Source organism: Pagrus major, chromosome 8 (genome assembly GCF_040436345.1).
Source record: "Pagrus major chromosome 8, Pma_NU_1.0".
In the NCBI taxonomy this organism is placed as follows: domain Eukaryota; kingdom Metazoa; phylum Chordata; class Actinopteri; order Spariformes; family Sparidae; genus Pagrus; species Pagrus major.
Window position 1 is genome coordinate 18,956,082 of NC_133222.1, and position 117,809 is coordinate 19,073,890.

Below are 117,809 nucleotides of genomic sequence, written 5' to 3' on the forward strand. Positions count from 1 at the left end.
AATGACGATTACATAAGGAGCTGAAACTTTTAAAAACTTCTTACAGTTATAGTCCATGTTCATGTCAAGCTGTGCTTAAATGTCAGAGGTACTTCTATAGATCTAAAAAATACTGGAAATATGAAACATCTCCAAAAGTTAGTATGTGAAGGCAAAAACTGCTGTCTATGAGGATAAATCCATCCGAGCTTGCTCTTTGTTTGTAATCAAAACAAGCATTAAACATTTTTTTGTCCTCTTGAAGCAAAAATATAAACGTGTTGTTCTGCTCTCGAAGCTTCATTTTGTCATATCAAAGATAATGACAACAGCGGTCCTGCTCTGCTTTCAGCATCCTGCAGCAGATGCCATTACATTAGCTTCATTACCCACCATTAATAATGCCCTGAAAATACAAATGAATCACTCGGCTGAAAATAGCAGCGCTATGATCGTTTCTGCCTGCAGGATAAACAAAAAGAGAAAATATACAAAATGCCGGGAGAAGAAATTAATTCCTGAGGCTGGAAGAACAGATGCATATTTCAGACATGACACTTTCTGCGCTTTTGGATTTTTTTTCCCTCGATAATATGTACTAGAAAGTACAATAATGTTGACTGAAAATGTTGATATGACCATCTTTGGAACAGTTGTTTAGAAACTGAGAGATACATCAGCCAAATGAAGGTTTTCATGCATGTCTGCAGCTCCACAGGTGGTTCATGTGTTCACAAATCAAAAGAAGCAGCTCAGAGTTTCATCATGGCAGTAAACAGAAATAGAAAGAGGAACAGTTGGTTTATATTTAAGTCCCCCATTTAGCATTTATAAGCAGTCTACAAACATTTAATAAAGGGTGTTTATTAATGCACAGTATTTGTCAGATGTTATAACTTCTCACACATGGACACAAGCAACGAATGTGCAATATATATATCAGGCTGAGGTTAAATATGAAGGTTCCTCAAACCACAACAGCTACTTAAAGGGTAACTGCACCAATTTTACACATTAAAGTGTGTTTACAGGTCTGAGGGAGTACTACAACATATGGGGAAAATAGTGTAAAGCCTTTTGTCTAGCTGCATGTAATTTGATAAATTCCCTCCAGTGATGTCACTCAGTGGCTAAATTGTGCTGTGGGTAATGTAGGCACCAGGTCTTAAAAAGCAGTCCACTAGCATTGCAATCCTATAACACTGTTGGGAGTCATTGGGGATAGTTTAGAAACAGCTGATCAAAAAATCAATACAGCAGAACCAGAAATATCACCGATTACATTCCAAACATTCTACTTCCTTTTCCAAACATGGTGCCTACATTACCCACAATGCAACTTAGCCACTGAGTGAAATCATTGGAGGCAATTTATTAGATTACATGCAGCTTCCTCTGGAGCCACAACAGGTATTGAAAAATTCAGCATGCCCAGTCAATAACTGTGAGTACACCAGTTACAGATGCTTCAGGAGAATTGTTAGTAATGTTAGTAATAAACTCATGTAAACATCTGCATCATTGCATCTTTATTAAACTGGAAGGCAACATTTTCATAATCGTCAGAGACTTCCCAACAACACAAAAGAGATTTATTGATTTCTTCATTCATCTATTGCAACAAGTTTGTTCAAGAAAAATATTTCCATTGAATTCAGATTGTGTTGGCTGTATGCAAGACCTGACTGAAGTGATGCGCTCTTTCTCAAAGATCAGCCAACGCTAAATATAGTCAATTCCCTTTTTTGTAGGGTTTAAGGGGAGCTTTAGCATCTTTGATGGTTTCACTGCTACTTTACAGACTTTTACACACCAACAAATCTTTGGGTGACATGTTGAATTTTTGGAATTATATTATGCAAAGAGTAACTGTGGCTAATATCAGAATCATTTTATGGCTTTTTAAAAAAATCCCACCAGTCTCTCTCTCTCTCTCTCTCTCTCTCTCTCTCTCTCTCTCTCTCTCACACACACACACATACACACACACACACACACACACACACACACACACTGCTGTAAATAGGACACCTCTCATCTTCTTCACTCAGGCTGTCAGGAGGTTCACACTCATTTAATTTCTCTATAACTCAGCTGCCCATCTCCAGGAGTTATTTAAAACACTCCGGCTGTATTTGCTTCCTTCCACTTGGAAATATTCTCTTGAAACTCTATCTTGACAGCCGTCCTCTGAGTGTGTGGAGCTCAGACTGCTGCTGCAGCAACTGTCAAAAAGTGAGAATGTTTTTCTGCTTACACTTTAGGCTCAAGTTTGCTTGCCTTTTTCTCTTCAGCATAGAGGATTTACTTTACTGTAAGCCATCATTATTTCAGTCTAGACAGGCAGGGAGCTGCTGAACATTCTTGAAGTCTCACTTAAAGTGAAATATTGATCTAGTTTTGGCCGTCTGGGCACCACAGACGTGGCACAGCCTAAATAAGAGTCTCTAGGATCAGCGGTAGCCTAAAAATTCCAGTTATTTGTCTTACTGTACACATTTTTTAATATTGATTTTCGTTATTCGTTATTCAAATATATGATTCTCATATTTCTTGTTCTAGTATCTCTACTTTTTGACTGGATGTTTCCCTGTCATTAAGTTTTCTCATCTTGCCCCCTCACAACCATATTACTGACTAATTCTACATATTAACTTTATTAATTATTAACAGTTTTATCAATTCGAACGTGTATTTAATTATTTCGTTTGTGTTTAATTTGATATTATGTTTATTAGATTAATTATTTCAAACGTCTTTTTCAACTTCAGTCATAGCTGTAGAAACGCTTTTCCGCCGCTGCACCGCTGGTGGCGCTAGTGCGCTTCACCAGCCTTTGTTTAACAAACGAAGAAGACGGAAACCGGAACTTACGACAAATGTTGTCATGGCGTCTCACATGTAAATGAACGAGCTTCAGAAATTGAATAAAACATCTTAATAGGAGATTTGAAGGTACGTTGGCGCAGATTAAATCATATGATATGTGTCTTTTTACTGTAGTTAGTCCGGTAAACTGAGCGACCACCTGATAATCTTGTAACCGTTAAAACCGCACACTGCACTTTGTTGCCAACTGGATGCAGCGCTAACCTGCTGTGGTAGCCGCTGCTAATCAGAGCTAGCTCCCGTTAGCCAGAGTATTTTAGCAGGTTTTTAATCTGTTTAGCTGCATGAATGTGTTAGTTTCATCAGTTATTCATTCGTCTTTTCTCCCTTTAACTGCAGCAGGTCTACAAATGTAATATCTTGTCTATAAAGTGTTTGTTTCCTGGCAGCCAAACTAACAGTGGTGGAGCAACATTTGAGATCCTGTACTGAAGTAATAAAGTAATAATTAGTAATACCAAACCTTAGAAATACTGCAAGTTAACGTGTAGTCATGGAAATGTACTCAAAGTCATGTAAAAGTACTCGATGCAAGTAAATGCCCCCGCTGACTGTTATGCTGTTATTATATCATTAGATTATTATTGCTCAGACATTCATGTAAAAGCATCTATTTTTAACTACGTTGTATTGCAACTAATGATTATTTTCATAATGGATCAATCTGCTGAATATTTTCTTCATTAATCGATTGATTATTTGGTTTGTAGAAACTTGGAAATAAGTGATAGTTGTCATCACAAATACCCAGAGCTGAAAGTGAAACCTTCTTTTCTCCAACAACAACAGTCCAAACTTCAGCATTATTATAACAAGAAATGGCAATTATTAAATGAAAAGCAGAAGCGATGATCAGAATAGTTGCCAGTGAATTTTCTGTCAATCGACTAATTGATTAATCAACTAAATGTTTCAGATGTCTTTTTCACATTTGTACTTAACACGCAGCACTTGAGTAAATGTACTTGGTTCCATTTCACAACTGCAAACTAGTTTGATTTTTAAAAATAAAGATTCTCTGCTTTGTCAACACTAACACACTTTAATGTTGTTTCAGGTAAAAGTAATCTAACTGGCTGTCCAACTCCCAGGACCAAAACATGAGCACTCAAGTAAGCAACAAATTCAAAAAGCTTTATATTTATCCTCAGCATTTCCTTACTTTGTTAGTTTTCTGGATGAAAGACTAACTGTGAGTTTGTGCTCTGATTTCAGTACAGCATTCTTTTCAAGCAAGAACACGGTGAGTAACACAGAAGAAAAACAGTTCTCTGAACTAATTTTCCTCTTTTTATGAAATTGAAATGTAATTGAATGTACACAGTTTTTTGGTCTGCAATCACTAATAGAGACAATAAGGCAAGACACTAAATGAAAAATAAAGGCAATTACTTAACAATACATAAGGATTTCTAGAGTCTACAACAGGTGTCGTCTGAAGCTAAAGCTTGTTATGCCGAAGCTTTTTACAATACACATCCTATTTGACTAAAGACAGAACTTTAAAGCATTCTGTAATAATATCATAATAATGACAATTTGGCTTTCTGATCATGGCTTTATATATATTGGTTAATTACATATTTTTTAATGGTCTTTTTCAAACTTACTAAATGTGCCACATGTTTTTAATTCCTCACTACAGCTGATCCATAAACTATAAATCTATAACTGAAATACACTGAGTTTTTACTTTGGTACTCAGAACTTGAACATCCAAATTCCTCTCAAATCATACTTAATTTCACTCATTTTAAACAGCTTTTTTGATACTTTCAGGTCATAAATGATTTTTAACTTCATACATGATTCGAGCGGATTTAAAGTCGAACAAATCTGTAAATAGTTTTCTAACTTAATAAGCTACTTTCAGCTGAAAAATCCTGTTATTCAGAACCACAGACAGTGGATGGAGGTCAGAAAGTATTCAGAGTCGTACTACCTGATTGTGTTTTCAGGCATTTATTGACAATTACAATAAAATAATAAAACATCACACTTATCTTTTAAATGCCTTTCCCATCAGCTCCAGTAGAAACACTGCTTGTACTCCCTATCACTATCAACTTGTGTTTGTTTCCTCTCAGCACACGATGATGCTATCTGGACAGCAGCGTGGGGTAAAAGTGAGGCGGATGGGACAGAAACGATTGTCACTGGTTCACTAGATGATATGGTAAAAGTATGGAAATGGTGAGTGTTTTTAACACTACTCCTCGTGACAATACCACTTAAAACATAGCTTTTACGGCCATTAGCCGGCTGTAAAGTTGCTTTCTTCATAAATATTATATTTGTGTTCTTTTTTGTTTTCTTAATATTTGCCTCATTTTATTTATTGTCTTTGTATTGTCTTTTATTTCAAAATGTTAACAAATAATAAAAATGATCGGTATGAGTGACAAATCAAAAAACAAGAGACAAATATAGAAAAAACATTTTTAAAGCAGAAAAAAGGCAGATATGATATCTACATTTTCAAAGGCTATATAAACAATAAATAAAGACAATGTCATTAATCGCACTCATTATCAAGGACATCAAAGATTTATCGTGTAGTTTGAGGTCCGATACAAACTAAATTCAGCCCACAGAGCAGAACCACATTTATTTTACTGTCTGTTAGAATTCAAGTCTCTCTTCTGACAAGATGTGACATGTCTGTGTTCATTCCACATCAGCAGTCCTGGTTAACTGAGCCTGACTGTTTTTATTCAACTGTAGGGGCAGTGAGGGGATTGGTTGAGACCACAGATGGAGACTTTAAGAGCACACTTGTTTATTTCATTTTTAGCACATATATGGCTCTTGAGTAGAGGGGGTTTCTGTTCAGATTGGCATCCTAAATATGGCAATGTGTATTTAGACATTTATCTTTGAGAAGATCTTTATCAAAGGAAAGACACATACAGTATATATACCCATTTTGGTACTAATAAGTTACTAGTTAATGGTTAATATATGTACATTATATTAACCATTAACTAGTAACTTATTAGAATGCATATTAGTATCATATTGGCTGTTTATGAGTCATTATGAAGCACTAATGAATGCCTTATTCTGCATGACCATATTCTACAACTACTAGGCCATTAACTATTGATAGTAAGTGGGGGAGTTGTTGTACATGAATTTTGATCTTAATATGCTGACAAATAAAGTCCATTCTTATGTAACAAAGCTAAAATCTCTTTGTTCTGAGCACTTTACAAACTTCTCGTCGGTGTTGGCTTATCCGTCGAGTTTATTTGACCTGACGTGACAGAATAATCTCCGTGTCGCACTGTTCCTGCAGGTCAGACGAGAAGCTGGAGCTGCAGTGGACTCTGGAGGGCCACCAGCTGGGTGTGGTGTCAGTGGACATCAGTCACAACGGAGCCATCGCTGCCTCCAGCTCCCTCGACGCTCACATCCGTCTCTGGGACCTGGAGTCAGGAAAACAGATCAAGTCCATGGACGCAGGGCCAGGTAAGACCGGGCCTCAAAAGATCACTGACATTTTCTTTATTGATTAGTTTGGATGGCGATGTCGTGGTGAGTAGAGACATCACGGTTCCCTTTGTACTTTAACTTGCTTACGTTAACTTTTTCAAATGAGTTATTGATTCAACAAAGTGATCACTGACCTGCATCTACCTATATCCTTTTCCATTTGATTTTCAGTTCTTTTCATATATGAATTAAATAAATTAATATTCATTTTTAATGTTATTTTTGGTGTATTTAATAACATATTAATTGATTGATTTCTTTATTTTAAATTTTGGTAGTTTCAGTTCTCGAAAGCTCTTTGTCTTATGTGATAGTAAACTGAATAACTTTAGACATCTTTTAGGAAGTTGTGTCATTTGTCACTATTTTCGGACATTTATGGAAACATTTGTTTTGACTGATCAATTGAGAAAATAATCATCGTGATAACTGATTTTGACAATTTGAGCTTTGATTTTGAGCTACTTTTTTACAGCCACAATGCCTGTCTGATAAAAATATAGCTGACCTAACCTTGTTACTGTGGTCTTCCTGTGTTGAGTGTTCAATCACTGCTTTTTACTGTCTAACACTGGAATAAGGTCGCTGTAAAGGAAATCGTCACCAGGTTTCGTATTAAAACGAACCTGCAGGGGCTGACAGCTTGTCTGTTCTGCTGTGTAGCACAGCATTACACAGTATTTTTTTCACTCTCACCTTTCAGAAACCCCACACCCAGAAATGTGTGTTGAATCAGGCTGTACTTCATCTAAATGCCATGTCACCTTCCATTAGTGACACCCTGTTTCACTCAGTGGTTGGTCTGGGTCAGTGGATTTAAGACCCTTTTTCTCTCTCTCTGTGGACGTACTGTATTTTGGTATATTTGGATTCTTCAGAAGTCAGTCCTCTTTATGTAAAACCTGTATTCTTTCTGTAGACGTACATTATAATGCATTATTTACATTATATATGCTTATAATTTGGTGTTTTGTTTAGGGGCAGTTAGATGAGACACATTGACAATTAGAAAATAGAGCATAAAAAAGACACTTTAACAAGGTGGCACATTGCATTAATTTGCTGTAGACATTGTTAAAATAGTATGATGTGTTTAACGTTCCCTCTGTCTGTCTGTCTGCTCTCCACTCCAGTCGATGCGTGGTCGGTCGCCTTCTCCCCAGACTCTAAGTACATTGCCACAGGAAGCCATCTTGGCAAGGTCAACATCTTCGGTGTGGAAAGCGGCAAGAAGGAATATTCTCTGGACACCCGAGGAAAATTCATCCTGAGTATAGCTTACGTAAGGAGCCATAAATCACCCTCTGGTCAGCTGGATGGTGACGTCTCTGAAGGCTGAGACCTCACTGTCATACAATAACTCATCTTGATCAATGTTTCCCTTTATTTTAACGCTGAACCTTTCCTCTTTGGGTCCAACGGTTGTTTTTAAAGGCTTTTAGAACTATCTATAGCTCATCCAGTTTCATGTCTCCACATTTTTTTACATTTCTGTTTTTGTTTTTGCGCCCTCAGAGCCCTGATGGAAAATATTTGGCCAGTGGAGCTATCGATGGAATCATCAATATCTTTGACATCGCCACTGGAAAGCTGCTCCATACACTGGAAGGTGGGTTCACATATGAAAGCAACATCATGTAGCTTTTTTACCTTAAAGTAACGGCTTAAAAAATATTTTGTTGGTACAGTGTCTTGTAATAGAATGAATAGTGTCTCTGTCTTAACCATATTTATTACCAGTTATTCTTTAAATGGTCTTTTAAATTAACAGATTAAGCAATTTGATTATTACATGTGAGAATATAATCAAAAATACTCACAACACTTTCTTAAAGGTCAAAATAACATCTTCCCATTGCTTGTTTTGTTTGACCAATGTGAGTAAAGTTACAGATATGAGGCCTAAAAAAAACAAACAAAAATCCTTCGATTCAGGATCCAGTCAGCCATATTAAACATTTCTAAAACAGAAGAGAGGCAGCAATCACCAGGACTCAGTGAGGAAGCTAACTGACTTGTTTCCTCTCCCCTCAGGTCACGCCATGCCCATCAGATCCCTCACTTTCTCTCCCGACTCCCAGCTCCTGGTCACAGCATCCGACGACGGCTACATCAAAATATATGACGTGTGAGTTCAGCTGGCAGCTTGCGGTGGACACTCTCACCAGACATTTTTTTTTTTAGCTCTTTTGAGAACTGAATTCATACCGAAGGAAATTTCAGTACCAAAATGAAATAGAACAGATATACACAATGAAATAGAATATATACACAGAGAACATGGGAGGGAAAGGTTGTTAATGATGTTACAAAACACAGATATTGAAGGAAAAAAGAAAGAAGCTTTTGTTTGCTCTAATAATGTGTGTTTTACAGGCAACATGCCAACCTGGCTGGCACACTGAGTGGACATGGATCCTGGGTCCTTAACGTCGCCTTCTCCCCAGATGACACCCACTTTGTCTCGAGGTAAAACTTCAAAAACAGCTTCAGGTCGCCACAAATCAGAGGTTAAGTTTTAAGACCTGAAGCTGAAGACATTATTAACACTTAAAGCAGCTGAGGCTGTTTTTACAGACCAATATTAACTGAGCAAGTCAGCCAGACAACACAAAGCTTGTTTCTAAGATGGGATGTAAAACATTCTCAAACGTCCTCTCTCTTCTGTCGCTCTCAGCTCGTCCGACAAGAGTGTGAAGGTTTGGGACGCCAGCTCCAGAGCGTGCATCAACACTTTCTTCGACCATCAAGACCAGGTGACACAGATAACCCTCAATCTCTGCACTGAGTGTGTCATAATCAAATTCAAAGTGAGAAAATAGGTGCTAATGTGTTGGGGGGGAATCAATACAGCCAATGTCACCGACTGGCCTCTCACATGACCCTCCTCTGACGCTTCAGCTCGGGTAAAACCAATAATCTCAGCTGTCATTAGATCGCTGGTTGCAGACGCCTGTGGGGAGGATGATCTGTTCTCTGTTATAGAAGCACGGCTCCACAGAGAGATCAGAGGAGGTTGACTCTGCCATCTTTGTTTTGTTTGTTTCATCGTGAAAATGGCAGCAAAACTGCAGGGACAGTTTGCTTGCCGCCGGGGAGCTCGGCTTTGCTTTGTTCTTCTATTTAGAGCGTTTGTCGGGCCTCATCTGTTTAGCTCTGCTCTGCTCTGTTTCTCTATTCAAAAGCGTTTTGTTGCATGTCTCCTTCCAGTTAAAAAAATGTTTTTCTGCTTGTTGCTACAGTTGAATGTTTGAGCTTCACTGTGTAGGAAGATGTATGTGCAGAGTTTGACACTAGAAGGCTGTTTTCACACTCAATGAAACAATGATTTTAACATCACAAATAGTTTGGAAGCAAATCCTGGTCCAATATCCAGCAAACACAAGTGTGATGTGTAAACTTTAAGCCTCCAGTGCACAAACACTGAGAATGGACTTTACAGTGAAGTCAGAGACATCTTGTGTCCAGAGGTTAAACTTGTGAAATGAAAAATGTTTGAGTATTCATATATTTTGGGATTTTTAATGAGGGAGAAGGAGTAGGAGCCATTTTAAGGATTTTAATGTGGTAATTATATTTTTTTCAGAAAAAACCATGTCAAACACATTATTTTAGTATTTTGTATGCTTTAATACATGTGTGGATACTGGTTTTTCACGTGTAACTCAGATCCTTTTGCCATCCGTTCTGTCCCTGTTATCTTCAGGTGTGGAGTGTGAAGTACAACAGCACCGGCTCAAAGATCATCTCGGCTGGAGACGATCGCGCCATCCACATCTACGACTGCCCCCAGTAAAGGCTACAAGAGGAGAGAGTCTTCAGAGCTGTTTACTCAAACCATGCAGTTGAAGTTGTTAACTGGGGGAGGAAGGGAGATAAGCTGTAAATGTAATGGATTTTTTTTGCACTGGCCCACCACGGTCAAATAAAGGGGTTGCTTTTTTACTTTGGTTTGAGTTAAATTTTTTTTTTAATTAGTTATCATTTTCATGTCAGTGGTATAATTTGGTTACAGAACCAGAATGTCTTTGGGTTTCAGATGAAATAAGCTCTCCGGTCTGGAGCCCCGAAACAGACAAGAGTAAAAAATGTGACAAAGATAATGTTACTTATTAAATAATGAAAAGTGAGTGTAAAAAACATATGAATTTTTTAGGTATATGTAAATTTAAATTAATTCAAATAGTAGTAATCAGATGAGTCAGAAATATAACTAAATAGATTTATAACAGAAAAGTAACAGATGTAATTTGTCAGACCTAACCTAATGTTTGATGTTATTCCAGTTTACATCCATTCCTAACTCTCCAAATACAACTGTAGAGGGATGTTGTTTCAGCATCTGTGTGCAGGTGATGACGTATGATCGAGTGCTCCCCCCAGTGGTCCAGCAGCTGTACTGCAGCCCCATAATCGTAAAAGTGTTTAAGACTCAGACACTTTATTGATCCCTGAGGGGAGAAATTGGGCTATGTGTCGACTATATATACTGTAGATAACATTGACGTGTAATTGACAATAATTGCTAAAACAGAATTAAAAGACTCTTAAATGTACAGACCATAAAGACGGTTACTAACCACTGCAGTGATTCTGAAGTCTTTATTACTTTTCAGTTCAAAAACTATAAACACACAGCAGGTAACATAGGTGGTAAATATATGTAGGTGTAGCACTTCCTCCATACAGGCAAAGGTCCATTATTTTTCAGAAATTAATCACCAGTTCAGAAACTGGAGGAAATTCATCACTTATTCTCTTGAACATTGTATTGTACAAATAAAAAGTGCTGTTTGCAAAAACAGACAGATTATAAAAGACAGAAACCTCAATGGGATGTTTTCTGGCAGTAATTGTCGTTTCCAAACAACTTGTTGATGTACCTCAAATGTATTAAGTGACTGGTGAAATCTGAAGGCAACTTCGGAGTTTAGTCTGCTGGTGCTGCTGCTACCTTTACCCTCCCTCTGTGTGCTCACTTCAGCCAAACAGCAGAATCTCCCAGTGGTTTAACTTTCTGCCCTGTGACCAAATAGTTGCAGATTTGATCCTCAGTCATCCCAAACAGTATATAAAGCACAACAGATTTATTAACAGTAGTAGTGGCCTATGAGGAAAGCCCTGGATTCCCACCTCTCTGATGTGGTCTAAGGCCTGTAACACAACGTTTACACTTTTTCTGCTGCATCTGCCATTTTCCGTCAAACTCCACTTTGTTTTTCTTTTTTTACAATCAACTTTCTCTGACAGGGACAAAAAGAAGAAGAAACACCTGCCTGATTGGCCCGTTCAACTTATCTTTACGTAGAATTCATTATTATACCTGCACAACCGACTTTACAGACTGCTGGAAAATTAATCACTTGACACAGCTACATATTACAGAAAGGCTTTCGGTCTAACTACACATACTTGGGCCAGGTTTCACAAAAACCTCGAGAAATTTCTCTCGTCCGGTAAGTGAACAGGACATCAAACTTGTTTTAAATACACTTTTGGAAGTCTGGCTTAATTATCACAGACGGACGATTTACTCATCACTGCTGTATAATTTAACAATATAGTGTAACTTATAATCAAAGCTAATCTCTTCATTTTACACCTGCACAAAAGTTTCTTTTCTCTGGAATGCACACAGATATCAAGCTTTTCTACTCTTGGCATGCTCAACAGAACAAAAAGGGCATTTTTGTTTTCATTACACTGGCCTGGTCAAATATTCTCTTAAAATACATACTGTAATTTACCGTGGAATACCTTCATTTTAAAAAAACTGGATCTAGCCAAACCGAACTCACAGGTGTATCAAGTGTTGACATGAGCTGCAATATGTAAGAATTGGCCACCCGTTGAAGGTCACTCCAAACAAATAAAGGGGCACCGATCAGCAGATGATTACTGCTAACTGTAGCTGCCGTATGCTAGGTAGCTCTGTTAGCCGTGCAATTAGTGGGAGCTCGGAGTGGTATTCGGGACAGGCCAGGCCGGGGTTAGATAGTTGATATCTCCACAACACAGTACATATAGATATTTTCGTTAATTTTTGAATGTTTTAAACCAAAATTCTTACATATTGCATCTTTAAAAATATGGCACGGTAAATAAACAAAGAACATACAAACACCAAGCTGTTACATATGCAGGCATAAAAAATACACTGGTTCAGTCGAGTCCATATTGTTAAAATATACAGTAGAGGAGACTATCTGACATCCGTCCTCAGTCATCTGTCAAACTTTAAAGAAATCATCTTTTTTTTTTTTAAATTGGGACATTCAGTTTTGGCAAAAATACAGAACATTTTCACTGATAACTTTGGATTTCACAGTAACAGTAAAGAAAAGACACAAAAGAAAAGAAAATCAGCAAGGTAACAATAACACCAAGTGTACCCGAAGATAAACATCACCATTTGCACTCTGCTGCATTGTACCTGCATTTAAAACAACACAGACCTAAGAGGCATGTGGAGGCAGCTACACAGCTGAGCGGTTACCACAGAGTCTGGACACAGATGTGGGCAATTCTCTCCTTTTTTGTCTGAAAGGTTCCTGCCCGTCTTTGTTGAGGTGAAGTGTGGTTCCCTCTGACCTTTCACCAGTGTCTCGTCTCTATTAAATCAGCCCGCAGGCTCAGTCTCTTCAGAGTCTCATATCCTACCACAATGAGCACCGACGTGGGCAGCGAGGAAATGATGCGGGCCGACAGCCCCTTGGTCATCCCCCAGAGGCCCTCCTCTGCCAGCAGCTGCTTGAACGTCTCGATGACGGATGATCGTCCCTCCACCTTCAACAGACAGGGGAGTGTTAGACCATCTCTGGTATTTGCAAACAAGGGAGATCATTACTAAAGCTACTAAACTATTTGATAGGTATGATTGATATGATCAAAAGCTCCATGATAGCAGCTAAATGAACGTTGACGTAGGGATGCAACAATTTTTAGATTTTGATGGTGTAATTATTGTCTGAGGAGAAGTCCCGGTTTTGTGGTTTCACATTTTTAATCCATTCATTTATTTCACAACACTAAGGACATATAAATTAGTGTTTTTATTTAGAGGTTTACTGTATTTTGTCCCCACAGCATGTCTTTGTTGGCTTGCTTTTTTAAACAGCTGGTGCCTTTCTAAACTATTCATATAAAAAATAATAAATTAAAATTGAGTAGTTTTGATAAAAATGACAGGAGGAAACTGAGGGCATCTCTCATGAAGCTGTTCCACCCTTGAGGGAATAACATGCTGTTTTGGTAAGTGTTCATTTATAAACGGTGCAATGCTCCTTTTCCTTCTTTGTTGGTTTACATTAGCCTGAAAGTCTTTTAATTATGTCCCTTTTATAGGAGTGAGAAAAGAAACGCTCTGTGAAGCTGAACCTTTTCGGTTACAAAACAGTGACAGTTAAACTGTGGTTAATAGTGAAATCGGTTAACGCTGCACCCCTACACCTTGAGGTAAAATTGTTTTGTCAACTACTGCTTCCAAAGATTAAGAATAAACTTCCAATTTCTACTCTTAAGGCAACAGGGATGAAACGTCTTTCCAGTGGTAAACAAACTAAAAATGTCAACATCAACAATTCCTTTACCAAAGGAGAACTCATCTACTGAGGAAGAGTGGACCAAGCTGTAAAATTGTTGTTCAGGGAATCAGGGAAGACTTGCAGCAAAGGGCCACCAGTTGGAATCAAACTCAGGCTGCTGCGGCGAGGACACAGCCTCCGTACATGGGAAGCACTCTACCAACTGAGCTACTGGGCTGCACGCAATGAAATCGTATGTCAGCTAATTTTATGTTGTATAGTTTGTCTTCCTGGCTTAGAGATCTAATTTAAGTCAAGCAAAGTTCTGCTAACAGTCTTTGTTCTGAATGTTTAAGCACCAAATGTAATGAAATGACGTGTAAAGAAAAGGAAACTAATAAAAGAAGTGGGATGTACAAAAACATCAGCTACACACAAAGTTCTACTTCCATGTGCTGTCAAAACAGTTTGTTGTTCAATTGCAACAAAGAGCAAGTTGAGAAACTGTTGCGTAATGTTCAGAAAGAGGAAGTGTATCTGCAGAGAGAAGCAGCTGACTCCAGCTGTATTTAGTGCTGAAATATCACTGCAATGAGGGCCAGACTCAGTTATTAGTTCTGCAGATTTATGAACAAATAGACTCATGTTCTCTACACCACACATCTGTTGCCTTGTACATATGACTCTTCACCCTGGATTAAGACAAATTTGTGTTGGTTAATTCTTGCTCCTCGTATCAAAGTCTAACATTGTCTTTAGTTCACCTAAAAGTCAAAGTTTTTTCTGTCCTTCCAAGAACAAAATCTTCCTGGCAAATATAATTTAATTTACGGGTTACTTTTTAAAATATAAACCCTTGTCACTTTCTCAAATATATATATTCATTTGGTGCACAATGGTGGCTTCAGTGTTTACCTGTACTCTTGCTCGGACAACATCCATCGGGTTGGTGATGGTGGAGGCGGTTGCTGCTGCCATTGGTCCTGCCAAAGCCTGCAGAATCAGATGAGGGCACTCAGTTGGTGCCATCAACGACAGCTGCTCTGTGAACACAAAGGATATAAAAACATTGTACGGTCAATATATTTAAAGATCACTACAGATTTGTTTAAGTAAAGCTATAACTTGCCTGAACTGTTACAGAAAAACACACTCTCACAGGCATCTGATTCACTTCTCTTTTCACCACCTTTTTTAATTGGTACTGTATTAGTTTTGTACATTTTTAATATGTTGACTATGACTGTGGATCATTTTACAAGAGGGGGAGTTTTCTGAGAACAGCTACTATAAACAACAACTAACTGGGTGTTGACTTACCTGCATAAAAATGATAAAAAGGCCACCAGAGTGCACTGTTAGGGATGTACGTGAGTAGTGATGCCACGTAACCCCTGTAAAATCCCCTGAAGCCATCGGCTGCAAATATCTGCACCGTAATGTCCCGAGTTTGCCCGAAAGTCAGTCTGCGTTTGGAAGTTGCGAGCATCATTTTGGGTTTGGCCTTGAAGCGAGTCAGGTGTTCGCCCTGTCCCTGCATCATCAGTTGCTGAGACACAATGTCGATGGGCACAGTGATGGTCTGAGCCACCAGGGATGCTGCCCCTCCTGCCACCACCGACTTCACCGTGTTACTTGGAGAGTACTGGGACACATACTTGCGCACCAGCTCGTAGGTGGTGATGTAAGCCTGTCCTGAGACCAGGGTGAACGTATTGACCATAAAGCCACGGTAGAGGCCTTGCACGCCCTCAGCTCGCAGGATCTTGCAGAAAGCATCCAAGGTGCCGGAGTAGAGGGCCTTCCCCTTCTGCACCTGGAGCCGAGTGCGGATGAGGCTGGCTGGGTAGACGGTGGCCCTGGTGGTCAAGGTCATGAACACGCCCAGGGAGTAGAACTTCCTCTTGTCCAGGTCCTCCCATTCGATAATTTGGATCGCACCTTTCTGCTGCATGGTGCCGGCTAAGGCAGCGCTGTACCCCTAAAGCCACATATCTGCAGTCGTCAGCCCTCCGACTGCATTCACACCTGCAAACAAGAACATTCAGCGTCAGTAAATCTCTGATCAAATGTAGAAACATTGCTGGATCCAGTTAAACACCACAAGTGTTTTTTGTGTAATCCAGCTGACACACAAATCAACCAACCAACAAATGGACACATAGAGTGTCTCAGTATTTTATCCTTGGTAGTGATTTGTTGAGTTTAATTATTGACTTGTTTAGCATATTTAGTTTTGCCTAGCTAGTACTTTGTTTTGTTTTTGTTCAGAAAACACTGTGGGCACCTTCTGTTACATAGGTAGAAGGGCAGGTAAAGTACCATGATGCACCTGGGGGTTGGCCTATGGTTTTTTTGTTTTTTAAACAGAGTAGGAGAGGCATACAGGAACTGATTTCTTTGGTGTTGATGGTTTCGTTTCCAAAAAAGAGCAAGCAAGCAAACGAAGAACAAAGAGACTTTGACTGGACAATGCACTACTTTTGCTTGTGTGCATTACAAGCCTGTGGTGCAGCAGTGGATTTAGATTCTGAAGTTGGATTAAAGCTGCACTATGTAGCTTTGGGGAAGAAATGTTACTCAGAAGACAAAGATCTTCATTGGCTTAAACAAATTCTTTGTTTTCATGACTGAATAAACTGAATAAACAAATTGACCTTAAAGGACAACACAATTTCATACTGTTTTACTACATATTGCTTTACTTTTACTTAAAACCATACTGTTGTGGCAGACCCTGCCACGTTTCTGTTCTGGGGACCTTATTTTCCTCTGAGAACAGCTTGTGGAAAAAATAAATGTTGCTGATTTTATATGATGACCTTACGTTGGGCCCCAGTGCATCAGGTGACAGATGCAATTACATGGTTTGGCCACTAAGTTGGCTTCAGAGCCTGGTGCACTTCCTGGGGGCTTGCATAGTGCCCCTTTAAAGTTTGATTTTTTGACAAATGGCAGCTGCATCCTTCATGCGATTGCGACTGCACGAGAGAGAGTATTTTAAATCAGGAACTCGTCAATACCTGAGCAAACCAAAGAGGGAGGCTCTGTCTGAATTTTCAGTTCAGTGAAGCATTCATTAAATCTCTGCAGAAATGATCCAATGGCCCGCTGCTTCATTGGGATTGAGGAATAATTAGTATGTTACATTAATTTTCAAGCACAGCTGTTCTAACAACACAAGGGACCAGTCACAACCTGATAAACTCTCTGTGTATCAGTACATCTGTCTTCCGCAGAGGACGATGCAGAGGCTTGAAGTAGCATGCTACACTCCAGTACACAACACGCTGGTACTATCTAACGTTTCCTTATGCAGCAGGAAAACAAAGGACAAAGCGGACAGGTTTGACTGCGTGTTGCAGGGCAGGGCAGGACGGCCGCTGCACAGCTGCTGTTCAAAGCAGTGAAGGCCACTCTGACTGACAGCTACACAAACATCTGATTTGTTCTCATCTGCATCTTTAATTACACACTAACAACCGGGCACAGTTTCCTAACACCGCCACATGAGCGTCTGATCGGTTAATCGACCCGTTTTTATTGACGTCTCGCAGCGGTTGAGGAAGCACGTGCAATGTCACAGCGTGTACTCGCGCTGTGTGTTGGCTAGCTAGCAACATGGTGACACACGTTAGCTGTGTTAGGAAGATTTAACGCGACCACACCGATTAAACTCACCTGTGAGGGGCTCATGTGGTTCACCTCCCACCTCCGCGGTCACTGTTACAACGCTGAGCTGCTCGGTTGAACTCAGACGGCCTGCTCTGCCACAAGGTGGGTCATGTCTCCCGTCCATTACTGCTGCGAGCAAACATTGTCGAGAGGTGAAAGGTCATGAGCTGCGAGCCACTGCAGCGTGTTCTTCGTGTCAGACAAACTTTTCCTGGATAAATAACGTGCTCTGAAGACAGTTTTCTCCTCCAGGTGACCGCCGGGACGGTTATGTTTACTTAACTAGCGGTTTGATTAACTAACCTAAATGTGACGATGGCGGTGCATTCAGGGCCCGATGCAAACGTAGAAGTACCAATTAGCTGTGAAACCAAAGCGTCAAATTAGGCAACTTTTGATATTGATGATCAGATTTTATGTGCTCATTTTATGAAAATTCATATTGAAACTGTAAATAAGAAATTTAAGATGAATGTTGACATAAATGTGTTTGATGTAATGTTGCATTTGAATTCTATTTGTTATTTGGGGGAAAAATCCACATTCATTAGAAAAAAATGACAGAATCCAACTCCCCTGCACTTTATTAATGATCTTAACAGAATAGCACCTCCATATCTGATGTTAAGAAAACTAGATATTTTATCAAATTAATATAATATGCTTGTAACATGAAAATATTAACTCTGGCATTGTGAATGTAAATATAATTTTGTTTGTTTTTATGTTGTTGGACTATTTTGTTTTGTATTGTCTGAATGTTTTTATGTAATTTAACTTGTGTACAATAAGGTCTTGGGAAAGAAAAGATATTGAAATGACAGACCATGTGTTTTTTTCATGTTGGGTAATTCATACGTTTTGGCTTGATATTCACACAAAAAAATCATTTCCCACCTTATATGAAAACTGGTATACCAATTAAGTCTAAGTGATTGATTGACTGATTAAGTGATTGATACTTTTTTGAACATTGCACAGCTAAATGTACACCCATCCATCTAGTGTATATAGCATTTCTATTCTAATATACTTTATATTTTTATTTGAGTATATTTTATTTTATTTTATTTTATTTTACTCTTAGTCAATTCCCACCTCACGCTGCTACTTTGTGTATTGTTCGAACACTGATTGTTTCCCTTTGCTGCTATGCCACACTGAATATCTCCTACGGGGGATCAAAAAAGGTACATCTTATCTTATCTTATATTATTTTATATTATGTAGTGTTAAATCGTTACATTTGTAAGTAACAGTAAAACAGCCAGCACCAGCATCTGAATACCAAACAATAATGTAATGAATATTTCACATGATGCATAGAGTGTGCTGCAGATTGTAAGTCTTGCTCTATAAGCTACAAGAACTACATTTTTTTCATAGGGCACAATAAGGTTTTTATCTCTGACCAAGGGCACTTGAATGCGACAGAGATCACTGCAACGACTTTCAGCGTTGGTTCATGGTTGGCTGGAAGTCGGTCAAAGCGCTTGGAAGTCGGAGGTTCCATGAATGCAACATGAGTACATCGTCACATCTGTGCTGTGACGTGGACGTTTTAAAGTCACAGTAGACATGTAGGGTCATGTTCACTGACTCCATGTTCCTGTGTTTACAAACTATGGCAGATGTTTAAAAGAATGACCAGAACAAGTTATTTGCAGTATGACCTTGTAGAGGTTTTTTTTATGTTTGATGTCACATGTCAAATACACAATTTATTTGTACAATTTAATTGTGTACTTTCATTATATACTTTTTGGGTGACATAAATCCAAATGTCTCTTCATGTCTTTGTAGAACCAACATAAAGGATTCTTTCAATCTAAACAATTAACAAATCATGATTAGTTGTATATGAGCATGTGGTGTTTTGTTAAACTTCAACTATCAACAGAATGTGAATTATGATGTATTGCGTTGCAGAGATATCTACTGAAATAAGCATGCTAACCAGCTGGCCATGGCTCATCTGGTCTAGAGTACGAATTTGTCAGTTGGCTAATTCTTACATATTGTACCTTTAACGTAGTGAGTAAAAAGTTTGATATTTGCCTCCAGAATGTACTGGAGTGGAAGTATAAAGTAGCAGAAAATGAAAATACTCATGTAAAGTACAAATACCTCAAAAATCAGTTAATATTAGTTTCACTCCAGCACTGATTATGACCAAAAAAGACAAAATAACCTAAGGTCCCCTCAGGTCACCTGATAGTAACATGACAACATTTATGACAAGTGAGGGAGCCATCTCATGTCACCTCCTTCAGATCTCCAGTTACTGTCAGGAGTCTTTGTTGTATTAGTAGGTAGCGGCATGAATTAAGCAATGCATGGTCTTCCTATAGGATGCAACGTGTTGTAAACGTGCTGGTTCGTGCCTTTAAAAGGACTTCAGCCTGATGTTTTGCTGTTTTAAAGTGTTTTTATTATTATTTTGTCAGTGACTGGTGAGTGGGCGTGGCCGTACAGCTCTGCGCTCTGATTGGTCGGCTCGGTGTTGCCAGTGCAGTGCCGTGAGAACGGGTCGTGTTGATTTCAGAAGTCATCATGGCGCTCACTTCCCCAGTCAAAGGTAAAGAGATGTCTTCTGCTAACCTTACCTAGCAAGCCGACGTCCGCTCAGTTGTTTACCTTTAATGACAGGAATCGATTAAGAAAGACATCCTTCCCCTGAAAATGGCTGTCGGTAGCTTTTAGTCAACATTACATAAAGTGTACCGGCGTCAAACTGCTGTGAGACATGAAAGCTAACAGTAGCTAGCTTGGCACTCTTTGCTGTACAACTAAAGCAAGAGCTGTTAAATAAGCTAACACCGCAAGCTAAATGTGTCTTCGCTTTGCTGAAAATGTCAAACCCTTCGCTGTAGTTGAGCTTAAAATGTCTTCAAATTGCTTTTCTTATCTCCTCAAGACGTTCAGCAGTAGCACGATAAGTACTTAGCGAGTGTGCTTCACGATAAGGACCAGTGTTAGCAACTTGAACCTTAGCTAGCTTTGTAGCTGTCTTCATAGCCTGTCGTGAGGACACATACAGAGATGATTTAATGCATGAGGATGTCCACAGACAGCACTGTTATCACCACTTAACACATACACCATTCGCGTGTAAGATTGTTATAACAGTGTGTGATTTTACAGTCATATTAATCTTAGGGAGGATTGCCTTTTCTTTAAACACCTAACGGATCCGAAAGTGGGATTAAAAGCCAAAGCAGACACACAAAGCTGTGTAATGTTTTAGTTCAGCTGCTAATTTCCGCAATCCTGCCATAACAGCAAAAACACGTTCTCATAAGGATTTATCTCCAAAGGATCTCACTAGCGATGATCAGTATCTTTGTTGTGTTTCTAGTAGTATGACATTACTATTTGTTTTCCATTTTGCCTGCTTTGCATCAGGTTGTGGCTTTTAGTATTTGCATCAAGTTAATTAAAAAAGATGAGCAGCACACTGGCTGACAAAATCATCTCAGTGACTGTGAGGCAGGACAATTTGAGCTAAGGTTGTTTTCATGTAAAAAGCAGTAAAACATGGGAGTGATCAGCAAGCTGCTTGTGAATAATCTGACAAAAAGACCAAATCCCTCATGTAAATGTGATGTTTTGTGATGTTCTTGTACCTGTGTAATTTAAACTAATCTAGATTTAGATATGAATGTATGTTAGAACGAATATTTGGACAAAATGTTATGATCATTTCTTGATTAACACAGTTGGTGGTTAACCCAGTGCATTGTAAATACGATGCACTGGATTTTGGACCCCAGGAAGTCTAGCTGGTGCCAAGTGCATGCAGCTGATCTGAATCCTTTTAAATATATAGATGTTAAATGTATCTGTTGACAAAGTTAAATGCACAAGTGACAGTTTAAAATATTCTGCTGCATGTTTTGCTGTGGAGTCAAGTACACAAACACTGTTCTCATGTCAGTGTTTGATTAAAGCTTTGTTTCAAAACTAGTTTGTGTTGCTTAGGTAAATGAGAGCTAAATTACAGCGTTGTGTTTATTTGTCGTCTTCTTCAGCAGCAGTGATAATGCTCCTGCTGCAGTGCCCCACCACTAGTGAAATACTCAGGAAATGCTGCAGATAAAGAAGATATGAAACCACCAGTGTGTCATTCACGTTGGCTTACTGTCAGATTGTAGGAATCCGACTAAACCAGTTGTGTTGTGTGAACTTTCATCATGCATATTCATTTGTGTCTCATCATTGAAGACATTTTTACTTTTGTATTTATTCATTAAATACATATTTAAGATATGGGAAATCTTGGAAACGTGCAGTTTCAGGTTCATAATGATCAGAAAAAGTGTTGCTTTCCAAGCCAATAGTAACCTGAGAGCCAGTCTTACAGCATGATGTCCTGTTTTGAGACCAGTGTGTAGTGCTGTGCCAAGACTCAAAAGATTATTTTGTCCATAGGGGCTCAGCACTTGCTTAGCTTCATTTTTTCTCAAGATCTTAAAGGAGAATTTCATCAATCTTAAACAGCTACAACATGACTTGACCAACATTCGTCTTTTGGCCCAAACTAATCACTTTTTGAGTCTGCACCATTATTGAGTACAAATCTGATACAGACATTTATTATTCTGAGAACCAGAGACAGGACAATTATACAGTCAAAAACCTTTTGGAGGGCTAAAGACATCTCTGTTTTCTTGTCTTTTTGGTTCAGGTAGCCACATCCTGTATTAGCTAACATAACTGTACTTAAAGACCTGAAAGAAATCAATAAAACCAGAAAGATAACTTTCACTTCTTTTTCCTGTGTAATTCAAAATTGGAATATTCTTGATAGTTTAGACCAAATGCTCAGCTACTAATAACCACTATAATCCAGCATAATATGTGATAAGACAATTGTATAGAAGCACTATGTGCACAGGAAAAGGAGGCGTACTACCAGTTTCTTAGAGTTGTGCCTTGTTTTAAGGCTAGGCAGGTAAAGTAAGGACTACTTGGCTTAATTTCATGGAGTGAACCTGGCTTACCTGCAAGCAGACATGCTGAGACCAAAAACAACAAAACAAAGAAGGAGATTTGAGGTGATCACAACTGGAAATTTCCTGTACTTGTTTTGAATTGTAGTTGCTAGGCATGAGACGATATGAAAATTTAATGTCTTGTAATGGGGATTCACAACTTTGTCCAAATAATTATCAAAATATTCTTAAAACTTAAATAAAAAACAAAGTGCCCTCAAACATACTGGAATCACTTCAGCATTACACTTTGTTAGAAAAAAAAGTCTCTCTTGTTTTTGTGAAAAACGATCAAAGAATCTTAAGTAAGAAGTCATCATAAAGTCTTCCGGCACAAATATAAGACTATTAAATGGTGGTAAACTTGTCTCCCTGTCGTCTTTTAGTCTGGTATCCATAGTATTTACACACATCTGATTTAACATGTTTTTGTGAGGGATACAATGTGCAAGCCGAGCCTTCAGTCATGGTGACAGGCTTAGGTAATTCAGAATAAATCAGGAAATATAAGATATCAATATACGACAGTACATCAGCGGGCTAGACAGCTTTTTCAAATCATCCATGTGAGGATATTCAACATTATCACGGTAGTGAAAATTCACCACAATCAACTTATTGTCTGCGATAAAATATTTTATTGTCCCATCCCTTACCTTGATAAATGTTTGTTTTCTCTCTGCAGAGCACTCATATAGCCATCTAATCGACACACTAGAAGATGGCAGGTTCAAGTTCTTCAATCCACAGAAATTAAACGATCCAAGATATGGTGAGTTCAGGCCCTTTTAAATGCACATGTGGATATCTATCAGCATATTGTGCTATACAGGCTACAAATAAGGTGGTGTTTTCCAGCATATCAGTGTGAACATGTTTGCATGTGAAAGGTCTCAGAGTACATTTGTAAATACACCTGTAGATGAAGGTAATTCTTGACTTAACCTTTAAGAGCCTGAATTGCTGTTGTCAGTGCACACCCACTTCACAATTACATTTAATCGCACATTGTTTACTGTGGGAAATTAACCCACCTTTTTCTGTTTGCTCTGTGTAGACCAGCTGCCTCTGTCCATCCGTGTCTTACTCGAAGCAGCGATACGTAACTGTGATGGCTTCTACACAAAAGAGGAGGACATCCAGAACATCCTGGACTGGCAGCAGCAGCAGAATAAAGCCGAGGTGCCGTTCTCTCCAGCGCGAGTCCTTCTCCAGGACTTTACGTGAGTTTCGCATAGAAGACAGCTGATCCACCACGAGTTTGCATAGAAGATTTTTAGGGAAGGAAGGAAGGTTATCATTTCTTAGTTTCCTTCTCCTGTTTCCTTTGACAGTGGTATTCCTGCCATGGTGGACCTGGCAGCCATGAGGGATGCTGTGGCCAAACATGGCATGGACCCCGGCCTGGTCAACCCTAAATGCCCAACTGACCTCATCGTAGATCACTCATTACAGATTGATTATAGCAAATGGTGTGTTTGCTTTTATATTTTCCATTTTTATATTGACAATAAGCTAAAGTAAGTAAAAACTGACACATACTTGACTTCTGATCATTGGATATTTTTGTGCTTTCATAAAAAATGCAATCAGTAGAAGTAACTTATTTTTTTATGGCTTGTATTTACGTAAACAACACGGTTATTCTTATATATATTATATTTTGTAATACAACATTTATTTTTGTCTCCATAGTGCCATACAGAATGCTCCAAACCCAGGTGGAGGTGACGGCCCAAACCAGAGCCAGGGTCCATCCCGATCCACACCCTCCAGGCCGGTGTCCAGAGGAGGCTCACATTGTGGAGGCCAGCGGGGCTCCTGTAGTAAAGTCGCCTGTAGTGACCCTCCAGCCTCCCCCGCTCAACCAGCGTCTGTCCAGCAGATCGAGAATACACCTCTCCTCTGCCCTTTCCACCTGAAGCCTGTGTCTGAGTGAGTTTGATACGTGGCTGTTCATCTACAACTCTCCAGCTGTTTGTAACATACGACATTGCTGATATCATAAGATTCTGATAAAATAATTCAGTTATGAGATGAAATGATAAAAATTACACTTATGTTTGTCCAAGTGTTACATTTTATATTGAAAATTCTGATTGGAATTTGACTCACATGGAAATCAAGTGCACATGTCACTTCTTTTGTTTCAGCACTTGTTTCAGTGAGTTGACATATTCTCACTGATTTAGTTCCCGTTTAGCATGTTTACCGTTAATTTGCTCTTTTTTTCCACAGACCCGAAACAGCTTTGAAGAATCAGGAAATGGAACTTATCAGAAACAAAGAGAGGCTTCAGTTCTTTAAGGTACTGCAAAGAGAAAATCTGTTTTTATTATGTCAAAACAGGCAATCAGAGGGGGAGAAATGTCTTAAAGGAAAAAGTTGACATTTTGGAAAATATTGTTGTGAGTTAGATGAAAAGAAGACAACTATATTTCAGTTTTTGATAACTTTTACTGAGGAGCAATAGAAAGCAACCTGACTGGAAACATCACAACTATCATGGTTTGTGCACAGCTCAGAACAGGAAGGCTCTACAGTGGGTGATTAAAACCACCAAGAACAACATCGGTAGCTATCTACTGAGCATCAGTGATTTCAGTGAGGTCAGAGCCCAACCCTAGCCATAGTCTGTTCACCCTGCTGCGAAAGATACAGAGGTATCTGCTGCCGTACCACCAGACTACAGAGCAGCTTCTTTCCTCAGGCTAAGAGACTCCTCAGTTCATCCTCCACACTCCCCCAAAATAATAGTTTAGTTTTTTGACTTATTAGTTATTAAGTTAATTATATAACTTTGTTTTGTGTCTAGCATAAAGGGACTACAACCAGCATTTCAATATACAATCCTATGTTGTAGAATGATAAATAAATGAACTTCTGCATTTTGGCTGATGAGAATAATATGTAGAGGACAGAACAAAACAGAGTTTGTACCTTGAGTGAGACACATAGTTTATTGATTTGCTAACCATCACTCTTTTCCTATACTTTGACCAAACAGTGGTGTTCGAAAGCATTTAAGAATGTGAACGTGGTTCCTCCGGACGTCGGTGCGGTCCACCAGGTGAATCTGGAGTATCTGTCCAGAGTGATCCAGGTCAGCGACGGCTACATCTACCCTGACAGTGTGGTGGGAACCGATTCACACACCACCATGATCAATGGCCTGGGCATCCTGGGCTGGGGTAAACCATTTTTAAACTTTTCTTAACACTTGTTGACATATTGGTCAAGTTGCACATGAACTGTAATTTACAACCATGTTTTTCTCTCCAGAGGGGTTAGGAAATAAAATAAATAAATAAATAAAATCTCTTTCTCTGTTCTAACCCTAACCCTTTTTTTTTTCTTTCCCTGTGGTGCTTTTCCAGGAGTTGGAGGAATCGAGTCAGAAGCCGTGATGCTGGGCCAGCCAGTGTCTCTGACCCTTCCTCAGGTGGTGGGTTGTAAACTGGTGGGCTCCATCAATCCCCTGACCACCTCCATAGACGTTGTCCTCGGCATCACAAAGGTACCACTGCTCTGCTGTGCTTCATGTCTCATTAGGACTATATTTCTTCACACATGTTCCAGTGAGACACACTAGTGAAGGACAGAAGAATATAAAAACACTCAAAATACACTCAAGAATAATTTCACAGGTGTGAACTATTGAATCATAAAAATAGAAACTTGACAAGGACGAACTTATCAAAAATAAAAACTGATACAGTATCATCCATCATGTGGTACAAAAAGTGACATTTCCCATTTGCTGTACTATCTGTGCTAACGTATTATGTGTGTGGATTTTCCAGCACTTAAGGCAAGCTGGGATTGCTGGGAAGTTTGTGGAGTTCTTTGGACCCGGTGTATCCCAGCTGTCAGCTCCTGACCGAACCACCATCGCCAACATGTGCCCCGAGTACAACGCCACCGTCAGCTTCTTCCCCGTCGACCAAGTCACACTCAAGCACTTTAAAAAGACAAGTGAGTCAGCCGAGAGCGTAACTGTTTATTGAGCATTTTTGCCTTACAGCTGCAAACTGGAACAGTGGTTTATCCAGTTCATTAAGTTATTCTTGGATTTATTCTATATTTAGTCTGAATTTACAGAGTAATTACTGTTGTTTTTTCAAATGCTTTATTGAACAATAGAATTATAAACATCAAGGCAAGTCGACCACGGTATTAAAAACCTGGGCATGTGTCTGAGTAAGAGAGAACGCAGGCAAACATAAAAGAAAATAAAACCGTCAAATCAAACTATTAAAAGTCATTAAATACAATAAATTCTGCTTCATGTATATAATATTATGCCATTAAGAAAATTGTTTTTTATCAACAAATTGTATCATTTCCCTGTCATAACTGTAATTCCTAATATGCCCGTGTTCAGAAGTAGTAGTTATGATTGCAACAGTTAAATCTGTAAGACGACACCATCATTTTGGCTGACGTGTCATATTTTACCTTCCAGATTTTACCCAGGAAAAACTTGAATTGCTGGAGTCTTACATGAAGGCTGTAAAACTTTTCAGAAGCTATGAAGACCCCTCAGAGGACCCCCAGTATTCTGAGGTAATGTGTCTGTTGCTGTAAATCCTCAGAGCACTTAAGGCTCATTTATGCTCCATTTATATATGAAAATAGATTCAACCGTTTTAAACGATATAACCGTCACTGTCCACAAACTTTCATGCGCCCTTCGCATTGGTATGGATGTTAAGCCGTACAACCACGAGAGGGCACCACTCAGAGTCAGTGGTTCTCACACGAACCTCCACTTTTCCTTCGCCATCGTCCAATACAGATACTGAAATACAGATGAAATGAACCCAGAATACGAACAAAAGTATCTTCTTCTTCTCGTCCTTACTCTTCTCCCGAGTAACAGAACAAATGGTGGATAAAGTCTCATTTTTTGTGTAATATTGGTTCTAAGACCCTCATGATAGCTATATTCTGGGTGCAGCAGTAATGGCACAGTTTTTTATAGTAAAGTGAAATTAAACCTGTTCTATAATCGGCAGGTGATTGAGATCAACCTGAGTTCCATGGTGCCCTATGTGAGCGGACCGAAGAGGCCTCAGGACAGAGTGGCAGTCAGCAGCATGAAAGAAGACTTCCAGAGTTGTCTCGATGAGAAGGTAACATACAATAAATACTCTGTTAGTCCCTAGACTAACAAGTATGACTCAATCAGATATTTGGACTCAGGCTCAAGGTTATGCTGGTGACACATTGTTGACATGTTTTTGAGTGTTATCTAACATTTCTTTCATTGTCCTTGGTTTCCCTGCAGGTTGGATTCAAAGGCTTCCACATCTCTAAGGCGAAGCAGGACATCCGGATTCCTTTCCTGCACGGTGGTCAGGAGTATCAGCTGGTCCACGGCTCGGTGGTCATCGCAGCCGTCATCAGCTGCACCAACAACTGCAACCCGTCTGTCATGCTGACTGCAGGTAGGGCACTGAGTCAACAGATGGAGCTGTGATCAGATTTCCTCTGAAAATAATCCCAAATGTCATCTGTGAATGACTCAGTTGATGTGAAGTGTTTCCATCAAGCATGAATCTATTTCTAGCTGCACTCTCACGTCTTTACTGTTACTTACAATAACAATACTCTGCTTTGTGACACTTCTCTTTGTGGTTACTCAACATAGGCACATTTGCGTAATGCAGCTGTTTTTTGTGATTGACAGGTCTACTGGCCAGGAAGGCTGTGGAGGCGGGGCTTGTTGTCAAACCTTATATTCGGACCAGCCTGGCTCCTGGAAGTGGCATGGTCACTCACTACCTCAATACCAGTGGAGTCCTGCCTTACTTTAGCCAGCTGGGGTAAGCATGTGTACGCAGTGACAACACACACACACAAATACCCCTTCAACTCCAAGGCAATGACCCAGAATAAACCCACCTCCCCTTGACTGAAGTTAACCGCAGCTCTGACATAACTCAGGTTTGGTTTTAAAAGAGTAACTGGTTCTTTTGGAGGTTGTAGTTCATGGTGCTGCTGAATTGTTCTGCGTTACACTGACAGGTGTTAATGTTTTATTTAGTCCACCCCCTTTATATCAACTAGGGCAGGCTAAATAACAGAAACCTCTATTAATGCAGGACTGTTGTTTATCAGACTGCATTAGTTTTAGCTAGATTTATAAACTGACAATTGAATATATGTTTATATAAACTGTCAAAAATATAAAATCCAACAACAAGGGTCAACCATGTGTTATGAACTTGACAAACAAGATTTAAAAAGGCTTGTCTCCTGGCAATGTTTAAAAAAAAGTAAAACGGCTATTTTTAGCATTTAAAAAACCTGCATATACACGCTAATGTTGGTGTTAAAGTGGTATTCCTTCACATCACAGGTTTGAGGTGATTGGTTATGGCTGTGCCACCTGCGTGGGGAACACGGCTCCGTTACCAGAAGCTGTTGTGGATGCAATCAAACAGGTAAGAGCTCCATAAAGATACATCAAGCTGTTTTTGTAGATCATTATTAAAAGTGCATCTCGCAACAATCAAATCCGGATCATCTTCTGTGTTTTAGGGGGATCTGGTGGCCTGCGGTGTTTTATCTGGCAACAGGCACTTTGAAGGCCGCCTGTGTGACTGCGTGCGAGCCAACTACCTTGCCTCCCCTCCCCTGGTGGTGGCTTATGCTCTCGCGGGCACTGTGGGAATCGACTTTGAGAAAGAGCCTCTGGGTAAGGAAGGCACACATCGGGAAGCTGCTCCTCTAAAACCTGACGCTCATTAGCGGATTTGGCTGATGACATTGAAGAATTAGTGGTTTGGTGTCTTGTGCAGACTTGTATCAGCCATGGAACAGGTGACAAAGGAGCAGTGTGAGCAGTTTCAGAACAGTGTGTTGTCTGGTAGTGACAAGTGATAAGTCAAACAAAAAAAGAACATTTATTTTACATAAATTGAGTTTTATTTGACTCTTTTTATGTTGCCGGTGCAGGTGTGACCTCAGAGGGGAAGGAGGTGTATCTCTGTGACATCTGGCCGTCCAGGGAGGAGGTCCAACAGACTGAGGAGGACACAGTCATCTCCTCCATTTTTAAGGATCTCAGGGGAAGGATGGAGGTGAGGATATGATCTTTCTTTCATTCCTTCCTTCCTTTATTTATGTCTAATGTGTGTTTCATTTAACTCGAGTGAAGTACTGATGATATGAATGTTTTTCGTTCCCTCTGTGCTCTTTCTCCAGAAAGGGAACACATTTTGGAAAAACGTTGACTGTCCAGATTCTGTGGTCTTCCCCTGGGATCACAAGTCCACTTATATCCGTTCGCCGTCTTTCTTCAGCAAGTTGGTAAGTCTTCCAACCGTCGTGGTAATTATTGTTTTGCTCGTGTCGCCTGATTTCACATAATGAAGTAAGCACAGCAGCAGATTAGACAATAATGGCCTCCTCTGTCTCTACTTGTCTTTCATCTCAGAGTAAAGAGGTCACAGCTCCTCAGTCGATAGAGAACGCTCACGTCTTACTGTTCCTTGGAGACAAAGTGACCACGGACCACATCTCACCAGCAGGCAGCATTGCGAGGGTCAGCGCCGCTGCCAAGTACCTGCAGAGCAAACGGTCAGTTTCTCATCAGACACCGTGGAGACCAGAAATATTAATTCAATGGTACTGATGGAACAATCTCACCACAAGGTCCATCTGTTAGCTGTTCTGAAAAGTGTTATTTCACTAAAGGAGCCAATCTCAGCACATTTTCATAATATATATAAATAATATGGCGGTGAGAGTCATGATGGACTACGAGAAGTCCAGACTAGAGAATTAGAGACGACAACTGATAAGATTTTGTTGATATCATTGCGATTATTGATCCTGCATATTTGTCCAGTTCATCAATCAATAAGTCAGTCTCACTGATTCTTGATGATACCTGTAGCAGTCTGTTGTGTGATTGTCCTGGCATTCCTGGAATTTAAGCCCATGAAATGGTTCTTTACGGTTCTGGTTTCCCATCCTTGTGGTGAATAAGAGATTCTGATTGAGCAGAAGATGAACATTATTTTCAATATTTTCAGATAACGACAGATATACAGTATGTACAGTCTGTGATCTGAATAGGTCAACAAAGGATGCAAGTGTTGTCCCTGAACAAAGTCACGGTTTGTTTAACTGTAGTTAATTTGGTTAAGTCAAATTCATTTACCTCTCATTTTGAATGTCTTTTCCTCAGCCTGACACCACGGGAGTTTAACTCGTATGGCGCTCGCAGAGGGAACGATGCAGTGATGACCAGAGGCACGTTCGCCAGCATCAAGCTCCAAAACCGATTCATCGGCAAACCAGGCCCTAAGACTTTGCACATTCCTTCAGGCCAGACGGTGAGTGGAAGTTGAAAGTGTTACTTTTGAGCTGAAGCATGTGTGTGTAATAACACTTCCTTATATGTCCTCCTCTCGTTCGTCTGATCAGCTGGATGTCTTCGAGGCAGCTGAACGCTATCAGAGAGACGGCATTCCCCTCATCATCCTGGCAGGGAAAGACTACGGCTCGGGGAACTCCAGGGACTGGGTCGCTAAAGGACCATACCTGCTGGTAAATTTCACTACCCACACACAACAGTTTCCACTGACCGATACGGAAGGAAATAAGTTCCACAAAAAGTTTCCACAATTATTTTACCCTGCCTCGCTTTTTTAACCGTCCTCCTGCTTCTCTACAGGGGGTACGTGCAGTCATAGCCGAGAGCTTTGAGAAGCTGCACAAGAACCAGCTGGTGGGGATGGGTATAATGCCGCTCCAGTTCCTGCCCGACCAGAACGCAGACTCACTGGAGCTCAGCGGGAAGGAGAGGTTCACCATCACGCTGCCCGACAGCCTGAGTCCGAGGCAGCAGCTAGCTGTCAAGGTAGGAAACAGGCAGTCGACCCTCAGCTGTGATAACAGTCAGAATTCAGTCAGAAGGTTTGGTTTCTAGTTTTATTAATTGTTTTGTACCCAGGAATCTGTACAAAACCACAATCCTTTATTAAAAAGAGGCAGAATAAACACAGCCTTTACATATTATTGACATTGTGAAGCTGTACAGAGGAACATTTAATAAAATTAATTAAAAAAAACATTTTGCATCATCCTCATCAGATGATCCTCTGAGGGATTATCTGATGATGAGGTCTGTAAAATATCTTAAATCCAAAAGCACTTTGATAACCAGTTCAGTGAAAGTTGTTTCTGTCTTTTCTTGCAGACCAACCAAGGAAAGTCCTTCTTCGTCACCGCAATGTTCGACAACGACATGGACATAATCTTTTTCCGACACGGAGGCCATCTCAGATATGTTGCTCGGACTTTTCTCTGAAACAACCTGCACCCTGAACACAAGCCTACTGAATGTGCCCGAGGTTCATGAACAGCAGCCTTCATCATTTCACCAGTTTGTCCTCAGCACAGATGGAAAAAAAACAGCTCATCAGAGCAGCATAATGGCTGATGATTTGTCTGGTTGAGTCGGATAAACGTCTCCAGACTTTTGGGAGTTATGAGACGCCTGAACTGCTTCTCCATCACTACACATGGCTGGTTCTGCATTTGCATCGGCAGCGTTTCACCTCACAAGACAGGCAAAATAGGGGCGGGAAGAAGTGGAGATTGTAACCTAGGCAACGAACTTTGAACATCTTCTTGTGATTTATTGTCAGAGACTGAATCTGCAGAATACTGAGGGGACATTTCTTTCATCAAGGACTCAGCCGAGAAGAAATGAATCCAGTTTGCTTTTGTTGTTGTTGTTTAACTGACAAAAACAAAACAATCCTGCCTAGTAAGGCTAATATGGTGCTAGGTACTACAGCATGAATACATTGTTTTTTCCACCACAACCAAGTTAATTGTCTAATTTTGTGAATTGCAAAAATTTGCAGAATTGATGTCAGTTCCCTACAGTTCTTATTGCGGCCAAACAATCTCATGTAAACTAAAGTTCTGTTCATATTTCTTTCATCAGATTGCCTTTTGCCAAACGTGCAATTGCCTCCTAATACAGTCGACTTTTATTGTGTGGAAAAAGTGAAATCCCTCTTTTTGCTGTTGCTTGTATCACAAAGCTCCCAACGTAAAGATGTCTCCTACTACAACTGATAGTCTTCTGCATCACATTAAAGGTAAATTGTAAAAGTTTTTCAGCCTAAAGAATCCGTTAATGTCACTCCAGAAAACAGCAGATGCTTCTGAAAGAGTTTGATGAGTTCTGAGCAAAAAGGGTAATTATTTGAAATACATTTGGTGTTTGTACACAGAGTATTTACTAAGTATTATCAAAGTGCAACATTATAAGTTTAAAATTTTAGTCAACTTAAAGCTGGCTTTGGTAAGATTGAAGAAGAACTTTATTAAGGTGCCTAAAATGTAAAAGACCAACAGAAAACTAGTAAATTGCTCCATATAGCTTGTCTGGTGTTTCCCAAATTGATTTTAAAAGATGTTATTATGACCCTTTAAGCCAAAATCTTCACTGTAGCTGCTAAGCTAAAAGCATTAGCTTTATATTTTTCCCGCCATCCTGCCTTATGTGGGTGAATGAGCTAAAACTCATGTAGAGGGTGAAAATTATGTCTTTTCAAACCAATTTGGGATTTCTGGGCTTCCTGAGACCTGGATAATGCTGGACAAGATGTATGGAGCCATTTTCATTTTGTTCCTGGTTGTTTTTTGTTTTTTTTACATTTAAATACAAATCCCCATCAACTTTACCTGACTTTCCATATGCATGTGTGGTGAGTAGATAATGACTGAATTTAAATTTTTTGGTCAACTTCTCGAAGTTAAAAAATAACATTGACAATGCCCTCTGGTGGACAATCTTTGTATTGAAAACACTTTATAAATAACCTTAAGTTTATCTTTGGCATTTTTGGACTTACATTTCTTACCAGTATACATGTTAATGAGGAGCTTCAGTTAAGTCTTTACATTGTTTATCTAAAAACTTAAAGACCAGTTGAAGTTGCGAAAACTGAAACAGCAGTGTAGTCCTATGAAAGATACACTAAGTTTCAAAAACAGATCAGTAAGTATTACATTTTTAAATCTGATACTAATAATAACTGCCATTATTTAGAGTAGCCCGGTATGAAAATGCATTTTTTCTTGGATAAAAAGGATCCAAAAGAACGGACTCACTCATTCAAGCTTCATCAGGCTGCATCATATGTGGAAAATAGAAGTAACAGCAGCAGATTTTGCATTTGCTTCTGAGAAACACAAGAAAATGTACATCTAGTAAATGTTCTTACTTATTACTGGAGTTATACAACACTGTCTTAAACAGACGGTGTTATTATAAAACCTAAGGTGAGGCTCAGAAAACAATCCGAGTGGAGAAAGAAGACACTGAAATCTGTTGTTTTTAATGAAATCTCAGAGTGTAAACAGTGCAACTTTTATTGATTTTTTTTTAAAAGAAATTTCTATGACACAGTGCACGTTGCTGACATTGCTCTGCACATTGACAAGTGATGACACACAGTATGAGGCGGCACTAATGACCTGTGCCGTCTTGAAAACAAGCATGCATCTAATTGTCAAAAAAAAAAAGAGTTAAAAAAACAAACGGTGCAAAGAAATGTCTGCAGGTTCAGTGATGACAACAAATGAAACATGAACATCACTTTGTGTGTGCAATCGTGAAATTAAAGCTGTAATCAAAAGATGGCAGCCCGGCCACATAAAGCTGTGACGCCGGTGTGTTACTGTGTTAACTTGTCAGACTGCAGACTGAGGCTTCAGGGGAGCACGAGGTTCACTTTGACATCAGTAAGTTTAGGATTCAACATTAATCTCACGTGTATGACTCAGCATCGACAGCCTTGTCCCAGTGCTGTTTTAAAGGATCACTCTGGTGTTTTTTTTGCATGTTGTCGCCCATTTACAAGAAATTACACACTGTTGTTTAGTGCCGACATGATTAGACAATCAGCAGACAGTTCTTGCCAACAATCAATTATAATGCAACATTAGCTGCTCATTTATATTTAGTAAATTAAAGGTATCCTGTGGATTTTTTTGTAAACAAAGTTATGTTGACATTCACCATTTCTCACCAAAGTGCATCATCTATCTTATAGGTCTAACAACTGAGTTAAATGCATGTAGGTCAAACATTTTCAGAGCCATTCGTTTTGGAAGAATCCAAATTAGACCTGGTTTCTTTGATTCCAGCTTCTTTAATGTGATATTTTCTGTTTTCTTTCCTCCTCGGAATATCTTTGGGTTGGTGACGAAACAAGACATTTGAGGTCATCTACGATTCTACCATGTTCTGACATTTTAAAGACCAAACAACTGATCGCTTAAATTAAGAAAATACATGACAGATTAATCGACAATGAAAATAATTGTTAGTTGCAGTCCTAACGAAATCTGCGTCGTTTGAGTCCCCTTAGCGGGCAGTTTTCTTCTTCCTTGCTTTAGTTGGCACATTGCAGTATGAGATACTGACAAAAACTGGACCCAAACTTTAAAACGTTGATCCACAATGCTATAATTGAAACTCCACAGGGTACCTTTACTAATTAGACTGTTTGTCAGATAAAACTATTTCAAGACATCCCCTTCACCTGTCAGAATAACGGAATTACTGTTAGTTGCAGCCCTAATGTTACTGCCAACCATATCACAAAGCAGGACTTGAGAATCATTACATGCAGGCAGCATTTGGTTTTATTGAGCCCTTTTCACACAGGAATAGTATGACCTGGGACCTCTAGTAATTTGTAATAATTGCTGAGGATGTCTGTCCTTACATTAATAATGTGGCTGCTGAAGAACAGACGCTGGGAGTCGATGTTACATGGAGCCATGGCATTATATCCAGGAGATGATGTCAGTAAATAGAAGTGAAATACAGACTTTGCATATCCCGTGTGAATGGGCAACACGAAACACAAACATACTAGTCCTGTCTGAAGAGGGCTCAGGTTTTACATTAACGCACTAAAATAGCATGAAAATCTACTTGCAAAGACATGATAACTTGCTTGAGAAGGCAAATTCATACAGCGGACATGTCAGCATTTTTCTCAAAGTTGGTCACTGTTGCTTTGTAGCAGCTTGGAAAAGTGTCAAATGACACAACTTTGACTGTTTTAAGACTCTGCAGGTTGATTTTCACACAATAAATCCAAAGACTGAAACTAGAACTGCAGTTATCAGCAAGAACGTAGAGGAAAAAACACTTCATTTGTAGTAAATGAGCCTCAACGTGATACCACCACCAATGATGCTCTTTAACCTCAGCTTTGACACTCATTATATCATTATGGCTGTTGTTGAAGTAACTGTTAACAAGCCTCTGCACTGTGTTCAACTTTCCCCCAAACTGGCTTCAAAAAGGCACAGACATGTGTAGTTATAATAGTAAAGTTTGCACTATGATTGAAATCTAAGACATTAAACTCACAAGCTTGACCTACAATGCAACCCTTGACCACAGCTGTAGAAATCTAATGCCTCTCAACACCCTGCGCCCCTCCCCTCAGCATCGATAGTATTTCAAATCTGAAAGACAAAAACAAAAAAAAACAAAAAAACATGGCTGGTACTTAAGTATTTTATCCACCTGGTGGAAGTGCTCATAAATCATATTCATCTAAATGTTATTTTTATCCCTTTGAGTCATTAAAAAGAAGCAACAGAGTGAGACTTTTGGCCACTTTCTTCATCTGGGTCCCCAGAAGTATCTGATGAGAGAGCAGCCGCGCTGTAAACAATTAACCACTGCTGATGTGAAGGAGCTCCTGATCACACGAGGGAGAAAATCCTGAGAACGACGGACTCAATTCCCTTCTCTTGTGGAAATTAATGGAATCATTCATCTACACTTTTCTCTTGTCGTGTGTCCATATCTTTGTATATGCAAACTCTTTTCATCTAATAAGAAAATATTTGTGGAAGGTTAAATGAAAATATACAATTATTAATACAATAGAATACAGAGCTATATGTTAAAGGTGATTAAAAAAACAGGTTGATTGTATCTCCCTTTACAATGCACACATTTTTCCTTGGTTTAAAGGCAAGAGGTAAAGTGTATAAGAAGAAGGCAGCCTGTCTGTTCTGTTCTGTCGTCCAAAAGGCTGGTGCTCGAGGATTAGGCGATTGCTTTTGCTTCTGGTAAGAAAGCCTCCCAGTATTTTATCAGCTGGGGAGAAAAAAAAAGACAACAGAGTCAATTCATTTATAGCTGCTAGATGAGAGGTGGTTAATAATTAGGATTTACAACAGATGTCATGGCATTTTTCTACTCATGGATCCGATAAAGCAAAAATATTAACATCTGTGAGATCCACTGACTCAAACATCTCTGAAAAATTTGTTTTTATGGGTTTGAGACTTCTTGTTGGAGGAAACAAGTCATTTGAATACATTACTTAGGCCTCTTGAAACTTAGCAACTTTTTCAGTATTTTTTAAATGTAATACTTCATTGTGATGGGCCACAGAAATGTCCTCAAATTATTTGTCCAAAAAAATTGCAGTTCCACCTTAGCTATATAGTTACACCTGGGCCTAAAGGGCCCTTTGCCTTTCGTTATAAAACAGCAGTCAGTCAGTGGGTCAGTAAGTGTGCTAACGGTTGTCCCTTTCAGATGTCAATAATTAAATTCATGACAACTTTAGCATACAACCTCATACATACAGAGAAAAGAAAAAAAAAGCTACAAGATGTAATACCTTGGGAAATGTGTTTAGAACTATATACTTTTAGAGGGCCTTAATTGTCACTAAATTAATTTATCAACTTTAACTTTTTTTAAAGACCCCCAGACACCCTGCCAGAGAGACACTCACCTGCTGCTGAGACTGAAGCAGAGACTCCAAGTACTTAATTATCTGTTTTTTGAAATTCTTGGCTTTGTCTTTCTGTAAGATTAAATAAAACATTTCATCAGTCAGCAGTAACAAACTTTTTCAGCTGTCCAGTAACTGACATGAAAGCAACAGGGATCAATATCAGTACCTCAAAGCGGACGACTTCCTTGCGCACAGTAGCAGAAACTCTTTCAAAGTCTCTCTCGAACTGTGTCACCTTGGCCTCCCACTGTTAACAAGAAAAGAAGAAGAGTTTAAAGTCCTGCAGTGAAGAAGCCCAATCATATCATGGCAAGGTACATTTGAATTTCTAAGGCAGAAATACAAAAAATAAAAAGTTGGGTGGGAGGAAGGATTTTATTTTTTCTTCTTTCTGTTACTGTGAGGTTTTGTGTTTGGCTAAATAAATAAATAAAAAGGGAAAAAATGTTATCTTAAAAAATTCTGAGATACTAAGTCAGACTTTGAGTGTATAAAATTATTATAAAATTCTGAAAACATTCAGAATTTTTAGGTTACTTTTTATCACTTTTCAACTTTTTATGTTATTGTCTTGGCACAATTGAGCCTCTATACAAAAACAAAACATTAGATATAGACAGAAGACAAGCAATTATTGTTTGTCGTATTAGACAGATAAGATAATTTTTCATTTGGAGGAAAAACCTAAAGATTTAATATTCAAGCACCTTCCTACCAGGATAAAGTAAATGAGCATATGTTGCTCGCGAGTTTGCAGTGATTGTTTTCATTACAAGTGACCAAGACAATAAAATTTCAACTCTAATATATTTGGAAGTTTGAAGTCATTGTCCAAGTCCATTGTCCCAGTCCAAGTCATTGAAAAAAACCAACAAAAAAAACCATCTTCAAACTGCAGTATTCTCGTTATTTTCTCTGTGTTGATTTTGGCTGCCGTTGTACCTCAGCGATCTCCTCTTTGGCCAGCTGCAGTTTGTCTGGCTTGTTGGCCCACAGCAGTTTGGCCTCAGTCTCCCTCTTCTTCTGCAGCACGGTCTGAGCATCCTGCCAACGCTGCCACGCCTTCATCCGGTGATCAAACGACCCCTGCAGCCCACGAACACACACAGGATCATTTCATGTTTATATTTAGCTATTTACTTTAGCCACGTAGCCGGTAGCTGAGGCTCTTATTCAGAACAACTGTCAACTCTTTAGTCAGTTTTCATGGAAATTTTGCTTGTTGTTATTTCTTTCTATTAAACCACCATTAGAATAAACACAGATTCTGAAATCAACCTTTAGGCTTTGGAATTAAATATATTATAATTTTTATGGCCTTTTTTGTCTGGCAAACACTTTCCTTACAAGGATTCAACACAACTTCTTGGACTACACTGAAATGGCAGACTTGACCTCACAGCTTAAGATGATCAGCCACAATGACTGATGGCAGGGCTGCAGGTTTTTTGGACTTGCAATGAAATTAAACTACTTAAAAACTAGTCTGGTGTTTACATTTCACTTACATGTAGCTAGTCAAATTGCCTCCTTAACTTTAATAAGTAAAATCACTTACTAATTAAATTATCTGAGAAATTAATGCTACGCTATGCAGACTTAGCCTTGACATCCAGAAATGAAATGTTCTCATTACCCTCACGGCTCCAAGCAGGCGGATGTAATCTGCGATGACTTCGGCGAAGCTGAAGGTGTCGTTTGCAGCCTGGTCCTGGTGCAGCTGCTCCATCTTGTCCTCCACCTCTGCCAGCTGAGAGAGAGCTCGGGACAGAGCCGTGTTGTCCTCCGCGCTGCCCAGCATGGCCGTGCTCTTGGCGAAGCTGGCAGTATTTAAAGACAGCTCTGGAGGCGAAGGGCGAGACGAACGTGGCATTTTTACCAAAACACCGAAAAACATATGAATTATCTTTTTCAAACTACTTTCTGGGCAAAGCTCTGTGTAAAAATAACACCTACTATGGAGAACACTGGTAAAGAGTTATCTTCAAAATGTTGTCTCTATTTAGGCCTTAGTAACAGTTGGTTTTTAAGGAAGAAAATTATCAAACTGCACTTGGTTTCGTCTCCCATAAAAATGCATTTAATCATCCTCAACCCTTTCTCAAAATCTGACTAATAAATAATCAGCACAGGACTCTAATTGAAACCATAAGCCTTTCGTGGTTGTATGGGAGATAACTGACCTTTCCTGTGGACCACCAGAGATTCAACCAGTGCGTGGAGCTTCCTGAAGTGCTGGTCTGCGGACTCCACCTCCTGCAGCTTCTCCTCAAACCACTGCAGCAAAACACACAGTTAGTGCAACTCCTGTTTGTTCTATAACTGAGTTTATTAGTCAATTAGTCAATCAAAAGGAAATGAACTATACTTTTTTTATCATTTTTGAAGAAAAACATGAATCATTTTCTGGTTCTAGCTTCTTAAATGTGAGGATGGGCTGCTTTTCTTTGTTATTTGTGATAGTAAATAAAGAATCTTTGGTTTTTTAAATGTTGATTGGACAAAAGAAGCAATTTGAAGATGTCACTTTGGGCTCTGGTAAGCAGAACGGTCTGGTAGGTTTAGAAAACCTTTAAAACCAGGAAAAAACAACGATATATATCATATATATTTCCCAGCCCTAAACTATAGCAAACAAAAAAAGCACTGGACACAAAAACATTAAATTAATACCAACAGATCAGCTGATAATTCAGTGTCTGTAAGTCTGTGCATTCATTTAGGTCACAATAAACACCATCATTTACACTCAAGAATGTTTTTTCCTCAGTGCAAATTCTCCAAAGCACAGATTCTGATTAATTATGAAAAACAAAGGAGTTGACAGACCAAATTTTCTGACTAATGTGAAGCCGTCATCAGCCTTTCACGGAGAGTTTGTTACTGGAAAAGGCAGATTTCCTCATTACAAGAAATGATCTGCTACATCAGAGCTTCTTGGGAATGAAAACCGTTGTGAACAGCAGGAGTGTCTGTTTACAGCTTGACTCACCACGTCTGACTCGTTCATCTTGATGGTCATTTTACTGACAGCATCTGTTGCTTTGTTGATCATTTTCAGAAAGCCGGCGCCGCTCAGAGCCTGGGTGCTCACTGCTCTGGGCAACTGAAGACACACACACACACACAATACAGCTATCAACAGCCTGCATTTAAAAAATGTAGTAAAAATTCAGAGAAAAAATAGTAAATGGCAGAGGAATAATACATCCTGTGTTCCATCAATTTTAACTGATTTCTAGATGTGATAAAGATTAATTTATTAGCAAATTATTATTAATACTTAAGTTGTGTGTGAGATATGTTGATGGTCTTAAAGAGTTCAGTATATCACAATGGTTCAAGTACAAAAATAAATAATTGTTTGTGTGATAGAAAGGCACTTTTATAAGGTTTCAGCTTACTTCTTCTCTCTCCAGGAATTCTCTGACGTCGGGATCTTGGAGAAGTGATGGGTGATTTACCACTCGCTGAAGATACCTGTCAAATGAGAAAAAAAGCCTCACTTTCTTGCAGGGAAACATTAAAAAAAGGACAAGATTAGTTTTCTCTTTGTGTAACTGAATGGTCAAAATTTAATTTTAAAACATACTTTGACTCCTTCTCTCTTACCTCTCCAACGCGCCTCTTCTTCTCTCAACAAAGTCTGCAGATGAGGAATCTTCCTTTCCCACCTTCACCTTTGTCATACCTGTGCAACACAACATCCCTTCTTAGAGCTGATGGAGATTAGGTTTATAGTTTACCAGAGGAAAACCGGTCAGCCTACCCAGGATGCTCTTCTCCGGTGGCGGAGGCACAATAAATCCATTTGGTCCATGTTTCTCAGAAAGCTTCTCATAGAGGCCGAGGAAGTCGCTGAAGCGTCGTCTCACTGTGAATGTCTTGTTGCGGAACATGGGCAGTGTGGTCTGAAAGAGAGTTTATACAGTTATCTTCACTTGTTTAGAAGGCTTAAAGGCTAGATTGTTTTGGTGCGAGTTGCTGAGTTTTGGAGATATTGGCTGCAGAGATGCTAGCTCACCTAGCACCACTAAGCTAGCTAATGTTACAGCCAAGCATCAACCTCCAGCTCTTAGAATTGAGGCCTATGCTGAAGTATCAAAAACTGCAGTTCCTCAAATGTCCACTTGAGGCTGGCTGCAAAAGTCAATTGTCATAAGAAGCCATGTTAAAATGCCCAACTTCACAGCAGAAATAAACATGTTTAACAGTTTTTGTCTCTGTACCCTTCATGACAATTGTATGGGGGATGAATTTTTACATAATTCAATCGTTTAACTTATATTAAGGCTTTAAGTTAAGCATAATTGCTAATTGCTCTCTTCTGTGGATTATCTCGAGTAACCTGGTCATGATTTATGGAAAGAGATGTTGCTGATGAGTTTTTCAAATGTATTTATTTTTGGTGCTTTAAGCATCACAAGCCGAGTGCCACTAGTTCCTTTGTATTGATGAGAAGGCAGACATCTTTATGGCTGATATCTCCAAAACTCGGCAACTCACGTGTCGGTGAAGAAAACTGTACTTTTGATTTTGGGGTGAAGTGGCCCTTTGACTTTGGTGAATTACTACTATTAAGAGTTTCAAGAGTAACAACAATTAGCTTCTGCTGCATCAAACATGAACAACTTCAGATCAAGTCAAACCCTGTATGTCGACAAGTTTTTACCTGTGTAGATACTTTGTAGGCCATGTAGGCGTTCATCCCGTCCCCTGAAAAAAAATAAAAGAAAGATGAAGAAAGATTTGGATTTTTTGGTGGGTTTTTTTGAGCCAATGCCAAAAAAAAAAGACACGCATTGCTAGAAATACTTTATTTTATCTCACTGTTATTGAGTTTCCTTTAAGGCGGTTTCTCACTAATCTCCCTTCTGTCTTTTTCAAAGGTTATAAAATATTAAATCAAGGACTGAAGCTCTTCAAAATAACCTTTACTCGCTTGATGTTTACAGTACACACACCAATTAGCAATCTTATTGCAATGAACAAAATAAACCCAGGTACATTATTTATAGAAAACAGAATAAAAAGACTCACCTATTTTTTCAGGGTCTTTGACAGAGACAAAGATCTCAAATTTGTCTTCCAGCTCTTCTTCCTCTTCTTCTTCCAACTGAAACAAATATTGAACAGAAAGGGGAAACATCAGAATTAGGATCTTTTGGGAGGAAATTTGAACAGTTTAATTTCTTTTTAAATGTTTGTTCAGGTAAGATGTAATTAAACGAGAAATTGTGATGTTGATGTTGCAGTATCATTGAGATTTCACTCAGGATTAGATATGTGCGTACCTCCTCCAGGGCAGCAGGCTGTGGCTTGGTCAGACTGGCAGCTCCTGACGAAGAGGGGGCGGATGCAGACGGTTTGGCTGTAGCCTCCTTCTTTCTCTGGTCCTGCGGACTGTCAAGAGAGAGCTCCACAGTGGCTTCTGTTCAAGAGGAAAAAACAGATTGATGTCATTACATGCTGAATGAAAGAGCGACGTCATTATTTACTTTATATCCTGGACTGTCCTGGCCCTGTTATAAGTCTGTGTAAGTTTAATATATTTTTATTAGCTGTCAATGCGGCAGAAAAGGTCTTATACATAATATAATTAGAGCTGCAATGATTAATCGATTAGTTGTCAATGACTGAATAATCAACAATTTTGATGATCAATTAATCGGTTCTAGTAATTTTTTTACGAAGAAAATAATTCCCTGATACCAGCCTTAAATGTGAAAACCAGGGCTAAAAACACTAGAGAGTACTGGACAAAACCAGGGCTAATTTTGGATTTAGTGTCTTGTTCAAGGACATTGCCATGTGACAGAAGACTACTCTGATTAATGGCCAACCTGTTGAGTTGCAGTCTTTTCTGTCCACAAGCGCTGGACTACTGCACACTAGCAACCTAAGGATTTCATTGAATCGGGCAACTTGTTTCTATAGATCCGACCTCGATCAGACAAATATAAACAATAAGTTCATGCACAGACATTCACGCTGAATAACTACAGTCTGTCTTTTTTTCATAAAACAGCTCAACTACATGAGGACCAGTGCTCGTAAACTGAAGTCACAAGTGCCTCATTTACTGGAGAGAGTTTGAGTGACCCGTCTTCTGGGAATATTGACAAATTCTTGCTGAAAGGGGAAGTAGAAACAAATTCAATTCCAGTCCAGTAAAGTGACCCTTGTTTTTTGTATTAATTCATCCTCTCTGTTGTTTCAGTTAAAAGGGGAACTCCCGTGTTTGTACACATCAAAGTCTGCTGACAGGTGCGGAGCACTTCTGCATATTTATAAAGCTTTAAGTGGCTCCAGAGGGAGCTGTGTGAAAGTGAAAGCTGGGGTCATTTGGGACTACACGATTGAAGATGAAAAAAAAAAAAGAAAATCTGGTGGAGTTAGAAAGAAATGAGCTTACCAACCCTTTGAGGCTCGCTTCTCATCTCAGACTGAAGTAAGCTTGAGGCTACATTAGCTTTGGAGTGGATGTGTCGACTAAAAAACATGATATTCCTGGTTCCGCTGCATACATTTGGATCCTTTATTTAAACTGCAATGTTGTAGAACGGCAACGCTAAAATCAGTGGAGTATTTTTTTAAGAACAGAAATGGGGCATCGTTGGTTTCAGACATTGACCATGAAATGCATCCGTAGCTCGAGTCTGGCCGTTAACCTTTGTTATCTTCAGTCTGTCTCCTCTCATTTCCTGGCAACCATCTAACATCCACTTTTTAATAACTGCAAACATACCTCAAAAGAATAAACACTGGGAATAAAGAACACATTGTAATGCCCTGATATGACCATCTGGTCTTTTTAAAATTGTAGTTGGTTCAAGTTATGTTTGTACTTTCAATAAATGTCTTATTGAAACTACACTGAAACCAACATTTTAATCCCAAAATGTTATGAGTGCAGTTATTGGAGGCACACTTTGTCTTTAAATGTACGGCAATGATCCCTTTCAAAACCCAAATCCTAAAATCCTGATTGTTAGAAAAACAGTGGACCTACCAGCAAATATATCTGTCTCTTCTTCAGAGTGGACTCCATTAGTCTTGGAGTTGACAGTGCTGGTGCTTTTGACGCTGGGCACTGTGGTGAGGGCTTCTTCAGTAAAGATATCAGCAGGTTCTGCAGGAGTATTGTCTTGCAGGGGTCCACCTATGTTGCTACTAACCCCAGCAGCTTTGGTCATGACAGATTTGTCCTTCTGCTCCATGCTGATGGTTTTCTTTGAAGTGGCACCCAGTGGCTCACCGAACAGATCCTCATCGGGCTCACCGAAGAGGCTTTTCTGTGGCTGCTTGGTAGATTTAGTCTGGCGTGGTTCTGTGAACAAGTCACTTCCCTCATCTTCGAACAGATCAACTGTTGCCTGGCTGGGTTTTTTGGCATCAGCAGCGGGTGGAGCATCACTGAGGAAGTCAACCAAAGGGTTGACAATTATGTCAGTGACAGGCGGCTTTTGTGTGTTACTGGCTGGCATATCAGCAAAGAGGTCGTTAACTGGAGCAGTGGAAGTTTCTTTTGCTGCCTGTTCAGCACTTCCTCCTGTTTCCCCATCACCAGGTGAATCTGTTGCCCCACTGGTCACTTCACTTTTATCTGTTGGTGCTTCGACAGTAACATCTGCAATTACAACTTCCTCTTCTAGTGCTTGAGTTTCACTTCTGATTATGTCAACAAAATCATCTGTGGGTTCATCTAAAGGGATTTCTGTTGGTTCATCGAGAAGGATTTCAGTTGAGTCTTTTGCTGCGTCTGCAACGGCAATTTCAGCTGCGACTGAGTCATCTGGAGAGTCGGTTATGTTGTTTGTTAGATCGACAAAATCATCAGAGGGTTCACTGACAACTTCGCTCTCTGGTTTGCTTTCTGTTGGGCTGCTGACAGGCTCAATTAAGGGAGCATCCATGATGTCAACGAGAGGATTCATTAAAACATCACTGGGTTCATTGGCAGGTGGCAGTGTGGGATCCATTTCAGTCAGTGGAGGGTCGCTCTGTAGATGAGGGGGGAAAGGGAAAAAAGAGTTAATGTTTTAGAGTATTTGAATATCACTGTAACTAACAATTACCTATCAGTTTCTTTTTGGATTAATCATCAGGACAATAAAATTTCTAAAATAGCTAAAAAAAGCCCATCCCAATTTCCTTGAGCTCAAAATGATGTCTCCGAGTTATTTGTTGTGTCTCACAGCCATGAGATCCCAAACTGATTTGAAACATTATTACATCATTTTTAAAGCTGAAATCTTCACTGTATCTGGGACGCACACCGTGTAAACTGGAGGCATGAGTTTGACTGTGTGTCAAGGGACTAAATCTGGGATTTTCCCAGTCTGAAAAACGTTTTTTGTAATTATTCCGACCCCACATGAATGCACTATTATACAACCAAAAAGGGCTTAGCTAAAAGCTTTAAGCTCCAGAAATGTTTTGTGGACTATGAAACTACACCTGACTTTCAAATCGACAAGAAGACGGGTAGATAATAAGTTCATTTTCATTTTTGGGTGAACTTATCCTTTAATAATTATAAATTATCCCAAGCATCTTTTTCTGCATCATAAAAAAGCATCATATTGGTGCATATTAGGGATAGACCGATAATCGATCTGGCCGATTATCTAGGCCAATATTCAGCCTTTTTCCGATTATCGGTATCCGTGTTTTTTGTGGCCGATCGCCGATTAGTAAATACATTGAAAAATGCACTACTTTGGCTCTGATGCAACATCATTTCTCTGTTTGTGGTCACCACTCTTTGTCCACAATACTATCTGATGTCACGAGTAACAGCCAATCTACACTGAATAATCTGAATTTGCAAAGTAAATAGTAGCTAAATTTATCAAATACATGAAGTGGAGTGACAGTTTTAAGTAGCAGAGAATTGAAAATGTAAAGTACTTGAGTAAATTGTAGTAGGTTTACATTCCATCAATGGCTATTCTCAACTTTGGGAATAAGATTTTTATTTTTCCTGTAAATGTTATTGGTCTCCTGGATTACTAATAATCGGTATCAGCCCTGAAAAAAACATATTGGTCGACCCCTAGTACATATCAAACAACAAGTTAATGGATACTGACATATATCAGTCGGACTCTAATTATACTAAGAGGTGTAATATTTACTCCACCCTCGCTTAAGAAAACATTAGAAACACCTCTCAGCTAAGTGCACCTAATAAACTGGCAGCTGAGTGTGTATATTGTGTGTACTGGCTAATTATCATGTTGAGTAATACTGAGTAAACAGTTTTTGAAACTTCTTTTACTGCATGAGGTAACTCTGAATCCACAAGTGACCACTTCCTGGTCCATCTCCAAGCATTACTTCAGCTACAGTCAGGCTCTGTTAAACGTAACATCCACACTGCTGAGTAAGGTTTTCCATGCAGCAGAGAGGGCAGCGCTCAAAAATCAAAGACAGCAACTTTCCAATCTCTCCTCTGAACTTTGACTGGGGGGAAAACATCCGGGTTCTGCCCATGTGACCACAGCTCACTCACATGACAGGAGGCTGTTGGTGCCAGCTTTTTAACCCTCATTAAGTAAAGATTGTGGATTTTGAAACACTGCTTTAAAAGGAATAACAGATCTAAGATAGATGTCCACTTCCACAGTCAACCTCACTCTCTGCAGATTAGACTTGCTTTACCTGTGCATGGCCTAAAAAGTCTGCACACCCAAACTGCTGGAGATTCCTCCAGATTAGTGCAAGTTAACCAGGAAGAGTTTAAGAAAACATCAACATTTCATTAACCACGTAGGAAGTATATCAGATGCATTGTGTGTTGATTGAATTCCTGATCAAATCACAGCTAGACAGCCCTCCCTGTTGCAACTTTTCCGGAAGAAATCAATAGCATCATGGATATCTGCAACAGTGTCCACACAAGCTATTTAAGGCCAACAGCGGTGATAGGTGGGTAACGTCAGGACAGATTTTCTCCATCTAAACGCTCGTAATGCTTTGATAATTCAAGTTACGATAAATGCTCCAAGTCTGACATTATCTGACATGACAGTTGCTTGGTCCGACAGTATTTTCCTCCACGCTAAAAGAAGCTAAATGTTGCTCAACACCTTTGCAAAACTTTTGCTAAATTAGCTTTCCTCGCTGATGTTAGCTAACTCGTCCCTTCTTTGACAGCTCGTGTCATTTAGCCACCACAGAGGCGGCTAAGCTCGCCTGAGATCAACGTAAACCTCGTTCAGACATACTGCGCTCATGAAGAGGTCCTCCCCGTCGTCTTCATCACTGTCTCGGCCTCCGACGTCTTCGGAGTCCAGCACATCTTGGTCCTCGGAGTCGGGGAACGGAGGAGGACTGCGCTCCGAGCTGGTCGCCATCTTCAATCTTTTTTAAAACACAAGGGGAGGCAACGTCAACTGCTCCCCGCCGCTCGCACCGCACAGACGGACCAGACGTGTCTCCTTTAGCCGCTGCTAACGTTACCTCCGCGGCGCATGTAAGGCTTAAAGCTCGGCTACACACTGTGGTAGTAGTTCGCACGACCAGAGCCGACAGACTGAGTGACTGGCTGCAGGAGACGGTGAGGACGTACGAGCCGCCGCTGTCTTTTTACTTCCTGGTCCTCCTTCTTGTCAGGTTAGCTTCAGTGTTAGCTAGCCAGCGGGCTCTGCAGTCATGAGACAGATGCAGCGGCGGAGGCAGTGATATGGACCTGGAGCGGGCTGCAGCCGAGTAGTTAGCGTTGCTCTGTGACTCTGTAGCTCTGTGTCCATATTAGAGACGTCCGACTGTGGGGATGTCTCGTCACGTGCATACCGGAGACACGGAGGCGCGAGAGCCGCTTCTCACCGGCGACTACCTGGAGCAGCACGAGCCGGACTCAGATGAAGGTAGGAGCCGTGCACCTCGGACACCCTCAGACACCTGTACTTTACTCGAGTATTTCCATTTTTTTGGGCTACTTTTTTACTAAACAGACACAGTGAGCTAAAGAATACACTTCAGTAGTAATCACGTTGTTTGGATGCAGTGATGGGACGTGATTTACTTTCAGGTACTTCTACTTTATTTGAGTATTTCCAAGTTACGTTGCATCACTGTGGGTAAACAAGGTGAGGACGACTGGATGGTATCCTGTAGACTGCCATATGTCTGTTCTCGTAAACAAAAGTAACATAAAATGGAAATACTCAAGCAAAGTAGAAGTACCTCAAAATTGTATTCAAGTATAGTGCCTGAGTAAATGTACTTTGTTACTTTTCATCACTGTAGCTAAATAAGGTGAGGGTGACTGGAGTGTATTCTGTTTGTCTGTTTAGTAAACTACAAAGAAGGATAACATGGAAGTACTCAAGTAAAGTCCAAGTACCTTCAGATTGTACTACAGTACAGTAGTTGAGGAAATGCACTTACATGCCATCACTATAGCTAAATAAGGTGAGGACAACTGACGTGTGCGCTGTAGCTCGTTGTGTCTGTATAGTAAACTAAAAAGGAGCAAAAAAAGAAGGAAAGTAAAGTACAAGCCCCGCAAACCTGTACTTAAGTAAATGTAATTAGTTAAATGTAATCCCTGTAGCTAAATAAGGTGAGGACGACCAAAGGCTACTCTGCAGCTCGCTATGTGTCTGTTTATTTACCTGAAAAGTAGCCAAAAAATGGAAATACTCGAGTAATGTACAAGTACCTCAAAATTTTGCTTATGTATAGTACTTGAGTAAATGTACTTAGTTGCTAAATAAGGTGAGGAGTACTGAAGGGTATTCTTTAGCTCGTTGTTTGTTTAGTAAACTAGAAAGTAGCCAAGAACTGGAAATACTCAAGTAAAGTATATATTCATTTAGTATTTATTTAGCTAGAGTGATGGAATGTAACTAAGTACATTTACTCAAGTATCATACTTAAGTACAGTTTTAAGGTACTCATGCTTTACTTGAGTATGATCATTTTCTGCTTCTTTTTAGTTTTCTAAACAGACACAAGCCGAAGGAAAACCCTTCAGTCCTCCTCACCTTATTTAGCTACAGTGATAGGATGTAACTGGGATACATTTACTCAAATATTGTACTTAAGTATAATTTTGAGGTATGTGAACTTGAGTACTTCAATTTCCAGCTACTTTATACTTCCACTCCCCTACATTTTGGATGCAAATATTGTACTTTTTACTCAACTAAATTGATTTTTAAAATTGTGATGGTATCACTCACTGTTTTCTAAAGTTTTACAGACCAAACAATTAATCAGTCGTTGAGAAAATAAGCAGCAGATTAATTGATTAACAATTAGAGTTGCAGACCTAGACTTAATCTAGTGGTTTTCCCAGTTAATTGCGTATTTTTTGCTGCTTTTAAGGTGAAATCATTTTCGAGAGGAGGGCCTCAAACATCACACGTGATGCTGGCGTGGGTGCACAGAGAAGACTAACTTATGAGGAGGCAGTGGAGGAAGCAGGTAAGTTTTTGTTGTTGTTACTGTTGCTGTAATTTTGTTACAGTTTGGAGGATTCAGATGTGTCGCTTTAAGATGCTTGTACACAGATCATTCAACCTGTTGGCTAATAAAACTCAAAGTGGTTGCTTCAGCTAAATAATGCATCATCTGCACGCTACAAAAATAATGTTTTTTTCATATTCTATTAAAATTAAGCTTTATAGAAACATAGTGTTATAAAATAGGTGACACAATAACAGAAAAAATAGAACTTCATTATTGTGAAAGAATTCAGCCACATTCATTGTCTAAAATAGGTCAACAAAGACACACCAGGTGATTCTTGCACAGATAACGCCTCTCCCCTAACCCTTTGTCTGTTCACTGTTTGTTCTGCCTTTGCTCTCAGGGTTTGGTTTGTTCCACTGGCTGCTGTTGGTGGTGTGTGGTTGGGCCAATGCCAGCGATGCTGTCGAGATCCTGTGTGTGTCTTTTCTCCTGCCAACAGCGCGCTGCGATCTATCGTTGAGCTCCTCAGACATGGGCCTCCTGACTGCCAGTATTTTCCTCGGTGAATCACAATCATTAAAAAAAAAAATCAGCTTTTGACATTTCAGAGAAGAAGCTCAGCGAGAAACGACTGAACTTATTGTAGAAACAAACGGGTATAGTATCGTCTTGTTACAGTCATTTGCTGTTTTCTAGGAATGATGGTGGGCGGCTACGTGTGGGGATACTTAGCTGACCAGAGGGGGCGTCGCAGGGTCTTGATTGTATCCCTGACTGTCAACGGGGTGTTTGGAGGTCTGGCCAGCTTGGCTCCGTGGTTCTGGCTCTTCCTGCTGATGAGGCTCATCAGCGGTATCGGGTGAGCATATTTTTACACCTTCTGTTTACATGCAGTCATTTCGCTGACAGACACACACTGAATGAAGTACACAAAAACCAACTGGCCATAGATTTTATCCCTACAACATGCAGATCTTGCTTCATTTGGGGAAAGAAGATCACAAAAATGGTTTAAATCACTGCCAAATACCTTAAAGATACAATATGTACAAATTCTTGTTCAAAACATTCAAAAATTAACCAAAATTATCTACAGAATGTGAAAAAAAAACGTGTTGACGTTATGTCCAAGATATCTATTTATTGTGTTGCGGAGATATCCACTGAAGTTTGCAGGCTAACCGGCTAGCCCCGGCCCTGAAAACCTCTTTCTCACAGCGGTCCAAAATTCCTGTGCTATAAGCACCAACGCTCCCCTGGTAGTCCGGCTAGCTGCATGGCTAACTGAGCTAACAAGCTAATAAAAGCTACAGATACGGTTGTATAAAAAGTATACAGTTAGCAGCAGTTAGCAGATGTTCTGGTGATATGTTGCCCCTTTTTATTGGTCATATAAATTCTTACGTATTGTACCTTTTACTCATATTTTCCTCATAAGGCCCACCAGTGATTTCTTCTCCTAAGTCGTGGGCAGCTCAAGACTAAAAGCTTTTTTTTCTTCCTCTGCAGGGTCGGCGGGTCGATCCCTGTGATCTTCTCCTACTTCTCAGAGTTCATGCCCCGTCTGAGGAGAGGTGCAATGATCAGCGCTCTGGCCACCTTCTGGATGGCAGGAAACATCTTGGCTGCAGGTGGGAAGACGCATGACTCCCATTAACAAAAAAAAATAATATCAGGTTTGCAGGATAAAAAAAGTCATAAACGTCAGAAGTGCGGAAACCACTGGTTTTATGAAAATCATCAGTTACATGCATTTAGCTTGCTAAAGTTGGCATGCTAATGTGTAACTACAACTACTGAATTTCTTTGGCAGACACTATCAAAATAAGACAAAAAGCACAGAATTTAGATTTAAAAAATCACTCCATGTGTTTATTGTTGAGCAACTGTATGTGTGTTTCTGTCTGCAGGTCTGGCCTGGATGGTTATTCCAAGAACTTCGGTACATTTCTCCCTGGGCTCTCTAAACTTTCAGAGCTGGAGACTGTTTGTGATGCTCTGCTCTGTCCCCAGCCTCACCTCGGCCCTCCTCTTCAGGCTGCTCATGCCTGAAAGCCCCAAGTTCCTCATGGAGGTATTTAAAAGCCAGAATCATGCTCGTGTTTGAAGGCTGATTATTATTTTTTGAACTTCGTCTTCTCTTTGTCAGGCTGCCCGAGAGAAAGAGGCGATCCATGTCTTTAAAGTGATGTTTGAGCTGAACATGCGGGGAAAAGGAAAAGATTTTCCGGTACGATTCTTTGTCATAGTTTGGTGTACACATTTTAGATGTTTAGCTTAATTAGACATAAAACACAGTGAAGTGGTGACAATGATAGAGATATTAATGACAAATAATAAAGCAGCAAATAAAATGAACAAATTGAACCCAAGAAACGCAAGACAACCAACAAAATGCAAGGACAAGAAGGACATGAAAATGAAGAAACAGAGAAAGTGCAAAATGTGAAATCAATATGGATGTCATGAAACGTGTAAATAATTTGTATGTTGTTTGTTCAAGTTCTTCTTTCTTTCAGTCTTAAGCATAATAATCTATATCAAGTGTAACGACTCTCATGTTTCATTTTTTATTTCAAGAAATTTAGTCTGTGTACAAGCTCCAAGCCAAGAGGGAAACCGGAGGAGACCAGAAGTCGAGGTTCACGAAGAGGGAGAGTGGCCAATATTTTAAAAAAGGTAAATGTCTCAAAGCCTGACAAAGCTCTGACGGGACATCGACAGGGATGAAGCAGGAGGACAGCTGCTGGAGTTGTCTAAAAGCATACTAAATGTATTTATTCAAATTTGCTGCATATATTAGAGTGAGCTCTAAAGTGAAATTGCGTGGTTGTAAGAGGTGTTGAGTCAGGAGAAACTTCACAAATGTAAAAACTAAATTATTTAATTATAACTATTGGCAATTTATTTGTTGTCCGTGGAGAAAGTTCCCAGACTCCCTTAAAAAAGCACTCAATTTTAAGACTTGTTGCATTCAGAGAAACTTTATAGACTTTGTGAAAGGCTGTCTACTGCAAATTCTTAACATCTCGGCCGTCTTGTGAATTCAGCAAACATTATACATGACGATATTATTTAATTTGTGTAAAAAAACATTGTGTCCATTTGACATAAAGCACCTGAAAGTCTTTAAAGTGGCAGTTATTGTGTCATAGTTTAGCATATTCCCACATTAATTTATATATTTTTTAATTACGAGTTATCCCTGTATTATTGCTAATTAAAATGTCCTTTTTTATGGAATTGTATTTTATTTCTTTGGTTTTGCTCGCAGGGCTTGGCGCCAGTTAAACAGATGTTTAAAGGTCCACTCAGATCCAGAAGCATCGTTCTGCTCGTCATCTTCTACTGCATCTCCTTCGGGTGAGAAATCCAATGTGAAGGCCCACATACAGATTTTATACTGTAATTGTGTGTAAGTTCAGTGCTGTGACACCGCTGATGTCTGCAGGAGGCAGTGAGAGATAACTTTTATCTTCAACAACCAGAAATCCTGCTCCTTAACTGAAAATAACTGCTGGAAAAAGTTTTGATCCCTAGCAGCTTGTCTGTTTATACCAAACTAATGCACACTCTTGTATGTACATACAATGTACATACAATGTTTTAATGTGTGTTTGTGTGTGTGCGCGCATGTGCGTGTGTGTGTGTGTGTAGTTACTACGGGCTGTGGATGTGGTTTCCGGAGCTGTTTGAGAGAATGGAGAGCGGCGGCTCGCCCTGTGCCAACGTGTCCCTGCCGTCTTCACTCCACAACCAAAGCTGCTACCCGGTCAAGACAGCGGGTGTGTCTCTGTGACAAAAAATAATTAATTTTTCAGATTTTTTTTTTTCACTGCTGTCAGATTTTTTTTTCTTCTTTTGCCTCCAGTCAGTAAACACAGAACTAAACTAGAGCCACAAATGTATAACTCATCCACAGAAGATGTTTGAAAATCAAGTTGAATTAAAGAATCATTACCATGTACCTGAGTGCAATTATATTCCCTTGTAAAAATATAAAATTACACATAATGATACTGTATATGTGCAATATTGTTTGAAGTATTAATAACAGCTGGAGGAGTTTTAAAATTTTCCTTTAACGACACCTTGCAGCAAACTGATAACAAATAGCAGCAGTGTTCAAGAGACACACTTCCATTTAAATAATACAAATGAACTGCAGAGACTCATCTGGTCAACAGATAAGAATACAATTCAGATTTTATGAAGAATAGAGTTTCCAATAATTGATTGATAATAATTCAAATTGAGCTCTTCTTTCTTTTTCCTTATAATTACATCATTCTATTTAAGACCTGTAAAATGCAGCATTACTGATTGTGTCCAACCGAACTGCATGATGGGATAGGCTCCAGCCCCCGACGACCCAGTACAGAAGAAGACTTTTTATCTTACTGTCCTCACTCAGCTCTCCTGTTTGTGTCCCTCATTGACAGTGTATATGGAGGGCTTCATCATTGCTGCGTCAAACTTACCGGGAAACATCTTCTCCATTCTGATGATTGACAGCACAGGAGGAAAAGCTCTACTGTGTGAGTCAGATGAATTACTTCCCGCTGTTAATGTCTGTTTTCTCATGTCCAGTAAGCCCTTCGCTGCCAAGAAGTGTGGATCTATAAAACAAGCCACTTTCACACCTTAAATCTTCAAATGATGTCTCACCTCTTTGTTGTGTCTCCAGCCGGCAGCCTGCTGGTGTCCAGTCTGAGCGTCTTCCTCATCTACATGATCCAGACCAAAGTCCAGAGTTTGATCGTGACGTGTGTCTTCAGCGGCGTGTCGGTGATCACCTGGAACGCCCTCGACGTGGTGGGAACGGAGCTCTACCCAACACAGCTACGGTATATTTTTAAAACTCTGCTCAAGTTCAGCAAAATCTATTAAACTGACTGTAGAATGGTGATTAGATTTCTCTGTTAATTTGGATGTTTGATCACTTAGATACTTAAAATGACATAAAAATAAACAAAAATACAGAACAAAAGGGGTCCTGCAATAAATCTGTGCGATGAGAAAGGAAAAAACTAATGATATTGTTTCACAATTTTTATTTTCCTTTCTCATTTTTGCCTTTTTAGTCCTGGATACTTTTACCTCATCAGACCACCAGAAACCCCTCAATTAGTAAACTTACAGCTCATGTTTTGAGCAGGTTGTAAACTGTGATTAGGTGTCAAACAAGCCAAAAAGCCAAAAAAAAGTTTGGATCCACTGTCAAGATTGAGAGAGTCAGTTAATATCCTTGTTTTTGGTACTTACAGCAGAGTGTCTGCAGGTCCTTAAAGTGTCTTAAAATTAATTTAAGCTTTGTTTTAGATTTTGTTGAGTTGTGGACGTTATCCCAAATTTTCCAACAATGTTCAACCCCAGAAAAATCCTAATTTTCATTTGGTCGCGTGTTGCTGTAACTTCCAGGAGAGTGAGGAGGAAAGTCAGCGAACACGACTTCACATAACACGGTTAAAACTTAAATACTTTACCTCGTCCCTGCATAATTCTGCCTGAGTCACGTTAAATAGATTTTCATCAGTAGTTATTGTTTTAAAGTGAAGATGCCAACTCCCATGATCTCACACTACTGATGTCTTCTGTTTTTGATTTGATTGAGAGACCCCTAGTGGCAGAAAGTAAATATTGTTCATTTAAAAGTCATAAAATAGTTTTAAATTTGAACTTGTGAGGTCTTAATTACCAGAAACATCTTTTAAATTCATCTTTTTTTAATTTGTACTTGTACTGTTTTAATTTTATACTTCTTAACTTTACACTTACCTGTGATGCTTGAATAAGAAAAAGAGGTTTTGGCTAAAAATCTGTCTTAAATTTGGTTGTTAAAACTCAGAGTGTGAGGTTATGTCCTGTTTCTGCTGCTCACATGTCCTGCTGCTTCTTGTCTTCTTTCAGGTCCTCTGCCCTCGGTTTCTTCACAGGCGTGGGCCGAGTTGCAGCGATCACGGGTAACGTCATCTTCGGAAAGTTGGTGGACACAAACTGCGCCGTGCCGGTCCTGCTGGTGTCGGCTCTGCTGCTGACCGGGGGGCTGGTGGCTCTTCTGCTTCCACAAACCAAACAGACGGAGCTCACCTGAGGGCTCAGACTCTACATCACTTTATGTTAGATTCATAAATTATTAGCAAACATCCTCTTAATGTCTTTATGGAAGCAGACTGGAGGATCGCTGCCTTTATATCTCCTGTTTCTGCTCCATGAGGATGTTTGAATCCTGTGCCTTCTGTCGTCTCTCTGTGCCTTTTTATGGTGCCTCGTGTTAAATGCCAACAATATAGAAAATATGTCAGAGGACAGATGGCTCTCTGCACCTTCCAAGAATTGTTATTCAGGAAAGTGAGCGTGAAGGAAAAGAAATGCAGTTGTACCAGTGTGTACATTGTGAGCTTGTGAGTAAAATATCCTTCAGAACCGTCAAGGACGCCTTTTAAAAAGTTTATCTCTAAACTAAACAAAAATCTTTTCTGCTCAGTCAAAAAAGTAGAACAAGATGTTGAGTTTCTGGAGGATAATCAGTGATTTGAGTAGAGGCTGATGTGGAGCCTCATTAACAAAAGCGTCCTTGTTTCTGTCACCTTGAACACAGAGGGATCACGAAGGATGTGTCAGGCTTTTTATTTTGCATTTCTTTGACTAAAGAAAACACTACATTCCACATCTTTCCTACAGGATCTGTTTACTTTGTAGTTTACTATGTAAAAGCCTTCATAATATATTAGCAAATGCCTGTATATAAAAAAAGGAAAATCGTAAGTGTCCTTTTCTGCATGTGTACATCTATGCAAGTGTGAAAATGTCAATCTGGTATCGGGGCTGCAACCATTGTTTTTATTATCGATGAAGCTGTTGGTTATTTTTTCCTGATTAGTTGATTAATCATTTACCAAATTAAAAGTGACCTCTTCTTATTGCTTCTCATGTCCAACCAACAGTCCAAAAAAAGACTCTAGTTATCATAAAGCAAAATCCTCACATAAATCAAAACATGTAAGTTTAGGAGAGCCTCCTGGACTCAGATTGAGTAGAGATGCTCATTGGATAGAGATTCATGTGAATTAGATGTGAAAATCAGAAGAAAAACTCAAAGGCACACTCTTTCAGACTATTAAATTGCATTTTTTGTCACAACGTGGTTATGTTAGACCTAAAAACAAACTCTGAAATGCGTAAGAGTTTGTTTTTAAGGTCTAACATGACTGTTAGACGTGACCATAAAGGTATTTAAATCATTTAATGAGAGTGCCTTTGAGTTTTTTTACTTTTATTTTTGTGATTTTTAAGCAAATCCCTACATTTAAGAAGCTTTAACCTGCAAATTGACATTTTTTTAATTGGAAAAATTACTCAATTATCAAAAATATTTAGCAACTTTTTGATCAGCTAATTGATTAATAAACTAATTGTTGCAGCTCTGTCCTGTACCCATCCTTCTTTTTCCTAGACTGCGCAAGTTCAGTTCATTCCTTCGGAAGACCAAAGATTTCAAATTTCAGATGACAATCACTACAATCCAGAACAAGTACAGATGAACTTCACATCTGTGAGTCTATAAAACTTTATGTTTACACACAGGTTTCAAAACACCTTGTGACCACATTTCTTTTTAAATAAACACTACTTTTGAATGTCAGCTGTGTGTGTTTTGGTGTTGTATCATATCAGGTTTGACGGCAGACCAGAGAGAGAAGTCTTTAATAAAAGTACAACACTTAAAATAAAGAGAAACGTGAAAAAGTCCTGCCCTCAGAATCTTAAATGGTGTGAGTATTATTAGCAAATTGTACTGGAAGTGCCAAGAGGAACAGAACACGTGTATAAAAGTAAGTTATCCCCTGTGGCAGATAAGAGAGCCCTGCACTATAACTTACAAGCCTTTCTGTTTTGTTCATGTAAGTTCTGAATCTGAATACTAAGCTGTCAGATAAATGTAGTAAAACGTACAATAATTCCCTCTGAAATGTCTGAAGTTGAAGGGAAATGCTCAAGTAGAGTAGTTCCTCAAAACTGTAGCAGAAAATGAGGATGTCCCCTGAAATATTTTCATTTTTCGAGGCATTCAGGAAATTGTCTTCTATATTTTACAACAGTCGGCTGTTTACGTTCCCCTTTTCCATCATTACTCCAACTGCCAGTTGTTTGAGCTCTTTGTGGTCATTTTTCCTCCAGTACCAGTGGTTTGTCATTGTTTTTCAGGCCACAAGACAGATAACAGATAAAATTGTGTCTGTAATTTTTATTTGTATTATAAATAAACTTGTAATACTTAGCTGCTTGCTGAATGCTAGATGAGAAGCTAACATAAGGACGGGGTTATCTTAGCTTAAAACATCTAACCGGACTTTGTCCAAACGTAACAAGACAAAACAATTTATTATTTTTATAGACAGCTACTTTTGTACAGAAACAAGCTAGCTGTTTATCTGTTTATGATCTTTATGTTAAGCTAATGGCAGCCTTAACGCAAAAACAGTAAAACAGCTCGCCTGGTGTTGAGTGTTCCTTCAGTACCAGTGGTTTGTCATTGTTTGTGAAGTCACGAGACAGAAGACACGTGAAAATGTATCTGTAATTTTTATTTGTATAATAAATAAACTTGTAATACTTCAGGATCACATTTCACAAACACACACAGAGTATGATAAACCATACTTTGGATATTTGAAAGCAAAACAAATTGCCAGACATGACTTATGAGTCGGAGAGTAATTTTATCCAGCTGTGTCATTCTCAGTAGATGTTTACATTAAAAGTAGAATTTCTCACTCTTTACATTCTTCATCATGACTCTGCTGCATGAATGGACATTTCAGGTGTGAGTGGTTCAAAAGTAAACAAAGCAAAAAGGCCAAAATAAAACCGTCCACTGCCGCTGCTGCTCGGGTTTCTACGATGATGGCTGAAGTTTGACTATACTCCTTTGGTAAAACACAGCTGTTACATTTTCCAACAGTATAGAAACAATAAATAAATAAGCTGATAATGTGTCAAAGATAAGAAGCCACAGGACACATGAGGGTTCATAACAAAAGAGAAACAACAAGACCTCTGACGTGAAATCAAAATATAATTAAAGGCATGAAAACAGAGCTGCCTGACAAATGAGATCAAGACAACACTCGATTTGAAAATGTTTGACATGATCAGAAGCACTATTTCAATTATAAGTAAGTATATAAGTACTCTTTAAGAAAGAAAATACACTACAATTTCCAGCTCAAACTAATTTAAACATCCATTAAAAGTTGTTTTAGGGGCAAGGTTTCAATTATTAATTTGGAGCAGCTAAAACCAATAGTCGATTGATGGAAAATAGTCAGTAGCTATTTTGATAATCGGTTAGTTTTTTGAAATAACTTGAAAAAAATCTCTGGTTCCAGCCTCTGAAGTGTAAATATTTGCTGGTTATATTAATCTTCTATGGCATTATACTGAAACTCTTGGGTTTTGGAGAAGAAACATATTTTCTGACACATTAAGATGTGCATTGAGTAGTGCATTTGTGGATTATTCAATAATGAAAATAATCGTTATTTGAGTTTGGTGACTAACGTTCAGTAGATTTGCCAAAAACATTTGCATCGGAGACTCGGGTGCGTTCACATTTGTTTGAATATTAATTAATGTTCATCGTCCCTTTTTCAAATAAAAAATAAATTAAAGTTAACAGTCGTCAAAGACATGAATTCTGGTTATAATGTGCTTCGTGAGGATTTCAAGTCAAGCATCATTTTGAGTCATTTTGAAAACAGGTGATGTTCGCCAGGTCAATCAATATTCAGCGTCATCTCACACACACACACTCACACTCAGACACACCACACCTTACTTACGTATAGCAGGACTGTATTACATGTTGCAATACATACAATAACATTTATACATCTTCAGGTTTTTTTTAATAAATGCCCCACATACTGTAATGAACATGTGCACTATGAGAGCTAGCCAAATGCTAAAATCGCAGAATTTGAGATGGATATCCGTCTTTATTCCCGGGAATGTTAAGTTATTGATTAACAACATTTATTGTGCCAAGATGATTCAGTTATAGGTAGTTGTTGTCTCAGTTGAGCCTTCATGCTACATTCAAGTAATGACAGATGTCAAATAAGTGGATGAGGATTAATTTTGAATGTGTTTTTAGCAACTATTACTTCTATAATCTACATCTTAACATAGTCGAAGAGCTAATAACTAATAAGATAAAAATTAAAATTGTTTACTCGGCCGCCTTATTTCTAAGGTTTATGGGTGAAACTTGATCACTTCTTAATTTATTTTCTCTGAATAGCATCAGAGAAAGACGCCCTTATGTTTTGACGTAAAAATTCTCAACACAAGGTTCACTAACTTTGTGTCTTTAAAATGTTAAACCATATCTGATGGCCTTCCTCTGCAGATGGAGTGTGAATGACGTCATGTGGTCATATTTTGAGGGTGGATATCATTGAATGGATCATTACATTGGATCTGAATAACTTTGACCTCTTCCCAATCGATGCTTTGACTAGTGTTCTGTTTCCACCTGCTGCTACATAATAAATGACCCAGACTTCTCAGGTCTTAATATTATCATTTTAATTCTCCTGTTTTATCTAACTTATTTGTGACTGCTATTTTATTTCACTTTCACTATATATCTTTCTTTTGAACCTTGTTTTTAACGCACAGTACTTTCTGCCGCTAGAGTCTCTCAATTCAACAATGAAAACAAAAGATGTAGTTTAAAGACGTTGTGAAGTAGCGTGGGATGATGGGAGCTTCTGTCTTCATTGTTAAACGACCCTGACTGCCGATGAAAATCTATCCGACATGATTCAAGCAGAAATGTTCACAGACGAGGAAATGTTTTAAAGTTTTATTCTTGTTACGTTTAGTCACATGTGCTGACTTCCTTCCTCACTCTCTGACGTATCATCCGATGATTCCCTGGACGTTGTAGCAACGGGGAACTAAATTAAACGCACTGTTACCTCGAGTGAAGTTGAGGAGTCTGAACATTGGTGGAAACATTCTGGATAAAGTAACTACACAATACAATAATATATATTACAAAGGTCTAGTTGTTTTTGGACATTTTGATTCAGAAATGTTTCATATTCTATCTTGAGAGTATTTTGAACTCTTATGTTATTTTGCATATTGAATTGCATTGTTGTTGGAGTTTGGTAACTCCACGTGTTGAGGAAGGCCAGAAGCTTGAAAACATTAATTAAGTGGACCTTGTGCAAAGAAAGCTCTTTTTTTTAGTTGATCACAAATTGGAATTGGAATCCAATTAATCAAACTGTCTCCTCAAGAAAGGAAACTTTGTTGCAAATTAAGTAGATTTGGACAATGATGTTATAAACTTTAGAAGGAAGAGAATGACTTTATATCAGGTTCAGCATCAGTCATGTCTGATTGTCAAAAATATCATGTACAGCTGTTGCATTCAGTGGATACAGGAGTACTTTCTAAACGTGGAAGGCTTTTGAACCAAACAACAAACTGGAATTAAACATTCTGGGAACTTCCTCGCTGCTTACAGGAGAACGGAGGAGATGCTACACGTGTGATGAGTCTCGGACGATATGTGAGAAGTGCGTCGGTGTGTGAGGGGGCAGGGGCGACAAAGTCGAGCACACGTCACTGCGTCAGAGCCAGGAGGATGTCCTTCACCAGCATTGTGCCGATCACCATTTTCTCACAGTTGACTGTCAGCTGGGCGGCTCCTTCCTCTTTGGTCGCCACAGTGACCAACACCAAGCTGCTGCTGCTCACCGTCCTGCCTGCGAACCTGTAGACAGGATGATCAGGAGGAGGAACAGGAGGACTGAGGTCAAGGCAGCAAAGATCGGAAATAAAGACGAAGCAGCAGAAATAAAAGAGGGATGCACGTGTGTCAGTCAGCAGGTTTTTGGTTTCAAATAAAAAAAACATGAAGAACAGTCTGACAGGTTTACAGTGACACAAAATAATCACCTACGCACGGTGCTGTAAAGAAACGTGCATTAAGCCTTTCTAAACAGCGTTTATGTGTGATCTGTTGAATCTTCTCTAGTTTAGATAAAACATGAATTGATTTAAATATTTGACCATGGCTGGCCTAATAATGGCCCTGAAAATAAACTGAAATGGATAAATGACTAAAATATCTTTGCAATTACTTATCTAACAGTAACATTTTGATTATGTTAAAATATTTCTTATCATTTGGTAAAATGTTCAAATCAAATACATAAGTAAATATCTTCAAGTAATCTAAATTTGCTCGATTGTGATGGTTTTTGCCAAAATGAAAAACAAACAAACATTTTTTTATTGGCATATGTACGTATCTAAATGTTGACTTTTGTTGGGGAGGAGCACGTTGTGATCGTATGTTTTCTTGGTCATCTTGGACATTTTCGTCAACAGGTGTCTCCATTTGGTTGTGACCACGATGAAAAATATGTCCTGGACTTGGTCGTGTTATCCCTGAAAAAATCTTTTACCCTTCTATCTTGACTACTGTGTTTATATTTTGTCAGTTAAACCAAACTAAAAGCTAAAAATTGTGCCCTCGAGTTACTGACATTTGATGTTATCTGGTCAAATGGGGTCGCTATTATTGCATTTCAAAATTATACCACTGGCCAAAAAAAACATAGAAAGATGATTTTATCAGCATTCAGACGCTTTCTGGATCATAATTCACAGTTCAGATAAACACCAAAGCAGCAGATTTGGGGCTGCTGATATTCATTTTAATCCCTCTCACCTGCACTCTTTATCTGAACCGCAGGGCACTCTGCTAAGGTTGGCGGCGGTGGTCACCCTCTGGACGATGGTGTGTTCGTTCCGGCACTTCACGTCCAGAGTTAGCTTCTCTGTGATCTCATTCATACCCATCAGCTGACCTGTGGAGGAGTCAGCAGAGCACTGGTCAAACTGGAGAACTCGAAGAACAACTGCTGCTTATTTTCTCTATCTGAGTAGCAAAAAATGCAAAGCAGTTATTGATAATACAACGATACAGAACAGGGTGCTGCTTGTACAGTATCAGTGTGCTGTTTTATCATTATCTAACAGCTACAGACACATACAGTATTATATACAGATACTGTATATATGGCTTACACATCTCCTACAGTCCTCGAGGACATACAATGCACCAATAATTCCAAAATGCTACTGAAACCTAAAGAGGAATACACTGATGCTTCCCACTGAGCACAGTAGAGGACAGACGCAGTTCTCTTGGTCAATTCGAAGAGATAAAGAAGAAAATTTATGCGCCGAGCCCAGTTTAATGCCTCATGAGTTTTCAGTGTGGTTTGAAAGTACAACATGTTCATTCTTTAAGAATTAACACTCATATTTGAAAGTGGGTGCTTCCTGCTGAGCATTGATTTTGGAGATTTTGCAGGTCAAAAGACATCAAGAACCTGACTAAGGTTTGTCACGTCTTAATTACAAACACAATCTTGAGTCACTTAAACTCCAGCCAGCTCCTAGTTACACTTTGTTTTGTCTGCTCTGTTTTTCCCATAGGCTGTATAAAGCAAAGTAGACATAGCTGCCGTGATGTAACCTATGGTTTGTGGATTACAGTTTTGAGGCCTCAAGTTTGGGATTTTACCCCATCATCATCGTTGGTTTTTTGGAGCCAGGAGAAACCTTATTTGGACAAAAGGGTGGAGCTGGGGAGGAGTCAGGGCTGGATCTGAAAACACTAAGCATACCCACATATCTACCCTACCCACCTAGCTTCCCTAATTCAAGATACACTTTAAAGTTAAGTGTTAAAGTAATGTTAGTAGCTATGCCTCAGTCCTTATTGGAAGGTCCCAGTGGTTGCGACTTGTCAATCACAAGGTAGCCGCCCCCGAAAGTGTATCATGCTTTATCTTCTATTTTACTCTAAATGGGACCATGATTTACTAAACAAATATCAGGCTCTATTGAAGAAGACTTGAGTACTAGCAACTGACACCATAAACTCATTAGGAAACTGTTTACTGAGGTAATAAGTCATGTGAGAAGTAGGGTAATTTTCTCATAAGCTTATTATAAACCTATTTATAGAACCCAATTTCATGAATCATGAATTTGTTTCAAGGGGTTTTACAGTTTGTGTAGGATAAAACACTATCGTTGATTCGGATAAGGAAAAATTCCCTGCAAATACCCTGCAACGGGAAGAAAATTACGTGAATATTGATGGTTATGAGTAGCCAAAGCTTTCTTTTAAGTAGTCCTGAGCCAAAAAGGCTGGAAAACACAGGACTTAACAAACAATGAATCAAAAAATAATCAGCAAATTCATCCCTGATGTAAATAATTGTGTAGTGAAATACTTTATAGACCAATGCATCTAAAAAAACCTTCTGTCTTTTGACCTGCGAATCACAAAAAAGCTCACCAGGTTTGAATGTACAACAAACCATCAGACAAACAAATGCGCTGTGTCAACACCTCATATTCCCATCAGTGGTTATCAGCAGTTTAGTGCACATGATTGAGTGCTGCTCTGATGCCTCATGTTATTAATTTTGTGCACATGGTGCTTGAAGAGTGAATCAGGATCAGTGGATGAGCATTTCCAGTCATTCCTGTTGCAGCAGAATGTGAGCGGCCTTTATAAGATGCAGGTTAGTACAGGTGAGTCTGTCTGCAGCTACAGACCTGGAGGTGCAGTTAAGTGTTGATTACCAAGGCAGGAGGGGAGGAGGGGGAGTCAGCAGGAGGCGTTAGAGGAGGGCAGAGGAGGAGGGGAGTGGGAGGGGGGTCTGTGTGAGGTTGAGGTTGGCTATGAGGCAGGTGGGCACACAGATGGCTGGGAGAAACAAATCTATCAAAGCCAACTTACCTAGATTGTGTAATAGCTTCTCTATTGGGGGACAGTACGGAGAGGGAGGAACCGTGGATATGACACATGTTTAAAGAGTCACTACGCTCAGTGTTAGTCAGGATGGGAAATGAACACCACACAACAGAAACATGCTGCTAACTGTTGTCTGTAGCTGCTCTACCAAACACTGGCTGGATGGTGGTGTATTTGAAGTGACTAGTACAGTTAGTAAACACTGAAGGGTCTGTCACAATACCCACATTCAAGTCCACACTCATGCATCGCTCAGTAGTAAACAGGCAGGTCCCACGTCCAAAATATACCTACACACAGTACACTTAACCAGCACTTGATGGGCACATTTCCAATTCACCAGTGGTGGAAGAAGTACTCCAGTCATTTACTTAAAGGGTAACTCCACCAATTTTACACATTAAAGTGTGTTTAAAGGTCTTGGGGAGCACTACTGCATACATGAAAAAAGTAGAGTAAAGCCTTTTGTAGCTACCGAGGAAGCTGCATGTAATCTGATACCAGTGATGTCACTCAGTGGTTAAGTTGCATTGCAGCACACTTTCATGTAAAAAAATTGGTGGAGTTACCCTTTAAATATAAGTACAAAAATATAAGCATTGAATTATACGTCAAGTACAGAAAGTACTCACTTTAAATTATTGATGAATTAACGCGTAACGTAACACAAGTGTGGGTATTGAGACGAACCCTTTGTTTACTGCACGGATGAAACTATTGTGCAGCAAACATTTAAAAGGCAATGAAGGCTCCCATTGAAATAAAAAAATATCATGCAAAATTGTGATTATTCATGTGACTACATACTCTAGCTGTAATTACCAAACAATGATAAAAGAAGAAGAACAAATCAAACACTAAATGTTACTATAATTACAAACACACTTTGAAAAATTGACTGTATCAGTGATGTAACCTGTCTAATCACATATAACGGACATAAAATGTGTCCAAAGCTCATACTTCAGGGACAAAATCTCAAAATAAATGCTGATGATGAGAAAAGACGAAAGTCATGTTGCTTCTGTTGTCTCCTACTAAAATGTAATGATAAAGATGTTTTCTCCTCAATTAACCTTATTACAGTCCTTTTATCAGTGGGCCTAGTTTATAGTCAGTTACTGAATGTGTACATCAGACTCTCTCTGGAGAGACTTTTGAACCTGACCAAAGTCAGAGTTACCTAAAAAAACCTCGATACTCCAATACCTGTTCAGGATTGCAAAATGTTATAAGTTCAGAACCCTAGCACATGACAGCAGATGGACATCTAACTAAATCTACACCTGGACAATATTCCAGATAGACTCAGGATTAATATCTCTTAAAAATACTTTTGCTGCTAGCAAGAAAGCTAACACAAAGAAATGACCCCCCAACAAAGGACAACAAAATAAACTGTGTGGAGATATTGATGTCGTAGTTTGAGTTTGTGGTTTTGTTATTTCCTGTTTTATTTTGAAGTTCTATCCTCATGCGTCTTGTTTCACTTTCCATTTCCTTCCTTTGTCCGTGTTTGTGATTGTCTGCCCCTCCCTGATGTGCTTCACCTGTTTCCAATTATCCCTTCCTCCCTTGTGTATATAGCATGTGTGCTTCCTGCTCTCTTTGTCAGTTCGTCTGTTTAATTTCCCTGAGTCTGCTGTTCGTGTACCTGTGTCTCCCTTTCCCATCTTCCACGGTTCTGGTACTTTGCTTTTTGGTTTGTCCTTTGTTTTTGCTTTTGTTCTTGGATTTCTTGAGTTTTGCTGTCCTCCTTTTGTTTCTTCTATTTTTGGATTTTGGATTTTATAGATTTGGAGTTTTCAGCTTTTTGTTTTTAAAGCTTGCTTTTCGTTTAGTTCTGCCTGTGTGTCCTGTGCATTTGGGTCCCCTTTGTTGGTTGCTATGTTCCCAATATAGATATGTAACACTCTTTTTTTCTGGAAATATTCTGTAAATGACAAGAAAGTAGCCAAATAATAATAGGAAAAAAAATGATAGAAGTCAAAAGGAAATATGTGAAATCAATTGTTTATCCACACTTTCCTATTTTGATAGACTTGTTTTGATGCAATGGCAGTAAAGTTATGGTGTTTACATATTCTATAATCCTCAAAATAATTATTTATTGCTCACCTTGCTCCTTTTTAAACTCGTTCTCAGTCAGGAAGACAGGCCTCATCAGCTCTCCAACCGGCGGCTGAATCGACACGAAGAATTTCCTGGTGTGAGTGCTGAAAATGAGAAAGACAAAACAGATTCAGGAATCATAATTATTTTTCTAGGAGGACAGAGGAATTTCTGAAATTATATTAATATTGTTTTATTTGTTTCCTTTGTGCTGTACACAGGACATAAAACTGAGTACGATCAACTATCACGACTGGCCTGCAGACACATGCGGAGCTAACAAGCCCAACACTATGAGTGTAATTTCAAAACTCAGCACATAAATGAGAAATAGTTCATTACAGCCTCAGTTCTGTTTCCACTCAGTGCTTCTTTGAGAGGACTGCAGGGTGTTCAAACTCTTAAACAGAGAATCCATCTCACCACAGTTGGAAGTTTGCTGCTTGTGTTGAGTCACAGAAATCGATGCCCATCACAGCTGTGGCCGTCTCACCTGCAGGCAGCAGCTCTATCGACACACGACAACAGAAACACGCAGTCAGGCAGCAACTCACTGATCTGAGATTAAACATGTGGTCACACTGGAAAAATAACAAAATAAGCTACAGTTTCAATGAAAAGTTTAGTCCCAGAAGCCCATCACTCACCAATCTCAGCAAACTCTTTGACCCTCATCCCAGACTGCAGTTTCACGTCCTCTATGTGCAGGTTCTTGGTGTCGGAGGTGGCGTTGTTGGTGAACTGCATCTGCACCGCCACCATGTTGGCATCGGGGCTGAACGGCTGTCGGCTGAAGCAGTACTCCACCGACAGACCCTCCCCTGTGATCCGGTGCAGCAGCTCATAGTTCTTTAGTGCACTGGAGGGAGCAATGGTCTGTAAGCAGAGGACAAGATGAAGTGTCATTGATACTAAAACCCAATTATCCAGAGAGGGCTGATATCAGTTAGCATGAAAGCTACATTTTCTGATCTGCTGTCAGCTTCTAATAACGTGTTCAAGTCAGTTTCATGGTGGAGAACTATCTGGTCAGTCCAGGTGAGATGAGGATCTCATTCTGTTGAGTTTTGACTCTAATAACTGGCATTCTTCATTTTTTTCTAGCTGTCAGTTCAGAGAGGACACTCATGTCAAAATTTGCATTTTAGTTTGGCAGTGTTACCTCTTTTCCACCAACATGGACCAGGCTCCATGTGTACTTTGATCTTTAGTATTTTTAGTGTGGCACTGAGGATGCAGAAGTCAAGATTTTTTTTTTTTTTTCCTTAGTTTATTAGAATTAGAAATGAATTGTTCTTAACGGGTCGTCTAATAAAGTGAATATACTAAACAGGAAGATGAGAAACGTGTGAATACTTACTGCCGGAGAGAGAACAGTGTCAGACAGAGACAGTCCCTCCAGGTCGGTCACAAGGCTGCTTGACAGGAAGGTGTTGACGGGAGTGACTTGAGGAGATGGAGCAGGTTCGACTGAGAAGAGAGATGTGAGGTGTGAGTGTGATTCAGCCGTGACTCTATTCATCTATCTGTTATATTATCTCCCATGGGAACAAAGTTTGAGTTTTGACTTTTAGAAATAATCACGTGGTTTGCAAACGTCCTTGCATGCTGACTTTGCTTTAGTTTTATATTCTCTTTCAGAGCAGAGAGCTCACAGAGATGAAAATACTCACAATCGTCGAGGTCGAGCAGAGACATTTCTTTCTTCTCTTTCTTGGTCTCCTTCTTGACAGGCTTAGAAGGAGGTTTAGATTCAGCTGCCTGGAGGGAGATGAAAGAAGTCTTAGATGAATAGGTGAAGATTTTTATGTTTCTGTGTGCAGGTGGGACATGCTAAATACAGGAATGTTGGGTTCATATGTCAGTGATAAGAATACGGGTTTAGACTTTGTTTTAATGTAGATATGTTCCTGATTTTACTTAAATGTAACATTTTAGGGGCGAGATACATTATCATTACCTTTTTTTTCTTTTTGACCTCTGCCTCCGACTCAGACTCTTCAGACTCTGATTGACTGCTCTCAGACTCACTCTCCTCGTCCTCATCAGATTCAGACTCTGAGTCGCTCTTACGTTGTTTACTCTTCCTCTCGTGCTTCCTCTCTTCTTCTTCACTGCTCTGCTCACTGGAAAGGAAAGCAAAGTTAAGAGGTCTCATTAGGATCCTACTGTCATTATTATAAGTGTCGAGATTGCTGTATAAAAAAACTCCCTATCAAACCATACTGGATCTGAGATCACCAGCAATTCCGCTTTCAGAACAACGTGTGCAGTGTGTACTACCTTTCGCTTTCTTGCACCGGCTTCTTTAATTCTTTCTTTTTCTTCTTCTTTTCCTTTTCTTCCTCCTCCTCCTCCTCTTCCTCCGACTCAGAGCCTTCCTCACTCTCTTCGCTCTCTGATCCCGACCCGCTCTCCTCGCTGGCGCTGCCGCTTTCCGAGCCGCTGGCAGAGTCTGACTCTGAAGGGGGAAAGGATCAGAGGGTGAGAAGCTCCCTTAATTTACACAGAAAACTGAGATGAAAGTCTGCATTGCAAGTTATAGTATACACCATATATCAGGTGACATGTACATACACACTGTTCAGAAGCACTTCCACAGACAACACAAGAGCTTCACATGAACCATGAGACAACTATGTTTTCAACGATTCATAAGACTCAAATTCACTGGAATACAAGTGTCAAATCTTTAGTAACCTCTTCTCCTTGACATTCACAAATGAAGATGATCACATTTTTATTCTCCCTTGTGTTATTAATGCCCCAGACACACTGTTTTTCCAGGGGCAAACAAGTTAAAATAAAACAAGAGTGAGCAGCACCACTGACAGTTGCAGATTTTCTGTCTCTCAGATCGTACCTGAGGCACAAACAAAAAAGGACTAAAGACAGAGATTAGAGACAAGATGTTGTACTACAGCTGTACAACGATGGTGCATCGTTCCGCAATATCTGGATTTTGGTATTAATAGTCTTTTTAATCTTTACAAAAACTAGACAACTTGTCAGATGTACACTGACATCCAGGATTTTGCTTTGTCCTTTATAATCTCTCATTTTAGTAATGAAAACTACATTTTCACTGGATACTGAATGGAAGATTATGGAAAGACTATCCCCAAAGAAATCTTAATTTTCCCAATTAGGGACAGTATTATACTATCTATTACTATTTCACTCACACAAACATAATACTAAAGTACTCAATTAGTACTGCACTCCAGTAGATAATACTAATAGCATTGTATACAGTTGTACTATAAAGACCTTAAAATGAGTGTCTACTTGACAGTGGTGGAAAGTAACTAGTGTGATTTTGAGTTACTTGGGTTTTATGATACTTTTTACCGCCACTTCCACTTTTAAATACACACACAGTTCTGAGGTGGACAGTGCTCGTTGACTGTAAAAGAACACAGCCAGCAGCCAGCTAAAGTTACCACTGTCAGCTGACTCCGTCGGCCCAGACTCGCCCTCTGAGTCAGAGTAGAATGGCTTTTCCACTTTCTTCTCCTTCCTCTTCTCTCGGCTGCTGCATTTGGTCCATTCGGGCACCTGGCAGACAAAGAGGAGTTCAAACAGTGAGCCGTCAGCCTTGTTTCAGTGACAAACCCCCGCAGACAGAAGCAGAGACGAAGGCAGATTACAGTAGCATGGCCATGAATGCCTCTGCCTGGGCGTGATGCAGCCAAATGAAGCCAGCCGTCAGATCTGCTTTTAGATCTGACAGTCAGAGAACAAATTCAGTACACGCACTAATGCTTTGTCTTCCTTATTTTTTGTTGCACAGATAGATGTTAGCACCAGGTGATGCCTTCATGACCAGTTGCAGAAATGGCTTTCTTTTAATATAGGGAGCAGTTCCATTAAGAGAAGTGATGTCTTTGAGGACGGTGACTATCCTCCCACACTTTGTGTCTTGCCCTTTCTGTGACCAAACTCATTAACCAACGCCATCAGCTAATGAGTGTGGACATCTCTAAACCCCATTCAAACCCCACGAGGCTGCTAATGCATCTGGACATGTGAGAGGACCTCACATCCTGCTAAAAGAATCACTTCTTTAATGGTAGAGACCAAGAAAGAGGGTGCTGTGTTTCAGGTAGCTTTGGCTGAGCTTAGCACAGGAGAGCGACTACGTTAGGCAGGGTGTCAAAAAGCACTCGGGTTTTGCCGCTATATGGGTTTGAGGCTCAAGGAGGTGGGCTATTTGCCGCTAACTGACTCACACTCGTTAATGTTGTGACTCTTTCAAGCAGCGTAAAAACCTGGCAGATGTAGAAAAGAAAAAAGATTGGGATGGAGGTGAGAACAGGAAGGAAAAGTTTAAGAAAAAAGTCAGGAAAATAAGAGAAACAGGCACAGGAAGGTTTCTGGGTCTAAAAAAAGAAGACGTGTGAGAACAGTTTTTGATATCACAGAGACAACAAATACTTTTTTTTAACCACAATATCTGGCAGTTAGGTAGCTGGTAATTGTTGTTTTTCTCTGATAAAAGCAAAACACTCCAATATAACTTAATTATACTTGATACTTAATATATGCTGCAATAAAGAAATAAAAAAGTCAACATTAACATTCACCACTTACTAATACATCAAGCAAATACATGCCAATTTAAAATCTACCAAAAAACTTCATCAGTGGTAAAGCAGGATGTTGTACGAGCATGGATGAACATGAACTAGATGAAGAGTGGAACAGCAGAGGGAAATCAAATCACTCAGTATCACACAACAACATTTGTGACACATTCACAAGTTGTGTCACAAATTTCATGTGAGACCAGCCAGGTGCAGAAAAAGAAACAGTGGCCCACTAACAACTAACTAACCACGTCCCCTCAAGGTCCACTTACTCCTAATCATCTGATCCTTCTGGGGCTTTCGGATGTTTTATCCGAAGCACTTTATTTCAGTTAAAGAAAGAAAATACAATAAAAACTATAAACTATAAAGTGAAAAGTTATAATTTTGAGATAAAAGTGGAAATTATGAGCTCCAAAAGTCAACAGTTAACTCATAATTTTGACTTTTTAACTCATAATTATGACTTCTGTACCTCAAGATTGTGACTTTTTGTCGAATAATTTAATATAACTTTTTATCGAATAACCTTTCAGTATCAGATCAGTGTGCTAGGTAACTGAACAGAATTGTAAAATAAAAACAGGATGGCACGGCGCAGTTCTTTTGGTACCATCCACAACTTCTGATAATGAGAATGCAAAAACAACCATTCTAATGTGTAACGAACTGAACAGAACTGGATTGCTTGGTGGAAACGAGGCTTTTGTGTTTTGTCCAAGGAAACTCCAACAGGTGGATTAAATCCCCCCCATCATTCACAGATGAAGTCTGTTAAATTGTCATGAAACTGTACACTTACTTCTTGTCCTTGTTGGCTTAAAAGTAAGTGTAAATAAGGTGGTTGTGTAGTTTTCAAGGTCAAGAATGAACTGTCAATCTCAACTTTTAAACCAACATGGAAGAGAAATATTGATAGGTGCTCAGAATAATGGAGTAATCATTTAATCTAATGGAAGTCTGAACATCTACAGTTCCTTCACCTGCTGATAAAGAGTTATGATTGAAAGCTTCAGGACAGGCAAGCAAGTGGACTTTGAGTAGAGGAAATGCTTTTTCCCGGATGAAGAATGAGCTGTCAAGCTCAGCTCTCTAATCCTTTCGACCTGAGTCAGCTTGGTCTGAAGATTTAGCATCAACTTTTATCCTTCATCTTCATTTCTACATATTTAAAGGAGGATAAACTATTATCTATTTCCATTTGGGACACAGACGGCTGTCACATTTATCCTCCGTAAATCTACACTGATTCTGGGATTCAGCACTGAGGAGTCAAATCTCATTAATCTTATCTCATCGACTTGACCATCATCACCAGACACCAGACATCAGACTATAGGAGGAAAGAGAGCAGTCATCAAAACAAACACCACTGCACTCCCAAACTGAGGGGGGGGGGGGCACCTCTCGCCAGTCTCCGAGCAAGCCGATCCGCCCCTCGCTGGTGTCTATGACTTCCTCTATCTGTGGAGATGATAATGTGCAGAGGGAGAGCCTGTCAGGGAGGTCGGGACTTCAGAGGATCCACTGATCCTCGCAGCTTCCACAGCCACAACATGAGTGGATGTGATGGGAAACTCGGTTTGATCATGACCATGAGACATTTCTGAGCAACTGAGCTGCTACTTTGATGTGTTTTTGGGTTACTTTTCCTTTTTAACGTCAAATCATGCACATTATACATCATTGCAGACCATTTTTCAAAGCATACTATAGGTTTTTAGATATTTTGAATGGATGTTATTTATGCTATTAGTTATGAAATAGTACAATTATTTTTTCAAACAACACACAGTGATATTGGGATTATCACTGTTTAGGCTTGGTCTCTTCTTTTTTCTTTTTATCAGTAGGTTTAGTCAAGTTTGAATTTGTGCTATTATCACTTAAAGTGGCAGAAACTGGATGTTTTTAATAAATCTACCATTTTCTTTTAGTTATTTTAAGGTTCTCTGGTTGCGTGCTAAGGAGTTTTCACTCTCAAATTACCAAAAAATGTGATTTTGTTAGCTCAACTAATCCATAATCTTTCCACGTACACCTTGCAAATGCAGAATTGTTTAGGCTTAGTCTCTTTTTTCCTTTATATCAGTGGGTTTAGTCAAGTTTGAGTTTGTGCTATTATTGAGTAGTGTCCTCTTCCTAGAAAACAAAATGTTGGGTGGAGAGCCCTGGCATTAAAATGGTTAAATCCCCACAAAAGGAAAGATAACAGCTGCTTGCTTGTTAACGTTCATGCTGTTAGCGAACAGGTTAGAGATAGAGTAATTTGCCAATTTCAGTGTGCAGGTTGCTAGCTTGCAGGTTGTGCTTGTTGTTTCATGTAGCAATGGGGATTTTAAAAACAGTGAAGATAGCGTAAGGAAGCAGGGAAAAGGCACCCAATGACTACGAGTTAGGGTGTCTAATCAGGTATAGAAAGGGTTTGTCTTGATCTGTCAGTTATCAGTTTCCTGACCTTTAAATGATGTCACATGCTAATGTCATCTGATCCCCGCCAGACCACAATTAGAATAGTAAAATCGGGGCATGGCATTGCAAACCTAGTTGTGGTTATGAGGTATGTTGTTGGAAAATCAATCACTCTGATAACAAAATAAAAGCAAGAAATCGTTCACTGTGATGGATTAGCTATCTTTCAACTCCTTGTAATGGAAACAAACATCTGCCTGGAGGGTTGGGAATTGAATTAAAGGTGAATTAAATGCTTTGGAAAGCAGCCGACAGTAATGTGACTTATGTGCTTATTTAAACTGGTCTGGTCTTTTACAAGCCTGTCTCTCGTGAACCAAAAGTCAAATCGAAATAACATTCAATGCACCTGTGGCCTCATCTTGAAATCTGCATCACAAGTTAATGACACATTAACATTGGGTATGGAACAATGGGCTGTGAGTAATAAAATAAACACTATAATAACAATATGACGACAAAATCAAGGCTTGAGGTCACTCCTGAAATTTAAAATCAAGCAGTTTTATGAGTCTTGATTTTGACGAGAAGTGATGCACTCAAGTATTGATTTCATGTCGTCATTTATATCACATTGTTGGGTATGAACCGATGGCACATGGAGTGAATGGGATGGAGAAGAAGAGGAGGGAATTAGGTGAGTTGGGAAGATGAAGATTGCACCTCTTAATTCTTCTTAAAGCACTCAGATCAAATTAAAGTTTGTTCAGCTACAATCCAGTAGAGTAAAACTTGTTTTTCTAATTGAAAATTTGGGAATAATTCTGTTGAAATTAAATAGATTGACTACAGATGCATAATATTAACTATTGGCTGCATCTGTATGTGGTATTATTGTAAATGCTGACCTCTTAAAACTCCTGTTTAGGTCAACATTTAACAGAGACAGCAGGAGATGAGGTTAACTGCTGTTGATGCTGATTTGTGGTCAAGACTTAGCTGTAGCTCCCTTCTGTATCACATGTGCTATTGGCTCAGACATTGGTGAGAAATCACCTGGATGGGGCGAGTAAGCTGCTGCCGAACAGAAGCAAGTGCAGCAGAGAGGGCGAGGAGTTCACTGCTGCTCACTGTTTTCATTGTGAATCAGAAGTTTAAATAGAGACTGTAATCCTCTTTTCTCCTTTGTGACTCATTCTCCTCCCTGGAGGGGGGAGAAGTTCAGCAGCATCCATTTGGAAACAGATGGAGGCAAAAAAGGATGCATGTCACAGATGAGCTGTTAATGCTTATGAATGAAAGATGGCTAGTGAAAGAGGAATCAATGTTATATTGGAGTTGATGTTATATTGGATGTGAGGCTTTGGTGACTCTGTCTAGCCCCTCTGAGGCACCGCTCTGGGGCAGGAGCGACCCTCGCTCCCCTCCAACTTTTGGGGCCCCTGGAGACCCCAGAGGGCCCCTGTGTCTCTGTAAGTTACTGTTCCCACTGCACGCACAGACTCCTTCACCTCCACGTTGCGCACGGAGGGGTCTGGGGCGGCTTCAGGCCAGTCAGGCAACTCCTGGTAGCCGCCGGCCTTCGCATTCAGCAGGTGGGACAATGAACCCAACTGGAAGTGGTCTCGATCTGCAAAACAGGAAAAAAGGAATCCAGATTTTTCACAGACAAACAGAGGTCAATGCAACACATAGGGCACTTTGTTACTACTTCTCAGGGGGGATAACCATCCCCCCAAAATTTGAATTATAGTTACCATTATTTTTATAAAGGATATTTCACTGGTTGCAATTTGCAACCACACCACTAGATGCTACTAAATTCTACATACCAGACCTTTACAAGTTTGCCAAATTAGCTATTAGCAGTTCTTGTTTGCAATGTAACCACAGATGTGCAGAAGACTATCACTGAATTACCCTGATACTGAAGAAAACTTAAAAACGCAATTATTTTCAGGCAAGTTTGGAATTATAAGCGTATGTTTTGATTTCTAAGCAGCTGTATCACATCTGTGTTTGTGATATGAGTAACAGCTTAAAGTACAATGTGTCACACAAAATTGCGACAATCTCAGTTAAGTTTTTGATTTGCCTCCAGGCGCTTTGCGTCACAGCCACTGCTGCAGCTGCAACTGCTGATCATTGATAAGTGGGTCAAAAAAATGGGACAAACTAGAATAACTATCGTCCTGTGTTTTCAGAATACCTGTCCCTTTCATATCACGCAGCATCTCTGCCTCACATCTCTCCCTTTGGGTCCATCCCTGCGACTCCTTACAGTATGAAAACCTCAGCAGTTGCTTTAGCACCAAATGTAATTAAGCCCCAACAAATTGCTTGAAACATGTCAATCAGTTTAGTTTTCTTTATTGCAAAAGTTGGCTTTCTCTCAATAGAAAACTAGACAAAAACCTGCTAGCTCATAAGGACACATAATCTGTTTCAGTGTTTACAGTGTTTACAGCTGTGTTAGCTTTCAGCTCTCTCTAAGTTGCGATATAGTAAGGACTTATGTACCTTTAAATGGAGACTCGAGGACTGGTGCAGGTTTGAGGGCGAGGAACAGTTTCTTTGCGTACTTGCTGAGTGCCCCACTCTTCTCGGTGGGCACGATGAGCTGGCGAATGAAGCGTGCCCGATCACGGATGTCATAGTTCTGGTCATACTTGGCCAAGTTGAGAACATACTGCGTCAACAGTTTGGTCTGTGAAAAGAGGGCAAAAAACATTAACATTTAATTTGGGATTCCTCCAAAAGAATAAGAAATACAAAAATTATCAGCATTCAAATATAAAAACCAGACTGATTTGTAAAAGATTTGATTCTACTTGAGTTAACAAAACTTTTTGTATTGGTGATGTTTCTGCGCTGAAGCTTGGTAGCACTGCACACACACTATTGACAAGTTAAAGTTACTTCAATGCTAGTGATAGACAAACATGCCAGGCACACCTGTTTGGAGTTGGTGAGATAGAGCTTGGCAGCTAAATTGATGATTTGTAGCTTGACAATGTCCTCCTCGTTAGTGAACGACTTGGCCATCTTTCTCAGGACATCCGGGGCAATCTTAGGAACGTGCTCACAATATTCTCCAATCAGCCACAGGATGCTGGCCCGCGCCATCGGCACCTGAAAACAATTAAACTAAATTAAATGGTTGTGTACGTCCTCATCTTCTACTGGTCCTGGACAGGGATGGAAACTCCAAATCCAAGAGGAGAGTTGAAAAAGAAAGTACAACTCTTAATTCCTTTTCTGTAACCAGATATTTCAAATTTCAAAGACATTGACAGCAGTTGTGAATGAAACTCTCACCTGGATGTTGTCTGTTAGTTTCGCCATGTGCTTTATGATGTCACTGTGCTTCTCTGGTTGCATTTGCAACAGCTTCTTAATAACCACCACAGACTCAGCTACGACCAACTCTGTACAAGGGAGGGAGAAAAACTCATTGAAATCATAAATGAACATTAAATAAGTTTTCCTTCATCTTCATCATAGATTGAGTAACTAAAATTAATTCAGTCTAAATTTAGTCCCTTCAAGTTTTGCTGCTGCTGTTGAGAAGACAACAAGGTCGTTTCCGTTTTCCTTATGGTTGCAACTAACAAAAACAACGTCAAAACATGAATTTATTTATTCAGTTAGACTATAATGGAGACATGAAAGCATATAGAAATGGTGCCAGGCTGTCAATTATCCTTTTGACCTGGTATCCAAAACTTCTAGCTGCAGCAATTTATTCTTCAATGGCATTTACTGCAATGTGTGTCACTTAAAGAGAATCTAGAGTACCACATAGAAAGACTTACCGTCTCGGTTGGACAGCAGCTGCACGAGGCCGTTCAGACACGTGTCCCTCACCTCTCCGATGTTGGTAGCACAACGTCCGATGGCTTGGATTGTGGCAGCCACAAAGTCTTTATCCATGCTTTTAATGTATGTCTGCCGGAAAATATATACTCACTCAGTCCAGCAATACAAGAAGAAGGCTACTTCTAGGCAAAGTGAATCCCTCCTTACGGAAGAAAGTGTTTTTCAACTCTGATTGAAGACAAAACTCAAAATTCAGTTTAACTGTACCTGAAACTCTCTGAGAATGGTGGAGATGTTTGTCTCATTGGCCAGATTGGTGAGAACCTCCAGCTGCAAAAGACAAAAAAGAAAATGACTATTTTGAGCAAACTTAATTTACAAGACCCTATTTACTGTAGCTACTGTGTAGCTTTTTCCTGTAGCATTTTTCACCTACTGGAGCCTCTGTCAAAGTCTGCGCTTTCACATTTGAAATCGTACTTTTTCACATTTATGTCTATATCTTAGAAACTACTTCACATCCTTGTTCAACAAAAAACTCACTAGTTTATGGTTTGATGTACTTGCTTGTTTGCTTAACATTATTTTATTGCAAGTAAGTGGGTACAAATGATTGAGTGCAAACACAGCTGATATACTGTATGTTATATTACCATGCCTCGGAGTTGAGAGAAGTAACAGTCTTTTCATAGAGAAAAGCGTAGAAGCACAATAGAACAGAATATAAAATAACCTTAAGGACTTTGATCTGGGTCGGGTCTGTAGAGCGGATGTAGAAACTCTTGAGGTAAGGTTCAAACATCCCCTGTGAAACATAAAGACAGGAAGAGTTATAAAAATCTCAGTGAATCTGCAGCTGCATCAGCAAAAAAAAACAAAATACCACCAGGTGCAGCTCACCCTTCTCTTGATCGTCATTGTTGCCACGTTCTGAAGAACAACATACTGGACTTCACTGGAGGAAGAAACAGAGACAAGAGGGATTGACGGTGAAGAAGAGTAGGATAGAAAAAGATGTATTTAATAATAATGTCTGAGACACCCTGTGGCCATACTGGCGGTCCACAGCTCTTCACAACAGTGGCATTATTTGTATGAATATTTAGAATTAGGAAAAGATCATTTCACAACAAAAACAACAAAATCAGCTAACTCACACATCTGAGCACTAAACAATTATAATTTAGTTAATAATACAACATGTTTTTGGGTGTCCAAAAATAGTTACAAGTAAAATAAATACTGCAAAAGTGCTAATCTAAGACCAATTCATAATATTTATATTTTAAGTTAATCTTTATAATTTTTAGCATGTGTTATTTCGATTGTACTGTTTGTTATGTACTATTTTGTTGTCTATTTATTTTTTTCAAAACTCATATATTTGAATCCATTTTCTTATTTTTAAAATCTTATTTTTGAATGTTTACAATTCTCTTTACTACTCATATATGCACCCAATGGACATTGTTATCCTGCCTTGTTGTAAATGCATTGTTCAATAAAGACAAAGAAATCAAATAAAATAATAATGTAAGGTTTTCCCATTGCTTCCCATTCTGCAGAATGCAGCATAAAAATCATGCCTACAGAATTTCCTGAGTCAAAAAAGGCAAATTACTGACGTCAACGTAAGGAGGTTTTCTGGTCTGATTACTCTGATAAAATGTAGCTGCAACTTTGTGGACAAACAAAACAAGACAAGACCAATAAGAATGTTTTTTACAACACTTGAGTAGCTTTCTTTTTAAACATCGAGGCATTATTCTTCATAGTATTAAACCATAGTGGTAGTAATGAGAGCTGAAACACCACTGACTCCATACACATAATTAAGTCTAATGAAACATTGCACAGCACAATGGACTTCCGAATCCCCCACAGAGAGATGCTGCTGTTCGGTCGCTGCTGAATGATGATCCCATTACAACACACCCAGAGCTACAGGAGCACTTGTTCAATATGAAGCTGACAGTCTGCAGGACTTACAGCCAAGAGGGCACTTATGTGCCATCATCACTCCTTATGGTTTATGCTTTCATGTTTACTTCAGTCTCACTGAGCTCCCTCTTTAATTTCACTTCCTGCTTCAGGGCAGTAGAGATTTATTTTACTACCCTCACTTGTCTTTTTGTTTTACTGTTTTCCACTTTGCTGAGTTTCATGGTCATTATAGCTTTCTCTTCTCAAATTCAGCTGTGTGTTCTCATTCTTTATTTTGGGGCATTTGGACTTGTTTTTTGTCTATTTTCAAGTGAGACTCATAAACGCAGATCTCTTTCTTTTCAACCCTCTCAGCCACAATAACGCTGTGAGATGGCTCATATTACTGGCTTCTCTACGATTAATTTTGGTCTACACTGCTGCCCAAATCTATGGTATAGTAATTTGAATGGACAATTTATTTCAAATTATAGACTGTAATGCTCACCTGTGGCTCCTGAGGAGACGGACCAAGGCCTTGGCTATCACCCCGACCTCCGCTTTAGGGGCAAGATGGAAATACAGCTGAGCCACAGCCATCACCACCTGGAATGAGAAAACAGAGAGAAAAGTAAATCATCACCAGTGATACAATCACACAACATAAAATACAGTGAAAACTAAAATGTGCTATATTTTCCCGGTCCATGGACAACGGCGCATGACCAATGCATCACTGCCTTATACTGCTGTATGTTGAACATGCTGGATTCATTGTATCAATGTGCTGAATAAGCATGAAATATTAAAGCAAATACCGTTTTACCGTTTTCTGCTCTCTAAAAAGTGAGAAGATTAAAATGTATTCCAAGAAATAAACTGGCCAATCATTCAAGAGAAAGGGCTTTTTTAGGTCTCAATCAGCATATTACACAAAAATTAAACCATCATTAAAGGTCCCATATTGTAGAAAGTGAGATATTCTGTCGTTCTTGATTATAAAGCAGGTCAAGGTGCTATGTAAATACTGCAAAAGTATCAAATTGTTTTATTCAAGGAGAAATCTCACATCACAGAAACTTTGCCTTTAAAAGAGCCGTCAGGACTACTGTAAGGTTGTGATGTCAAAACTATACAGTAACGCCCCAGTATGGCCATAGATGCAAAAACACTTGCAGAACTGAGGTGGAAACATGGGGTGCGATGCCTGCTCAGGCCTGTGAGAGCTGACCAATCAGGGAGGAGTGTTCATTTCGGGAAGGGGGCCTTAAAGAGACAAGAGCATTCACACAGAGGGTGAATAGAGGTGCTATAGAGAACGATAATGTGTCTTTTGAACATTGAACCATGTGATCATTTTCTCGAAGACAACACATAAACTCCTTGGCGGAGGTAATTGCAGCAACATTTAGTAGGAATTGGTGTTTTGTGCGACACCACTGTCGTAAATACAAATCCCAGGTTTCTGTAGCAATATTATCAGAAGAACTGTCAGATGAGTTAACTACCTAACAGCAGCTACAGTAGGCAGCAGTTAGCGGTAACTTTAGCAACAAGTGAAGCTATCTGTTTCTGTAAAGGCAAAGCAGCTGGAGGACATCAGGAGGAAAACCAGAAAATGTTTTCTCAATAAAATATGATTCCACGTCACCAGTACAGTTTGTGAGGTGTGACTTAGTGTCGTGAAGCGTCACACACTTTTCCCCGGGAGGTCCTACCCGCTAAGTAACATGCAAATATAAGCGATTGGGGTGCAAGTAGGACTGAAAAAGACACTACTCACTATTACAAGACAGTGTACCATTAAAATGATTTTGAAGTTGTTAATTTAAACTAAAATTGTTACATAATGTTGCTTTAATAGGTGCAAAACATTAAGCAGCATAAACCACATTCAAGATAGGGATATAAATTTGTTGCTTGAGGAACAACGGGGTTAATCTTGAACCACCCTGAAGCAGCCAGCTCGACTACAGCAGCACAAAGGCAGAATAATGTGTGACGGGTGAATTTCATAACATCCAACATGAAACAAAACGGGCCTTCCAAGGTGACCACAGCAGCACTAATGTGGTGTGATGATTTATTAATTTCCTTCGGGAAATGATCACTTCAGGTCAGCTCTGATTAAGTGTCTTGCTCGGGGACACTTCAGTTGGACGGATGCTTGTTAATAAGAACTTAACTACTCACAACACCAACCTGCTGCTCAACACTGAGGAAAAAAGTCGGCTATAATCTCTGCCATGGAAACAGACTTAATAGGAGAGTTAATGTGCTGTGCTGTTTTATACTGATGTAATATGTGTGAGTATTATTTAAAGGAGAAGTGGTCTCACAGCTGCGTTGCGGCTCTGTAGGAGCGGCTTGGTGTTCCTCAGCAGCAGCCGGTGGTCTGGATCCATCACGTACGGCTTCCTCTTGGCCATGGCAGGAGCCTCGGCCTTCTTTTCTTTCTCCTCCTCCTCCTCATCCTCATCTTCATCTGAGCCATAGAAAGTCCTGTCCCCACTGCCCTCCTCCAACAGGGACTCCTGCAGAGACGGTGGGGATTAAATAAACATCTTAAAAGTCTCTAGAAGTCACCAGATGGTAATTTGCTTCTGAATATATTTGTTAAAAAGCAGAAACGTTGTGTATGTGAAACATTATCATCAGACCTCCTCGTGTTAAATGCAAAATGGCTGTAGCAATTTGTCACCACATGCACTGCAAATTACCACAATAACAATGTTCAGACCAGCATGAAAAATGGCTTTTTGTTGCTGGTTCCATATGAGAAAATAAGACGACAGGTGGGTCTGGAAAACTGATTAAAAAAAAAGTCAGTTGGCAACGCTCAAAGAGGAAAATAATGACAGGATGGTTTCAATTTGTACCTCTGCAGAGTCACAATAGCAGGAACAGAAGAAAGAATAATCCAACAAAATAAAAGTTGCATTACTATAATAACTGTTAAACAGTTTTGTTGCACAGTAATCTCCCAAAATCCTATTCCTATGCAAATTAGTTGTTGGGGACAACATACAACAAGTAAACTTGGACCTCTTTACCATACAATGATCAGTTGAACGATTTAAATATATAATCTTTTACGTAATCAAATTCATTGATACACACTACTGTGTATGCAGTGTCTTTGAAAAAAACACAAAAAAACATAGTGTATATTGAGTAAAACTGGAAAAAATCTAGTAAACATGGCTGTGCAAAGTGCAAATTAAGTGTTAAAATTTAAATCTAAATTTAAAATGTATCTATAAACATTATTTGGATGGCCATTATAAAGTTGCAACTGATGTTTATAAACCTTTACAACTGCTTAATAAATGATAAAACATTGTATTGCTTGTTATCAGTTAAATAACTGTTAAATCAAGTTTCATTTACTATCAACTTGCCATCTTTTAATGACAGTTAATATAAAATGTTACTGAATATGTGTTGGATTGTTGGTTGGACAAAACAAGCAACTTGAAGACATCACATTGGGCTCTAAGAAACTGTGATGAACCTTTTTCACAGTTTTTCTCAGATTTGGCATATATTTACAAAAATCAATGAAGTTGATGAGGTAAAACATCAACTCTCTGTTATGTTTTCAACCGAGTATATATCCAAAAGGGATTAGCAAATTATCGCATTCTGTTTTATTTATCTTTTAAACTTTGTGGACTAAATTACTTATCAATTATGAAATTAGTTTTTAAAATTGTATTGTTAGATGTTGCCCTAGTTGCTAGTTAACCTGTTCAACTGGCAAGCTAAGAAGCCTGACATGAGCTTTAGTTGGAAGAAATTATTAGATTATCAACTAGTCTACAGTGAACAGAGGTTACACTGATCATTTTTTGGACTGTAAAGATTCTGTCTGTGATTTTTACTCACGTTCATGTTTGGGTTGAGGAACTGGGTCCTGGCATAGCGGGTCAGCATGTTGATTATGACAACCTGGCCCCACTCCTCCACATCAATCAGGAGGTTACACAACTTCCTGTAGTTCTTGTGGATCAGGTCGATGCGCTCCGGACACACCTCCTCAAAAGCCATGACAACGCTTCCTGCCACCAGCTGCAGCGCAATTTCAATCACACAACAGGTGGTGGTGTTAGCATAATGATCTTTAATACCTCATGTCAGGAGAGTACATATTATCTATGAGAATTACTGTCAAGTCATTCTTAAATTACATCTTAAGTTAAACAATAAACCTCAAAAGGATGACTGGATTCTACAGCCTGTTTCTGGTATATTTTGGTTGGAAAAACTGCATAGTGAAGAGGGAGACTGGTTAAACAAATGATAAGCCGTGAAACAACTGAGGCGATGAGTGCAATCTGGTTCTATGCACAGAAGCTAATTCCGATGTTTTTTTGCAAACTTGTATTTGCTATTTGTTAAAAGAAAAAAAATACTGGATCAGTAGTGCAAAAACCCACCGTGGTTTTGTCAGCGAGGAGTTTCTCTATGACTTCAATCAGTTGGTCCTTCTGTTCTGGATCCAAACTGAGAGCAAAGAAGAATAAATCATGAAAAGAGAAATGTTGGAGAAAAGAGTTAGAAATCAATTGTTCTTATCTCACGTATAAAACAAATGGATTTTATTGGCGGAGCAGTAATGAATTTCTGGAGGATGTTCCTTTTACTACCATAAAGGGCTTTAAAAAACGTACGTATGTTTTATTATAGAAACGTTTCAAGATGTAAGACATGAGGACACAGTCTACATTTTCATAAGATAAAGGGCTTTAATTTAAGTATGACAGTAGGTCATAACAACATTTGATCTTATTCAAGTGGTCCTCACCCTGGGGATAAGGACTCTGCAAAGTGAATATTAAATTCTCAAAAAAAGATTTCTAACTTACAAATGTATTATTCATGCTCCTTTTAATCATTGTTATAAAAGCCTCAGTTCAAGCAGTAATATGTGGAACTAGTAGGCATCTTTAAATAAAAACTTATAAATGGTAAGTGAAAAAGTACTGAACAAGTCTCAGTAAGTCACCTGTAGAGTTTAGGGATTGCATGAGCAGCTGTCTTCCTGACGTAAGGAGACATATCAGAAGCAGCCTCTTTGATGGCCAACATCATTATGGGGACGATGATAGTGACTCGGATGCTGGAGAGAACTCGCAGGGCGCTGGCTCTGATCAGCTGGTTCGGATCCTGCAACAGTACAGAGCAAGAATTTCATGAGCAAATATTTCTGCTTCTTGGTTGACGAGGTTCATGTGGCTGACTGACGTGGCTCAATCCAAAATGTGAATAACGAGACTAGACTAGAAAAGAGTCTACGGCTGGCTGCTAGCACCAACAAAGATTATTTCATGTTTGAACCCGATTAAATCATGGTTTAGCTTTAGATTATGTTGCAACAAGCTTTAAAACTGACCTAAAATTACATTTAAACCTTTCTTTAAACCACTGTTTACTTTCAATTTAATTCTATTCATTCATCAAAACTTTAAACTCATATTTAAAATGTGATCCAGTATTAACTATAAAGTCTTAAATCCAGTATGCTCACAGTGAAAATGCCACTGTAACATGCTGATGTCAGCAGATCTAATGTTTACCAAGATCATCTTACTTGATCCTATTAGCATGCCAACATTTGCTAATTAGCACTAAACACAGCATGGGGATGTAATTAGTTCTACAGGTATTTGGTCATAAATTATTGGACAAATTAAAATTTTGATCAGATGATGGCGCAACATAAAAAGTTAAGAGGATCAAGTCAGAATTTATGGAACAAATTTAATGTCAATCGTTCTAATAGTTGTCAAGATATTACACTCAAAACCATAAAGGTCAATTCTACTATGGTGCTAGAGAAAATCTCAGGAGAACATCAAAGTTTGTAGCATTCATCTTCTGGGTGCCATGAATGTCTGCACACTATCTGTGGCAATTTCTCCAATAGTTGTTGGATGAATGAAGCCAACAATAGCGAGGAAAATTATATTAAGGCATAATTAAGGGCATGGCCATTTTGAGTGACAGCTAGCCGCTCACTGTCTAGCTAGACAGACTCTGGACCAAAGAACCATAGAACCAAACTAGCTATTAGCATAGCTGAAGAATACAGTAAATCTTTATTTTCTGATTCTTATCATAACGTTTGACCCCCAGTTTTGATAAATGTTTTTCTTTTTGTTGTCAAAAAGTCCAAATCTGAAGGAAGTGACTCATGAAAGATGCTGTACCTTCAACCCTCGCTGAAACGTGGAAATGGAGAGCAGAGCAAGATCCTGCTGCTCCTCAGCGTAACGCACCAAGTAAACATAGACCAGCTTCTTCACCTGATAGGGAGAAACAGTGAGAGAGAAACAGACCGAAAAAAAGATTGAATCCAAATAATGTAGATTACTTCAATTATTTTCACTGAGATAAATCTAAAGTGAAGTGATAAAGTAAGTGATAAAAACCCTAAAAAGAAGAGAGGAAAATTGCAATTTTGCTCAGGTGAGATAAAGCCAAACCCTTCTGGGCTTTTAAAATGTGATAAGATCACGCATAAATTACAAGCAAGCAAAATAAAAAAAGCCTTAATGCAGTAAACCACATAAAACTACACAAACTGAAGAAAAGCAACATGACGCTGAGTTCATTACAAACCTCGATGTTTTTACAGGCCACGTTTTTCACCACAGCAGGGAAGAGATCTGATGCGTTTTTACCTCGGGCGATCATCTGCAGAGAAAACACAAAAATCAGCAATGACGATTTGATAAGGTGACACTGTTAAAGAGTTTCAGTCATTTTTAAGAGAAGGTACAACTTTTTTTAAGTTTATTCTAGCCCATGCTTCTCCTTCCCTTTCATCTTCTATGTCCTGCAGGGACGATGAATGAAGAGATGCGTGTGGAGCTTCAGATAGAAGAATCTCACACAGATTGTGAATATTTAACAGCCAACTGCTCTGCTGATTTAGTCTGTTACAGTTTCAGTTTGTGTGTGATCTGCATCTTTCATGGCAACATTTTTAAACGGAGACATTAGCCATCAAAATTGTGAAATCAGGTTTGGTACAGAGAAGAAGATTTGGGTCTTTGAAGTTGTCTGAATTAATCTAAAATGATGCGTGTTGTGTTATTCAGGGCCTGTGTCCTTCACTCAGCGTACCTGCTGATCAGTTACATCCCAAAGTAAACATTATTTATACTCACAGCCACAATCCGCTTCATTGCCTCCAGCTTCAGAGAGTCTTTGTTGCTGTCCAGCATCTCCTTCAAGTCGTCATGTCTTAGGGAGGAAAATACTGAAAATTAGTTCACAGCTTGGCAGTTTGTTTTGCTTCTTTCTCAGCAGACAGGAACAAGCAAAAGACTATGATTACCGAGGCCACAAACATGAAATGCAGACCTGTTTACAATTTCCATTCAACGCTCGAAATTTATCAAAGTCTGCAAGTATGACCCAGAAATTATTCTCTTTGAAGTCAGAGACCAGTAAGCAAAATATGGAAACCTTTGAAACTGCAGCTCATATAAAGGAGGGTAATTGGAAAGTGGCACAATTCCTAAAAAACATGTTGACATCTCAGAGAAATTATAGATATTTTAGCAGAAATGTTTTCTTGAAGATGTGACCCAGGACAACTGTTAATCAGCCTGTAGGTATATTACTATCATACAAGCTCACTTTATTATTGATAAGGTAACTCGATAATCAAACATAATGGACGCAAAGATTCCAGTGCTGAAACGATCAGTTAATTGACAGAGAATTAACTACCAACTATTTTGTTTATAAATTATTTTTTTAATTCTTTCATCAAGCACTTATGTCACACAGTGTCTGCTTCCAGCTCCTCAAATGTGGGAATATCCAACTTTTCAATTTTTTTCTCTTTTCCTTTTATATTATTACCTCCACCAAGGAGGTTATGTGTCTGTTTGTTTGTTGGTTTGTCAGCAGGATTACACGAAAACTCCTGAACGGATTTCCACAAAACTTGGATGGAGGATGGGTCTAAGCCCAGAACAGACGCCATTCACTTTTGGTGCGGATCTGGATAAAGGGACGGAGCCAGGAATCACTCACTCACTTTCCTTAACATTGTGAGATTGATCATTTTCATTAATTTTTCAGGGAATAATTAATGGATCTTGATGAAAAAAATCAGGCGCATTTGGGTGGCTGTTATCTCTGAGTGAGTACAATTTGATGTGGATCAAAATCTAGCAGATTTAAATATGTTTTTTTATATGATATTCGATCAGGCTTGATTGAATTAAAAGGGACTGCTGGGCCTTGGCAGAGTCATGCGCTCTACTGAGAGTCAATCTAGTTTTACATTGATTATCTTTGCTGTTTGAAAATGGCACCTTGAGCATAACAAAGTTGTATTTGAATTTTCTGTCTATTTTTTTTATTTTTTATTTAATGGATTAATTGTCAGATTCACCAGCATAGTTGAAGACTATAATAATCCAATATTGATTATTGATTTCCTGCTTGTGGTAATGTGCTATATAAATAAGCGTATAATTGCAATAATTACTTACAATTGCTGTTCATACAAGTAAAGTCAACTACTTTTGAGTTGCACAAAATCATCCAATGTGAAAGAAAAATTATTCTCACTGGGGCTGAAAAATGTGTCGATTTATTGTATGTTTAATACATTTTCCTTGATACATCTTTTAAATTGTGAGGATTTGCTGCTTTTCGTTGTCTTATGAGATATTACAATTGAATATCATTTTGACTGAAAAAAAGAAAAAATCATGTCATGAATACAAGGACTCAGAGACTAAATCAACACATAATTTTTGACTCATTACTTCCATGTCCAAATCGTGACGATATTGAAGGGATAACTGGTACTTTAACATACTTTATAATCATCAGTAATGTGGATATAATGACTACTTGGATAAAGATAAGCATTAGAACAAGTAGAACAGTATACAATCACTTCACTGTAATGCAGCCTTTGAAACCAACAATATAATATCGATATTGCCCAGGCCTGCTATACAGACCACTGTAACCCAGTTAACATGTAACTCTGCAGCCATGTTCATCCGTCCCCCCTGTCAGAGATGATGGGAACAGACCAGCGAGCTCACACTTGCAAGAAGGATCCTTGCCTGAGTGGATCTAAGCTGACATCTCCACCCAGCTGCAATACAAACTCACACACACAACACGGCCAGTTTGACCAAACCTGCAAACAGCAGCAGTTAGTCAGAGTGCAGACAGGATCACTGCGACAGCTGCCAAGATAAAGACGGCAGCGTAATTGAATGTTGAAAAATACTGATCGATGACATTTCCAAACAAGCTAGATATCTGTTTTGTTGCTCTGCTATTGTCAAGAAACAGAAGACAATAATTAGATCACCATATCCATGAAAATTGGTTTATGTAAATGAACAATTAAAAGCTAAAAAAAACCTCTCAGATCAGCAACAGATGATTGTTACAATCTGAAGTGTCTGTGTTGGTGTCAGTTTTCCAGCCTGTATTCATAAACAAAAACTTTACTCAAAACTACTAAAAAGGAAGAAATCACTGACTGAAAGAGTCAAAGATTAAACTTGTCATTTGGACGTGTAGGAGTTAAGGGTGGGGTTTGTAGTGTGGTGGGTGGGGTGACTAATTAGCTCCAGAGCTGCACATTTCCTCCAACTAGTTTCCAAGGCAACAAAGGATGCAATAAAATGAATTTAAGTGATTTCCTGCCTTCCTGCAGCGCCATCTGACAGTGTTCCACAGGGGACTGAAGGTCTGCGGTGCTGAGCTGTGGAAACACAGAGGATCTACTCCAGGGACTGATTTATGCCTCTCACACTGCTAATATAACAGGTGTTACTCGGTGGATACAATGCAATTCAGACACTGTGTGATCTCGTACATAAATGTAAATACTCTTATTACCTCAGCTGGAGAGGTTTTGATTTAGTCCTGTTTGTGTGTTTGTCTGTTCATTAGCAGCACAAACTACTAAACTAATTTCAGTAGTGGAAGAGAAGATTGTTTTGGGTTTTTTTTTTCAAAAAACAAGCAAAATTTAACTTGTTGTCACTGGAAAACTGAGAAAATAATATGACTGCCCATGACTGCTTAGGGCTTCCATTATAATTGATTAACTGATTTTTTACATTTTTTTTAAATAAAAATAAGTAAAACTTCTATGACTATGTGAATATTTTTCTGGTTTCTTTACTCCTCTATAAACTGAATATCTTTGGGTTGTGGACAAAAGAAGACATTTGAGGACGTCATCTTGGGATGAACACTGATGATGATGACGATTTTTAAAATTTTCTGATATTTTATAGCCCCAACAACTCAATCAACGATGAAATTAATTATAAGTTGCAGCCCTAGTAGCTTGAACATGTTCTGAGTAATAAGCTTTACAGTTTGGTCAAATGTAAATACTCTAAACTACTCATTTTGATTGGAAGTAGGACTGCACAATTAATTGAAATGTTATCAAAATCACAATATGGCCGAGTGGCATATCCAAAACATAGAAGCTGCAATTTAAGGTAAAGATAAAGGTAAAATGTGTGACAAAACAACACTATAATGAAGTACTGTAGTGCTGCAGAGAGGCACTGGTCTACAAATCTTGCTCTCCAGATGTACCAAACATGTTTGTTTGGTACAGACCCAAACAAACGTCACATCATCATGATATCAATAGTTTTTTTCCCATAAAAATTAAAACTGTGATGCAATAATGATCATTCCTACTAATCGTGAACCAAATCACAATCGTGATATCTGTCAAAATATGAAGTGAAGTCCTAATTGGAACCTATTTTAACTTTTTGACTCTGCTGTGCTACATGCAGTGAATACCACACACACACTTCAAACACACTCAAACCAACACTACAAACGACTTTCCAAACTATTTGATCCAAGAAGTTTTACATCATTCCTCTGTATGAGTGGGAGGCTGTTGGGGTGTACTATATATTTCATCTGTTTTGGTTGTGTGACAGCACTGAACGGAGGTCTGTGAGGAGGTGGCCGCTGCAGAACACAGATGATTTATCACAGCCTCTGCCTCGAGTTTAATGTGTGTGTGTTTCTGTGTGCTAAGCAAGATTTCTGCTTTCGTCTCCTTCAAGCATCAAAGTGTTAATAATTATATTGCATGAATAATATAGTTCACACACTGTCACACACTTCAAAACCTTAATTCATCAAAGAGTGTCAAATTAAAACCTGACAGTATCTATAAAATGGTGTTTGTGACATTATTTTTGGATGTGAACCGTGAAGTGACGCTTGTTTCCTGGTTACAAATATGTGACTGCTACCCAAAACAAATTATAAAATGAACTCTGAGAAAATGCAAAGAGAAATTGCCCAAAGCACTGAAAGCCCAGACAGGAGGATGAGTAACACTAATGCTGATATCCAGCAGAAAATTATGGTCTCACTGGTTCATTTCTCCCCATGAAATCATGATGATGGGTCGCGGCCTCTGGCCGAGACTCAAAAGGAGGGAACATTTCCATCAACTAGTCACCTTATTGCAGCGAAACCTCCGACATCCACTGTCTTTGATGTTGACTTCTAAAACTGAAGTGGTTTCTTTTAAAGTGACAAAACATAAAGACAAACTATTAAAAGAAAAGTCTAACCCAAAACACCTGAACAAACATCTAGAGTTAGTAAATCTTACATTTCTATGGGGAATTTGTCATCTTTGTGTTTTTCTTATTCCTGTGAATAATCAGACACATGTAGATAATGTAATAGAGACAATGAAATAATGGAATTATTTTCCAGGGACTGACAACAATTTAGCTAATCTCTACAGACAGATATGGTACCTGCAAATGAATACAGAAACATTTTTAAAAGTGTCATCAGACGATAGCTGATGGGTTCCGAGATTGCATTTTGTCCTATCTTGACTTGCATTTACAACAATCCACAGTATCCACATTATGGTTTCAACTAACCATTATTTTTATCATCACCTCGATTATCTGATTAGTTGTTGGGTCTATAAAATGTCAGAAAATGCTGAAAAATGTCGATCAGTTTTTCCTAAAGCACAGGATAACGTCCTCAAATATCTTAGTTTTGACCCCAAAACATTCACATTTAAGAAATTGGAATCTGAGAAATTTCTTTTGATTTTATTTCTTTGAAAATAGCTAGGGATTATTATTAGTTACTAATCGACATAGTTTCGTTTTTAAACCCTTTTGTTTAAAAAAAAACAAAAAACTATAAATTTACCTTGTAATCGATTAATCATTGCAGCTCTAGTCTACAGCCATTTGTGAGGCACAGTGGTGCTTCATGCTAACATCAGTATGCTAATATACTGATGTTAAAGCATTTATACTGTTTACAAAATGAACAGGAATGCACAAATATGAACGAATATTTCAGTCAATACCAAAAATGTCAACTTTATAGTGGCTCTAGAGGAAAAGTCAGGGGATCACCAAAGTCATCGGGATTCATCCTCTGGGTATAATGAATGTCACAATGAAAGTTCATGACAATCCATGCAATGTTGTTCATAAACTTCAGTCTGGACCAAAGATGTGACCAGCCGACAGACAGACAGACACTGCAGTAAAAATCAACAGTAAATCACCATCAATCTTAGGAATCACATTTTAGTGTCTGAGCTTATTTCAAGACTCACATCATGTTGTTCCGATATTCAGAAATAATACAGGTAAGAATCTGATGTGAAAGAGGCAGACTTTCCTTTTTTTCCATACCCTCATTGAACCACACTGCTGCAGCATGATGTTGCTCTGACCTTGTTTTTTCTGAGGATGCTCTCACTCTCCTTCTCTACATGTAACACCTACAGCTGAATGAAAAGAGCTCATATCATTTATCTGGATATTATCATCAGGTATTCTAGTAAATAGTAATTCACTAACCAAATAAATATGCACAGCTAAACAACTTGACAGCTAAATTTCATTTTTTACAACAGGCACTTAACAGGCAATAACAGACTTCATTTGTTGTTTGGCTTGTGTCTATTAACCACCTTGATCAGCCTCACTAATTAATAAAGTGACAGGGATTCATGTGGCTTGTTTATGTCTAATTAAAACTAGACCTACAAACACGATTACATTTGCTGTCGCGGTGGCAAAATCATTAAACCTGTCAATGTATGATTATCTACAATTTGCAACCACAGACAAGTTATACCTGCATTATTAGTGATAGTCGTAGTGTGAATAATAGTGGCATATATGGCTGCTTAGAAGCAGAGCCCACAGTACAAAATATTTCAAAGCAGTTTCAGGAAAAAAGGTGACAGCCTCGGATACTTTACATTCTCTCAGCTCAACTGTGATGTATTTTAACTAACTATAAATGCCACCTCTGTGAATTATCTTAGAAATAAAGCCTCATCTTGAGCACCGAGAGGAAAAACAACCCTCTGACTGGGTTTATACTTCCCTGCTCATGGCCAAAGGGCCCACAGTAATTCTACACCAACAGTGGTTCTCTAATTTCTCTGGATTTTGTCCTGTCCTGCCAAACGACAGCTGAATTTACAAACAGCTCTGAATTATTTAACCTGCTGTGGTACAACAGAGTACACCAATGGTCAGGTTACCTGGCATCAAAGCCAAGAGATCAGCAAGAAAGTCTTCATGGAAGTAGACAGTGTTCAATGATACAACTTCATATGCAATGTCATTTTGTTCAAGAACAGAGCTGTGTAAGACGGCAATAACATTAAAAAAGGACTATGAAAACGTATTTGCATGAATCAGAGGAAAGTGGGAGATTAAAAAGTTGCAGCTTGCATTCATAAGCAGCTGTTTTACATAAGCTGACTCTTTCAGCAGACTTTGAAAGTTTCTTGTTTTTTCTTGGTGACAGATGTACCAACCAGAACTGTACTTCAGTAAAGCTCTCATCCTGCAAAATAAAAATATTTATAGGTGTGAATCCAGAGGGGGAATAACATTGCTCTTAAAGAGCACCACTTTTGATGTTCATCTGTATGGTTTGAAGTCGAATTAATTAAAGAATACAGCAGCTCCTATGGCTTTTGCATATTGATTTATGAATCATGTCTTATGGTAACAGCACCAATGCAGAAAAACCTTAACCCATGGATTTTAATGTAGTTAAGAAAGCTTTACTGGTACTCATCTTCCTGATTGTAATTTCTTTAACAAGTCTATTCGAGTTTTTTTCTAGCTGCAGCCTCTTCGAGGCTTCATCAGAGGTCTAATACCAAAGGTTCAAATGTTTTTTACTTCTGATCCGTAAAAATGAGGCAGTGTCTCGAAAGTCCATTTCACATGTTGTATATGAGTAAGAGTTCAGAGCAGTTAGACTGAAGAATTGTTTTCCATGATGTCATACACAGACTTGCCTGAAATGATTAATCAATCAAATGATTAGAAATTATCAGAAAGATTAAAAAAATCTGCAAGTGTTTTGACAATCAATTCATCTTTTGAGTCATTTGAAGAACATTTCCTGGTGTCACTTTCTCAAATGAGGATTTTTCAGTTTTTCCCTGTTTTTTTATAATTGTTTAATTGTATTTCTTTGGGTTTTGGACTGTTGATTGGTCAAAAGACATTTCAAAATGTGACCTTGGACTCTGATAGATAATTATCATTAGCTGCCATACTGAAGTCTATACACTGTATATACTTTGGGCTATATACTCCAATAACTGTCTACACTTTTTATCCATGCAATATGAGTTTCAGTCATGCAAAATGGTAGAGTAAGTAAATATAGATTGCACAGTGCAATGGCTATAAAAATAACACCATCCATGTACAATTTGTTTCCTATAAACCTCACTTTCATCATACTATTCGGTCTGCCACCTGGTTTGATTTTTCCCACAAAAATGAAAGTCGCGTTATGGTACAAAGAAAGCGTGTGCCAGTAGGGAAGAGCATTGTTTTCCGAGGTTGCTATCCCCGGGTAACAGCATAAAAACTGGAATAACTGTGGAAACTGTTCACTGCTAAAGAAAATGAACCCCACTGAGATGGTAAAGAAGGCGAAGAGGGAGAGTGATAGAAACCAAGTTGAAACAAGAGCGAACGGATGGGCATTCAATCGATGGGGAGCGCCTTGGTGTTGTGTCAAAGTCTGTTCCCCCGCTGCTATGTGTTTCCTCTTACCACTGGGACTCGAGATGGTTCAAAACCAGCATTATTTTTACTAGATCAGTAGGTAACAAAACCAGCCTACGTATTAATACTTTCTAGGTCATATTCTTACTTAGCAGTAGCCATGTTGCTAACGCTGACTTTGCAATTCATTGTAATCTACCCTGGAAAGGAAGCAGCTAAATGTAAATATAACTAAACATTAGCATGAAATGGTCAAACAGGTCTGGATCCTCCTTGATTATCCTACCGCAAAGGTTGAGTTTGGAAACTGCCGCCACCACCTCCACCACCACCTTCCTCCAGTGGTGCTCGTTCCTCCTGATCCCCACCACCGCCGCCACCACCTCCTCCTCCTGAACCTCCAGATCGGAGGTGGCGAAGCTCATCGGGCTGTAGGGCGCTATACCAGGAGTGCTGCCCACTGTCAGGGGTCAGCACGGGGCTCTTGTCCTCCTCCTGGCCCTGGACCTGACTCTGCACCGTCTTCACAATGTTCACCGCGTTCACTGGCAGCTGCAGCAGCTTCTGCATGGTGGTCATGTTTGAAACTTGGCCTGAACCAAAAGCTTGAGAGCAACCTGTAGAATCCCAGGTAGATAAATTGTGATGATGGCAGTTTTCTTAAGCCCACTCTGTTAATCAGCCGGATGAGTCTCCAGATCCTCCTCTGATAGGCGATGAGCAGCTTCAGTTAGATTCTGTGTTTTAAATACTCCCTTTGAGGTAAAGTATGTCCAACATTCCCTGCACGAATGATGCAGCAAACCTCTTCAGAAATGCTCCAGTGCCTGCTGAAAGACTTCTCCACGGTGGCGAGGTTGATACACTTTGCTGCCTGGGTACTGTTATCCAAATCCAGAGCCCCGCTGCACTGTAGGGTTTTTTTTCCCTTCTGTTACTGCTGAGTCTGTACGCATCCAGTGAAGCAGCAGACATCAGCTGCTCAGTAAATGGATGCTCGACAGAGAGGGGCGTGGAGTTTTATTTGTCTCTCCCCTCGCGACTCCTCCCTCTTCTCATGTGGTTCCTGCTGCTGCACCAGCCTCTCTCTGCCTCCCCGTGTGGATACAATATGTCCACATATCCTGGATCTCCAACAATGACACAGCCTCTCCCATCTTTTGCCACGTTATCACTCCCTCTCCTTCATGCTTGTCATCTTCGCTCCGCCTCTTCACATTAACGGCTGGAAATCTCGCTTCCCTCATTCACTCACTCTACGCAGCTCTCTTTATCCGCCATCGTCTGAACTTCAACAACCTAACAAACCTTTTCTGATGCCCAACAGATGCTTTAGAAATATTACTCACTCCTCTTGCTCATTATGTTGAAAAATTTCTCTGTCTTATTCATTTTTAATATCCTATGATGTGCCTTTTTTCTCTTCTTACATGACTCAGCTTTCTTGGCAGTGTCGTGATGAGGACAACTCTCTCTCCCCCTCTCTCTCTTTCTCTCTCCCACTCATTTCGTTTTGGCTCGAACCAAAATAACTGCCTTGAAGCGCAGTTCACATATGCTCTTCCTGTGATCTGTCACAGCTCAGTGAGGATTTGTAGAAAATTGCTCAGGATGAATAAGATGTTTGACCCGTGATATTGCCAAGAAATACACCGTGGGGCTGCAGCAACTATAGTGACAATCCTAGTATGGAGTGTTTTCTTGCTGTAAATGCTGTAAATACAAATGCAATGTAAATTTCCCTCCTGCAGTTGCACCAGAAAGTATTTTTGGCTGGTTCAACAGACGGATTCTCTGATCTCTTAGTTTTCAATTTAGAAGAAACATGTTTTTAAGAAATATAGTCTAAATAATCTCCATCTAACAGCACAAAAATGAAAAACATCACAGTCATTATTTAAACATACAAAGAAGATCCAGTTCTGCAAAATCTCTTATCATTCTGACTACAGAAGACTGCTGCTGCCAATTGATATTTAAAAGCATCTTTTAGATTTTCTCCTCCTCTTGTCAAAACTTTTATGTCTCAGTTTGGTGGGCTGTGCAGCAGTATCATATTCTCTAAAAGGAGGAAGATTATAGCAACAGAGTATCTCAAAGAGAATATAAGAATGTGTTCATGAATTAATTAACTCTGGCATGTATGTAAGTCCTGAAGCTGGATAATTCATATTCATCCCCTACTGGGACCACACTCAACATAAGCCTTTAAGCTTGTCTCTGTCATTTTTTAAAAATCCTTATTTATCCATTTGTGGGTTTTTTTCCAAAGGAATAGTTTGACATTTTGGGAAAAATATGCTTTTTTGTGTTCATGCTGAAAGTAAAATGAGCAGATTTGACGTCTGTATGATAAATGAAAGGCTACATCACATAACCATTCTTCTTAGCTTAACATAAGGACTGGAAACAGCTAGCCTGGCTCAGTATGAAGGAAACAAAATCTACCAACAGCTGTAAAGCTAGTTTGTTTAATCCATACAAAGCCTCAAACTACTTCAGTTACTTAGGAGAATGCTGCAACACTGTTGTTTTGTGGACTATGACACACTCAACTTTCAATCAAGCATCGGGGTGAGAAGATAATGATGGAATTTTCATTTTTAGGTGAACTTATCCTTTAATCAAACTTTTTGAGGGGCCAAGACACCTCAAAGAAGCAATTACAATCCACAATGAATTATTGCAATATTTTATCCTCCTTTTGAAATCCTGTAAACTATAGCCACAGTTGAAATAGCCTTTGAATTTCTACATTTGCACCATAAAACACAATATTGCATTAAAAATAGTTATTTTTTGGCACAAGCTCCTCCTCCGACAGATTTCTAGCATGAACTCACATTGAATTGTTTCTTTTGTTTTAAATATCTCACTCAAAAAAAGCCACATGAGGTAATGTATCCAATCAACATAGCCATCTAGTCGGCCAAATCACTTTTGTTTGTTTGCCTAGAGTGGATCTTTGTGTCAAAGATCTCTAAAATTCACCTGAAAAGTAGATTGTGTATGCTTTCAAGATTGATCTGAAATGGCCAGATCACCCACCCCTACTTCAAAACAACATGTTGTCTTCAACATGGCTAATGGTATGACACAATTGACATAATTTGACATTTTCACAAATTAACTAGGATCCAGCCAACAGATCCATGTGAATCATCGGCCAAGAAGGGCAACCATCACATGCAAATACAAAATGATACTACTTTGACATTCACTTTGACATTTAATTTCACGACTTGAGAATTACATGTGTTACAGATCCCTACAACAAACAACCCCCACTGAAATCTCTGTACCAAGTCACGACTGAAGCACCCCTATTAAACTTACAACAGTCATTTCATGTTGAAAGCTTTACAGAGTAAAACTTTTGCACCTGTGGATCAACAGGTGCGTAGGAGGAGACCAAGGGGCGACAAAGATAACCAGGTTATCTTCAAGAAAACCTGATGAAGGTATTTGTATGGAAACAATGTTATTAAAATTAATTCTTGATTGCACATGAGATGAAGTGTGTGCTTGAGTTTTTGTCCTGATGCTCAGGGACAGAAAAGACCTTTTAAAGAAGAATAAATGTGTTTTTTCTCAAAGTAATAACACACACACAGATTGAAATGGTTTCAGGACTGAAGCAACATTTCACATCTAGCCATGTTTCCAAGGAGACGAGAGTGAAGGTCGAGTCAGCGCTTTCACTGTCATGTTTACAGACAAACCGGTTGATCTACCTTAACTGATGAGACTATGACTTCTGCAAACAGAGACCTACATGACTACAACGCCCAGCCTAAACCAGAATCAACTGATAAAGGCAGAATTTAGTCACAGGTAGTTTAAAATGCATGACTAATGTCTGCCAAACAGCCTCAAGGCCAAATCTCCTCCTCCACATCCAAAGGTCACAGTTCACATCCACAGATGCCTCCTACATCTACGGACAAAGAGCTCCCTCTGCTGGTAAGTTATGGTGATGCTGCTGCTTATACTGCACAGTTTCAGTGAAGAAACAGTGAGGGCGTTAAACAGTAATGCATTGCCATTAGACATGTTCGCAAAATGAGATAAGTGCACAGTTTACAGATGTTAAACAAAACAACCAAGATTAAAGCCAATGTAGAGACACAAAACTTGTAGGCTAAAATGTAGGGCTGCAACAAACTGTTATGTTCACTGTTGATTAGACAATTCTATTGTATTGCTTTCTCAATCAATCGATCAGTTGTTTAGTATTTCCCAAAGCCCAAGACAAAGTCAATTCAATTCAATTCAATTCAAAGATATTTAGTTTACTGTCATAGATGGGTAAAGAAACCAAAAAATATTCACATTTAAGAAGCTGAAAGACAGAATTCAAGAGAATTTTGTTTTTTTCTTTTTTCTTCAGTTTTCTTTAAAAACAATACCCAAACAGATCAATCGATTATCAGAATAGTTTGCGATTAATTTAATAATAGCAGCTCTGCATTTAACATTCACACAACCCCTGGAAAAAAAAAGTTGTTTCAAAATGACTTAAGAAAGCAAGACTTTAATCATACCAAAATATAAGTCTGCCTTGGAAAAAAAACCCAAAACTTTATTTATAAGAAATCACAGATATTATTGTCATATGAGAGTGATAAATTTGAATACAGTTCATTTTAGAATAAAGCTGAGATGTCTGTACTGTATATCCAACGGAGGTTGACAAATCTAAAGGCATACAGTATAACTCACAGAACGTGGGCACTGATGAGTCATATCAATGCATTTAGTCAGCATAGATGACGTTTAGGCTTGTGATGTAGTAGCATTGTGCAGTTTCAGACATTTTTGTCCAACAGCTTACTATGGAGCTGATGTATTATCAATATATGTCTATGGCTGTGCACACACAAAGGTGTTTTCACTTTTTCTGGTTGAGTAAACCTCTGCTTGGGATGAAATCGACTTTTTTGACAACAAAATAAGTGAAAACACGAGTGAGGGATTACTGTGGGTTTGTAGAGCCTTTAAAAACTATTATCAGTATTTTCAAAGGAATGCAGCAGTTTAATTCTAGCTTGTTACATTTATCTCACATACACAAAGACATTTTAAACAGATTTCAAGGTCAGATAGAATATAAATTGAAGGCCAATATTAATTTACTGCAGATATATTGTATCAAGACAAGAAATTTCAGTACAGAACCACCATACTATGAGTAATTTAGAAACATGTCTCAATTATGTAATTCCAGAGGCAACTGACAAGTGGATTTTTCAACTGTAAAATTAAATGCTTAAGAATTAAAGTGATTTTAAGATTGTTTGTTTATGTTGTGTGTTTATAAAGGAAATAATCTTGGGTTATTAATAATCTTGTAAACAACTTACTTACTTTGCAAATTAAAAATGCCATGTGTGAGAATTTTATTTGAAAACATTCAAAAAATTAACTAAAGGTATCCATACAATGAGATGAAAAAACAGCTTAGATGTTATGATGGATGTGTTGTGTTGCAGAGATATAAACTCAAGTTAGCATGCTAACCAGCTAGCCCAGGCCCATTTCAGTCCTGCTCCTGTGCTAGCTGAATGGCTAACTGAGCTAATGTGCTAACGGCAGCTAAAGTTAGCAGCAGTTAGCAGTTACTGCGGTGATATGCTGCCTGCTGTTTGTTTGGAGTATGAACTTGACAGGTGGCCAATCCTTACATATTGCACCTTTAAAATTTTTGCACACAAAACATACAAAGAGCTTAGAAAATATGATGTCATTAGATGTCAGATAAATTAAAGCAACTACCCCAAGAGTCTAAAGAAATTCTATTAATAGTATATAATTATAGTAAAAGTCCAGCACTGACAATGTCACTGGAAAGGATCACGGTTCATATTTCATGTTCATGTTTAATATCATATTGTTTTCATATAGGCGGATATCGGACAATATATAAGCAGATCCTGATATATCTGTGATAGGCCAATATGAACAAATAATATCCCCCTAATAATATATCTGTCAGACTGTAAATATGCAGTATCACTTTATAACAACTAAAAGAATATAACGCTATCATTCAGTGTTGGGGTAACATGTTAAAAAAGCAAACCGTTACAGTAATATATTTCTTTTAGCAGTAACGGAGTAATATAATACATCACTAATAATGTTTCAGTAATTTATTACTACAGTTATGTCACGTAACACATTACAATCTGCGTTACAGACTGATGTGAAATGTTCATTGTTGTTTTTTGAATGAATCCTAATCCTTTGAGCGCACTTTAATTTACATTCTTGAATCATATATGATCATGCATTCCTTGTTCTGTGGACTAGAAAAAAAAAGTTTTGTCTTGTTATGTCATTATAGGCTTCATTATAGAAGGTATAGGTCTATTGTGTTTCATATGACTAAGCCTAGAATTAAAAATATTTATTCCTATTATTATATCATTATATCTCATAATATATCAGACTCTGATCCTTTGTCTGCCTGCTCATCCCTGTGTCCAAGGCCATTAGTTTAGTTAAAAAGATCTAGGCTATTTAATTATTCTATACAGATTATTGGGGCATTTGTTTAAAGTAACTAAAGAGTAGTGTCATAACTTAGTAATTTATTACTCTACGCAGACAGTAATATTGTAACGTGATATATTACTTTAAAATGAAGGTAACTAGTATTATATTGCATTTTGAAAGTCACTATGGACTGACTGATCATATCACAAATGTGTTATAATAGGCTACGAATATACTGCCTAACCCAGCATTAGGACTAATGATTATTTGTATTGTTTTGTCCAATTAATAATCTTGTAACAGAGTGTTTTCTCAGTGTGGTGGTAGTACTTTTAGCTAGCCTAAGTAAAGGATCTGAACACTTCTTCCTCCACTGTGTACAAACAGAAGATACACTCAAACACTGTGTGTGTATGTGTATGTGTGCAGCTGCTGCCGCTCTGCGCGCTGTCCAGCAGGGGTGGTGCTGAAAAGCTCGGAGCTGAGGCCTGGCATCCCCTCTGACAGGCCTTCCACATCTCCCCTCACAAACACGCCGATATAAACACCCTGAACACCGCTGCCGTGAACACACACCAATGGGTGAACATGTATTACAGGTCAGCACCAGAACTGGATCATCATTTGTCCGTATCCGCGACCAAATCACGGTGAGAGATTCACGACCACAAAAAAGCAGACACTGCTTTAAATCACGGGCCTGATAGCAAACAAAGTTCAGTTTGGGGGGTTTCTATGCTGCTTCCCGTCCACCGACATTAAATAGCACTTCCTAGCAGACAGGAAACCACATCCACACCGCGCCTCCCCCGCCATTAGCTGCCCGGTTTACCCCCCACGATATGACAAACACTAACGGCGTCAAGCGGCACCCAGGCAGGTGGCTCCGTACCTTTTGTAGTCGGAGGAGAAAATCCCTCCGCTCGCCGGGTCGTGACCATATTCAGGCTCCCCGACACTGGACGAGCCCCCCTTCTCATCGTTGAAAGCAGAGCTGGCGGACATTGCCGTGGCTTTCTGTGTTTTCTCCCCCTCACACAGCAGCGATGGAGATTTAGTGCAGAGGGCAGCAGGATGTACGGCTCTTAAAGGCGCACTGACACACGGCCGTTATCTCCGAGATGCTCGGTGAGGAGGGGAGGGGGGTGATGGGTGGAAGAGCGGAGGGGGAGGGATGACGTTCTGGTCACGTGATTTGAGTGTCAGTAAAACCCGGAAGTCTTTGACACAGATTCCCTCTTCAAGGTTCAGGGTTCATGTATTCGTCATTGTACAACTTGTACAACATTATGCAAGTTTTAGACCCTTAATGCTACACAAGAAAAACTTTTTTTTTTTATTGTGGAGTGATGAGTTAAAGAAGTGTTTCACCACTACTGGACAGACAGCCCTTGAATAAAACTGGGCTGTCTATGCAATAAAAAGACACAAGAAAACAGAGGAAAAGGGCTGTGGTATTGTGGTATATATTTGTGAACGCAAAGATGGCAGCCATTCAGTCCAAGAGCTGAAGTCACACCTCTTCCCCGACCTTATTTCAAAAAAACTTTGTCTGTTAGTGAATGGAGAGAAACAAATATTTTTTTGCATTACTGCAGTTGTCAATATGGCAAGTTTTATTGTTATTTTCACCTTTTTTAGTACCTTTTCTGTGCGGAGTTGGCAGCCATGTTGGTGTTTGTGACATGCGTTGAGCGGGACAATGTAGTTGACTGAGCAGTTTTACACCAAACAAGAGGTTGTTTTGACAACAGTTGACAAACATCCTATGTGTAGTTCATTACACAGTTGAAGCAGGATCAAAAAATTATTTGTCTCTCTCCATTCACTACCATACAAGATTTTTCTGAAAGTTTCGGGTCCACCCGAAGGGGCGTGACTTCTGCCCTCTATATGTGGAGTAGTGTTTTTCCTGCTGGCCCTGCCCACAAGTTCTTGGGCTGCAGGCAAATGGAAAGAAGTCTAAAGGATAAGTTCACAAACAAAAGGAAATTCCGTCATTATCTACTCACCCCCATGCCAATTGAAAGTCGGGTCAAGTTTCGTAGTGCACAAAACATTTCTGGAGCTTCACAGCAAAACTGCATTACAGCTTTCTCCTACACAACCAAAGCAGATGGGGACTTGTTTTAGAAAGTAAAAAACAACCAGAAGAAAGACATAAAATGGCTACATACAGCTCGTCTGACATAATCCAAGTCTCCAGAAGCCCAGATACCAAATTGATTTGAACAGATATTATTTAACCCCGTCTGAAGTGGGTACACAAGCCCGACTGTGCATTGAGGGTGCAAATAATGTCTTTTCAAAACAATCTGGGGTTTCAAGGTTTTGTTTTGTATCAATCTATTGATGCTTGTATCAACACTTTCAACAAAACAGTGCATTGGTAATATTAAAACATTAAAGGTATGTGTGGTTGAAATTTATAGACATGAAGGAATGTTTCATGTATGCATTGATGTGGAAGACAACCTGTGAGACCTCCTACACTTGGAAGGCTTCATGTTCCGAGACTCTGGTGGTTTAAAGATCACATGGGACCTTGGAGATGTTCTAGACCCCCCTGATAATACTAACTAAGAGACAACAATGACTGAGGGTTATCCACATTGATTTGCCTTGTCCCAGGTGGCGTGATTATACTTGATTCTTTACTGTACCTATATCTTCTCTGATGTCAGATTAGTGTTGTAATAAATTTCTACTATTTTCAAGTATTGACACTTGCTATTTTTGTCCACATCAGTATCAATCCACCCATCCCTTGTAGGATTTTTTTGTCCCTCTTTTCTCCTAGTTTGGAATGGCTTCCTCAGACATGCTGGTCTGTGACACTTCAAACTGTTGGTCTGGTGAAAATGTGGTCTTAGAAGCATGTCAATCAGATGTATAAAACAATGTGACAAAAGTGTCATGGCAATTTTGTAAGTATCCAATATGTTTACCAATGTGACAATACTCCCAAATAATAGATAATGCTCTAAACTTGCTGTTAGTCTTGAGTTATTCACATAAATGGACAATCATGTCAAAAATGACTTTTGCAAATGCTTTTTTAGTTGATGCTCCTGCGAGTTTAATTACAAAATACATTGTATGATGGTTGGTACGTAGTGTTGTATGGTTAGAATTAGTATGATATTTTTTGTTATATAAGTAGGAAGCGATGGAAATGGTATCTGAAGCACAGGCTGTAGTTGTTGCAATTTTAGGCAAGGTTCAAGTTATAATCTGAGCTTTGTGGGGGTCTCTAAAATAACAGACCCTAACCCTAACTAACGTTAGGGCGGATAAAGACAAATAGGATAATAGCCAAACATGTTTGTCTTGAGAGAGAGAGAAAGAGAGCCCGCCAATTCACACCTGGCATTAAATACATCTCGAGTGACAGGATCTCACTTCTTGGCAGTATATGCAGATATTTTACACAAAGAAAGAAATATCTTCATATATAACGCTTGCCGAATGAACAAGAAGGCCTAAATAGTTAAAAAGAAATTGTTGTATACAGCGTTTCTCAAATTGAGCATTGGTGAAATCAGTTAAAACAGTGTGTTCAAACAGCTGCTGGGAGGCATGACGCTCTTCAGATGTTGTGATTTTACTGCTTTAGCAGCTAGGACCCTCCCATATAGGACCTCAGCTCCCATCGGCTCCCACTTAACTCGAACCCTGATTTCAAGTCTAACATATTAGCAGTAGTAGTGTATGGAGCTGTAGTGGTCAATAATAACAGCTGAAGCACCGCATTGATTTACTGCCACCTAGTGTAGAAATAGGTTACATGCAGAAATTGTCTATCAGGCATGCCCTCACTCGGACATAACATGCAGCAGAGTTCATTTTTATATCTTGTATTAATGGTGTAGGCTAACAGAGGCGCCATTTTGATACATGTGCTAAAACATTTGTTAAAACAGGAAATGGTACTTTTCTGTTCCCCGCTCCGGTCTAAATATATATTAAAACTTTACATACCTGAGCTACAACGGCCCAAAGTCAGTTACAGAGTTCAGGAAAAGTTGCAGAAAAACAATAAAAACAAACAAACAAACAAACATGAAGCCAATTTGAACCTGAAGATGTCTCCTAACTGACAGGGGCGCGAGGGTCATCATGTTGCCATGGTAACCATGGGTCAAAGGTCGTTTAGAGCCGTTAAGAGATTCTCCGCTGTTAAAAATAAGAAACTTTAGGTTCGCTGTATCAGCGAAATATACTCCGAGTAAGTTAACGAAATACACAGACGCGTTTTATGCACTGTAAGGCGGACATACACAGCACAAAGATGTGTACGCCTGTGAAACAAAAGAAGAAAACTACTAGGGTCCTTAATAACTTGTAAGTTCAGTTTTTCAACCCAGCTAACGTCACGTTAGCAACGTTTGCTAGCTAACGTAGCGCTAACAGCTTTGACATTAGCTGAGGAGAAACATACCGTTTGTCACTGTGATGTATGTTGTAATCTTTTATGTTGATGTGTTATTTTCCTGTCTCCCAGATCTCCTCGATCAATAAATAATTCAGTATCAGGAGTTCGAAGCTCCATCTTGGTTGGTGGCAGAAACTGCGAACTTAAGCGTCCGGAGAGAGGCCACAATCGGGTTCCCAGAAAGGCAGCTCGGGTATATTTTGTTAATAGACTAACTGCATTGGAGGATCGAGTATTCAAAACTAATTTACTTAAAAGCAATACCACCATGCAGAAATACTCTAAGTCCTGCATTCAAGTTTTACTGGAGTAAAAGAGTACTCATGAAGACCCATGACTCATTTCAGAGTAATGCAGTTTGTTTTTTATTCTTGCAATATAACTATTAATGCATTCATGTGTGAGCATCATCAATTGTCTTTGGGGCAAATTTAGCGACTTTATATACTACTGGCAAGCTCAATCTATGATAATAATTATTTGCTTGCTTATATTTTGTATAAATAATATGAATCTGTAAAGTCAAAGTTGTCCCAAGTGTAGTGGTGTACGGAAATATTCATAGCCAAGTATGAGCACCTCAAAATTTTACTCTAACCTTAAACAGTACTTGAGTAAATGTATTTAGTTTCTTCCAACCACTGGCTTAATGTATTCTTAAATGTCTCTTTATCTGTCACAGTAGTAATATTGTAGCTAGTGTTGGTACCCCTTTTAAAAAACTTTTTTTTTATGATATTAACAAACAGAAACATTCTCAACAAATAAGTCAACAAATAAGTAAGAATGAATTAAAAAATAATTATGGCAAAAAAAGAAAAGATGTCAAGGTAAGCAAAATGAATTGAACTAGTTAGTGGTTAACCTGTTAAGCCTGAGCGGAGCCCAATTGGGCTATTTTTGAGCACCTATGGCAACATATAAGTGAAATATATAGTTTGGTACCTGATAAATTTTAGATGGCGCATATGGTGCTGAAATGTGCCAAAATAGCACATTTGGAGATTCTGCCTGAGTACTCTGTACTAAAACCTCTCTGATTTTGTTCTGATGCACTTTATGAGCATAAAAGTTGGCAGAGGTAATGTTCAGATGTTTTGGTATGGTTTGCTAGAGATGTGGAGCTGCAGCTGCATCATTCCTTAGGGAGATTCATTCTAAAATTGTAATTTAAAAAAAAATCTTTCATTTATTCTGTGTGCCAACTTAATTTACTCGGACCCAGTGACATATATATTTATACTACACATCTGAACAAATATTTCAAGTGTTCCCTTTATTATGATACCTTGATTATTCGAATAGACCATGCAGTTGCAGATATACACTCTGTTAATTATTGAGCAGTGACACAAAATAGAGGTTAGTTCTTAACAGGTTACGATAGTTCAGCAGACTTACCAAACAACTTGTTTATAATGTAGGGATGCTTTTGCTGTGTTTTTCTTGTTTGCTATTTGTCTCAATAAATCTATGTACGTTAAATTCTACCCAAAGGAAATTAATAAGGGAAGACTATTAAGAATAATAATGTAAAGAATAATATATCTGTGTGTATGTGAAATTAAAAGCATTAAGAGTTTGAGATTAACAAAAAAATCCAAACAGAATGTTAGAATTTAGACTTAGTCGTAATGTGAAGTAAATTTTGAAGTAAATGTTTTAACTAATTCTGGCTGTGGTTTTTATCTTTGCAGATGTTGGACAGTGATGGCAAAGAAATCACTCCTCGGGCCATGTTTCAAGCAGAGCTGGGAGTTATGCCATCCTCAGCAGGCAGATTCTTTCTGGGTGAAACCTTTTTCAGCTCAGGATCAGACCACACAAAATCCACTTCAAGCTTCAATGTACACTCTTCCAGGTACCAGGTATTATGTTTCATATACACCAGCTGATTTTTAGAGGGAGTAAAGCAACATTTTACTTTACCAAATTATCTGTTGAATATGAACAAATCCAGTAGTCTTGTCTGCAGATGTATTGATACTTGGGATAGGTATGGGTGGTGGGAGAATAATAAGATAAAATAAAAATAAAAAATTCAGATGCTACTTCAAATATGTTAAAGCAACCAATTCAGTTTAGCGTTAGCTTTTCAACAAACTGTAAAATTTCCCACATCATTCATACGTTATTGGCATTATTCCACTTTTTACAGCCAGCAATGTGCATTCGGCCTCAGTTCTTTAGAACTTGCTTTCTCTAGCTTAAAAAATATACATATACAAACATAGCTTTCTTACCACAAAAATGTACTCTTTCTCAGTGGTGACATTGTTTGGAGCTCATTTGTGGGGAGCAGTCTACCATCCAGCCTGTCTGCCAGAGCATCACTGACTAATGAGACTGAGGATAGTTCTCAAAAACTGGACATACCAATCAACCCCCCAGCTCCATGTGGTTAATATTCTCTTTTTAAAACAGATATATTGTCATCATGTTTATTAGTATTGCTGTTTCCTCCTGGTGATTATCAAATCCTCCATTATTTAAAATTAGTCTTAAATATTGATAGTATAATAATTTATTGACAATGCAATGTTACATTGTTACATGCGCTAAAATAATATGCAGAGTTACGGTTAAATCTACACCATCCTATCATGATGAACTGACATTTCTGCAGCACATAATCACGATACACGTATATGTTTAGCATGTATATATTCTTTCTATGTTTTGTCCGCTGCCAGAGGTCCTGAAGAATAGAGACAACATTAAACAAACTGTGACGGAAGAGATGTTGGATGAGGTGGTAGAAATCTGCCTCACCGAGACAGATACCATTTCACTGATAGACATACCAGCAAGAAGCTTTGTGACAGAGGATGCTGATGATGCAAAAGCTATTAAGTGAGTGAAGCTCTCTGCTTGTTGGTTTTCTTTAATATTTGGCAAGATAAGAATTGCATCTTCATTGGTAACAAGCTGTCAACATTTTCATGTTTTACAGAGAGAAAAACAATCAATACGCTGAGCTTTGCAAGAACAGAATAGGCAATGATAACTATTTGGTACAATCAGCACAGACATTCAATGGAGAACCAAAAGACAAACACACCCAGAGTGACAAGGTCGTCAAGGAGGATAAAGGTTTAAAGGCTTAATTATCCTCTTTGCATAATGTTTATTTCTGAAGTAGTAGTAGACTTGTTCATAAATAGGAATAATGATCAGTTTGTTGTTAAGGTGTACTCAATGGAGCTCAACTCTTTTGTCTGGCAAGAAAACCTCATCAATTTTCAAACACATGTAAACCTGGCAGTAAAGCACTGGTTGAAAAAAATGACATATGTCAAAGTCCAAACTTGGTAACAGGGTAATGTTTAAGTGAAATCAACACCTGAAATTCATGCCATAATCAATTATCAGTTCAGATAGTAGCTGGCTTTCAAACTGCAGATAGTTATATCACAGTGCATCAAGGTTTGGTATCCAGATAGAATCAATATTTTGGTGCAGGGTGCAGGATTTTGGGCAGTTATAGTTGAAATGTTCTCATGTCCACAGGCATGACTGCTACTACCTGGGACATCTATGACTCTTTCTGTGACCAAAATGAAAGCCCTGACACTGACAAGGATGACTATACAGACAGTACTGTGGGCACCAGCAAGGGCCAAGAAAAGAGTGGAGAGAAGAGCAGGAGCAGCAGCAGTTATACAGTAGTCACAGGTAACAGTACCTGGGTAAACATTAATGTTCAGTTCTTTGTCCCAGCAAGTGCTACGGACTGAAGAGGTCTAGGGAAAAATAATTGTGCCTGTTCTAAAGCCATTCACAGCATTACAGCATAGTCGATACTCAGTATATACTGACACATTTTGCCATTTTTGCTGTTTTGTAATATCCGGCATGTATCATTTTATCATATTTCATTTCCTCAGACAGTACCAGAGGCTCACTGTGTGTGTGTGGGAGCAGTTTAAATACTGAGCCTGACCCACAGCTGATATTATCAGAGTCGCTCCAACACAGCTTATTTGTAATGGAGAGGACCATCGCGGGAAAGATCTTTCAACCCAAGCTGGCTGCTTATAGACAGCTGCCCATGCTAGAAGGTAAGCTTTGACCTTTCTACTTCCAGTAAAACAAAAAATGTAGCTTCAGTTATAAGATGTGTATTTGAAGAAATGCTGTTAACAGTGTAGTAATGTTGATTGTTGAAGACCCTGACAGCATAGCAAAGCCTGGGACTGAGGAACAGAGCGAGGAGAGTGAGGAGAGCTCTTCATCTCCAACTCTGGAATATCTCTGGACTTTCAGTTGCAAGCTCACCAAAGGATGCAACATTACCAGCATGGCATGGAACAAGATTAACCCGGTAACACATGCCAAAAAACAGAACACCTACATGTACAGTAAACCAGCTGCAGTTGTTTAAAAGCTGCTCAAAAATAGTCAAATTAATGATTCAGTGGTTGAAATTATAGGAGTTGCCCTTGATACCACTCAGAATTATAATGAGAATTTAATATTTAACATTTAACATTTGCTTTTATGTAGTTCTAGTCTTACTAGTCCTTACTTGAATGTTTCTTATACTGTACAGGTCAAATGTGTCCCAATTCATCCTCTCCGTTTGTGCTCTGTACTCTCTGAAAGGATATCCTGGCAGTGGCCTATGGTGACTGTGAGCCGAGCAACAACAAACCAAGTCTGATCTGCTGCTGGTCCCTCAAAAACCCTATGGTATAATTATACACTTTTTTGCCCTTTATTTCCTTTAAGTCATCATCTTCCAGTGCCCTATTTCAACTCACTACTATAATAGTCAGGCCAGTGTCTTCTATGGTAGCTTACTGCCTCTGTGGGTGTGTATGGGTGAATGAGAGGCAGATTGTACTGTTTACAAATTCTTTTGGGAGTGACAGTGATTCTAAATGTGTCCCCTGTGCAGTGGCCAGAGCGTGTCTTCCACTGTGATAGTTGTGTCACATCTCTGGACTTCTCAGACATCAACCCCGGCCAGCTAGCTGTGGGGATGTACGACGGCACTATAGCCATCTATAATGTCCACAGACAGAACAACAACGCATGTATCGCCAACAGCAGGTGAGGACTGTCTGTGTGCGTGTTGATGGTGGAGCATGGAAATAAACTCTCACAACTGGATAAAACCCTTTTTTCTGATCGCTTGTCTAATATTTTTGTAGTGAGTGCTCCGAAAGGCACCTGCATCCAGTGTGGCAGGTCAACTGGATCAAAGAAGAGATGTTATTTCTGAGAGAGGACAGGAAAGAAGCTCTCATCTCTGTGTCAGCAGATAGCCGGATTACCATATGGTCCCTCCTCAGCAATGGTCTTGACTGCAGAGGTACTGTATGCTGGCCTGTGTGATCATGGTTTAACACATATTAGGGCTGCTTGATTGTGGAAAAAAATCCCAATCACGATTATACTTAGATCACTATTGGACTGTTTGGATATTGGAATGTAAATTAAGTTAAACAAAAAAAAATTCAAGTGGTGGCTTTACCGTGTTTTCACAAATGACATCTCAGTTGACCGCGGTGAGCTGAACTAAACAGGCATGGCTGAAAGTTAGTTTGGGCTTTTGGGGAGGGGCACCAAAGTGAGATCGTGAAACATAATGTGGCACAATTCTTTTATCTCAATTTACTTGCCAAAACCATATTTGCAAATAAAATTTGATTAATTGCCCCGCCCTGACACATATGATTAATGAAGCTCTTTAAGAAAACAGCAACATTGTTACTTATTGACACAATCATTATGAAAATGTTTTAGTCACAACACCATTTTGTATTTTCTGTTTATTCAGTAGCAAAATGTGCTCTGCAGGCTTTTGAGGAATAAAACAAATCTCAGTATGAATTCAACTGCTGGACTTGATTTTATATCATAAGCTGTCCATGTCCAGCTGAATGTCAAACAAAGAATGTTGTTTTGTTTTTTTGCCACTTTTTAACTTTAAAGGCACTTGACAACACAAAATACCATTTAATTTGGTTTTGTTTTAATAGTCACATACAATATTGCTTTAAATTATTTACAGGTGAACCCTGTATAGCAGTGCTCCAACACAGTAATCATAATGTCTGTATACCTGTAGACCTGATGGAGCTAAGGACAACTCAAAATAGTAAGGAGAAGAAGAAGAAGGCTGCAGGAACAAAGACGAAGATAGAGCGTTTTCTGTCAATATTGACCCCAGGTCTTTGTCTTGACATCCATCCAACAGTAAGTTGACAGAAATCAAATCGATCCTACACTGGTTTTAACTGATCCTAGACCTCAGGCGAAAATGTTAAAATTGCATTCATACAATTTAACATTTTACGATGAGCTTCTCAGGTTGTGTGTTTCTCTGACTTGAAAATTATATAACATATTTCTTCTGGATTGCTCTTTATCCTGCAGGATTCCTCTATCTATCTGGCTGGCACAATGGAGGGCCTCATCCACAAGTGCTCCCTCTCCAACAGTCAGTATGTCCTGGACACTTACCAAAAACACCTTGTAAGTTTTTCTGGATAAAACATTTAATTTGATGAAAATGTGTAAATGCACACTTGGTAAAAGATATTACAACCCCAGTACAACAACCCAAAACAAACATTTCCTTGTGTTAACTTCAGTGAAACCACAGTTTCATCTATGACTGTAATAAAAAAATGTAAAATATGGAGTTCTATTGTTAGTTATTGCAGTATATTCACCACATCACATCTTGCTCTCTCTCAGTGCCCTGTGAACCACATCAAATGGTCTCCATTTAGTTCTGATGTGTTCCTGAGCTGCTCCTCAGACGGGACAATCCAGTTGTGGAAGCAGGACCAATTCACTCCTGTATTAAGCTTCACATCCACCCAGGAGGCCGTGAATACCGTCAGTTGGTCCCCAAACTGGCCCACAATATTTGCAGCCATTATTGGACGACAAGTGGAGATCTGGGACCTGAATTCAAACATGTGAGTGAGATTAACATCGGTCTCTGAAACATGAGCCAGAAATAATCCTGTGTCCACTGACCACAAACCTCTCCTTTTAGTCTGGAGCCAATGATTGTACACCATGCTGCACCTGGAGTGAAGCTGACGTCCCTGTTGTTTGCCACAGGGACAGACTGTGTCTTGGTAGGGGACAGTGATGGACAAGTTACTGTCTACCAGCTAAAGAATCTAAGTGTGGGCAAAGGCAAGCAGGTAAAACTGCATATAGCCTATTGCAAAACACTTTAGATATAAGCACATGCCCATATTCGTGAATTTATTTTTCATGTATTTTTTTTTATATATATATCTCTTTCTATCTATGTTCCTTTACAGCAAAGCAAACAAGTAATTATAGGCATGATAAAGGACAGGCTTGATGTTAAGCTAAGAGTAAAACAAGCTCTGGTACTTGGTTTCAGAAGCATCAGCTAGTCATTAGAGATCCAGAGAAGCAAAGATTTAAGATAATCATTTTCTACCAACTTTTATACAATGTATTAGTTACAAGAGGAATACAAGAAAACAAATTAATCAGTGTAGTATATTTAGTTAGCTGTACACAGGTAAAGCTGTCTCTCTTGCTCTTTCTTACAGGTAGACACTTTGGACGACATCATTCTGCACATTTCAGGAGTAGGGAGAAGCAGCAGTATAACTCAGTCGTAATACCACAAATCATAAAAAAAAAGAAAAGATGCAAGTTGAATTTTTTTGATAATCTCTTCTACAAAAATTAATTTATACGTCATTTATAACATGATGTGGTTCATGCAGAGTTTAGTTTTAGTCTTGATTGAGACATGTAGAATAAAGTGATTTTTACGATTAAGTGCTCATTCAACATGATTCGAATATGTGAAAATCAGACAATAATTTCTGCTTTTACTGTTTCTGGCTGTGATATATGGTGTAATAATTGGAAACAGAAACATGTCTTCCAATCCCTCAGCATGTTATGGGGTTCAGAGGGTTAAAGTTCATTGGAGATCTAAAGACTTAATCTTGACAAATTGTGATGACAAGATATTGGAGTCTTAGACCTTATTTTGAAGATACAGGGAGACCCCTACTGGCAGATCACATTAATGAATGCTAGGAGAGATTTAACTAAAAAGCATTGCTTTGCTCTCCACCAGGGAGAGTTCTGTGCATCATATAATCTTCTACTCAAAGACACTGCTGGACTGGGTGAGCTGGTGTTATAAAATGTATGAAATCAATTATTCTGCAATATCTGACAGTTGAAAATCATCAGCTAAATCACAGCAGAAAGAAAAACCCAATGGAACAATAAAATCTGTCATACAGTAATTAAACTGGGTATATTTGAACTTTGTCTCTCACACTCTTTCTTCCTTGTGAGACATGGAGAGACAGATGGCTGATTTTTGCTAGTGTTTTATCATTATCATTATTATCATTTTCAAACATTATCACCCACACATAATCTAAACAAAGACTCTAATCAAGATTTCAAAACACATTTCCTTATAGAAAGGCAGACAGAAAGGCAGCGTTTTAAGCTTTAAAAAACGTAAACCCACTATATGAAGATAAACATCAGAAATAGGAAATGAGTAAAAAAGCTTAGATCCATACAATCAAAGATTTTAACAAGAGAGACAAGAAACTACGAAAGGTTAAAACATTAAATGAGTCCATAGAAAGCATTGGTTTTATGCCAAAGTTTAGGTAGACGGTCATGCATTTTCCAGTATGTCTGATAACAGTATGTTGGTCTGTATGAGGACTTGTATCTGTGGATGCACAACTGAATGGCAGTTTCTGGCTGTAAACACCAGAGCCAAACATTGTGCAGAACTCAAGAATGCATCAACTAACTCAGTTATTCTGGATGACAGTGCTTTCTTTCATTCACACACTAGCTCCAACAAATTGCATCACGCTCCCCAGACCGGCTGGTATGTCTATAGATGACAGACTGCAGTGAGTGAAGCTGTGGCTACTTGCCTTCACATTCCCCTAGAACGGGTTTCAGAAGAGGAGGAGTTTAAATGGCAAAGTATAGACGTAATAGTTAAACTGCTGTCTTCTACAACTACGTCCTCATTTCAGATTTGAATTGATCAGATTTCCCCTCTGCTGCATCCGGATCACAAGATTAAGTTACAACTTTAAATCACTCTCGAGCAGCCAAACAAAAAGTAAAACAAAAAAATGAGGATCCAGCTGGTGCTATAGTGTAGAAACTAGAACATTATTCCTAATATGAGGAATGGGAACTTGGGTCATTTCCTTTGTCAAGATAAGAGGTTCTTTGGGATTTCCTGTCGGTTCTGAAGAGTTTTCAGAAGGAGGTTTAAGAACTACTTGAGCTGTCGACGTTGTGGCGGTACCAGATGATGTTCCTTGGGTCTTTGAGGGGGGTTTGGGTTCTGTTGAAAACTGTATATGATCCATTTGAAAGTTTCAAAGGTCCTTGAATACATTTTAGAGGTTCTTTGCAGTTGCAAAGGGTTCTTCATAAGGCTCAAGGTAGGAGGCTCTTGAGGGGTTTGAAGGGTTCTTAAGGAGATTCTAGGCACTCATGAAAAGGTTCCAGATGCTTTCAAGGATGTTTAAAAGCTTCAGATTACATTTTAGGCTTCTCGGTGAGGTTCTGAGAGACAGTGAGTGTTTTTAAGGGGTTTAATAATGATAACTTTGTTCATTAACCAAAGTTAACCAGACACCAATAAGCAGCACTCCCAACATTTTCTTTTCGACCTGCAGATGTCACAATGAAAACCTTATAACATAGATTATAAGAATTGCATTCTTTCATGTGAAATTCTTGTTGTCCTATAAACCCATTTAGACTCTTTCTGAATCCACTGAGGTACATTCTAAGATTGACCAAACTAAAAACAAGGCAGTCTAAACAAAAATGAGACCAGTGTTTTTAAATCCAATTCAACATGAACAACATCAACAATGTAATTTTTAAAATATAAAATATTGCTCTTGAGTTATGAGTAAGATAGAAACTAATGAAGTACTATATTCCTGCTACAAACCAAGACGTACTTCCTTTTTGTTAATGTGTATGGCCTGTACCTGCTGACAGTGTGACTGCAGACACAATGAGCGCTTGCCAGCAGGGCAAAGATTCACATGAGCCGTAGTAAAACGGGGTGATGACGCAACACGCAGACAAGTTATATTTTTACCCCGCTGTGATCTATGACTCTTTAGGGTCACATATCCTCACACAGAGATGCTTAAGTAAGCTCTTCTGCCTGCTTAAATTAAAACACAGTGAGCAACAACGGGGATGTGAAGATATAAATCCCATGATGACAGGTCACAGGCAGAGCATGTGATCCAACACATGGAAAATGAGCTGTACAAAGTATTTGAATGGTGAAAGAGGAAAATGACATTTTTAAGCTGAAAGATCTTAGAGTGCAACATGATACATTTATTCTAAACTACACAAAGCAGCATGTCTGAGGATGTGAGCAGTTTTGTGTTATGTGGTCTGGGTTTACATCCCCTTTTATACCCAAAGATTTTTACTTTGTGTTTCAAGTGTAGTGAGAAGTGAACCTGGATTTGAAAGTGACATTACTGAAGTAGGCTAGTTTTAAACCCAGTGTCCTTAAGTTGATACACCTTTTTAATCAGAAAATACAGTGTGGTATCTCTAATAGGCTGTTATAAATATATTAGTATGTGATAATTATAGTTTCTTACTTTTGTGTAAAAAAAACAGACAATATTTTATATGTGCTTGCCGTGAACGTTTATTCTGAACCTTTGGAGTAGTAGTTAAACATAAACCTTGACTCAAACATACTGCAAGGTACTTTTGAAATAGTCTCAATTTAATACTGATGCCTCTTTATGACCTACATGAGCAAACAAGACCATCAGCGAGAAGACTGGCTATTTCTGTATAATTAAAAAAGTTATCAGTGTTGGATAAGACATAAAATTAAAACAGTTTTCAGTAACAGAGTAAAGCTGCACGGTTTACGTTTTGTTTCACCATCATCATAATAAACTTATTAATTTTACATACACGTTTAAAAAGAAAACTAGCCCTAACTAACTGGTAAATCGGAGTAAGTAGATCTTTAGTTAAGATTATTTTGGTGACTTTAATTTCTTCTTTTAATGAGAAACAGCTGCTATTCTGTTGCCAGTTCTCTAGTTTACTCACTGAGTTATTCATTTCTCTGTCAATAGATAAATAAGATAGACAGACGGCAGTCTTTGTGTAGGAAGATGAATATTTAGGCCACTCTGATGTTTTGTGTGTCATGTGAACTTGTACTTTTGACAGTGGAGATGTCCTTTACTGAAGGAAGGTGTCCTGACCTGACCAGAGATCAGGTGTTTCCTCTTTAAATGCATCTCATTTGCCCTGGCGCTGCTCCAAGATGAGAGGTTGAAAAAGTGATAAGTCAAGCTTTTTTAATGCGAAAGTAAAAATGAAACCTAACAGAGCTGCTTGAAGGGGCTCTATGTAACAATTTCTAGTGATTTAAATGAATTAATCACTTTTTTATTGACCATATGTGAGCGGATTGTAACATGCTAACATAGACTAACAACCGGCTTCCAGCACAACTGAGAAGTTGCACAGAGCCTTATTTAATGCAGCACATAAGCATTAAGAATAAATATTAAATACTGTGTGTAAGAGAAAAGATCTGCAGTTCCTCTCAGCTCTACAGCGTTTGAGTGTCTTTCAGCTCAGTGTTTTGTTTTTTTGTGGGCCACAACCTTATCATTTTGATACACTCTCATCACTTTGATCAGCATGGCTTTCACTCCCTGCACAGCAGACAAAGTTAGGGACTAGCTGATGAACATAAAGTGGAGCATTCAGCCGCTTAACATCCGGATATCTTTCTCGTAGTTGGTGGAGACCAAAAACAGAGCTAAAAGGAGACCCTCATATTGAGAAATAACCTAACATTTACAGAAAACTGAAACAGGAAAATATGGAAAATCAAAATAATAAAAATCTTATTTTATTTCTTCTAAAAATGTAAGAGTAGGAGAGCTTCCTGGAGTCAAAGACTAGAATTTGTCCGAGGTGCTCTTTGGATGGGGATACATGAAGACATGAACATCACAAGAAAAACTCCTCGGCTCTCTTTTAAACACTTAAAATGCCTTTATTGTTACGGAAAGAATGCAACGTGTTCCAGCATCTTTGTCAGACTCCCAGATTGATGCCGTGACAATAAAGGCATTTAGGGAGTTTAAAAAAGAGAGCCCAGGAGCTTTTCTTGTGATTTTATGTCTTTTTATTTGTTTGTTTGTTTGTTTGTTTTGTTTAAAATGTTCAGTGGTTGAGGGAGCACA

At 38.9% G+C, this 117,809-nt stretch overlaps 7 protein-coding genes across 7 annotated transcripts; 4 read left to right on the forward strand and 3 right to left on the reverse strand.

Annotated features, from left to right (window-relative positions):
* The first annotated feature begins 2,853 nt into the window (after positions 1–2,853).
* On the forward strand, positions 2,854–10,308 carry skic8 (SKI8 subunit of superkiller complex). Its single transcript, XM_073471418.1, has 11 exons — positions 2,854–2,934; positions 3,926–3,980; positions 4,084–4,111; positions 4,956–5,061; positions 6,167–6,339; positions 7,497–7,645; positions 7,879–7,972; positions 8,398–8,491; positions 8,740–8,832; positions 9,041–9,119; positions 10,070–10,308. The coding sequence occupies exons 2-11, from the start codon at positions 3,969–3,971 to the stop codon at positions 10,157–10,159; spliced, it is 918 nt and encodes a 305-aa protein (XP_073327519.1). The 5' UTR covers positions 2,854–2,934; positions 3,926–3,968; the 3' UTR covers positions 10,160–10,308.
* Positions 10,309–10,946: 638 nt separating this feature from the next.
* slc25a44a (solute carrier family 25 member 44a) lies at positions 10,947–17,656 on the reverse strand. Its single transcript, XM_073471417.1, has 4 exons — positions 17,568–17,656; positions 15,207–15,914; positions 14,802–14,929; positions 10,947–13,149 (listed from the first exon to the last, which is right to left on the reverse strand). Exons 2-4 carry the CDS (start codon positions 15,838–15,840, stop codon positions 12,958–12,960), a joined length of 954 nt encoding a protein of 317 aa, XP_073327518.1. The 5' UTR covers positions 15,841–15,914; positions 17,568–17,656; the 3' UTR covers positions 10,947–12,957.
* Positions 17,581–32,698, forward strand: ireb2 (iron-responsive element binding protein 2). The gene is made up of 23 exons (XM_073471414.1): positions 17,581–17,663; positions 20,009–20,139; positions 23,241–23,327; positions 23,613–23,778; positions 23,890–24,027; positions 24,251–24,490; positions 24,794–24,863; positions 25,563–25,746; positions 25,933–26,072; positions 26,359–26,530; positions 27,021–27,121; positions 27,574–27,690; positions 27,846–28,005; positions 28,248–28,383; positions 28,920–29,004; positions 29,102–29,258; positions 29,519–29,643; positions 29,768–29,872; positions 30,000–30,142; positions 30,756–30,903; positions 30,995–31,117; positions 31,245–31,430; positions 31,770–32,698. Exons 2-23 carry the CDS (start codon positions 20,115–20,117, stop codon positions 31,878–31,880), a joined length of 2,919 nt encoding a protein of 972 aa, XP_073327515.1. The 5' UTR covers positions 17,581–17,663; positions 20,009–20,114; the 3' UTR covers positions 31,881–32,698.
* A 1,208-nt stretch (positions 32,699–33,906) lies between these two features.
* On the reverse strand, positions 33,907–47,945 carry snx1a (sorting nexin 1a). Its single transcript, XM_073471415.1, has 15 exons — positions 47,604–47,945; positions 44,384–45,374; positions 42,666–42,802; positions 42,412–42,487; positions 42,044–42,087; positions 41,141–41,282; positions 40,984–41,062; positions 40,776–40,851; positions 40,364–40,477; positions 39,555–39,648; positions 39,008–39,213; positions 38,314–38,457; positions 37,538–37,618; positions 37,369–37,440; positions 33,907–36,719 (listed from the first exon to the last, which is right to left on the reverse strand). The coding sequence occupies exons 1-15, from the start codon at positions 47,730–47,732 to the stop codon at positions 36,669–36,671; spliced, it is 2,436 nt and encodes an 811-aa protein (XP_073327516.1). The 5' UTR covers positions 47,733–47,945; the 3' UTR covers positions 33,907–36,668.
* Positions 47,946–48,024: 79 nt separating this feature from the next.
* On the forward strand, positions 48,025–57,442 carry sv2 (synaptic vesicle glycoprotein 2). The gene is made up of 13 exons (XM_073471416.1): positions 48,025–48,245; positions 49,711–49,809; positions 50,198–50,359; positions 50,494–50,656; positions 51,307–51,428; positions 51,708–51,871; positions 51,947–52,027; positions 52,378–52,476; positions 53,072–53,160; positions 53,455–53,582; positions 54,240–54,335; positions 54,485–54,644; positions 55,708–57,442. Exons 1-13 carry the CDS (start codon positions 48,152–48,154, stop codon positions 55,889–55,891), a joined length of 1,641 nt encoding a protein of 546 aa, XP_073327517.1. The 5' UTR covers positions 48,025–48,151; the 3' UTR covers positions 55,892–57,442.
* A 3,998-nt stretch (positions 57,443–61,440) lies between these two features.
* On the reverse strand, positions 61,441–102,101 carry ap3b2 (adaptor related protein complex 3 subunit beta 2). The gene is made up of 28 exons (XM_073472415.1): positions 101,989–102,101; positions 86,691–86,766; positions 86,140–86,214; positions 85,728–85,823; positions 84,524–84,684; positions 83,955–84,021; positions 83,404–83,586; positions 81,855–82,049; positions 80,024–80,121; positions 78,493–78,547; positions 78,326–78,397; positions 77,860–77,922; positions 77,589–77,721; positions 77,092–77,201; positions 76,729–76,905; positions 76,294–76,480; positions 75,273–75,403; positions 71,005–71,043; positions 70,216–70,330; positions 69,056–69,233; positions 68,733–68,898; positions 68,446–68,533; positions 68,133–68,242; positions 67,420–67,648; positions 67,196–67,280; positions 66,779–66,876; positions 62,555–62,693; positions 61,441–61,627 (listed from the first exon to the last, which is right to left on the reverse strand). Exons 1-28 carry the CDS (start codon positions 102,099–102,101, stop codon positions 61,441–61,443), a joined length of 3,426 nt encoding a protein of 1,141 aa, XP_073328516.1.
* Positions 102,102–108,205: 6,104 nt separating this feature from the next.
* Positions 108,206–113,156, forward strand: LOC141000958 (dynein axonemal intermediate chain 4-like). The gene is made up of 13 exons (XM_073471846.1): positions 108,206–108,384; positions 108,485–108,624; positions 109,042–109,196; positions 109,469–109,592; positions 109,701–109,855; positions 110,137–110,223; positions 110,432–110,586; positions 110,688–110,848; positions 111,608–111,735; positions 111,916–112,014; positions 112,240–112,466; positions 112,547–112,700; positions 113,085–113,156. The coding sequence occupies exons 1-13, from the start codon at positions 108,206–108,208 to the stop codon at positions 113,154–113,156; spliced, it is 1,836 nt and encodes a 611-aa protein (XP_073327947.1).
* Positions 113,157–117,809: the final 4,653 nt, after the last annotated feature.

What these genes read in the sequence shown, in the direction of transcription:
- slc25a44a (XM_073471417.1), bottom strand. Translation starts at nt 15,840, where the DNA reads ATGCAGCAGAAAGGTGCGATCCAAATTATCGAATGGGAGGACCTGGAC. An exon ending in TTTTTATCATTTTTATGCAG is followed by an intron (nt 14,930 to 15,206) that starts GTAAGTCAACAC and finishes TTGTGTTCACAG; the next exon opens with AGCAGCTGTCGTTGATGGCA. An exon ending in TTGTCCGAGCAAGAGTACAG is followed by an intron (nt 13,150 to 14,801) that starts GTAAACACTGAA and finishes TGTCTGTTGAAG; the next exon opens with GTGGAGGGACGATCATCCGT.
- ireb2 (XM_073471414.1), top strand. Translation starts at nt 20,115, where the DNA reads ATGGCGCTCACTTCCCCAGTCAAAG. An exon ending in ATCTCAGGGGAAGGATGGAG is followed by an intron (nt 29,644 to 29,767) that starts GTGAGGATATGA and finishes CTCTTTCTCCAG; the next exon opens with AAAGGGAACACATTTTGGAA. An exon ending in GGCAGCAGCTAGCTGTCAAG is followed by an intron (nt 31,431 to 31,769) that starts GTAGGAAACAGG and finishes CTTTTCTTGCAG; the next exon opens with ACCAACCAAGGAAAGTCCTT.
- snx1a (XM_073471415.1), bottom strand. Translation starts at nt 47,732, where the DNA reads ATGGCGACCAGCTCGGAGCGCAGTCCTCCTCCGTTCCCCGACTCCGAG. An exon ending in CCTACAAAGTATCTACACAG is followed by an intron (nt 41,283 to 42,043) that starts GTAAAAACTTGT and finishes ACTCTCTTTCAG; the next exon opens with ACCACACTGCCCATGTTCCG. An exon ending in CCAAAGAGGAGATCGCTGAG is followed by an intron (nt 37,619 to 38,313) that starts GTACAACGGCAG and finishes TCTTGTTAACAG; the next exon opens with TGGGAGGCCAAGGTGACACA.
- sv2 (XM_073471416.1), top strand. Translation starts at nt 48,152, where the DNA reads ATGTCTCGTCACGTGCATACCGGAGACACGGAGGCGCGAGAGCCGCTT. An exon ending in GCCCCAAGTTCCTCATGGAG is followed by an intron (nt 51,872 to 51,946) that starts GTATTTAAAAGC and finishes TCTCTTTGTCAG; the next exon opens with GCTGCCCGAGAGAAAGAGGC. An exon ending in TGGCCAATATTTTAAAAAAG is followed by an intron (nt 52,477 to 53,071) that starts GTAAATGTCTCA and finishes TTTTGCTCGCAG; the next exon opens with GGCTTGGCGCCAGTTAAACA.
- skic8 (XM_073471418.1), top strand. An exon ending in ATGGTAAAAGTATGGAAATG is followed by an intron (nt 5,062 to 6,166) that starts GTGAGTGTTTTT and finishes CTGTTCCTGCAG; the next exon opens with GTCAGACGAGAAGCTGGAGC. An exon ending in TACATCAAAATATATGACGT is followed by an intron (nt 8,492 to 8,739) that starts GTGAGTTCAGCT and finishes TGTGTTTTACAG; the next exon opens with GCAACATGCCAACCTGGCTG.
- ap3b2 (XM_073472415.1), bottom strand. Translation starts at nt 102,101, where the DNA reads ATGTCCGCCAGCTCTGCTTTCAACGATGAGAAGGGGGGCTCGTCCAGT. An exon ending in TCCTCAACCCAAACATGAAC is followed by an intron (nt 82,050 to 83,403) that starts GTGAGTAAAAAT and finishes CCGTCTCTGCAG; the next exon opens with GAGTCCCTGTTGGAGGAGGG. An exon ending in CGTCTCCTCAGGAGCCACAG is followed by an intron (nt 78,548 to 80,023) that starts GTGAGCATTACA and finishes TTCTTCCTCCAG; the next exon opens with TGAAGTCCAGTATGTTGTTC.
- LOC141000958 (XM_073471846.1), top strand. Translation starts at nt 108,206, where the DNA reads ATGTTTTGTCCGCTGCCAGAGGTCCTGAAGAATAGAGACAACATTAAA. An exon ending in GGTCCCTCAAAAACCCTATG is followed by an intron (nt 110,224 to 110,431) that starts GTATAATTATAC and finishes TCCCCTGTGCAG; the next exon opens with TGGCCAGAGCGTGTCTTCCA. An exon ending in GCATGTATCGCCAACAGCAG is followed by an intron (nt 110,587 to 110,687) that starts GTGAGGACTGTC and finishes ATATTTTTGTAG; the next exon opens with TGAGTGCTCCGAAAGGCACC.